This window comes from Ochotona princeps, chromosome 7 (genome assembly GCF_030435755.1).
Source record: "Ochotona princeps isolate mOchPri1 chromosome 7, mOchPri1.hap1, whole genome shotgun sequence".
NCBI lineage: Eukaryota > Metazoa > Chordata > Mammalia > Lagomorpha > Ochotonidae > Ochotona > Ochotona princeps.
The window spans coordinates 67,199,956-67,321,143 of NC_080838.1; the positions used below are offsets into that span (position 1 = coordinate 67,199,956).

General features: G+C 44.6%; 2 protein-coding genes across 3 annotated transcripts; one reads left to right on the top strand and one right to left on the bottom strand.

Moving 5' to 3' along the window:
* The first annotated feature begins 3,348 nt into the window (after positions 1-3,348).
* Positions 3,349-32,484, top strand: PPEF2 (protein phosphatase with EF-hand domain 2). Its single transcript, XM_058666722.1, has 16 exons — positions 3,349-3,403; positions 7,457-7,584; positions 7,695-7,752; positions 8,560-8,735; positions 9,828-9,942; positions 10,858-10,904; positions 12,123-12,289; positions 13,297-13,333; positions 13,421-13,570; positions 16,387-16,752; positions 19,926-20,111; positions 21,064-21,206; positions 23,610-23,716; positions 25,791-25,954; positions 26,747-26,834; positions 32,076-32,484. Exons 1-16 carry the CDS (start codon positions 3,349-3,351, stop codon positions 32,321-32,323), a joined length of 2,235 nt encoding a protein of 744 aa, XP_058522705.1. The 3' UTR covers positions 32,324-32,484.
* A 9,167-nt stretch (positions 32,485-41,651) lies between these two features.
* Positions 41,652-120,861, bottom strand: USO1 (USO1 vesicle transport factor). Of its 2 annotated transcripts, XM_058667204.1 has the most exons (25): positions 120,562-120,861; positions 104,954-105,040; positions 104,809-104,873; positions 99,972-100,048; positions 92,237-92,337; positions 91,783-91,885; positions 91,574-91,629; positions 88,545-88,665; positions 85,241-85,419; positions 78,107-78,247; positions 76,111-76,199; positions 74,898-75,052; positions 73,693-73,904; positions 72,737-72,757; positions 66,022-66,132; positions 65,605-65,723; positions 65,297-65,478; positions 64,857-64,978; positions 55,598-55,736; positions 54,150-54,313; positions 53,325-53,414; positions 48,100-48,198; positions 45,561-45,668; positions 43,123-43,338; positions 41,652-42,628 (listed from the first exon to the last, which is right to left on the bottom strand). In XM_058667204.1, the coding sequence occupies exons 1-25, from the start codon at positions 120,625-120,627 to the stop codon at positions 42,545-42,547; spliced, it is 2,907 nt and encodes a 968-aa protein (XP_058523187.1). In that variant the 5' UTR covers positions 120,628-120,861; the 3' UTR covers positions 41,652-42,544. The 2 variants fall into 2 exon arrangements, with proteins under 2 accessions (XP_058523187.1, XP_058523188.1); XM_058667205.1 differs by lacking the exon at positions 72,737-72,757.
* Between the last annotated feature and the right edge of the window lie 327 nt (positions 120,862-121,188).

Consider the following 121,188-nt stretch of genomic DNA (forward strand, 5'->3'; position numbering starts at 1 on the left):
TGACTTCACTTTTTCTGGCTACAATAAGGGCAGTCCCCAGGCCTCCAACAAAAACCATGGTTTTCAGAAAACAAAAGTAGAGTGAGAATGATGAACTAAAATTTCTAGTCCCGATAGTGTGATGTATCTTGTATCAATAAAGTAGTATTTATTTATTTAGAAAGCTGGAGTTACACACATAGAGAGTCACAGGTTTCATGTCTGTCACTCCCCAGATGGCTACAACAGCCAGGACTGGGCCAGGCAAAGCCAAGAGCCAGGAGCTTGCTTTGCATCTGCCACAGGGGTGCAGGGCCATACGTGTGGGCCATCTCCTACAGCATTTCTGAGGCCATGAACAGGAGGCTGAATCAGAAGTGGAGCAGCCAGATTTTTACAAAACTGCATACATGGGGGCCAGCACTGTGGCATGATAGGTTGTCGTTGCCTGAGGTGCCAGCATCCCAAAGCAGCATGGTTCAAGTTCTGAGTGCTCCACTTTGATCTAGCTCTCCATTAAAATACTTCGGGAAAACAGCAAAAGATGCCCCAAGTCTTTGGGTCCTGGCATCCATGTGGGAAAACTGGAAGTAGTTTCCAAGAGAGACAAATGGTGGCAACAGCCATAGCTTAACTGATCCAAAGCCAAGAGCGAGGAGCTTCTTCTGGGTCTCCCACACAGGTGCAGGGTCCCAAGACCTTTAGCCATCTTCTACTGCTTTCCCAAGCCACAACCAGGAAGTTAGATGGGAAGTGGAACAGCTCGGACAAGAACCAGCACTCATTTGGGTTATTGGAACTTGCAAGATGGAGAATTAGCCAATCAAATCATTGTGCTGAGCCCCTAAAAATTGTTTTTAAAACATTGGCATTTCTGTATTGAAAAGGATTCACACATCTCATGTTTGTGATTTAGCAAGTTAAATACATAAGCTAATGTACTACAATTAAAACAATTTATTGAATAATAAGGTGAAGCAATTTATATTCACAGTGTGTCTAGAGAGGGCTCTTTTTCTTAAATTCTTAATTTAAAAATTTATTAATTTTTATTGGAAAGTCAGATATACAGAGAGGAGAAGAGACAGAGAAGAAGATCTTCCGTCCGCTGATTCACTCAATGTAGCCTCAATGGCCGGAGCTGAGTTGATCTGATGCCAGGAGCCAGGAGCCTCTTCCAGGTCTCCTACATCAGGGTAGGGTCCCAAGGCTTTGGACCGTCTTCCACTGCTTTCCCAGGCCACAAGCAGGGAGCTGGATGGGAAGTGGAGCAGCCGGGATTAGAACCTGCGCCCATTTGGGATCCCGGGGCATTTACAAGGCAAGGACTTGAGCCACTAGACTCCCATGCCAGGCCTTTAAATTCTTATTAACACAAGATCTTATCAGTCTATTCAAGGAAAGGATGGTAGCAGTTAGTCACAGAAAGTGAACCTGAGGGAAGTGTTCATATCAAACAGAATTTAAGACAGAGAAGAATTAAGGGGGCAGAGTGACGTTTAAATTTGATAAGTCACCCTTGGACATGAAAGTGAAAAGGCTTAACCTTTTTATATATTGTATTATCATCACAAGTAGCAATTTTTATATAGGTTAAGGTCATAACTAATTTCATAGCTTCAAAATATTTGATGGAAAGACTCAGATACAACGAAAAATTGCTAACACTGCGCTCATCATGGACAGCTTCCAAACGTACAGCTCAGGAAGAACAAACAGGGATAAGGAGGATTTGAAGTAACAAGTTTGCCGCACTGGCTACGGAGCTAAGCAGAGCATGCATTTCTGCAGAAACCCTCAGGGATTGCACAGTGCCTTCCTGCACACCCACAGCCTCGGAGTACTGGACACAGGGTGTCGACTCCCAACAGCAGGCCGTTTCAACGGAGGTCTGCAAGAGAAACACAAACAGGCATGGGGAAGCCAGCCTCCGGTGTGGCCTCCGAGTAGAGGGGGGTACCCCTGAATTCTGCAGGCCCTCCCTGTCCTCCCTCCGCAAGCACTCTTCTATTTCTGGGCTAAGAAGCTCAGGCCGTCCAGGCGCGTTAGCCAGCACTGGCCACCTAATCTCGCAGAGCCCAAAGATTTAGGGCAGATTCGGGAAGCAGGTGAGCGGGGGCGACACTGACCTGGGAGCAGGCCTGGGCTAGTGGATCACCCTGCACATCCGCCTGGGGGCTTCGTCCACCGGAGGCCAAGGTTGCCTGGAGCTCCCTGGAAGGGGAGCCCTGCTTGGGAAGGCTGGGCTTGGGTTGTGAATGTCACTGCACCTTCCTCTCCAGGCCCGCAGCAAGTGGGAAGACACCCTCAGGGCGCTTCACCTGCGCGGTGGTGGAGAGGTGTCCCCTTCCCGTACCTCCTAGGGACCAGCATCGAAGAAGGTAAGACCTTTCTGCCGGAAGTACTCAACCGGGTGGGGCCACAGGGCAGCAAGCTGCTGTGTTTGGACAGGAAATAGACCCAACAGGGAATATAGACCTAACAGGAAATAGACCTAACAGGGCTCTCTGCTCACCTGCAGAGAGGTCTTAGCTTTCAAGTCGCAGGCCACCAAACTTCATTTCTTGGGCTCACTTAGTGAGAAAATAAGCACTTACTGCTGTGAAAGCAATTGCAGTGCTGAGTAGGATGGCAGGTGAGGCTCACTGCCCACGCGGGAAATTCCATCCACAGGGCACATACTGAGTAGGAAGAATGGGCTTTTGAGAATACAAATGAACATTCATCCTTAAGAAATGGACAGAAGAAAATGAGCTCAAGAAGGAGAGAATAAACAGAAAGTCAGTGTCATGGAAACTCCAAGGTGTGGTAAGTCAAGGCACAAAATCCAGGTGTGACCCACGGAGACTCGCGGCCTTGCTGTTCTGACCACATAAGGACTGAAGGGCTGAAGCCATGGGAAACATGACCTTGAAAGGCTTTAATCAATAGTGAGGATGAAAGTGCTGGTTGTAAGAGCAAGTGAGGAGAAAAGATGTGATATGTTCCTTTAGAACTCTGGAAGGTAGATTTGGGAGGTCAAAGGAGATGGTGAAGAATTGCTTTGTGAATGCAACAGAAGAGAATTCACCATTTTTGAACTGCAAAGGAAAAAAGCAGTAGAGAGAACCAAAACAGGAAAGGTATGGGCTGGCTCACAGAGGGGCTTCGTAGGGGACTCTCAGGGAAGGAGTACTCTGCACCGAAGCAGGTGATGCGGAGGGTAGGGGGAGGAACACTTGACTATGGCCCATAGAGTTTGGTCCACCTGAGCTAATGATACTCTGCCTGAATCTCTCTATTATAGAGTCTCTGTTCCGCTCATCAGCAAATAGCTCACCGTCCCTAGGATCTGTTCTCTGAACCCTGCAGGAACATTGCGTTTAAACTATGGGGAGTGGCATCTCCACGCAACATCATTTTGCTTTTCAGAATGCAGAGAAAGGTATGCTTCCTGACAACAGAACCACCTGTGGGGACCCTAACACCCTTGTCATGTAAGGAGGGGTGCTTCTCAGGACGGTGACAAAAAGTCCTGACATTTCTCCTCAATCCAACTCCTTGACATTAATTTCTCTTGCTTGCCTTGAGACCACCAGAATGCCCTGCTGAACTCTGTTTGAAATTTGGAGTTAGTCTTGTCCACTGGGATTTCATAAGCAAATGAAGTGAGATTGGCCAGAGGGACAATGAGAAGTATTTCAGGCAGGGGGTGAATAGCAGGTGCAGAGACTGTGTGTGGGAAGAACTGAGGCACATGCAAACAACTGGATGGCCTGAAGCGAATGGGATGGGATGATGGGATGGGATGGGATGGGATGGGATGGAGGTGGCCTGTGATGAAGCTCAACACAGAGATGCTACATGACAACCACACACACCCTTTAGATGGTATGATAGAAATGCGACTGGGACAATAATAGACCTAACTCCAAGCTGGAGGGAAAAGCCAAAATATAGCATGAGCCAGGAGTGATGCAGAAAGCCAGTGTAGCTGCTAACCCTTTGAGAAGTTCAAATGGAAAAGCTCTGATGTCTAACACAGAACTACAATATTATCCAATACATAGCTAAGAGTCAGATGGCATGGGTTCAAATTATAGTTCTCCCATTTAGTAGCTGTGAGCTTTTAACCTTTTTGGGCCTCAGTTCCCTTTATTTTTCATTACTTGAGAAGCATACACACACACACAGAAAGAGAGAGAGAGAGAAATTGAGTTTTCATCTTAGTTCAGTCCCCCAAATACCTATAAGAGCTAAGACCAGACCAGACTGAAGTTAGTAGCTGGGAGATTAACCTGGATCTCCAACATGAGAGCCAGGGACCCAGCAAACCATCCCTGCTGCCTCCTAGGACTGGTACAGGTTGCACTGGACACTGCCTGACATCCATGCCAGCCAGGAGCTTGGGCTTTGGGGGTCTAGCTTTATTCTTGGCACGTGGATATCTCTTGTCAGTACTTACAGCTTCAGCTGATGCCCACCACCACCACCAGCACAAGTCAGTTCATGCAGCAATTTTTCTTTTTAAGATGCACACCATTTCTGACTAGAAGTCAGACTTGGGCTGCCTTATTGCCCTAAAAGATTTCATAGTGCATTCTTTTTTATTTGAAAGGCAAAGTGATGGAGAGAAAGGGAGATAGAGAAACCTTCCATCCATCAGTTTCATCCCCAAATGCCTGCCATAGCCAAAGCTGGGACAGACAGCAGCCAGGAGCCAAGAATGCCACTGGGTGGCAGGGACCCAAGCATTGGGTATCCTCTGCTGCCTCCCAGGCATATTAACAGGAAGCTGGAGGGACCTGGAGCAGGTGCTCAGCACGGGATAGAGACAATCCAGGGATCCCTAGTCCCTGCTGTCCTTCATGCACCTTCATAAGAAAAAGGCATTTTTTCATAGGGGAATATTTTTTTTTCTACAGATGAGATTTGTGTAGGTATTGACACAGGTAATGGAAATACGAGAATAATCACGCCGAAGTCCCTGTTACAGTTTTTTCTTAAATAATTTCTCTGATTTACTGCATTCTTCTATGATTGCCGTGGTCCCTAATATTTTCTCAGTGGTATTCTTATGAACACTTGAATGGAATTTTTAAAATATTTATTTATTTTTATTGGAAAGGCAGATTTACAGAGAGAAGGAGAAACAGAGAGAAACATCTTCTGTTCACTATTTTACTTCCCAAATGGCCACAATGGCTGGAGTTGAGCCGATCCGAAGCCAGGAGCCAAGAGCTTCTCCTGGGTCTCCCTTACAGGGTTCCAAGGTCTTGGGCCATCCTTCACTGCTTTCCCAGGCCACAAGCAGCGAGCTGGAAGAGAAGTGGAGTAAACAGGACACAAACTGGCCCCCATACGGGATCTTGGCGCATGCAAGGCAAAGATTTAGTCACTGAGCCATCGCACCAAGCCCTTGAATGGAGTTTTTAAGTGACATACATTTATAAGTTGCACCCTAGGATGTGGTTGATTACAGATCAGATGAGACACATCTTGTGTTGTACTAAAGAAAGTGCAGAATGGGGGCCTGGCACACGTCAGAATTCCACACAGGGCTTGGTGAACCTGCAGAGTCCTTCCTGGCTCCACATGGAGACACTCGATGCTGCCAAGGTCAGGCTAGGGGTGGAAACCTAGGGCTTAGTAGGAGCCTCTGAAGAACTTTGAGCATCCCAGGGCATCTCCTGCTCCTACATGTGACTTCTCAGAATCCAACTGGAGAGCTGCAACTTCACCCCTCCTGTTAGGGAGTGCCTGTGAGAAATACTTGCTGAATGAATTGTTTGGTTTGGCTTTGTTTCCTGTAGGAAACAATATTCTGCTCTTCTTAAGTATCTCCTAGCTTCTTCTCTCCACTTAGCCAGCTGCTTTCTTCTTAGAAAAATCGGCAAGAATTGTATTAGCTCTCTAAAGCAGGCTAAATATATTAAGTCAATCTGTCTCCTGCTCACAAGGTTGACCTACATTAATCCCCAGGGTTTCCTTCCTAATCCAGCTTTAGCCACAAATAGTCCATTCATCACCAGCAGGATGTCCAGGGCTAGGAGCTTAGGAGGCATCGGTTACATGAACAGATAGCTGCCCCCTGCTCTGCCACAGGTCCTATACCTCATGTGAGGAACTAAACCTATGACCCCAGCACACCCTACATGGTCATCTAGCACAGGTCAGCACGACCCAGTTAGTGCTGTCATGACACCTGGGGCTGGGGCTGCTGAAAACCACAGAGGTGGGGGCGGGGGCCAGGTCACGGGCCTCGGGATGGCAAGCACAGGACGCTGCACGGCATGTTGTCTGCTGTCTGTGTGCCTTGGTCCAGTCCTGCTCCCAGGTGAGGCCACAGAGGTCCAGGTTGACTTGTCTGAGATCGTGTACATTGTTGGAGCAGTTCAACGGCAAGGGCTCAGATCCCCTGATCCCGCTTCCATTCTGACTCTTGAGCAGCACTCAGGTTCTCCTTGGAACCTGGCAGTCCCACCTTTCCAATCGGTACGGTGGTCTCCACTTATTTGTGTTTTTCCTTTGCCTGGTTTCAGCTACCCACAGCCTTGACCTGAAGATGTTAAATGGAGAGTTCTAGAAGTAAACAATTCATAAGTTTTAGATCACACTCTGTTCTGAGTGGTGTGAGGAGACCTGGATGCCATCCCCCGCTGTCCCCCCCCAGGTCACGTGTGAACACCGTGTCCAGCGTATCCATGCTGTGCAGCCCATCCACCCACTAATCTCTGCTAGGTGCTCAGATGGATGGCTGTGGTATCCCAGTGCTTTGCTTAGTAATGGATCCAAGGTGCAAGAGTGGAGTTGCTGGCAGTTGGGCAAGGAGGTGGCAAAGGGCTTCATTCAAGCGGACAGAATGATAAGGAAAAAGCCAATGTGTGTTTGGGCTTCTCTCTCAAGATTTATTTCTTTATTATCAGAAAGGCAGATTTTACAAAGAGAAGGAGAGACAGAAGGAGAGATCCTCCATCTGCCTGTTCACTCTCCAAATGGCCGCAATGTCCAGAGCTGAGCCAGTCTGAAGCCAAAAGCCAGGAGCTTCTTCCTGGTCTCCCGCACGGGTGCAGGGTCCCAAGGCATTGGGCCATCCTTGACTGCTTTCCCAGGCAGGGAGCTGGATAGGAAGTGGAGCAGCCGGACACAAACTGGCGCCCCCTATGGGATCCCAGCACTTGCAAGGAGAGGATTCAGTCACTGAGCCATCATGCTGGACCCTCTGCTGGGATTCAGGAACCCCTCCATTTAGATAAGAGAGGACAACCACAAATGTAAATCTAAATCCAATAAATGGAATTCCAAGAGACCTTAGCCTTACTGCTGGTGTGAACGGGGAAAAGCACTAGTGGCGTGAGCGAGACACGCATTGCCTACAAGTGTACACTGTGTTTCCGCCCTCCTGCCCAACCTGCACAGTGTGGGAGGTCCAGACCTCGTTGCCTGCTCCCCAACCCCCATTCCAGCTCAAAGGCTCGCTTCTCCATCTGTGACACAGCCTTCAAGGCGGCAGCCCTGATCCAGAGATGGTACCGGCGCTACGTGGCCCGGCTGGAGATGAGGCGTCGCTGCACCTGGAGCATCTTCCAGTCCATAGAGTACGCTGGGCAGCAAGACCAGGTCAAGGTGAGCTGGGGTATGGGGCGGAACTGCCTTCCAGCAGCAGCAGCACCCAGCTGCTCGGAAGGCCCACCCAGGATATCCATAAAGCCATGTCTGTCTGGCTTCCCTGGCAGCTCCATGATTTCTTCAGCTACCTCATGGATCACTTCACTCCCAACAGCCACAATGAGAGTGAGTATGGGCTGTCCCATGTCCTCCTGTCCCAAGGTCGTAGGGGTCAGAGTGCATAGGCACCGAGACTGTGACTTGGGACAGGCGAGGGAAGGGCCAGAGAAATGCCGAGTGGCTTTTCTTCCAGATTTTTGCAAGAAACACACACCAGGAGATTGGAGTTTGCATCCCAAAGGCACATTTGTTAATGTGCAGGTGAAGTGGGGGTAGGAGGTGCGGGAGAAGGGCTTTGGAAAAGGGCATGTGGCCAAGGAGTGCTGGACTGGCAGTATGGTGTGCCCAAGGGACAATGCAAGGCACAGTGCCAGGCCAGTTTCATCTGCCAGGGGAGGGATGGAGGTTCTCTGTGTCTGTGTGTGTCACCTCAGAGGTGCCCTGGCTTGTGGCTGCTAGGAGCTTAATGCTGCAGCATCTCTGGGCTACCCCTTGGGGCCCTGGGTGGATCCAGGGAAAACCCCAGGCTAGAGACCTCACAGCTGGCATTGGAAGTCGCTGCAGGGCCCTGCAAGGTCTGATGTACCCATGTTCTAGGTTCATCAATAGGGTCCATGAATGATTTTTTTCATCTGCTACAAACCCATACTTTCTGACAGGTCTCCAGCTTTTAAAATAAACACATCATCCATGTCAAGTCATGTGCCTTATCTTGACAATCAAAAACATGAGCTTTCCTCCCGCCCATTCTAAACTTTCTCTTGCCTGAAGCTGAGACTACCTCGGCCAGGTCCCATGCCTGCTTTGCTGCCCGTGGACTGCATGAAATGCGTCTCTGACCCCAAGCATGTCCACTTTTTTTCTCCGGACCAGAGGACTTCCTGGACCGCATGTTTACAGAGGAGCGATTCCCCAGGGACCCGGAGGTGGACAAGTGCAATGACTATGAATCCATCGAGGTCCCCGACAGTTACACGGGGCCACGCCTTTCCTTCCCACTCCTTCCCAACCATGCGACAGCCCTGGTGGAAGCTTTCAGACTAAAACGAGTAAGCTCTTCTGGGGAACCCGGGTCCCCACCCATTCTGGAAGCATCCCTGCACAGGAGGAATGAATGGCTCCAGGTTTCAGCTGTTTGTGGCATGCCTTCGCTAGAGAGAAGTATCTTTGTCTGCTCAGCTAGGACCTTGTGGCCCATCAGGCAGTGTTTATGAATGGTGGCTCTGGCTGCTGCTCATGCGATCTCTCTTTGTTCATTCATCATTCAGCAGAGTGTTGAGTGTTTTTCTGGGCCCCACGTGTGCTGGGCAGCCAACAGGGCACACCCAAGTCCCTCCTTTCCTCAGGCAGACAGAAGATACATAAGAAGTGTCTCTGAAGATTGGATAGTATGTTAGGAGGTGCTGATTACAATGAGCTAAGTCACGTGTGGGTGACTGTGCTGTAGGTGGTGACGTCTGAGATAAGGTCTAAGGTGGCTAGCTGGGAAAGGGTACGTGGAAATGTCCTGGGACAGGGACTTGCCTAGACCACTTAGGGACCTCAGCAAGTTCCTGTGGCTGCAGAGAAGGGAGCCAGCGCAGAGCAGTAGCTTGGACATCAAGCACAGGAATGGTGTCACCTGACCCACTTTGGATAAAAATCCTGGTTGCTGCGTGAAGAGTGGAGGGCAAGGGCCACAGCCAAAGCCAGGAGACCAGGGCACTGATGACCACCACAGTACAAAAGCCTGGTGGTAGAGCGAGAGGCGATGAGAAGAGGCCAGCTGCCCGAACTACCCGTCTTTCACCTGCAGAGAACTCAGGACCGGAGGAGTTGGGGTCGTGTTCCCTAGGTGTCACAATCTTGCTCTGTATCATTGGCCCACGTGCACTTACTCATGCTTTGCTCACACTCCTCCCAAGCCACAGGGTTTGAGAGTCGATCAGAAAGAGGAGGGCGGTATTTTACTTGCAGGAGGGTCTCCTGAAGACTAGGGAAAACAAAAATAAGTGCAGGAAGTGAGTGAAACGCAATGTCTGGAGCACGATCCCACCCAGGGTCACTTCCGGGGTATTGGGTGGCCGAGGTCACAGGGCAGCAGACGTGAGGGCCATCAAGGTCAGTGTGGCTTTGTTCCCTCCCTCTCTTCCTCCTAGTAGCAGCTCCATGCTCGCTATGTCTTGAATCTCTTGTATGAAACCAGGAAGCATCTGGCCCAGCTGCCAAACATCACCCGGGTCTTGACCTGCTACAGCGAGGAGATCACTGTGTGTGGTGAGAGCTGGTGGGTGAGCGGCTTCCATGCCCAGGGCGGGTGAGGTGGGGACAGTGCCAGCACCGTGGATGGACTGTGTGCCACTCCTTCTACCTGAGCCTTCCCATGTCCCCCGCAGATTCCTTCAGCAGAGGTGTTCAGCCTCGGCTGTACTTTCCCTAACCTTCCACATGTAATCCCAAACTCACCTTTCCAGTCCGTCACAAAATCTTTGCAAATACCGGGAAGGCAGTTGACCTATTAGCACTTGAGCAAGCAAGTGCCAAAGCCTTCCACCTCACACCTGCCGCTCCCAGGGAGATGTGCCGCTCATCTCCTCGTGTCCTCTGTGACCTTGACCGTCCCTTGTGGACTGACATCCACACCTTGACCAAGCAGGGATCCTATAGTGCCCTGGAACTCTGTGATTGGGACTAGCCAGGGCTGCCAGAAGCCTACACTAGGTCCTGTGGGCCCTTCTGTGTGCTTGAACTTCTAACAGCAGTGTTCCAACATTTGAGAACCAGAGAAGTTTGTACTGAAGCCTAGATTTCCCATTAATCTTGAAAAATGTCTAACAGTGGCCTGTCAGTAAGTAGTAGCTTCTAATTTAACTTGGGCAAAATCTCCCCCATTGTTTCTTTAGATTTGCCACCCTGCATTCTTCTCTCTCCTCTTTTGCATCCGGAACAATATGAGTCCCTTGCTATTTATGATTACTGTGTAAGAAAATACCCCGTGCTTTCTGCTTTCAATACAGACTCTCTCTGCAACCAGGAGAAATGAATATTTAACCCTACTTTGCTTATGGGAACATTAGTAACCATAAGTCTCTAACTTTGTCCAATTTTTCTGGGTATTTTCCTTTTTATAGTACAAATCAGAAACACTGGAAAGGACCATTTGAACTGAATCTCTGTTTTTGTCATTATCAGGAGATTTACACGGCCAGCTGGATGACTTAATATTTATATTTTATAAGGTAAGAATGTTCAACTTAAGTTCTCTTCTTGCCATGAGGTTTAGTTTAGGAGTTCAAATAGAGTATCAATTAAATAAGTGCTTAGGTATTGCTTGAATTTTTAAAATTTCTGTTTAATAATATGTGCCTCTGTACAGATTAATAACTTAATAGCATTGTGTTATATTTTATTGTTTTTTGCAAACTGTTTAATAACCATTACTGTTAGCTTACTAAACAGAAAGAACCATAATGGAACAACTGATTTTTTTCCAAATAAAAAGATTATATTTATTATCAAGGAACCAAAAGCTATTTTCATATCCATTTTTGGTTATGAAATACAGAGTATATAGTAATACATATGAAAAGTATATTATTTTATGAAGACATTATTACTTTATACAGAGACCATATTTCCCAAGTTATTTTCCCTGTATGAGGGTATTTCAAAAATGTTCACAGAAAATGATATTAGCAGCTATGTTTATTTTGGTCCAAAAATTTCTGAAATTCATGCATATTAGAGTTCTTTAGAAAGTTCAAATCCTGACTGCTTTGCTTCTGATGCAGCTTCCTGTTGATGCGCTTGGGAAAGCAGTGGAAGATGCTCCAAGTGCTTGAGGCTCTCCCCAACATGGGAGACAGGGAAGGAGCTCCTGGCTCCTGGCTTTGGTCTGGCTCGGCCCCTGCTGTTTTGGCCCTTGGGGGAGTGACCCATTGGAGGGGAGATCTCTTCCTTTCTCTATTTCTCCTTCTCTTTGTCTCTCTGCATGTCAAATATAAATACATCTTTTCAAAAACTGTGCATGGATTTCAAGGTTTTTTTAGTACCAAAATGAAAATCTTTTAGTTCCTTTTCTCATATTCTCTTTGACAAGCCCTGTTATCTTGTCTAAGCAATTGATGGCAGCTGTTACGTTGCTGGTTGAAGATGGTGGAGCCAGAATTTAACACAACACTTTATGAAGCACTTTGCTCCTTCCTGCCAGGTGACATCCTGGCTTTCTAGAAAACCCTTATTCTGACAAGCATCTCATAATCTTGAACTCGCTGGAGAGGAAGTATAAGCCCAGTAGAAAATGTTTGTGTCTTTTACTGGGCTCTCATCTTTGGAAGAGACCCTGGAAGCGCAGAATTGGCATTGGAACTGATGTGCGAGTCAAAAGCCATTGAGTTTAACCTGATTTCCCACACTCCTCTTTCCATGCCCTCCTCCTGGCCTGTCTCCTTTGGCAGAACGGCCTCCCGTCGCCAGAGCGGGCCTATGTGTTCAATGGCGACTTTGTGGATCGAGGCAAGGAGTCAGTGGAGATCCTGATGATTCTTTTCGCCTTCATGCTGGTTTACCCTAAGGAGTTCCACCTTAACCGAGGAAACCACGAGGACCACATGGTGAACCTGCGGTACAAGCCAAAACACACTTGGGGATCTGATGTTTTCTTGAAGCAATGATAAAAAAAAATATAAAATTGTTACAGCTTATTGTTTGTTAGATGGCTCTTAAAAGTAGCCTATCTTTGAAAAGATAATCCACAATGTATATCATTGTTGATTAGGTTTTGTTTATTTGAAAAGCACAGTAACAAAGAGGTAGAAAAAGAGAGAGAGAAATCTTGCATCCACTGGTTTGCTCGCCAAAAGGCCACAATGGTCAAGGCTAGGTCAGATCAAAGTCAGGAGCCGGAAACTCCATCCTAGTCTATCATTTAGGTGGCAGGGCTCACGTACTTGGGCAATCCTTAAATGCTTTCCCAGATGCATTAGCAGGCAGCTGGATTGGAAGCAGAGCAACCAGGATTCAAATTGCCACTCAATATAGGATGCTAGCATCTCAGGTGGCAACTTAACCCACTGAGCCACAGTGCCAGCCCCTACCTCATTTTTCATGTGAAGGACTAACTCTGCAAATGGCTGCAATGGTCAGAACTGGATTAGACCAACACCAGTAGCTGAGAATACCATCGAGTCTGCTTTGTGGCTGGCAGTGACCCAAGTACTAAAGTCATCCCCTGCTGCCTTCAGGGTGCGTATTAGCAGGAAGATGAAGTCAGGAGCAGAGCTGGAACTCAAACCCAGGAATGCAGGTGCCACAGCAAGTGTCACAGTCACCACACCCATTGCCACCCAAAATATCTGGAAATGTGGATGTTATTCTACTGTTCTGATAGAACCATTAAGATTTGGTTCACATGTCTACACTGTTTTGCATGTAAACATTAAGTGTTCATCCTAGAAAAGGTGGGAAATATGGGTAAGCAAAAATAATGTTACAAGTGTTTTGGCAATTACTTCTGAGTCTTTTCGCTACATATTTTTGGACATATGTAAATTTTCACTTTTATGCAAACATGGTTGTCACAAATATTGTCCCTACATTTACTTTAATGTCTACTTTGGCTCCTAAATCTAGATATGGCTTTACCAAGGAAGTGATGTGTAAATATCAGGTGCGTTATCTTTAGTTAGTTTCTCTTAGTTCACATTAGTTGAATGAGTTATTTGAAACTTAGCACCTTACTACTATTTTTTTTCAGGTCCATGGCAAGAAAATATTAAGAACTCTTCAAGATGTCTTCTGTTGGCTTCCACTGGCCACTGTGATTGATGAGAAAGTCTTGGTTCTTCATGGAGGAGTGTCAGATAGGACTGACCTGGAACTTTTGGCCAAACTAGACAGGCACAAGGTACCACAAACTAAGGGCACAATACTGTTTTTTTGCACGACAATGTTCAGTTTCATTGTCAAAATAAACTAAATGCCAGCTTGCATGCTGACTCCCACTGGCTGATTATAGAGAAGGTTGAGCATTGATAGCTGAGTTCAGGGGAAGAGTGTGTGGTAATCAGTTAGTAATGTCTGCTTTGGACATCCTAGCGGCAGAAGTGCTTGTACATCCTTCCTGGTGTGGAGTATTTCAGCCTCTATCCCTCTATCAGTGTCACCTGAAAAACCTCTTATCTAAACAGTTCATGTCATCTTCTAACTCAACCAAGGCACGTCTAGGACACACTACACACAGGAAAAGTGCTACTTCATGACACAAAGATGAAGGTTAATTTCAGTGAAGCTCAGCAAATAAATTTTCAGTGTTTTTACTATGTGCAAAGAATTAAAGCAGGTGCAAGGATGTGCCGGAGGTGATACCTGCCCTTGAAGAACTTAAAATACTCAATGTGCCGTGAAGTATAGGGTGAGGGAATGTGAGACACACTGCATGTATGAACAATGAGCTTCTGTTTCGTGCTTCATTTTGGAAGTGGAAACCTAAAAAAGGAAGCTTCCTTTTTCTTGAATAGTAATTGACTAGGCTTCTGATGTACCTGAAGGTTCTTTCCTTCAAATGCCCTACCTGCCACAGGAATCCTGCAGGCATCCCCCCTAACGAATGTTGCAAAGGCAGGAAACTCATCATCACACAGGTTACTTCCACTCTTGGCAAGTCCAGCAGCTCTGAAGGTCTACCTATATGACATACATGGCAGACTATGGCCTTAAAGTCAGAAGGGCCTGCACTGGAATCTTGGAATATGCAGGTTTTTGCTGATAGGGCAGTGTTGCTCTGTGCAGTTGTCCAGAGGTCAAGCTTATGTCCCTACTGTCCCTAGGCTGTCACCCCCATGCTTTTGTCTGCATCTCCCGCTACCATTCTGTGTTCTGAGCGCCCATATGGGTTGCTTGTGCTGCAGTTGGAGGAGAGAGAAGAGGAAGGAAGGGAAGAATATCCTCGACACAAAGTAGAACCTACACATCCCTGCGCTCATAGCCGTTTGGCCAAAGTGTGGTTACCTCACTACCTCTCACAGGGAGGGAAACTAGATTCACAGTCTGTTATGGTTGGCCATGAGCCCTGCAGAGAGAGAGGGGGAAAAAGGGAATTTCCATCACTGTGAGAAGGATAGAGGAAACAACGGGGAGTGCAATCAACTAGAGTCATCGCAGTGAAGACATTCAAGAATGGCAGGACAACTCCAAAAACATGGTTCCACATTCTGCAGATTTGACTGATGTGGGTCGAAAGAGTTCATGAAAAAAAAATTCATCTGAACTTAGCATATACTGCCTCTCCCCTGGATATTGTTCTCTAGAGAGTAGAGTACAATGACTATCCCCATAGCATTGAGGTTAGATTGGTATGAAATGTAATCTAGAGATGATCTGAAGAACACAGGAAGGTGTGTGTGGGTTATATGCAAATCCCACTGCATTTTCGGTAAAGCACCCGAGTGTCCACGCCTTGGCTTCTGGTATTCATTTAGGGTTCTGAAATCAATCCCCTGTGAATACCAAAAAACAACTATTTCCTTTTCCCAAGATTTGATGTAGTGAAGGTCAAACTATGGTCCATGAAGAGAGAAATAGTCTGCTACTTGTAGGACAAGTCAACCTACTGTACCCTCCATTTCTAAGTCTGTATGCCAGAAAGGTGAATAACCACATCATAGATATGTGAGCACTAACTGAAGATACGTACGCACGGGCCTTACAAAGTTGGTACTCAACAAGTGGAAATTGTGTTAACCACATTTGACTAAAGTGACAGAAATCCCAGTGAGAGTGTCTCACTATTTGTGTCCTCATGGAAACAAAGACTGAAGACACTCTCCAGGGCTGGTAACTGACATCACAAATCATTAGGGACCCACAAGCCTTCTGTCTTGCTTGATCCACCAAACCACATCATGGCCCAAGATGGCTGCTTGTGTCCCAGCGATCATACCCACATTCTAGCAGTATATATTCTTATCTAATACTATTCAATCGTAAAAAGAATGAAATTCTGTCTTTGGCAACAGAACAGATGCAAGTGAGAATGGTTACGCTTAGTGAAATAAGCAAGACACCCCCTTCTCTGACATATGGCAGTTAATACAGAATACAAAGGAAGTGTGTAGGAATGAAATGGACAATTTGCGATATGATTATCATTTTTAGCCCTGTTTATACTCCTGTGGAACTGTGGTCTTCTTTTTATTGTTGAATACTATAGTTAATATTGAATTAATCTTGTGAGTGGACTAAAATTATATCTTTGCAATAACTAATAAAAGGAAAAGAGAGAAGGGAGGGAGGAGGGCTTTGGGGCTGAGAAGGAGGAAGAAGGAAAGTGGGTTTTTTTTTGAAGCTGTACCTATGGAATGCTTGAAATCTGTTCTCTTTATAAAAATTAACAACCACCACCACCACAAAATTCAGTAGGTTCTTACCTTAGTGGGTCCCCGTTCACCTGTGGTAAGGGATCAGGTTGTGCCAATTTCCAATCTGCAACAAATTGATCAAAAAGTTAAAACAGACCTGAATTATTAGAAAAAGGAAACACACTCTAAATACCTCCCAGCACAGGGATCCTGTGGTTGAAGTAATGTGGAACTACCATATCACTAGACCCTATGAAGACCCTGTGAAGACCCTATGAGCCCCTGGGGACCCTGGGGTTTAGGACCCGCAGAAAGGACCTCCCGTTCTGTGCTGCGGCGTGTCTCTTTTTCTGGTCCTGTTTAGATTGTCTCCACCATGAGGTACACAGCGAGGAAGGAGACTGAGAAGCCAGCGGTGCAGGTCAAGAAAGAAGGCGAGCAGAGGCCCACCCCGTGGTTCCTCCCCCAGAGCCGCTCACTCCCCTCCTCGCCTTCCCGCGTGGGCTCGGCCCCCACGACTCCCAAGTCCAGCCGGTCCTGCAGCGTCCCCTGCAACAGCCCCCTTGCCCAGAAGGAGCAGTCGCGGCAGATGCGTCACTCTGTGGACCTGGAACTGGCGCAGTGTCTGCAGCAAGCCATTGGGGACACTGAGGCACCCATGTCCCCCGTCGTCGGGACGAGCCCTGAGGCTGGAGAGCTGCTTGTGGCCACCCGGGAGGAGTGGAGTCAGGTGAGTGCGACCATGGCTGCTTCCTGCACTCGCTGCTGTCCGGGAAGGCTGAGGGTGTTTAGTTTATTTGAAAGGCAGAGTGAGATGAGAAATTGGATAGAAAGATAACCAGAGATAGGGGCTGGCAGTGGCTCAACTGGCTAATCCTCTGCGTACAAGCACCAATATCCCATATGGGCATGAGGTTGTGTCCCAGCTGCTCCACTTCCCATTCAGCTCCCTGCTTGTGGCCTGGGAAAGCAGTCGAGGACAACCCAAAGCCTTGAGACCCTGAACCCGCGTGTGGGAGACCCAGAAGAAGCTCCTGGCTCCTGGCTTCAGATCACATCAGCTCCAGCTATTGCAGCCATTTGGGGAGTGAACTGGTGATGAAAGATCTCTCTCTCTCTGTGTCTCCTCTCTGTAAATCTGCCTTTCATATGTATGCACACATGCACATACACACACATATATAGTTTTATATATTATACATATTATTATATATTGTAATTGTATTTTATTATGCAAGATATTAACTTACATACATATATTTAGAAAGACAGCTAGAGACAGATGATAGGTAATCTTCCATCTACATATTCACTCCCTAAATGGCCACAGCTGGTCCAGGCCCAAGCCAGAAACCCAGAACTGTCCAGGTCCAGGTCATCCTCCACTGCCTTTCCCGGAACATCAGTATGAAGCCGGATCATAAGTGGAAGAGTTGGAACTTGGACCGGTGCTCCAATATGGAATGCTGGCTGGCATCTAGGTGGCAGCTTAGCGTGCTGTGCCACAACACCAGCAGTCTCCTGCCACCTGCCCCCAGTCTTAACCACAAGGCCAAATGCCTGTCCTCCAGGGTACTTTTAGGGCCCTCCTTTCTTTCTGAGGACCCTGAGGAGGACAATAGCATTGGCCAAGTGGCTCATAGACTTCAGTGTTTTATGAAGGACAGGAGATGAGGCGGGGGCCCTACATCCTGAGGCTGCTGGGTCCCGGGACTCAGCACCAATAGGGTAAGAGGAGCAGCCACGATTTGTTAGCTGCTGGTCCCTGCTGGGTCTTGTGTCAGCAGGATGGCTAGGGTGGCAAGGTGAGAAGGGCTAGCCTGAGATCTCCATCCTCTGTTACCAGGCTACTGAGAGAACCGTGTCACACAGCCACCCCGGCAGCCTCAGGGCATGCATAGCCTGGCACTTTGCCAGCCCAGACGCAATGGCAGAATGGGTAAGGAATCAGAGTGACAGGGAGGACACACCGATAGTGTGGGCAGCACATGCCACGAGGGCAGAACAGTGGCAGCAACAGCCCTGAGCAGACTGCCGCAGTCATCCGGAGGTAGACCATGCTGCTGACCTCGGGCCATGCAGTGAACAGAACTGCTGAAGTTTCCTGGCGCACGACTGTTCTGACCTACAGAAATGGCATTTCCTAAAGGTCACTCGTTCAGAACAGATTTGGAAGAACTTAGTAGCTAAAAGTGGCAGGAATTGCTGACTGATGGAGAGCAGTCAGAGGAGGAGAGGCGGAGCCATGGCCGGTGTGTTGAAGTTAGGTTCTCTCAGCATTATTGATGCAGGCGTAGACCTGATGGTTTTAACTTCAAGGTATTCCTTTTGCTAAACATGACTCAATAACACTGTGTTGATACTTGCAAACCAAATGCAACCTTTTTTCCTTAAAAGTACATTTAGAAAAGGATTAGATGTCAGCAACTAAAATTTATGCAATTATTTCATCTAATGGTAATCAGCATTTCCCCAAATATCCACAAGAGGGTGAAATCTGAATTGCTAGAAAAATTGTTCAACTGTTTTGCAAATTCAGTTTTTCTAAAAAGATTTATTTATTTTACTTGAAAATCAGAACTACAGAGAGATTGGGAGAGAGAAAATTCTTTTTAAAATTCTTAAGTTCCTGGGGTTGTTATTGTGGCATGGCTAGTAAACCGGTGATGCCAGCTTACCATATGGACATGTGTGTCCTTACTGCTGCACGTCTCACCCAGCTCCCTGCTGGAGACCTGGGAAAGAGAGGATGGGCGTGAACTAAGGGAAACAAGATCGACCATTCTCAGTCTCTGCTCCTCTGTGTCACTCTGCCTTTTCAATCAATACATAAATAAATCTTTAAAATAATAACATGAGGCCTGGTGTGGTGGCCTAGCAGCTAAAGTCCTTGCCTTGCATGTGCCAGGATCCCATACGGGTGCCGGTTCTAATCCCGGCAGCTCCACTTCCCATCCAGCTCCCTGCTTGTGGCCTGGGAAAGTAGTTGAGGATGGCTCAAAGCCTTGGGACCCTGCACCCGCGTTGGAGACCTGGAGCCTGGCTCCTGGCTCTAGATTGGCACAGCACTGGCTGTTGTGGTCACTTGGGGAGTGAATGATCGGACGGAAGATCTTCCTCTCTGTCTCTCCTCCTCTCTATATATCTGACTTTGTAATAAAAATAAATAAAGCTTAAAAAAATAATAACATGGAAGTGCTATTAAACAACGTGTCACTGGAGCTTTCCCAGAACCACATGTAGGATGCTGTCAGCGCTGCCTTTTTGGGGTCAACATCCAGGAGCTTGGCTTCTGGCACTGAGGGAACACACCTGGCCATTAGCACAGCTTCAGTCAGAACAACTGAGGAGCTTTATACACCGAGCTTTCACATACATTCATATGGCTGTATACTTACCAGCAAACGTGCACACATGCTCATTTTGTGGATAATCAATATTCTGAACTTCAGGGTTCCAAAATACTTGATGTCAAATATAGATTGTAGGTCCAGCACAATGGCTAATGTTCCCCCTTCAAGCACCGGGACCCCATATGGGCACTGGTTCATGTCCCGGCTGCTCCACTTCCCATCCAGCTCCCTGCCTGTGGCCTGGGAAAGCAGGGACCCTGAACCCACATGGAAAACCTGGAAGACACTTCTGCCTCATGGCTTTGGAGAGGGTCAGCTCTGGCCGTTGCAGCCACTTGGGGAGTGAACTAGCAGAAGAAAGATCTTTTTCTCTGTCTCTCCTTCTCTTTGTAAAATCTAACTTTGCAATAAAAATAAATAAATCTTTAGAAAATATTGGTTGCATGGCATGTATCCATGTACTTACATAGATTTGCCACGTCTTATTCCTCATTCTTTCCTTATTCCCTCGGAGGACTCAGGATGCAAATGTGTCTCTTGGTCTTCCCAGGTCGTAGACATCCTGTGGAGTGACCCGATGGCTCAGGAGGGCTGCAAGGCCAACACAGTTCGTGGAGGAGGTTGTTACTTCGGGCCTGATGTGACAGAAGCATTGCTCCAGAAACACAGCCTGCAATTGCTGATCCGCTCCCACGAGTGCAAGCCCGAGGGCTACGAGTTCTGCCATAACCGCAAGGTGGGCGGAGCCACCACAGCAGCACACCTGCTGTCACCTCCCTGGCCTGGAGGAGCCAAGCTTGCTCAGAACAAACACAGCCTGTGCAGCCGCTCAGCCTTGACTTTCATAGTGTCTGTAAAGCTCACGATTGGGTCAAGGCCACAGCTGATCAGTTCTGTGGATAGCAATACAGAATTAGCATCTTCCTAGCCACATCTCTGTTCTGTAAAGAATAGGGCTTACCTATCTCCAGCAACCTCAGTGAGTCATTAGGTTTTCTGTTTTTTTTTTTTTTTTTTTAAGATTTATTTGTTTTTATTTGAAAGGCAGATTTACAGAGAGAAGGAAACACCGAGAGATCTTCCTTACGCAGGTTCACTCCTCAAATGTCCACAATGACCAAAGCTGAGCTGATCTGAAGCCAGGAGCGTCTTCTGGGTCTCCCATGTGGGTGCAGGGTCCCAAGGCTTTGGGCCGTTCTCCACTGCTTTCCCAGGCCACAAGCAGGGAGCACCTCCACCTGAGGTGCCAGCATCCCATGTAGAAACTGGTTTGGGTCCCAATTCCTCCACTTCCAATCCAGTTCCCTCCTAATATACCTGGGAGGGCAGCGGAGGGCAGTCCAAGTGGTGGGGACTCGATACCTACGTGGGAAACCTAGAAGAAGCTACTGGCTCCTGGCTTAGGAATGGCCCAGCTCCAGCCATTGTGGCCATCTGGGGAGTGAACCAGCAGCTAGAAGATCTCCATCTTCATTGTTCTGCCTTTCAAATAAAAAAAAATTAATTTTTAAAATAAAGGTAAATTGCTGACCTTGTATAAAAAGAGAAAAAAAAAACCGATCCCAAGTGAGTGTGGGCGGGCAGCCACTTGTGGGCCTGGACGGGGCCATGAGGGGATCTGTGGGCTGGCCCTCAGGTGGGGGGTGTCTGTAGGGAATCTGAACACTCTCTCTTCCGTTTCGGTTTAGGTGTTGACCATCTTTTCTGCCTCCAACTACTACGAAGTTGGCAGTAACAGAGGGGCCTACGTGAAGCTGGGGCCAGCCCTGACCCCGCATATTGTGCAGTACCAAGCTAACAAGGCGACCCACACGCTCACCATGAGGCAAAGGCAAGACTTTCCAATGTTTTTCAGGGAAAAAAGGAAGGCAGTGCTTGTGGGGCCTGGGTCCAATGTTATTCCATTGACCCTCACTCTCCAAAGGCAGCGTTTAGCCAGGTCTAGAACATTCCAGGTGGATTCCAGCCAGGGTCCCACCTGCCCGGCAGCACCGTCTCAGCATCTCACCTCCCTGACATCCACAGGAGCACGTAGGCCAGTTTCCTGCAGAGCTGATTCTCACTGGGTGCATCTTGGGGAAAGCCCATGGACCAGGCCACGAAGTCTCTTCCAGGTTTCCCCTCTATTTTCTTGTTAAGGGCTCATGTTCCATCATGAGTGCCAGCCAGAGCATCTCTCGCTGCTGTCTGATAGACAAGCCTCAGCACGCATTTGCTGACCCCGCCCTTTCTCTTTGGGAAGGAAGCAAGTCTGTCCGGAAGACAGAGTTCTCACCTTCGCAGGCAGCACCCTGTGTATGAGTATGAGGAAGATTTCAGTACAGTGGTTCACAATGGACTAAGCAAAGATGGCATTGTTCACGTCAGCTTTATAGACGCCCTCACTCGGAGCACTGCTCAAGCAGCAGGCCTGTGGTGTGTAGGTTCTGATAAGACTACCTCGCGCTAAGCGTTCTCACAAGCCCATGTGTCGGATGACAATGTGCTGCTCCCTCGTGCTGAGCAGACTTCAGACGGCATAAGATGCTGACAGGTGCAGCATTCATGCCACTGAACAGGCTGCTCTAATTATCCAGCTGAACTGAATTATAAATGAAAACACGCCAAGCTGGCGTACGTGAAACAGATAGGGAACACATTTTCATGTGCGGCATTAACCTAACGTGAACCCTGCGAATGGTGCATTATTTAAAATCACTCTTGAGCTGTGAAGTGCAGACCAGCTCCATCTGCAGGAAATCGTAGGTTAAAAAAAAAAATGTCACCAGTAGTGCAGCAAAATCACCTATGGAGCCCTAGAAAAACCCGCAGTGCCCCCACACCCTGCTGAATCAGACTCCCCAGGAGCGGAACCTGGCGCCTGCCGCCCTATGCTTCTGTGGGATTTAGTTGTTCTCTCTACAGAAGGAGTCCCCAAAGGGTGGATTTTACTAAGCTAATCCAAGAGCACCTGGCTCTGAAACAATCGATGATTACATTAATCTAGTCCAACATCCAGTTTACCCAGAAGTGACTTCACAGAAGGACCTCAACCACCTGGAGCCCACTGGCGAAGTTAGAAACAAGTGGGTATTGTCTGTGAGCACCTTTGTCTCTGTCTCAGGTCCATAAACTCAACATCGTGTGCCCTTCTTAGAGGCACCTTCATTCAGGACCTGCGGACGTGTTGAAATCTGCTTCCCAGGATGGGAGCTTGGCCAGCCGCATTCCTGGCCCCATCCCCTCATTAGCCATGTCACCTTGAGCTCATTGCAGACGGGCTCATCCATCACCAAGCCGTGGAGGCCATAGCCCTCCTCCTTGCCCAACTACCAGTGACCACAGTTTACCAGCAACCAGAGCCAATACACTCTGTTTTTAGTATCCTGTATTTCTTTCACCCTCTGATAAGACAATCCATTCTCTCCAGCACATAAGCCTATGTGCTTGTGGGATTTGGGATAAGTTTTAGGTAGTTCATATTTAAAAAAAAAAAAAGCCAGGAGAATTAAGGATTGTTCAATACCTTTAGTACCTCAAAATTCAATACAGTTTTTAATCAAAATGGTTGGTTTTAAAAGAAAACAAAACAAACATTTGTAAAGGTAGGTTATCTGGTCGTTATTTATAAAATGGCTGCTTCCCTCATGTATTCCTCTTGGACCTCTTCAGATTCTTGGTCATTCAGCTCTTCATGTTCGTGGAGCTGCCTATCTTAGGTCAAGTGCTGTGCCCAGAATTTCTCATTCCAATCAGAATGAGCAGAATATATAGGTGTTATTTTGTCCTTTGCAAGCCTTACCTTTGGTTTAATGTCACAATCAATTTCAAGGGCAGCCTAATGGTTAAGATAACAAATGTCATTTGTTGAGTGCTTTCCATGTGCCAGGCTTCGTTCCAAGGCTGTGTTTGAGACTCTCTCATTTAACCTGCAGAGTACTCCTCGGACATAGGCAGCCCTGTAAACAGATCCAGAAACTGAGGCACAGAACCAACAAGCGCTTTCTCACAAAGGTGCTTGCTTCGGAAGTTCTCTGGTGCACACCCTGCACCAGGAAGGAGAGTACCATCCCCTGGACAGATCATTTCAGTGCAGTGGGAAAAGTCAACGTACAGAGAGTGCAGGTGGAGCGCTTCCCACGGGCCGGATGGTCCTGTCAGACTATGTTATGAACGAGGGAGGAGAAAGATGCTAAACCCCACGGGGTATCTTCTATCCTGACCTCAAAATGCTCTTTTTCCTCTCTCACCCCAGGATAAGCAGAGTGGAGGAGTCAGCTCTGAAGGCTCTCCGGGAAAAGTTATTTGCTCACTCCTCGGCGCTCCTGAGTGAATTTAAGAAGCGTGATGCAGACAGGAGCGGTGAGACTCGCCACGTGCCAGATGCATGGAGGAAGGAAGCCAGTCAGGAAGCTCCGTCTCACCACAGTTAGCAAGCACCTTCTGCTGAAGAAATAAATGACCAAAAGTCCTCTTAGAACACGTTTTCCATTAAAAGTGTATCACTTATTACAGGGACAGAGGAAGGGACCAACTCCCCCAGTGACTGGTTCACTCCTCTTATGCCTGCAGTGGTCAGAGATGCTAAAGTCACCAGTCATTAACTCTATCCAGGTGCGCACATGGGTGGCAGGGTCCAGCCTCTTGAGCCATCACCACGGCCACCCAGAGTCCGTGTCAGCAGGAAGCTGGAATCACGTGCTGGAACGGCGTATCAGGCCCAAGCACTCTGATGTGGGATGCAGGGGTCTCAGCTGGACTTTTGCCCACCAGGACAATCACCTGCCCCTCTTCCTTTTGTGTTATTTAATTTATTGTCCCATTGCTTTTTTTTCTAAACTTTCAAATGTTAAGATTTTAGCATAGTATGAACTTGGCCAAATATAAATGGCGACAGTAAAAACAAATGCAGTTGGGCTTGGCACAATAGCCTAGTGGCTAAAGTCCTTGCCTTGCACACCCAGGATCCCATATGGGCACCCGTTCATATTCCAGTTGGTCCACTTCCCTTCCAGCTCCCTGCTTGTGGTCTGGGAAGGCAGTGGAAGATGGCCTTGGGACCCCACACCGACATGAGAGACCCGGAAGAAGCTCCTGGCTCCTGGCTTTAGAACGGCTCAGCTCCAGCTGTTATGGCTACTTGGAGAGTGAACCAGTGCATGAAAGATCTTTCTCTCTGTCTCTCCTTCACTCTGTAAATCTGATTTTTCAATACAAATAAATAAATCTGAAAAACAAAAAACCAAATGCAATCGAAGCTAGAATGATAGGGTCAGAACTAAGCAAAACGACTAATGGAAGCCACAAGAATTTGTGGTAAAACAAACACACGATCAATGCCCTGACTTACCATCAAATATTTGTCACTTATTTATCATTCAGGCTAAAAATAGAATCTGATTAATTCAATGAAAGTCTGATGAACATCGACTAAATATAGTACTATCTTTTTAAATCAGGAGAGGTGATGGGGCTGACACCATGGCGTAGAAAGCTAAGCCTAAGTCTGAGGAGCCAGCATCCCATACGCCATGGGTTCAAGTCCTGGCTGCTCCACTGACCCAGCTCCCTGCTTATGGCCTGGGAAAGCAGCAGAAGATGGCTCAAGTCCTTGGATCTCTGCATATACATGAGAGACCTGAAAGAAGCCCCTGGTTCCTGGTTTATAAACATAAAGCAAATCTGTTAAAAAAATAATACGATTGGTGAATGCTAGCACCATGCTTAAAGCACCCCTGGGGGTGCCTACACAACCTCTGTTGGAGCACCTGTGTTGGCTCCCAGTCCCGGCTTCCTGCTGATGCACACCCTGGGAGGCAGGGCAATGGCTCCAGCAGCAGGATCCCTGCCTCCAGGTGGGAGACCTGGATCGGAGCTTCCAACTCAGGTTTTAACTTTCTAGGTCTGTCATGTGGGTTCAGAGACCCAAGGATTTCGGTCACCTCAGACTGCTTTCCCTGGCTGTTAGCAGGGATTTGGATCAGAAGGGGAGCAGCCAGGACTCAAACCAGTGCCCACATGGGATGTCAAGGCTGCAGAGAGAGGTTTGGCTTGCTATGCAATGGTGCCTGCCCCAGATTCGATGTTTTTCAAAGCAACTTCTGCTGTGCATGTGTAATGTTTAATGATGCTATTTATAAGAGTGACTTACAGCAGTGTGAGTCACCTTACTAACTTAAACTTGGGGATGCCTTATGGAGTGAAAACACAGAGATAACGGTTTTTCAGCAACATTTGGCACACGCCTGGGCTTGCTGTCTGGCAGAAGTATAACCTACGCCAGGCAGCCAGTGATTCATCTTGCAAGCCTAATCTGCAGCCTCCTCTGCCACAACCAGCAGAAACACACAGTGCGTAGTGTGTGTATTGCCACAGACAGGGAGGAGAAAGGCCCAAGTGCACAGCCCCCGGGCTGACGCCTTGCCTTCTGCTGCAGGCTGGATCTCCCTGGGCGACTGGGCCGAGGCCGTGGAGTCCGTGCTGCACCTCGGACTGCCCTGGCGGATGCTGAGGCCCCAGCTGGTGAGCGGCTTGGCAGATAACGCACTGGAGTACGAGTCCTGGTTGGAGAACTTGGCTAAGGAACAAGTGAGCCACGAGGTAAAGGCATGGGGGCAGTAGGGAGGCAGGAGCGCGCTCTGAGCATGCTAGGTGGTCACACTTCCTGTTAGGGGACTTACAGGTGCTGCCCCAAGATATAGACATTGTCAGACCAGGATGCTGCCATGGGTCCTCGCCCTTTTAAGTTAGGACTCAAACTCAGGTCCCTCTGCCATTAAGGCTCTATTTTCTTTCCTCTTCTACCTGGAACATTTATTTGACACCTGCTTATTCAATAGGTCACATACCTGAGACCTTTAGTACTTACAAGGAAGACAGAAACACTTCAACTGTTTTTAGCACAGTCATTCCTCCCGGAGAATCCCCCCAATGAACCCCAAAAATCTGTGCTCAAGCCACTTTCGTAAAATGGTGTAGTGCTTTGTGTATAACCTACATATATCCTTGAAGTCAACTCTGCACTCCTTAGGGTACCTAATATAATGCAAATGCTGCGTAGAAAGTTGTTACACTGGATTGTTCAGGGAATAATAGCAAGGAGAAGAAGCCCTGCACTATTCAGTACAAACATAATGCTTTCCTCCAGATATTCTCAGTCCAGTTGGTTGACTGAATGCACCAACATGGAGTCCCATCAGATTTGCGCATGTGTGCGTGGGACACGGGAGGGGGCTTTGCAGCATTTTCCTGGTAGGCTGCAGAGAGGAGTGGGTAGAAGGAGCGTGAGGCATCTCTGGGTTTTGTTAAAAAGGGTGTGTAATCACCAGGGTTGGTCGTGTGTCAGGATAGACCTGAACAAAAGCCAGAGAGAACGTGAATATTTTCTTGCAGAACATCCAGTCCAGTCTGCTGGAAACGCTCTATCGCAACCGGTCCAACCTCGAGACCATTTTCAGGATCATAGACAGCGACCATTCCGGTAGGCACTCAGTGTTCCGGCCCTGCCACCCCGAACCCTTAAAGCTCCTTCCAGATCCCGGGTCTTCTCCACTCAAGCATTCTGGGGACATAGTGCTAGGTGTCCGTACTCAGACAAAACAAGGCAGAATGGGAGAAAAGTCCTGGCAGAATGCGGCAGAGCGGAAAACGAGGGCGAACTGGCTGGAAGCCTCCCAAAGGAAGAACTCATCATTGCCCCCTAGCGTTCCATCCACGATAGCCACACAAAAGTTTTTGTGTTCGCATTTGTTAGCAGCATGTTATAAAAGAACGCAGCCTCCTGAACATTATCACCGTGTCCCCCTAATCGTCCAAAGCCTTTTTCAATGTTATTACTCAACTTTTGTTAGAAATATGCAAACATACTCACATCCTGAATAATTCTTTCATGTAAAGTGCACAGGTTTTGTTCTATTCCCTGGGAGTGTAACTGTCACCTATGTAAGTTCGCAGCATTTCGTCACTAGGAAAGGAAACTCCGGCCCCACAAGCAATCATGAGCCATCCCTTATCCCTGAGGGCTCAGGTACCTTTAAGTTTCTTTCCTCCTCTATAGATGTGCCTACTCAGGACATGTCAGAAATGCATGATCTCATAAGGCCTTTGGAGTCAAGACTCTTTGATTTAGCAAAATGTTTCCAAGTTCGTCCTGTTGGATGTATGTGTATGCAGAAGTGTTCTTTCTCCTCGCTGGATGCACCATCTGTCTTTATGCAGTGACCTTGCTGGCCTCTTCTTACTGCTTTTAACTTAAACTCTAGGTAATGCCAGAGTGTAATGCCATGTAGGTAATGCCATGTAGGTAAAGCCATGGCTACCTTGCCTGCTTAAGGGTTCCATTTACACGGGCTATTTTGTTCCATCCTTTCATTTTCAGTCTATGTGTGTCCTTAGAAGTGACATTGGTTTCATATAAGTGGCATACAGTTAGGTCCTGTTGTACAATCTATTTAGTCACTCTGTCTTTTAATTGAAGAATTTAATCCATCAACTTTTCTTTTTATTAGAAAGGGAGAGGGAGAAAGAGTAAGAGCTAGAGTGAGAAAGAGAGAGATGCAGAAAGAAAACATCTTCCATTCCCTGGTTCACTCTCCGAATAATCACAATGGCTGGGCAAGGCCAAAGCCAGCAGCCTGGAACTCCATCCACAGCTTCCATGTGGGTGGGCAGTAGGGCCCCAGGCCCTTGGGCCGTCTTCCACTTCTTGGGAGTTAGATTGGAGGTGGAGCAGCCCAGACTCAAACCAGCGCTCATTGCAAATGCCAGCTTTGCAGGCAGTAACATACCCCAAGTCCTTTAACATTTAAGGTAATTAATGAAAGGTAAGATGTTGCCACTCCCTTCTTTATACTTTTTTTTTTGAAGAATGATTTCATGTGGTTTAATATTCTTATGGTACCCCCAACATATTTCTGTTATCAGTTCAGGGGGAGCAGAGCAGTTCCATGTGTGCTGCCAGCCTCTTAACCTGAAAGATTTCCTAGGTGTTTTTTTTTTTTTTTTTTTTTTTTTTTTTTCCCCTAGAACTTTTTTTTTTTTTAAAGATTTTATTATTATTGGAAAGCCGGATATACAGAGAGGAGGAGAGACAGAGAGGAAGATCTTCCATCCAATGTTTCACTCCCCAAGTGAGCCGCAACGGGCCGATGCGCGCTGATCCGAAGCCGGGAACCAGGAACCTCTTCCGGGTCCCCCACGTGGGTGCAGTGCCCCAATGCATTGGGCCGTCCTAAACTGCCTTCCCAGGCCACGAGCAGGGAGCTGGATGGGAAGTGGAGCTGCCGGGATTAGAACCGGCACCCATATGGGATGCCGGGGCATTCAAGGTGGGAACTTTAGCCACTAGGCCACGCCGCCAGGGCCCTATACTTTTGATTAATATTTTTATTATAGTTCTTTCTGTCTCTCTTTCATAATCTTCATTTGTAGGTGAATGGTTTTCTCTAGTGGTATATTTTCATTCTGTTGTTATTCTTGCAAGTCTGTAATAGGTTCTTTCTGTCTATCATGAGGCTTCAAAGAACTTCTTTTGGCAATTAAAAGTTAACTTAAAATGCTTACTGCTTGATGTTGACTATAAATATAGGGAAATAGACAACCAACCAAAGAGGCAACAATTCTATTGAGCTCTGTATTTGTGCTCCATTTTCCCCACATTGTTGAATTTTTTGATGTTACCTTGGACTTTTAAAATATTGCCCCATATGCTTGCATTTTACAGAAGAGATTACAAAGGCATTTTTCGTCTTCACCATAACGATACAAATGATCTACACATCACAAATTTGTGTTGTTACTCTTACCCAAGAGTTTTTTACTTTCTGATATTTGATTACACGTTAGCACCTCTGCTTTTTGGTTCAGAGAACTCCCTTGAACACGGCTGGCTATAGTGTTACATTCTCTCAGCTTTTGCCTGGGAACACCTGCATGTCTCCTGGTGTCTGACTGCTGGCTTAGCCACAAGCAGGACTCCTGGCTGCCAGTTTTCCCCCTCAGGCCTGGGAAAGGCTCCACCCTCCCACCTTGCCATTAGACTTTCTGCTGGCAAGTCTCCAGCCAGGCAGGTCAGGACCTTGTCCTGTGCCACTGGCTTCTTTGGTAACTTGAAGAACTTGTCTTTATCTTCAGCCTTGGAAAGTTGAACCGTGTCGTGGGGTAGACCTTGTGGTATTGAATCTTAACTGAAGAAATTTGACCTTCCTGGGTAGTTTGATATTTCTCTGGGTTTGAGAAACTTTCTGTCATTGTCCCTTTGAATATACCTGCTACACCTTTGATATTCTCGAGTCCATCTTGAATCCTAATAACTCAAATATTTACTCTTTTCAGGCTATCCAATATTTCCCCCTACCTTTTGTTCATGACTTTTTCTTCTCCTCCAACTGTTTCAAATGACCTGTTTTTTGAGTTCACTGATTTTTTTGCTTTTGTTTGATCTATTCTGTGCTGTTGATGTCGCCTGTGACGCTGTTCATGTCACTTGCTGTACTCTTCAGTTGAAGGTTTCTGTTGTGTTTCATTCATTCTACACCTCACTCCGATCTTGACTACTGAATCGTGTCTCACGTGAATCACTCTTTGGCATTTTGTTGAGTCACCTTAACACGGTTGTTTTGCTGAGTATTTGGAAATTACATTTCCCAGGTGGCTGATTTCTGGCACCTTCTTTTGTTCTTTAGGTGAGGCCATGCGTGTTTCTGACGCCTGTGACGCTTGTTAGAGCAATCTGGCTTCCTTTGTGTCTTAGAAATTCTGACATGTTTTTTTTTTTCTCCATCTCCGGATCCTTCTGCTATTTCAGCACTAGATGGCACCCGAGGTCAAGGTTTGCCACTGGCCTGCTGGGTTTTTTGTTTGGGTATGGATTGTTTTATTTTGTCGTTTTGTTTTTAACTGCCTCAGTCCTACAATACTCCCAAACTCAAATTTGTCCCAAACCCACAGTTGATGCGTTGTTCAGCACGAGCTGTGGAACTGCTCATAAAGGGTGGTTGGTCCCAACAAGCTTCTCCTTGGGGCTGTGTTGGGCTTACACTTGTCTTGTGTCTGTAAAAACTACAATGCTGCGTCCCATCTGGAGCCCTCAGCCCAACAAGACCAATACGGGTGGGCTAGGGCCAAAGCTCAGCCTGTATTCCCTCTTGGGGCCGTTCAGTAGGGTTTCCCTTTCTGCTGCGGATTGGAGAGGGGTGGCAGAGTTGGCCTGACTATGGAAGCTCCAAGTACTCACTCCGCAGGCATGGGCCTGAGGTCCAGGGCAGGTGCTCGCAGTCCCATGGACTTTGTTTCGCAGTGGAGCCTAGCTGTGGAATGCAGTCCTCCTCTCCCCCTCCCCAGCAGGAAGCCTGTCACCACTGCACACTCCTTGGAGCTGGGGCAGGGGTGTCTCTCTCCTTGCTTTACTCATATGGCCTCAGATTTCCTGCACGGCTAGTGAGCTTGAGCATCTTTGTATGTGTTTAGTGGCCATTTATTTACCTTTGGAGAAATATCTGTTCAAAACAATTAGGCATTTATAAATTGGCACTATTGTCTTTTGGCTTGTATGGGAAATATATATATATATACACATATATATGCATATCTATATGTGTGTGTATATATGCATTCTGAATACTGTCATGTTAGCAATATTTGGCTTACAAACACTTTCTCTGACTTGGGAGATTGCCTTTTTACTTTGTTGGTAGCACCCGTTGATGCGTGAAGATTTTGAATTTTTAAAAATTCAATTTATCTATTTTTGTTGTTGTTTGTGCTTCTTGTGTTATAGTTAGGATACTTCTGCATAATTCAAGGGCACAGAGATTATGGCTATGTTTTCCTCCAGAGTTTCGTAACCTTAACTCTTACATGTGGGTTTTTAATCCATATCGAGTTAATTGTTGTATGCAGTGTGAGGTAGGGGTCTAACATCATTCTTTTGTGTGCAGGTATCTAGTTGTTCCTCCATAATTGTTGAAAAGAAACTGTTCCCATCGAATGATGTTGGAACCTGTGTAAAAAAAATCCAATGGCTGTGGATGCATTTCATAAGGAGAACAATGGGGTGTTTTAATGCATTATTTTTCAGCATGGCACTATTGGAAGTTGAGATGGGTGATTCTTTATTTTGGGCACTGTCTTGGCACTGTTGGATAAAATGTGGAGCTCTGGCCTTTATCTACTAAATACCAGTAGCATCCCACCTTCACCTCAATTGAGCTCATGCAAAGTGTCTGCAGAGATTGGCCTGGCGTTGCGGCACTGGCATCCTGGTACTGAAAATGCTGATTAAAATGCCACTGTTCTGCTCCAGTCCAGCTTCCTGTTGGTGTTCCTGGGAGGATGCCTGGGGAGACGAGCATGGAGTTCCTGGCTCCCACAGCAGCCTGGCCCAGCCCTGGCTGCTGCTGTCATATGGCGAGTGAACCAGCAGGTAGAAGATCTGTCTCTGTTTCTCCCTGTTTCAGATCTATTATTATTATTGTTGTTATTATTTTTAATGTGACTACAGGCATTGCTCAGTATCTTCTGAAGGAAGAACAAAATGGTTCCCAGGAGAGCATCCCTGGGAACCTAGTGACTTCGTGTGGCTCCCCTGGTTGCTTAACCAGAGCTGAAGCCTTGGGAGCCTCCTTTCTGCTTAAGAGAGCACAGGTGTCCTTGTGATAATGTCATAGGAAATGAGCGTTGCAGTCTGCATTCTCTCATGGAGCGACTTCTTGCCTCTGGCCAGGGTTCATCTCACTGGATGAGTTCAGGCAGACTTGGAAGCTCTTCAGCTCCCACATGAATATCAGCAGCACGGACGACTGCATCTGTGACCTTGTCCGAAGCATTGACTTCAACAGGGATGGCCGCATCGACATCAACGAGTTCCTGGAGGCTTTCCGCCTGGTGGAGCGGTCCTGCTCCGGGGACCGGGCCCTGGCTGGCTCTGCCTGCACCGACGCGGCCGGCGGCGGCACACCGGGTGCATCCTGAGGACCACCTGGTGCTCTGGCCCAACCTGCCTCGTGGGTGGTACGGAGATCCTTGCTGGCCGGTCCAGTGTTCTCGAAGGTGTTGAGAATCGGCTAGCCTGTGTGCTTGGGAGTCGCTGATGCGGAGGGGCGGGGCTGCCCAGCTCCATCTCAGAGTCTTTACCAAGCAACCCAAGTTCAGATGTTTTTAAACTTTCAAATGAACTTCGGTTCAGAACCACTGACAATTCAACCTCTTCATTGTTTTGGTTTTATACCTTTTATTTACTGTGTAAAATATGTCATATTGGTAAAATTGTGAAAAATATGCAGATTGTATTTTGATTTTCTTTCTTGTAACTGCTTTTTTCAAAATAAACAATCTATTTATGACAATTTTCCCTATTTGCTACATAATCTGTGGTTATTACCTTAATCGCGGCATAAATTTTTTCAATTGGGTACACTATAATTTAATTCAGCCATTGTCCAAATAATCAAACATATTTAGGTTCTTTTTTTCCCTTACCATAAAAACATTGTGACAAATTACTTTGTGCATTGTAGTTTGTTAGACCAACATTCTTTAAATTATGCATTTTCTGAGGATAAAAGTCCAGGAAGGAGGGCTGAAGTCCGCACCTTGCATGTGCCGGGATCCCATATGGGCACCAGTTCGTATCCCGACTGCTCCACTTTCCTTCCAGCTCGTTGCTGATGGCTTGGGAAAGCAGAAGAATGTGGTCCAAATCCTTGGGACCCTATACCCGCACAGGAGAACCGGAAGAGACTCCTGGCTCCTGACTTCAGATTGGCTCAGCTCTGGCCATTGCTCCTGCTTGGGGAGTAGATCATTGGACGTAAGATCCTTCTCTCTGTAAATCCGATTTTTCAATAAAAATAATAAATCTCTAAGGAAAAATTTAAATAAAATTTAAAAAGTACAGAAAAGGGATTATTGCAGCTAAGTTTGTTGTATTAGTTGGCTTCTCTGGAGAAATGTCATCAGCACCCAATGTCACACATCCACCAAGACACACACACCAAGGAACTGCTTCACCTGTTAATGGAGGTCAGAAAGGCTCGAGGTCCAGGTGAGCAACGCTGGAAGGGCCAGTCCAGGCAGGAAGGCCGACACCCCCCTCACAAAGGGGCCGGGCCGACCTGCTCAGTCTGTCATTGTGTTCAGGACTGCAGCAGATGGGGTGAAGCCAAGGCAACCAGAGGAGGGCCGTCTGCTTACTGCATCAGGTGGTAACCTCCCTGGCTAGAAATGACATGCAGCCAAGTATCTGGGCCCCCGGGTTTGGTCTGGCTGACACAGGAAATCATTCACCGTACCTGCACGCTTTCTGGCTTGATGCAGGTTGCCATGTTAATTTTCAGGTCCGAGGAGATCGCTTCCACCACCAACCTCTTCATAAGCACACAGGTGTTTCCAAGTGGGATCACTGGCAATTTCCTCTAAAAGTAGATGTTAGTGCTCCCCTGGTGTTTGAATATGAATTTTTTAAAATAAAGATTTATTTTTTTAATTGAAGAGGCAGATATACAGAGGAGGAGAGAGAGGAAGAGTGGCTGCAGTGGCCAGAACTGAGCTGATCCGAAGCAAGGAGCCAGGAGCCTCCTCCGGGTCTCCCATGTGGGCAAAGGGTCCCAAGGCTTTGGGCCATCCTCGACTGCTTTCCCAGGCCACAAGCAGGGAGCTGGTTGGAAGCGGGGCTGCTGGGATTAGAACCGGTGCCATATGGGAACCTAGTGTGTGCAAGGCAAGGACTTCAGCCACTAGCCTACCGTGCCAGTAAAATATATTTAATTGTAATTTCTACAATTCAGTTTTTAGTCATGTTTGTGCTTAGCACTATTAATAAATTTTTGAAAAGTGAGTAACTATCTCTAACATACCAGGAGGTAGAAAGATTAAATCAACGACAGAAGCAGGCCCGGCGCAGTGGCCTAGAGGCTAAAGTTCTTGCCTTGCACATGCTAGGATCCCATATGGGTGCCATTTCATAACCCAAGTGCCCCGCTTCCCATCCAGCTCCCTGCTTGTGGCCTGGGAAAGCAGTCGAGGACGGCCCAAAGCCTTGGGACCCTGCACCCACGTGCAGGAGACCCGGAAGAAGCTCCTGGCTTCAGATTGGTTCAGCTCTGGCCTTTGCAGCTGCTAAGGGAGTAAATCAGCAAATGGAAGATCTTCCTCTCCTTCTCTCTGTAAATCCAGGATTTAAAAAAAAAAATTAATTTTAAAAAATCTTAAAAAAAAACCAGGCTGGGAACCTGCTGAGCTGCAATGGGCACACTGTTGCCTCCAGACTCAGTATGAACACATTAAGGACTGTGCACACAATGAAGGCAGAAGGTGACATCTTGAGGTGCACAACTGTGAAGTCCTCGTAGAACCTCCCTTTTCATATTCCAGGAAGAGACACCTGTGCATAATAACAAACCCAGAAAAAGGAAGGGAGAGGGACCCCTCAAGCACACTGGGCTGTTGTCACGCCACGCACCGGTCTGGGTGAAGAAGCAGGAGGAAAGGGAGTTACACAGCCAGCGGGGCTGACCCGAGCTGTGGGGGCCAGCTCCTCTGCATCTTAGCCAGAGGGTGCTTGTGGCAGGAGATGGTGTTTACAAGTGAGTTTATCCAACTGCTTCACAGACATGCTGCCTCTCAAGGGCAGAAACATTTTCAAATTACAGGGAAAGGACCTCAGAGGCAAGTGACGGCCCCTTTTTCTTACTCCGCAGTCTTCTGCTCCGAAAGTGATGGAGAAAGAACAAGTGAGTGATTTTCAAGGTTGCTCAAAGGTACAATTGGATGGCTTGTGGAGAGCTCACGGCCAAGGTCAACGCTGCCATCCACTGTAGCTCTCACTCCTGGGAGAGGACCCCTGCCCCACCAAGCCAGATGTGGCTTCAACAGTCCCAGCCAAGCTGCGCCAGTGCGCCCAGCCATCGTGCAGGGAAAACCTACGGGGCAAGTCTGGCCAAGGAAAGGCATTGAAAAGTCCAAGAATGAACAACAAAAAATGACCAAAGTGCCATGGAGTTGCAGGCACGGCAGCAACGCTCTCATCTACTCCTGCAGAAAGCGATGGGCTGCTCGAACTCCAACGATGGCTGCAGGGACTGCTGAAGTAAAAGTCATCGCTGCTCTAATTGCAAAGAATTCCATCCAACACTTGAGAGTTTGGAAGAGATCCTAATTGCTATTTCAGCTCCGTTAAAGGCAACTGGATGTGTGGGCCATTCGCAGTAGGCTCAGCATCTGTGCTTGTGCCCAACTGGAAACATTTGTATTCCATGCCTTCTTAAAAAATTGCCATCCTTTAGCTGTAGTCAATATATAGTTGGTGAGAATTTGATATAGTAGGGACACAGCAAATAGGTAAGTCTGTCCCACCTGTGCTTCCCGACTGATGGGAATGGAATTAGCATGCAGCTCTCTCTAACCCTGCAGACTTCAAGGTCAATGCGGCATTTCTACATCCTTCTCACAATGTCCATGACTTTTTGATCCTGTAGACCTATGATGTTCCCTCAGCTTGATAGTATTTTAATGTGATCAATTTGGGTAATTTTTCTTTTTAAGATTTATTTATTTTTATTACAAAGTCAGACATGCAGAGAGGAGAGACAGAGAGGAAGATCTTCCGTCCGATGATTCACTCCCCAAGTGAGCCGCAACGGCCGGTGCTGCACCGATCCGAAGCCAGGAACCTAGAACCTCTTCCGGGTCTCCCATGGGGTGCAGGGTCCCAAAGCTTTGGGCTGTCCTCAACTGCTTTCCCAGGCCACAAGCAAGGAGCTGGATGGGAAGTGGAGCTGCTGGGATTAGAACCGGCCTCATATGGGATCCCAGCGCGTTCAAGGTGAGGACTTCAGCCGCTAGGCCACGCCGCCGGGCCCCAACTTGGATAATTTCAACAACATAAGGCAGAAAGGAGCGGACAGAGGGACCAAAGTCCTTTTTCTCAGATGCAAAGAAGGATAAAAGATCAGATTTTTAGGGCATCCCATTTACCCACCACATGGCCAGAGTGAAGTGCAATTGGTCAACAAGGCAAGTACACGGTCTCTTTGGCTTTGATGGTACCTAGGTTTCCAGTAGATGGGACTGTGTGCCAATTCTGACCGTGAGACAGGAATTCCGTGGTGGACCTGCACACTGATCCTGCTTCAGGCACAGCTCTGTGCTACATCTGGAGCAGTCACACACTTGGGCTATGAACCACACACGGCCTCTCAGCCCCACGGCCGGCCCCGGGTGTGCAGACACCGAGAGCTGCGCCTGCGTTCATTTCATTGGCAGCTGACTGAGTTGTCTGGCTGGCATCACCCTCAGCTCTCCCGGTCCTCCGGTCACCAGCGGCTTCCCTGCAAACACAGCCAGTCTGCTGCATCGTTTGACTCAGGAGCTGCCAGGCAGATGGAGCTTTGGGAAGGCAGCCTGCGAGTCACCCATCCAGGCAGCTCTAACCCAGGCCTGACTGCACCCCTCCACAAGGGGGAGTCAATGTGGGGACCTGTGAAAGCATTCGAAACAATGGATTTCAAATAGAAAAGGGCTTTCTGAACACAGTCCATGGCCTGATTTCTAATAAGAGACAATATAACTAGATTTCACAGGGTTGTCATTAATTCTTGAGGAAAAATTTGTATATATATATATATATATATATATATATATATATATATGATACAATTAAAGCAAGAACATACAAGTTCTTACTTTAATAAGTCACACAATTGAAAAACTGGAGGGGCCAGCATAGTAATGTAGTAGGTTAAGCTTCTGCCTGCAGCATTAGCATTCCCTATGGATGAGCGTCCTGGCTGCTCCACTTCCAATTCAGATCCTTGCTAATGGCCTGGGAAAGCAATCAAGGATGACCCAAAGCCTTGGGACCCTGCATGGGTGTGAAACACCTGGAAGAAGCCCCTGGTTCCTGGCTTCAAACTGGCTCAGCTCTGGCCAGTGTGGCCACTTGGGGAGTGAACCAGCAGATGGAAGATCTTTCTGTCTCCCCTCTCTGTAACTCTGCCTTTCCAATAAAAATATGGCAAAAGATTTATATGATCTGAAGTGTGTGTGTATATATATATATACCCAAAGCCCTGCTGCACTGTTTTTAGGGTGTCTAACAACAGGGCAGCAAACTTTGGTGCCAGCACAGATGGCCCTGGCCTGATTGGAGTGTTACCTTAGGGCTGGCCATGGTATATGAACTCTTCTGCTAAATTCTCACGTCATCTTCAAACAGGTAATCCAATTCCATGATTCACTGAGGGTGGTGCATGCCCGAGAGACTTTTCTCCACTCCTGTCCTCTGGACATGTCATGTTCTCTCCTAACCACATCAGTTCCCAACACTGCTTCCCAACAGGGCGACTGACATAGGTTTTGACACTTACTGGCCCTGTCTCCTGTTACCTGCAATTTGCTGTTTTGCACACAAGTGGCAAGCCTATTGCCTAACAACAGTTAGCTTATGAACTAGATCTACTCACAGTTGTTTCAGGTGCACACAGGAAAAAAACCTATGTCCAGAAAATAGGTCAATTTGGCAGGAAGGGAAACCACATTTAAGGTAGGTAATACGTTGGGCCCAGTGCAATAGCTTAATTGGCTAATCCTCCCTTTGGAAGCACCTGGATCCCATGTGGGTGCCAGATTATGTACCAGCTGCTCCAATCCCTACCCTGCTTGTGTCCTGGGACAGCAATAGAGGATGGCCCACAGCCTTGGCATCCGGCACCCACGTTTTGGCCATTTGGGCAGTGAGCCAGTGGATGGAAGATCTTTCTGTCTCTCCTCCTCCTCTCTGAAATTCTGGCTTTCCAATAAAATGAGTCTTAAAAAAAAAAAGATAGGTAATATGTCATATCTGAATTTTTTTTTTTCATTCTGGGAAGGTAATAGAAAGCCCTGAAGGTTTTCAATCAAGACACAGAATAACTTTGGAATAACTTTAGAAGTGTTAACAGGGCAGTCATTAATCACCATGAAAAGAGGAAACTTGATAAAACAGCATGCAATACACGCACAGCTTCTACATAACAATTGTTTAATTATCTGTGATTTTGTTAGCAAAGATGTCTCAAAAAGCAGGCTTAATTAGGTTTACTAGCAAGGAAATAGCCTGCATCAACAAAATGTTTCATTAAAGTAGTTAAGAACTGCCTCATTTTCCAAAACCACAGTAGGAAATTCAGCTTCAATGACACTGCTTTTTCAACTTCTCCTTTAATTCCAATGATCAAATTTATTGTGGGTTATTTGTTCATTTAATATCACAGAAGAGCTCTTAGCAACCCCTGAGGACTCAGTGGCTGCAAGGCTCAGTCCACACTCGCAAAAGGAACTTACTTCCTTATACAGATTTAAGTTCCACAGTTCTCCTTTTTAGCCCTGCCTGTGCTCACTGAACATAGTTTAAGAAGGTACCCACTTGAATCTCAAACAGCCAGCCAAAAAACCACAGCCACTTGCTCGTCCTCCTCTTCTGTAGTTCAGCAAACTCTACCACAGTCCCCAGGGCTCGTCTTGCTTCTGCAGTCACACCCCATTGAAGTCCTCTGCACCTGTAAATCAGGCTGCGAATCCTACCCCTTCAATGTAGTAGTATGGATCTCTGCTTCCGCTCACACAGCACTGGCATGCCACTGGTTCCTAAGCTGTTAGCCTCCTCCCTGCAGATAATTCTTAACGTAGCAGAGAGGTCATCCATAAAACAGATATCAGGTCTAATCACTTCTCTCGCTTCCCACCAAATGCAAGATAAAATGCAACTCCTTTTCAGAAGCACTTGGCATTGTGTTATATTTGTTTTTGTTTACTATGGAATGAATTCTACCAGGCAAGCAACTTTTTTTCACTGCTATATCCAATGCCTATAGCTAAATGAATGAAGAATTCTTACTGCGTCCATGAAGCCTACTAGGTCCAACACACATTATGAGGCTCTTACACAACTGTGATGCAACTATGAAACATAAGGGTTTGGTTTCCTATTAGCAAGGTTTCACACTAGTTACAACACATTGCACTTCTTATTTTTCTCCTTACTCATTTGAAAGGCAGTTACAGGGCCAGCAGTTCGGGGGGGTCAACAGGAATCTTTGAACTTCTTGTTCACTTCCCACAAGGGCTGGGCCAGGTGGAAGTCAGAATCTGGAGCTCCGTCTTGGTGGCTGAGGTTCAAGCACTTGGGCCATTCTCCACTGCTTTTCCAGGTCTGTTAGCAGGGACCTGGAACACAAGTGGAACAGCTGGCCCTGCTAAAGTGTCTGGAAAGGGTGCAGAGCACGGCTTAGATTCCTGAGCTCCTACCACCCATGTTGGAGACAGAGTTCCTGGTTCTGGGCTGGGGCCTGGCCCACAGTGAGCCATGGCAGCCATTTGGGGAATGGAAGATCTCTCTGTCTCTCCTATTTTACCTCTCAAGTAAATAAAACAAAACATAAAAATTAAAAGTGGGCGCATCCAGGACTGGGACTGGCACTCATATGAAATGCCAGTATTTTTTTAAAAAAAGATTTTATTATTATTGGAAAGCCGGATATACAGAGAGGAGGAGAGACAGAGAGGAAGATCTTCCATCCGATGATTCACTTCCCAAGTGAGCCACAACGGGCCGGTGTGCGCCAATCCGATGCCAGGACCAGGAACCTCTTCCGGGTCTCCCACGCGGGGGCAGGGTCCCAAAGCTTTGGGCCGTCCTCAACTGCTTTCCCAGGCCACAAGCAGGGAGCTGGATGGGAAGTGGAGCTGCCGGGATTAGAACCGGCGCCCATATGGGATCCCAGGGCATTCAAGGCGAGGACTTAAGCCACTAGGCCACACTGCTGGGCCCATGAAATGCCAGTATTGCCAGCAATGGCTTTACCCATTGTATCACAATGCCAGGCCTGAACTTACCCAATGAATATGTTACTTTACCTGTTACAACAAGTTTGGCTGATTTTCTACCATTTAGAGACATTGGAGGTATAAGCTACACGTTTCAAATTTCAAATTGTAAACAAATCAAGCTTCATATCCATGGCTATACTGACGGAGCCCTCGGTGCAGAGATCAATTTTAATGAGGGAGGGCTGACAAAAGAGTGGAGGTAAGAACACGTACAGAAATGATTCATCAGAAAGCAAAATGCATGCCACCTGTTTTTTCGGCCGTTCAGATGATGGTAACCCATAAACAACAAGTCTGTTAGAATCCTGGAGGCTGGCAAGTCCAGGGCCAAGGTGCTGGCACATAGCAGAAGGTGCTGCCTTGCTGGCTAGGCCAGTCAGTCCCTCAGACTGGAGGCTGAGGGCTCTTACAGCTGGAAGCTCCGAACTTTTAGTACCCTCTAGGCCTCCATACTTGAATGTGGAGGACACAGTAGTCAGGAACGGCGGGGGTCTCAGTCATAGTTCTATGATACATTTGAAAGGCAACAGGGTTGGTGCACAAAGGGTCCCATCTACCTGGCTAAGGCCACTGCAAAGCATGCACCCACATGCCCATTTGCACTAGAAGCTTTACTGTGGTGAGTACGGAGAGTGGCGGGAAGGCACGGTGTGGCAGCCACAGCCAGACTGGAGATGGAGTTCAGTGGGAAGGCTCCAGATGCAAGCTGGCCACGGGCAGACTGGAAATGGAGGCCAGTGGGAGGGCACCGGAGGCGAATGAGGCCACAGGCAGTGCTGCGGTGGAGGCCAGTGGGGAGGCCCCAGAGGTGAGCGAGGCCACAGGCAGTGCTGGGGTGGAGGCCAGTGGGGAGGCCCCAGAGGCAAGCTGGGCCATGGGCAGTACTTGGGTGGGAAGACGTCCCTCTGGATCCAGGCCCGCGTGTGTGACTGAGTGGCTCACCAACACAGACTTGGCAGTTGCTGATGCTCTTTGGCATTTCACGTTAGGAAATTCTCATTCCTGAGCCATTTTACCTCACACCGTTAGCCTGAAATGTAGCCATAAGCCTACTGTTCCTTACGTAGTGTCAGCTTCAGGAGACTTCACGAAACCCGAGCCTGCATACTGCCTGTCCTGTAAGTGACTGGTAGTGGCAGGGGACACAGTGCAGTCCTCACAGATGCTCTGGAACACAAAGGCAGGCGACGTTTGTGCCTCACATGGACTGGTTAAACTACTACCGAACCTGGAAGAAAGATTTTGTACATCAACCTCCACAGCCTAGGCCATCTTGGCTTGAAGTAAAGCCTGCTCTAGAAAGCCACTGCTGGGAATTCCAATTCTGAATTGAGGAAGTACTCAGAATGCCCCTCACTACTCCTACTTGCCTCACTTTCCATCAGCAATAAAAACACTTCTCTCAAAAGCTAAAAAAGGGAACCATGATCAGGGATTGAGTGAACACATTATCTATTTTTATTATGAAAACATTAAATTTTGACACACTGCTTCATTTGCTTTTTAAAAATCTATTATTTGACTTAAACCTATTCTGCAAAAAATGACAATAAATTATATAAATCATAGCTTGGGTCTTCTTAAAACTAGAAACCTAGTATGCTGGATGATAATCAAGTAACAATACTAATCTGAATCGTGTGAGCTGTTAACTTGCAATTTTGCTTTTGGCGCTTCTGCTTTAAATGGAAGGAAACCAAGCACATGAGCACACTGTTGCCAGTTCCTCAGGCCCCTCAGCACCCCTGAGCCGGTGTCCTCCGTGTCTTCTCTGGCTACAGGAGGCGGTCGGCCAGAGGCACCAGGCTGCCCGGCCTCACCTGCTCTCCTGGACACCGATGAGCTGCAGGACCCCCTGGCCCAGGCCAGCCTGTTTCTGTATGAAACACCTCCTCACAAGGAAACCACCATCAGCCAGGAACTCAAGGATTGCATTCAGAAATGATTCCCATTCAATACACATTAAATCAAAATGTATTAGTACATAAAGTCACAGATTCTGAAAAGTAAACCAACAAACTAAGGCAAACAGCACTGCCACCACATGCCTTAAAACAGTCTATTTTTGGTATCTGAAGTTCCTTGCAAATTACATTTTGGGGCAGTTCAGATGAATTTAAATAGAATGTGTTTCTGTATAAAGAGTTAGAGGGTTTTCAACATGGGTGGCAATCTTTAAAAAACCATCAATAGCCTTATTAGTGAGTGTTTTCCACTTGGTTTCTAAGCCTTTATTTGCTGTGGAGGCAAACCAAAGCCCTGTCCTGGGATTCCACCTTCAAAGTGACAACGTGATTACTACCATCCCTAGCGATGTTCGAGGCAGAACTAGTCCTGGTCCTTGCCACTGTCCTCAGTCTCATCCTCCTCGTCTTCCTGGTCTCCAGATTCAAGCTCATCCTCTTCTTCAACCTATAGGGAAAATAGACATTTAATGTTAAGAAGATGTGCTTATGTCACATTCAACAGGTGATAACACACACCCTGCTGATAAAATTCTGCATCCTAATAATTACGGACTATAAGCCATCTGATTCAATGTGCAAGGCTCTTCCCTGTTGCTTGTCACTGAATCACATCAGTTAACTCTGCTGGCAGATGGCTACCTCCTCCACATACAGGTCTGAACCAAACACGATGATGACACACTTGTGTGGTGACAGTCCTGTTAGCACAGGTACATTCACAGTCAATCCCTTCTCAGGTCTAACACCCACAAGTGACAACCTGCAAGTTATGGACACTGAACCTACTCCGCCTCTTGGGTCAATTCTCCAAATGCAGTGAAAGCAATGCACAGGACCCAACCAATACAGGCATCACTTTGCCTTGAGACACTAAAATTCTGTAAAACGCATCCCAAGCAAACATGACACACATCACTTTTGGAAACATTTCAGTCTTACTGGATGACCAAGTTCCTTGAGTTTATTCTTCAATGATAGTATTTTCTGATCTTGATCAGCCAACAGCACTAACAGATCATCTTGCTCTTTTCTGGAGTCAGTAATTTCCAACTCTAGTCTTTTTTTCTCATTTTGTAAAATGGCGATGGTGCTGTTAGATGAATCCAGCTGTGCTTTAATAGCAGTTCTTTCCTCAGACAGAGCTTTAATTTCATTCTAGGAAAATAAAGGCAGAGAGGGGACGTCAAAGATGTAACACTGCGCTCTTTCACTTCCATAGACTTAACACACACAGTCCTAGTAACACAAGAATTTATTTCACTGTTCATCAGAGACGGCTATTTGAAAAACAGAGTTTAACTGTAGTTACTCCTTCTTAAGAGGAAATAGCATTTGACCTAGCAGTTCAGACCGCTGGATCCCATAGTGCCATGCCAAGGAACAACTCCCAACTCTGGCTCCTGATTCCAACTGCCTACCAATGCATTCCCTGGGAGGCAGTGCTGATGGCTCAGGGCTGGGATTCCCGCCACTGCCGTGGGAATACATGCTGCATTCCCATTTCCTAACTACAGGCCAGACTGGTTGCTGCAGCACATCTGGAGCCTAAACCAGTCAGTAGCTGGGAGGTTTTCCTGTTTTTCTGTCTAGTTTCCCTCCATCTCTCAAAAAGCCAACCAACCAAACAAAAAAATTCTCCATGCTTCATAAGAGATCACAACATAATATCATTTCAGGTAATCAGAGTAGCAGATACATAAAACATATGGCAGTAGGCTGGTTAACGCCAGAATGAAAACTTAAGGAATGGGCAGTTAGTTGGCTTACTGGTTAAGATGCTAGTTAGGACACGAGCCCCTCATTTCCAAGTACCTGGGTTCAATACCTGGCCCTGTCTCCTAATTCCAACTACCTGCTAACGCAGACTCTGGGTGGAAGTGGTGACGAAGTGGTTGGGTTCCTGTCATGCACATGAATTTCTGGCTCCTGCTTTGATGCCTGCCTAACCCTGCTGTTGGGTGGCCGCTCTGTCTCTCTTTGTATGTATCTTTGTCTCTGTTTCTCCAGTAAAAACATAAAACATTTGAAAAAAAATTAGCAACTCAAATTCATGTTAAAAAGATATTACAACTTCATACACACAAATGAGAAAGAAAATAGTTTCAAATAAAATTCACGGTGTAAAAACACAGTAATTTGGGGTGGGTAATGTGGCACAGTGCGTTAAAGCCTTCTCTTGGGATGCTCACAGGCCATATGAGAGGGCCTGTTTGAGTTCTTTTTTTTTTTTTTTGCTATTTTTTTTTTTTAATTATTTATTGTTTAACTTCAGTAATTACATTGTATTATATGACACAATTACATAGATACTTGGGTTCTCCCCACCTGTTTGAGTTCTGGCTACTCTGCTTCCTGTGAGAGCACATGGGAGGCAGTGGGTGTGGCTCAAGTGCATGGAGCCCTTTCATCTATGTGGGATGGAGTTCCTGGCTCTGCTGGTTACAGACTAGCCCTGGCTTCTATGGAATCTGAGGAGTGAACCAGCAATGGAAGGTCAGTCTTGCAGAAAGATAAACAGACACACACACACACACACACACGGGGGGAGGGGAGGGGAGGGGAGGGGAGGGGGGGAGGGGAGGGGAGGGGAGGGGAGGGGAGGGGAGGGGAGGGGAGGGGAGGGGAGGGGAGGGGAGGGGAGGGGAGGGGAGGGGAGAGGAGAGGAGAGGAGAGGAGAGGAGAGGAGAGAGGAGTCTGCGAAGACCACGGCTGGGCAAACCTCACATAACCAAAGCCAAAGCTGGGAGTAGTGAACTCCAACCAGTGCCTCCCAAGCGCCAGACAGGAATCCACTCACTGAAGTGCACAGCCCTGCCTCTCGGAGTGTGCATGAGCTGGAAGCTGCAGCTGAGTTCTGAATCTAGCCAGGCACTTCGATATGGGACATGGGTTTTGTAGCCAGCATATTATGGTTGTTAAACCATGCCAAATGCTTGCCCCCCTTTCATTTTTAGTAATACTACCTCATTCCTTTCTTCATGTTATTTATTCTGATGTTCCTGTCACAACAGGACTGAATGTGCCTATGTTCCTTTGCGTATGTGAGGCTTGTGTATTAGCTAAATTTATGCTAATTTTTTACTGTTTTGTTACTGTAATTGGCTACTGTTGTAATAGTCTCAAGGAATTTTATTTTCATTGTATGTGCATATATGCTACTTTGCATACTTAATACCACTACCTGAAATGAAACTAAAACAGATCTGTGTAATCTTCAGTCACCAAAACAGGAAGTATTGTGAGATAAAATTGTATCACATTAGCTTTCTTCATAAATCTCAGGGATTAAGTGAGAAAACAAACAAACAAAATACCAAAAAACTATTTTCTGGAGTTCATACTTTGTGCAACAAATAACAGTTTCTCCGAAAACTAACCTTTAGTTCTTTAGTCTCTTGTAGCAGTGCCGACAGTCTGCCTTCTACATCAGTACTTTTAGCAGCAGTAACACTTTCACTCTCTCCTTGCACAGGAACCGATTTTGCCTAAAAGCAGATATTGGAAAAAAAAACGTGAATGTCCAAAGTAGTAATTTATTATTCTTGCTATTTTGAAATTTTACATCAAACAACAAAAAAATATATAATTGCTCTGTATTTATCTCCTATAACATGTTCCCCACAGGTTAGGTTGTCCCACAGTGGAGCAGCACCACTTATCAATGAGAGCAGGGGGAAGGCTGAGGTAGCTACAGAGCGAGCTGAGAAAAGTAAACAGTGAGACACCTCTACTGTGTGGCAACAGAGCACCCAACAAGGCCAGGTTACTTCTCACAGCCTTTCCCTTAGAGACTTCATGTAGGGTAACTTTATCTCAGACAGGTAGATAAATTGAGCCAGAAACCATTAACTGTCAGAATGTAAATATTTTGTTAAATACTACTGAAGTACTCTTAAAAATCAGTTTTTCAGGGCCCAGTGGCATGGCCTAGTGGCTAAAGTCCTCGCCTTGAATGCGCCAGGATCCCATATGGGCGCCGGTTCTAGTCCCGGTAGCTCCACTTCCCATCCAGCTCCCTGCCTGTGGCCTGGGAAGGTAGTGGAGGACAGCCCAAAGCCTTGGGACTCTGCACCCGCATGGGAGACCTAGAGGAAGTTCCTGGCTCCTGGCTTCGGATTGGCATAGCATTGGCCGTTGCGCTCACTTGGGGAGTGAATCATCGGACAGAAGATCTTCCTCTCTCTCTCTCCTCCTCTCTGTATATTTGACTTTCCAATTAAAAAAAATACATAAATCTTAAAAAAAAAAATCAGTTTTCCAGTCAGTCTTTCTTTACTTTTTTCCCACAAAATAACAACGTGTGGGATACTTATGCAGCAAATAGCTGAAAGTGAAGAAGTGGCTCTGGACTATGTGACAGGTAGCTGCTGGAAAAGTACCTGTTAGACAAAGCCTGGACACTCTGAACAGACAACTGGTAGAAATGTAGACGTCACTGAGGGCCCTCTGCCTAGCTAAGCCACTGGTTAGGACAACCACGTCCAACCTCACACTGGAATGGTCGAGTATGTTTTTTTTTTTTTTTAAACATCGATTTATTTATTTGAAAGTCAAGTTGTACAGAGATATTTAACTGCTGAGTCACCCCCTGGAGGCACGCAATGGTCAGGACCGATCTAGGCAACAGCAAGGAGCTTCATCCAGGCCCCCCACATGGGTGGCAGAGGCCTGAACGCTTGGCCACCTTCCACTGCTTTTCTCAGGTCTGCACTGCACAGCTGCATGGCAAGCATGGGACATGACATTGTGCCTGTATGGATTCCAGTGTCAGAGATGCTGGCTTTCCCAATACTGCCACGAGGCCAGTCCATGGGGTGGCGGGGTGTGACACCTGCTCCAGCTCCTGATTTCGGCTCCCTGGGAGGCAGTGGGGACCTGGATGACATTCAATGCTCCTAGTTTCAGTCTCCATGGCCATGTGAACATTTGGGGCAGTGAACAAGGTACTCTTGTTCTGTGTTTTGTGCTATTTCGCGACTCAATTAGAAAACAATATTAATATCTAACCACAACATATTTACTTAAAAAAAAAAACTAAACATCATGAGCATTAAAGGTGACTCTGGTGAAAGCTCAGAAAGAGAGAAGAATAATTGTACAGAATGCTGCAATGGTTACAGATACGTACAGTGATCAAGAACAGAATGCTGGCAGAAAAATGAATGCTGAAGGTGTTTCAGGTGAAGTGTCAGATGGAAACAAACAGCACGTTAATGAAAGCTGGAGGGAAGAATTCTCCACCAAAATGTCACAGAATTTGGCTGAAGTGTGTTCTAGTGTTTTTCTTGAAGTAGAACGTACATGTGACAAACACAGATATTTAACAGGGGATTTCAAAGCAAGGTGTTGGGGAGCAGCCTCGTTTCTCTTGGATGCTTAGGATAAAATGTGAGGAGAGAGAAACTGAAGGAATTGTTGAGTGAATAGGAATCAACTGGAGAACTTTCACGTTGCAAAAACCCAAAAAGTGTGTTGGGAGAAATCAAGGGTGTGGCTGGACAATCATGTATGAAAAGATTCTGTGACTAATGGATTCAATTAACCGGCTCTGAGATGAGGCTGAGGAGGATCTACACAGACCTCTGTCGCGTGGCGTGGACTGCACCCATTTCATGGAAAGCCAACAGGATGCCGACTCACCAGCGGAGAGGCCGCCAGCCAGGGAGGAAGGGGCAGGGATTGGAGCTAATGCCTGCTAGAGGAGCCACTGGGCAGCTGGCCAGGCTTCCCTGCCAGCAGCCTGGTTGTGAGCTGCCAGTCAGCATCACCAAGAGCCGTCAGGAACTCCGGCTAGCGTGCAGCCTCAAGAGCAACAAGGTGCAACGCGACAAATCTGCTGCATCTTCACTGCGGCCGAGAAACACATGAGCCCCGTGTTCACCACCTTCCCACGGCGGGGGCAGGGAGCCAACTCACACATGCTTCTGCCTTTTGCACCAGCTCCTGTTTTTCTGTTTGTAGCTGGGTGATCTCCACAGATTGCGAATTTAACTGAGATTTTAATGTTGCCAGTTCCTAAGAGTCAAAAACAGTTAAGCCATATCACAAACACCATTAATTCAATCAAGAAAATGCCTGCACACAGAACAAACCTAATTTAAAAACCCTTAATTTATGTATTTTCACTGTATTTGAAAGGCAGAACAGGCAGAACAGACAGAGATTTTCCTATCTGGTTCACTGCTCAAATGTTCCCAACAACTAGGACTTGGTTAAGCTGAAACCAAAAAGCCTCAGTCTGGGCCCTCCTTTGGGTGACAGGGAACCAACTGCCTGGGCTGTTGTAGGCTAGCTCACAGGGTGCAGACCAACAGGAGGTGGAGAGGAAGCAGAGCAGCCAGGATCTGAGCCAGCACTCTGACAGGGCATGCCGGCAGCCCAAGCAACGGCTTAACTGCTGCACAAAACAGTGATTCCAGAAACAAAAATGTCAACAATATTCCTGTTCTTCATTGTGCCGTGTGAAGTCACACTTTCCTTTTAAAATGACACTGTAAAATCTATGTCTAAAGAATAGTTCGGTTCGGGCCTTGGGGTTGGGGACAACTGCCGCTCCCTGCAGTGTGGTGGCTGTGGGGGGTGCCCCTGCCGGGTTGGACCCAACGCTGGGGATTCACGCCAAAGACACTGCTGGAAGGCAGTGAATGAGTCCTAGGTCTTGGGAGGCCACTGCACCAAGTGGTGCCAGGCTTTGCCTGCTGGCCCCCTGGCAGTGAACTCTGGGGTTTTTAAGATATGTAGTTGCTGCCTGGGGACACCTATGACTAAGGCCAGTTTTAGTGTAGGTGAGAAGTGAATTTTGGGTGATTCCCAGTGACAGGGTCATGAACGTTTCAGGCATGCGTGGGGACTGAGACCTGGTGGTTTGGAGGGAAGTATCCATCAGATCATTTGGGTTAGACAGATTCACCAGCACAATTAGGAATCCAGAGATGGGCTGTTAGCATAGAACATCACTGATCGCCACACACCAGCCCACACCAAAGCTATGGATGGGGGCCTCTTCGGCAGTGTTAGGTACCATTACCCGACTGGGTGGTGGAGTGGTCACATTTAGCAGGGTCAAGACACTATCCAGCATGTGAGAGACCTTGGTCTGGGGGCAGACTCTGTGGGGTTGTGTGGGCCCAACCCTGTGGAAATACAAGTCCCCTGGTTAGCTTGCAAGCTGGGGTTGGGATGGACTAAACTAGATGTGACCATGCCACCTGCCATCACTCACAGGTAAGGGAACCCACAACAATCAGTGCAGGTCAAGGCAGCAGCACCTGAATGTGCATCCTAAAACAGGATGTGGGGTGGGCCGGGCTGCCACTGGAAGGGGGAAGAATGGGCAAGGACGAACAAACCTTAACTCATAACAAACAACTGAAATCAGGCTGGAGCACAGGTCATGCCAAGCAGGCCCTTGTACCTACTGATCTGCGTGAGACAGGGAAGCTAAGCCACAGTATCTAAGGAGCCAGGACAAGTGAGGGGCTCTGCAAAGCTGAGTCGGAACAACCACTGGCCTGCATGTGATCTAAGCCTAGGAATAGGCCCGGTTGAAGAGCTAAGGGGACACCCTAGCTGGGTTGTTTCCCACCAAGGAGCTCATGGGCTTGAATTGGGGCTGCGTTCTGATCAGGATACGGTTGTAATCTCACTTGGCACAAGTGTGGATGGGACTGGAAACACCAAGCCTGGCCAGACTTCAACACCATCTGGTGCTCTGGAGGACCAGGGGAGAAGTGTGACAGACTAGGCTAGGTTTCAGCCCTTACTGAGCCATGTGTGAGCTGTATGGGGGTATGGAAGAGCTGTGGCTGGGTTGAAACATCCAACAGTAAGAACCAGATTGGGTTGAAGGCCAATAAGGAAAAGCCACTGTTCCTGCTAGGACAGAAGGTGAACTGAGTAGGGCTGGCTCATGGACCCACTGGTATGCGCAAAATCTGGCACTGGGAGAGTTTTTGAGGGAAGAGCCTGGACAACTTTTCTGGCAGGACACAGTTCCTGCAGGTAAGCACAAGCAGCACAACAGGAAACAGCCCAAAACAGGTCATGGAGGGAGTCCCACTGGCATACACATGGCATGGGTTGGGGGCAGACCAGGCTGAACCTGTTCACATCACCCGCTGGCGAATCTGAGCAACAGAACAGAGTGTGGGTCAAGCCAGGTTTGGTTGCTACACAAACCAGTGCACATTAACGAATGCCAAGGTGAGGTGAACCATACCAGATGTGGCTGCAGCGCCCAAATAGCACACATGAGAACTGGTGGGGAAGGAGGCAAAGCCGGCAGGGGAATGTGGGCTCCCCTGCTAGACAACCATTCCCACTGGAGAGTGTGAGTTGTGATGGGGACAGACCAGACAAGGCTGGGCTATAACACCTGTGGGCCTCATGTGAGCTGGATAAGGGAAGGGCCATGGTGGGCTGACTGTTCCAACTGGTGCAAGCCAAAATTAGAGTGGGTGAGGGTTGGTTGGGCTTAGCCGCAGTACTAGCTGGCAGAGGCTGGCACTGGGAGCTAATTCTGTGAAGTCAAATGCCAGAACCACCTGGAGAGTGCATAATCTGGGAGTGGGTGTGGCACCTCCCTTGGGGTTACCACTCTCACTGGACAGCACGAAAGCCAGGACAGGGGCAGGGGTGGTTGGACAGAAAGGCATCTGCCAGTAGGTGTGTGGGCTGGATAGTAGGTTGGTTGGGTTTAACTAGGCTTCAATGCCCACTGACATGTGCGAGAGCTAAACAGGATGTGGGACAGACTTGACAAAAGCCTGCAGTACATACTGGCAAGCACGGGAACCAGGGTAGCGGGCAGAACTGGTGGGGGTTATGGGGAGTCGTCCCAACTAGGCTGCAGCTCCAACTGGTTTGCGTGAGGACCGAGTATGAAGTGGGTAGGATCGAGCTGGACTATAATACCTGTTGGTTCACGAGGAAGACAGGGCTGGAAACAGAACGAACCCAGCAATCCCAACGACCAGCATGCACATAAGCTGATTGGTGTGACAGACAGTGTTGGACCCTGTACTAGCAAACTCACGCAAGAATCAGGTCTGGGATCATCTCAGACGAAGTTTCTTTGGAGATCCCTCCAACTGAACTGCTGATCTTAGAACCCCAACCATGAAGAGACTGTCAGCCAGTGGACTCTGAATAGGGTTCATTGTGATTGGAACAGCGAGACTGGCAGCAATCCAGAACTGATGAACTATCAAAACTGCTTGAGCAGGACCCTCGGAGCGTGAGGAGGGGATCTGGGATGGGTGGGAGGCTGGGTGGGGCTTTTCCCTTTGTTTCTGCCCTGACCACAGATACAGGGAAAAATGATAATATTAGTGCGGAAACAATGGTATTACCCACTTTCACCCTGTAGCCCTTGACCCTTTGCACCCTAATCAACTAAGTAAGATTATTATGAAATAATTTAAAAAGAAAGAAAGAAAGAATAGTTCAAGATGATAAATTACACATTCAGTTCTGCTGCTTGCTTTTGAGATCCCATTCAAAAAAAAAAATTACAGCCAGTTCTGTGGCACAAGCAAACGAAGTTGCCACCTGCTACAGCAGCATTCCAAGCGGGAACTATTCCGTGTGTCCTTGAAGATCCAGTTCTGACCCAGCCCCCTGCTAATGTCCCTGGGAAAGGAGTACAAGATGGACCAAGTACCTGTGCCTTGGTGCTAATGTAGCAGACTCAGAGGGAGTTCCAGGCTCATGACTTTGGACTGACCTAGTCTGAGGCATTCTGGTTATATTGGGAGTAAGTCAGCGTATGAAAGATCTCTTCCCCTTCCTTCTCTTTATCTCTGCCTTTCAAACAAATAAGTAAATGTTTTTCAAAAGCTCATGAATGGGACCTGGAGTAGTAACCTAGTGGCTAAATCCTCATCTTGGACGTGCTGAGATCCCATTTGGGCACCAGTTTGTATTCTAGTTGCTCCACTTCCCATCCAGCTCCCTGCCTGTGGCTTGGGAAAGCAGTCAAGGACGGCCCAAAGCCTCGGGACCCTGCACCCATGTGCAAGACATGGAAGAAATCCTGGCTTCGCATCTGTTCAGCTCCGGTCATTGTGGCCACTTGGGGAGTGAACCAGTGGATGGAAATCTTTGTCTCTCCTTCTCTAGTAAATCTGGCTTTTGAATACAAACAAATAAATCTTGAAAACAAAAGTTTATATAGAATTTACAGATTACATATTAATGACTTAATCTCACTTAAATTTGATAAATTTTTAAACAGACTTGATAAATTTAAGAGCGTGACAAGTTTTCACCACACAGGACATGAAAGTCCTTCATGACTAGAGATTTAAGTCTGACTTTAGAATCTACTCTGAGAACAGATTTGTCAAAGAAGACAACCCAGTCACTCCCCTCTCAGATCGACCTTGCCAGCTGATGACCCAAGGAGGAACTCACACCAGTTAGGAGCAGTGGTCACCGTCTGTTAAGGTGATCTGCATTCCCTTAATAAAATGAGAGGAAGAAGACAAACAAGGAAAGAAAACAAAAAACTTTCAATTTGTTCAGGAAAGTTAACGCTAATGACACTACGATCCCTTCAGGTTTCTGCTCCACCTCCTACACTGCGTGCAATTGCTTTCTTTCCTGGAATAAATACAATTAATTCTCTCACTAGATAATATGCATTATCAAGTTTAACAGGAATTTTTAATTTTTATAAATAAGTAAGTAGAAGAAAAGCTTAATTAACTTTTCCAGATATTATAAATTACCACAGTACAAAAAGCTTATTTATATCTGAGACATAAACAGGCGTGCCTCCTGTTTTTCTTTTTTATCTAAAATTCAATAATCTCCAGCAAAAAATGGTTTATATAGTGAGTAATACAAAGTAATTAATACAAAGTAATTATCCCAGTACACAGAATATGAAAACCACAGGGAAGAGTTTATATATAGTTCAGTGATAATCTACAAATAATCTGGATGAGATGCTGTGATCTGTTAAGAACATCATTTAAAAATTAAAACAAAATAGAAAGCAAAACACCAATCAATGTACAACTAAAACAGCCATTTCACATGGCTGTCTTAACTATGAGATTTTGGTTACATCTGACAACACAGTTCTCCTATTATTCAAGACAAAACAAAGTAGAACTAGTAAAAAGCTGGAAAATTACCTCTTTTAATTCCGCAATCTTTTCAGAATCTGCAACTAGAGTTGTTGCTGAAGACTGCTCATTTCTGCCAGCTGTTGTTTGGGATGATTTCTACAAATAGCACAGAAATAAACTATAACATAAATCGGTCTAAAGAGATCGGAAAAAAAAACCAAAACAAAACTATGCACATTTAAGCTGAATCTATACAGATACCAAAAAAACCCCATAATTTTTTATACAAAAAGTAAAAATTTAACAGAGTATATATTTATACTTTTCTCTTAGCTAATACATTTATACTCAGACCCAGCGATTTACTAAATCTAAACACCTCTCTGAAATGATTTGGAGGAGTACAAAAACAGCCATGTATCGAGTGATTTCCATGTACTAAAGAATACCTTGTTTAAGGCTCAGAACAATGTAATCTAAAATTCTTAATACAGATTGAATGTTCCTAATCTGACATGCTCTAAAATCCAAACGTTCTTCCATGTTGACATGATGCCACACACAGAAACGCCACACTCGGTCTCTCATGTGGGGTGGTCACAGTGAAAAGCACAGGCATACTAAACATATGGTATAAAATGAGTTTCAGATTGTTTACAGGTAATACAAAACACAAAGTTTATGGATAGATGGTGATCTCATTCCAAGATGTCTAATTATCTTTACGTAAATACTCCATCGTTAATGCACATCTCTAACACATCTGGTCCCAGACCAGGGGTACTCACGTGTTAAGATTTTCTGCCTTAAGAGATTCAGCAAAACAAACAAGCAGAACAATGAAAATTACCCTTGACCTCTTAATTAAAAAACTTCAAGACACTCACTTACCAAGTTCTCAATCAAAGAGTCCTTTTCCGCCAGCTGGCTCTGTAACAGTTCCTGTTTACTTTTCAACTCCTGGATCTCTTCTCGCAGCCTGTTCATTTCTTCCGGCTGAATGCCATTCATCTGAGCGCTGTTACTGTGAGGGCCCTGAGGCTGACTGTCCTTCCCTGGTGGAGAAGTGTGACATGTGAAGAGGCAGCATGAAACTTAGGCTCTCAGATGATGGAAATTTAAGATTAATATAAAAGTACCATTCAAATACAATTTCCTTCCTTCAGTTACACTGGCGGCACTTCTGCAATAGCATTTTATCTTTGCAGAAGCACATACTGATAAAAACAGTGAACTGACGACATTTTCAGGGTTTTTGGGTGGAGAAAGAAGCTTTGTTTTTACTAAGATCTGTGACTAAGAATTATAATAGTTTCAATCACAATTCTGCTAATAAAATATGATAAAATCCCTTTAAAAAATCTTCAACGGGGTGGTGCTGTGGTGTGGTGCATTAAGCTGCCATCTGAGACTCTTGCATCACATCCCTTATTGGAATCCAATTTTGAATCTTAGTTCTTCCACTTCCAGTCCAGATCTCAGCTCATGTGTGCAGGGAAGCAGCAGTGAAGGACTGTGTTGCTGGCACCAGAAACTCCATTCAGCTCTTCCACATGGTGGCAGGTACGCCATCACTTTCTAAGGTGTGTTAAGCAGGGCGCTAGACTGCAAGTGGAGCAGATGAGATTTGAACCAATGCCCACATGGGATACGTGGTATCTTAAACCACTATGTCATAACGGCGGCCCATAAATAAATCTTCAGGAAAATAAATTCTTTACAGAGAAATAGCTTTCTATAAGGACTATCACAAATAAAGAAGAAAAAAAATTTTCTTTCTGAAATTATTACTTACTCCACACAAATAAAAAACTTTTGTACTGGTAAATAGCCAGCCTTTCAATCATTAGGCTCTATGGGATGATACTAAACGCAAGCCTCTGAATATGAAGTAGAATCTTACATCTACCATGCCATTAATCACCAGGTGGACACAGCCACCACCATCAGCTCCATTTTGCAGATCCAGAAATGGCAGCTGGTTATCCACCAGAATCATAATGGGAGCTTGGGGTTAACTGCAGGGGCCTGGATCAATTCCAGACTAACCTGACATTCCAGTGGGGTCTCCGAACTGGTATCTTAAAAAAGGCAGCTCAGGGGCTGTTGAGTGCAGCCAGGGCTGGAACGGATCATCAAACATGCAGCAGGGAGCTTGGGCTTCAGACTCCACAGATATATATGAACTACTGTGCTGTTATGCTTTAAAACTGTGACTTACTGTTTTGCACTAGTAATTCAGTTCAGACAAAGACTTGCCCACAAACACGAGCTGACTGCTCCAGCTCTGGGGGACAGCCTGCCCTGAAGACTGTGGTAGTGACGCCAGCTCCACTCACCCAGGTGCACTTTGAGAAGATTATACTGATCCTTGTGCTGCTGGATCTGGGACACCTGCTGTGTGACTGCTGTCTGGAGCTGTTCGTTCTGACATTTTAATGTGGAAACTTGCTGCTTTAATTCCTCAAGCTGCAGATCCTGCAAAATGAAACATCATTCAGATGTCTTAAATTCATACTTAGTAGCATTAAGATGAACAAATCTTTTTTTTTTTTTTTTTTTTTTTTTTTTTTTTTTTTTTTTTTTTTTTTTTATAATCCATTTTATTGTATTGTTGTTGACAATCTTTACATAGTTAACTATAGTTGAAGGAAAATCAAGAAAGAGAAGGAAAAAAAAAAAAAAAAAAAAAAAAAGGTTCAGGGGGATAGGGAGGTGGGCAATGCTATTATGTCCATATTGTTTCCATCATGTATCTGAGGTAAAAGGGGATATTGAGGGAGAAGCCCCACCCGGTTTCCCGCCCACCCCAAGTCCCATATGTGGGGCATGCTCTGAGATATGTGCTCAAGTGGAGTTAATAGTTCTCCAGTTATGAGTCACTGCCAGTTTCGCTCGATGAGGTGGTCCACTGATTGATATGGTCCATCATGAAGTCTCCATTTGTCCCATATTTCGCTGCCAACATGTAGCTGAGATGAATGATTGTCCTATTCTGTCTTCTGTCTTTTCTTGGTTAGAATTCTGAGTCCAGCAGTTCAAGTGGGGAGATCTCCAAAGATACTTTGAGGTATTCCCAGACCAGATTCTTGTATGTTCTAGCAAGCACAGGGCCCGGCACAGTCCATCACCCTGATCAGCTGGTGGTTGCAATTGCTGTGTTGGTTCTGTTTTCAGTCCCGAGTTGCACTGGAACCAATGGGTGTTGCAGTCCAGTCTGGTTCGGCCCTTACATCAACCAGTGGGAGCTGCAGCCTAGTCGGGGCGACCCACAATAACCCCCACCAAGCCTGCCCCCTACCCTGGTTTGCCAATTTGTGTAGCAGAAGACCAGTCTGTCCCCCATGCCATTTGGCTCTGGTACTTGTCAATGGGTATTAAAGCTTAGTTCTATCTAATCGACTCAACCATCCAGCCCTCACAGATGTTGTTGAGTGCCTCTGTCTAGCCATCCCAGCCCCCGTCCTAGTTTTCATGCCCTCCCACGGGAATAGTGACCCAAGAAGGGGGAACCCACTTTTTCCCTCCCAGGTCTCTCTGTCCCGGTTTATGCACTCTTTAGGTGGTCCTGTGATTTGACTCGACAGAATTAGTCCCCAGTGCCAGCTTCTGCCAGCTGATGCTGTGGCCCTGATCTTGTCCACATGCAGCGCACAGGTGTTGTAGCCTTGCTTAGTCTGGTCTGTCTCTATCCCAGCCAACACTCTCCAGTGGGAGTGGTTGTCCAGCGAGGGGACCAGCCCCTTAACCCCCCCGCCAGCTCTGCCCCTCCCTTCCTGGATCTCACGTGTGCTGGATGGGTGTTGCATTCATATCCAGTACAGGCAACCACGCCCTGGCGTTCCAGAATGTGTACTGGTTTTGTTGCAACCAAACCCGGCCCATTCCACACTCTGTTCTGGTGATCGGATTTGCCAGAGGATGACATGAACTGATTCAGCCTGGTCTGCTCCTGACCCATGCCGAATGCATGCCAGTGGGAAACTTTCCATGGCCTATTCTGGGCTGTTTCCAATCATGCTTCTCGCGCTTACCTGCAGGGACTGTGTCCTGCCAGAGGAGTTGCCCAGGCTCCTCCATCAGAACCCCTCCCAATGCCAGATTTTGCGCTTGCCAGGGGGTTCTTGAGCCAACCCTACTCAGTTCACCTCCTGTCCTAGCAGGAACAGTGGCTTTTCCTGGCTGGCTTTCACCCCATTCTGACTCTTGTTGTTGGATGTTTCAGCCCAGCCATGGCTCGTCCATACCCACATACAGCTCACACATGGCTCAGAAGGGGATTGAGACCCAGCCTAGTCAGTCCCACATCTACCCTGTTTCTCCATAACACCAGATGGTGCTGGGATCTGAACCGGCCTGGTGCATCCAATCCCAGCCCACACTAGTGCCTCGGGTGACTGCAACTGTTTCCTAGATAGAACGCAGCCCCCATTCCAGCACATACACCCCTTGGTGGGAACCTCATCCCAGCTGTGGCTTCCCAGATTGGGACCGTTCCTAGCTGTAAATCACACACCTGCACGTGGTTGCTCCGAGGACCATTAGGTGCCAGCCTGCTACACAAGCCGGAGCTTATCTTTTACTTGATAGGTGTTCAAAGCTCAGCATTGTTAAGGGATTGGAAGTTCTTCAAAGGAAGAGTTACTGGCATTGGGAATCTTTAGGATTGACTCAGATCCCAGAAACAGTGGGGTCACTCTAGAGCTATCTCAGCAGCGATTCAGATGTCCAATACCCCAGAGCTCCCCGGCCGGGCGGCCAGTAGGCACAGCCTGGCGCCAAATGGCGCACTGGCCGCCCTGGCCCAGCCCGCCATGAGCCATGGGCACATGGCGGACTGGGTTCGGGATCCGAGCTAGACGTCCTCTCCCGCAGCCCTCGGCTCGCCTCTGGCAGCCGGAAGTTAAATCCTGCAGGCCCGAGGTTGCGCCCCTCCCCAATCCCGTTCACCCACCACCCAATGAGGGTGTTGGGTGGGTCCCGGACATGCCCAGTCACGGAGGCCTCCCCCCTCGGCGTACTCACCCCAGAAGGAAGCAGGCCGCACCCAGGCATGTCCGGGCCCAGCCCGCCATGAGCCATGGGCACATGGCGGACTGGGTTCGGGATCCGAGCTAGACGTCCTCTCCCGCAGCCCTCGGCTCGCCTCTGGCAGCCGGAAGTTAAATCCTGCAGGCCCGAGGTTGCGCCCCTCCCCAATCCCGTTCACCCACCACCCAATGAGGGTGTTGGGTGGGTCCCGGACATGCCCAGTCACGGAGGCCTCCCCCCTCGGCGTACTCACCCCAGAAGGAAGCAGGCCGCACCCAGGCATGTCCGGGCCCAGCCCGCCATGAGCCATGGGCACATGGCGGACTGGGTTCGGGATCCGAGCTAGACGTCCTCTCCCGCAGCCCTCGGCTCGCCTCTGGCAGCCGGAAGTTAAATCCTGCAGGCCCGAGGTTGCGCCCCTCCCCAATCCCGTTCACCCACCACCCAATGAGGGTGTTGGGTGGGTCCCGGACATGCCCAGTCACGGAGGCCTCCCCCCTCGGCGTACTCACCCCAGAAGGAAGCAGGCCGCACCCAGGCATGTCCGGGCCCAGCCCGCCATGAGCCATGGGCACATGGCGGACTGGGTTCGGGATCCGAGCTAGACGTCCTCTCCCGCAGCCCTCAAGATGAACAAATCTTAAAAAAAACCCAGAGGTTACTTTGGATCAGGGTGTTCAAGTACTTAATGCTTCCTGAGTCATCCAGTAATTAAGCAGTCACACATTACATGAAGTAAGGCCAAGCGACATGCTGTCTCACTGCAAGATTTCAAGTTAGGTCCCATAACAGACACCAGCCTGCTATCCTGCTGCATTTAGGGAGGGATATCAGATGAGGAAAACCTGACACAAACTATTTTAAGAACTCAGTGTGTAGTTATATACAAGCATCTATATTATTTTTTTAAAGATTTATTTATTTTTATTACAGCCAGATATACACAGAGGAGGAGAGACAGAGAGGAAGATCCTCCTTCGATGATTCACTCCCCAAGTGAGCCACAACGGGCCGGGGCGTGCCGATCCGAAGCCGGGAACCTGGAACCTCTTCCGGGTCCCCCACGTGGGTGCAGTGTCCCAAAGCTTTGGGCCGTCCTCAACTGCTTTCCCAGGCCACAAGCAGGGAGCTGGATGGGAAGTGGAGCTGCCGGGATTAGAACCGGCACCCATATGGGATCCCGGGGCTTTCAAGGCGAGGACTTTAGCCGCTAGGCCACGCCGCCGGGCCCCATCTATATTATTTTTAATATTAAAAGACAATGCAACAAGAGAACATTTCTAAGCAAGACTGAATTAAAGAGAGCTTCTAGCTCCAGTGTGCTAATATTACAACTGAAATTTGTTATTAAAAAAATTATTTCCCAATCCATTTTTTTTTCTTTTTAAAGTTTATTTATCTGAAAGACAATATAATGACAGTAGTAGTGCCAGCAACAGCAAGAATCTGCCATCAGTTGGCTTCACTTCCGGATGCCTGCAGCCGCTGGGCGTGGAACTCAAGCTAACTCCCATTCTGAAGCCAAGACCTGCACCTGTCTCCTTCTCAGGTAGCAGCGACCCAGATACTTGATTCAGATCTGCTGTCTCCTGGAATGCTTTAACAAGCTGGACTGGAAGTGAAAGAATGACTTGATTCCTGACAGTTCAAAATGTCATGTGTTCACCTCAAGGGATGGCTTACCATGCATGGGCATTGTTTTAAAAACAATTCCTGTTGCTAAAACTTGTTCCCAAGCTGTAGCAAGCAGCCTAGGTTGTATTTTTTCTAGGCAAGTGTTACACCAAGGGTGAAAAGCAGCTGATAGCTGGTGGGCATTCTGGACCTGGTTAACGCCAAATTTGTGTTAACTATACCAGTGTGCCAGCATAGTTGCTTAATCTTTTTTTTTTAAAGATTTATTTTTATTTTTATCGCAAAATCAGATATACAGAGGAGGAGAGACAGAGGAAGATCTTCCATCCCATGATTCACTTCCCAAGTGACCACAACAGCCAGTGCTGTGCCGATCTGAAGCCAGGAGCCAGGCATCTCTTCCAGGTCTCCCACACGGTGCAGGGTCCCAAGGCCTTGGGCCATCATCCACTGCTTTCCCAGATCACAAGCAGGGAGCTGGATGAGAAGTGGAGCTGCCGGGATTAGAACCGGCACCCATAGGGATCCTGGTGTGTTCAAAGCAAGGATTTTAGCCACGAGGTCACTGCGCTAGTCCCTACCTTTTTTTTTTTTTTTTTTAAGATATGTAGGGAAGGCAGGGAATGCTGTCCTCCTGGTGGTGGTGGTGGTGGGGCTGCAGACAGCTCCTGGGAGGAGATGTGGTGATGTGTTGGAGTGGGAGCGGCAGAGGGCATGTTTGACAGGTGGGGAATGACTTCTGGAGTCTTTTACAAGCTGGGCTACTGTACTCCAGATAGGTGAGGGATCTGAGATGGAATGGTTTAGAGGGGGGAAACTGGAGGGTATATCTGGCTCAAGACAAGGCACCTGCCCATGTGGGAGACATGGGTTGGCTAAACCATTATCGCCGCCTTCTGCTGGCACACGCAAAAGCTGAAGCTACATGGCCTGCTTGGCTGGGCTAGGACACAGTACCCACCCATCAGTGTTGGAGCAGGGGGTGGGCCATAGCACCCACCAGAATGCCAGAGAATCCCATCTGGGAGAAACTGTTAAAGGAGACTATTGGTTTGCCTCTGAGAGACTGCAGTTTATCTGCTGGTTTGAATAAAGAGCTAGTGGTGGTGACAAGCTGAGCCGGATTGGATGGCAGAACTCAGCTGATACTCACGGGAGCTGGAGCTTGGAGAGGATCTGAGGCTGGGAGGGAGCTGGGCTGGGCCAGCACAGCACAGGACTGAGGGCAGAACAGGCTGACACGTGTGACCTGATCTTGGAGCACCTCTGGTTGAGGAACTTGGGGAACACACTAGCTGAGGCTGAAGGCAGACCAGGCAGGCAAGTCTGTAGAACTTGTCAGCATTTGTGTAGGCCAAGTCTGGGGTCAAGCCAGACTGGGCCAGGCCACAGCATCCATTGGCATACATGAAAGCCAGGACTGGGTGTGGGCTGTGTCTAGCTGGATTAGGCTACAACTGATAGCTCACCTATCAGTGAGAGCTGGGAAAGTGGGTAAGCTACTCCAGGCAAATTTGAAGCACCTGGCAGCATGTACAAGATCCGGGATGGGAAAATGCCTGGTAGGGGAGTACTGGGGTATCGCCTGCTAGGCTGCAGCTCCCACTGGTGAATGCAAAAACTAGGGCTGAGGGTGGACTGGGCTGGACAAGGTTACATCAACCAGCAGCAAGCATATGGGCTGGGTTAGACTCCAGCCTCTGCATGTTCACATGAGAGCCAGGTCTGGGGTTAGGTTGGGTTGGGCTAGGCTGGAGCACCCACTGTTGAGAGCCAGGATGGGTGTGGGCCAGGCTGAGCCAGGCTGTAGCACTTGCTAGCAGAATGAACACACTGGGGGTAGGCCATCTCAGATTGGGCCACAGCACCCACAGCCTCCATGGTTATTGATGCCTGTACAGTGGACAACATGCCCAGATGCACATGGGGGACATGACAGTCAGTTCATTTAGGCCAGCAGAGTACTGTGAGTGCCTCATCAGAGGATGGAAAGCAGAACACATTAGAGCACTCTCCCGACCAAGCAATATGTTTTTGGGCTTGTGAATGCACTAAGATGGACCTGGTCAGCCAACAGACCTTGGAAGGATTTTCTCAACCCTGATGCATCGAAGCCAATGATGTCTCAACACTATCAAAACCATTCAAGTAACACCCTCAGAACGGTCTTCCCCACAGGAGGCTCCCTAAGGCGCCATCAGTCACTGTCACCCATCCCTGGGTGATGAGGTAGCAGTAGCTTGACAGCAAGCAATAATCCCTCTCCCCTTTCCTTCCTGGGGACACAGAAGAAGAAAAACTGGAACATTTTTTCCACCACCCTTCCTCCATTTCTAATCCTCCCCACTCTTATTGGAGACCCTGTGTGCATGCATCCCTCTCAACTATGCAAACAATCTTAAAAATAAAATTTAAAACTACAAAAAAAAAGGGTTAAATCCTGTCATAATTTATCATCTATAATCTTATTAGCCTTAATTTGCTTACTATTCTGTAATTGTTAATGGAGACTTACTAGCTAATCAAGGAGATGCAATATAATTTACATTCAATGTTTCCAACTGAGGCCGCCTTGTTTTCCATTTTCCTAAGTAACAAAAATCATTAAAACAATATTTTAGTCCAGTTAGTTCTTTTTTTAAATTCTAGGGAATTTCCTTAGCATGGATTCTCAGCTGTCATACAAAGTATATCAACATTTTTTTAATAGCACTAGATGCTGACTAATGTTCAATAATATTTTGAATGTTGAGAATACTTAGTTTCTAAAGAATTTAACATTTCCAAAAAAGCATCATTGTTAAAAACCACTGTTCTTTCAAATCAACTGCAGTTTTCAGCTTTGAGTATAGGTGAGTATTTTCATGGTTCCAAAAATAATACATTTTACAAACTGGAAATGATTCCATGGTTACATCAAGAACAAAAAAGCTTTAACTACGTAAGTTGTTTCATGAATCAAATTTTCATTCTAGTTTATTGATTTGTTTGTACAATGAAAAGGTGATTGCTAATTTTAAGATGATATTTTCATTCTCTCTTAAAATCGAAACCCCAGTATGGCCCAAAGCCTTGAAACCTTGCGTCCATGTGGGAAATGTGGAAGAAGCTCCTGGCTCCTGGCTTTGGATCAGCTCAGCTCTGGCTGTTGTGGCCACTTGGGGAGTGAACCAGAGATGGAAGATCCTTCTCTCTGTAAAATCTGACTGTCCAGGAAAAATAAATAAATCTTAAAAAAAAAATTGAATATAAATGCAGCATTTGTCATAAAAAAAAACTGCAACCTCAGTAATACAGAATGTGGGGAAAACTACATGCAGGCAGTTGTCAATCTTAAGGGTGTGGTCTCTGCTCTCACTTGGCCACACCTGCCACAGACAAGCTGTGTGCAGAAGGGGGGGTGAAGCTGTCCCACATGGATACAGTGCGCTACCAGTGCATGTTTCATGGCATTGGAGATTTAACCACATCAACAGTTTTATTTTCCAGATAATACTGGAGTAAATTTCTGAATTCCCGATCAGGATGATTATCATGGTAAAAAAATTAAATGAGAGTAAAAACCAAGGAACACAATTTTTTATAGAATATCACAGAAGGTGAAGGTGCTCCACACAATGCAAGTAATGGAAGTTCAGTGTTCTGGAAAGAAAAACACAATGGAGGATTCTAACAGCATGATTTTAGCTCATACCAGCTCCGATATGAGCTCCTTTTCCTGTACTGTATAACTCAGAATCAGCCATTTAGTCGTTCCAGAAAGAAATCTAGGGATAATGGTTTCTGCACCCTTACGCCTGCATCCAATCATTACCAAGTCCTGTCACAGTCATTTTTATTAAGGTTCATTTATTTATTTAATAGGAAAAGTGTGAGAGAGAATTCTTCTATCTGTTGGTTCACTCCCCAGATGCCCTTAATGCCAGGGGTAGGCCAGGCAGGAACTTTATTTGGGTCTCCCACATGGCTGGCAGGGGCTTAGTTAACTGGGCTGTCACCTGCTGCCTCCCAGGCACATAAGCTGGGTATTCACCAAACTGGACTGGAAGCAGAGAAAGGACTTAATTTCAGGTACTGTGATGGGGGAGGCAGGATGTCCCAAGTGTACAATGCTTGTATCCAACAACCAGTTTCATCTTTTTTAGTTTAAGCACTTCCCAGATCTTTCCTGAGTATTTCACACAGAATGAGCTTTGTAGTCCCATGAACACACAGGTGTGTGAATGGTCTTCTATCAGTTATTGAGGGCTTTGGGAAAACTTGGATTCTTTACATTGCTGATCCCCCATTCCAAACCACAGATAATAACTGCCTTACAGGGGTGATGCAAAAATTAAATGACAGTGTCTAAAACATGCTTAGTAAACAGGAAGAAAGAACCCAGTAAACAAACAAACAAACAAAATGTAGTTAACATCTTTACATTAGGTGTCCCAACTTTCTCCCCAGCCCACCCACTGCACCAGCCTTCCTCCTGCCTGGTCCTCCAGTTCCTCCTCTGCATACGGACAGCACGTCCCAGCAGCAGCACCTCTTGTTTCTCTTCCCTGTTTTTCCTTTTCGCCTTGCTTACTTTTGTTCATCCTTCTAGGACTCAGGTTTCTGCAATTACCCTACTCCTGCCTAGCTAAGTGAAGTGCTTCTTCATGCTGTAATCTACATGCAATGAACTACTCCACTAGACAGAGAATGGTGTAATACATGACACAATAATTACGGATTTTTCTTCACATGGGAGGGACTACTATGGGAATAAACCAACTCATGTGTTACGTACATTCCTGTATAGTACTTAGCAAATATTAAGTGCTCAGTCTGCTGAACACTCACACTTCAGGGCAAATAGTTTAGTTTCTGTGTCCCCTTCCATTTGAAACACTAGGAAAAAATTTGCCTATTAATAACCAGACAATACAATTAATTAGTACTTACTTGCTCTCGAATCATATTTTTGTAGTGAGTCACAATATTGTCATGTTGTTCTAGTGTTTTCTTTACCTCTTCTTCTTTTTTATCTTCTTCACTGGATTTATAGATGGCCTTCGTTATGACACCTGCAAGAGAAAAGTTACTTAAATTTTGTTTCAAACATTTTAAGGACTATTTTACTATTAAGACAAAACACACACACACACCACCACCACAACAAACAAACAAACAAATAAAAACACAAAACCCAACTTCATGATAGATAAGAAACAATCTTTTCGGTTTTATGAAAAAGTCAAAGTCTTTAATGGTCTATAACTTGAACCAGGAACAACAATGTACTTTCATTCTTGTCATATAAACTATATGCATCTAGAACATAAACCCATAACACAATCCCAATTATTTCCTAATGAATATTGGTATACACATTTTTGTCTTACCTTCAAGTTCTTTTACCAGCTTCGTAAATTCATGATCAAATATCACATATTCTGGACTGGGAAAGTTAGGCTGGGGTTTCTGAGACGCTCTAGAATATAACTCATGTTTGCTAATAAATCCTAGCTTCTCTATGAAATTCTCTTTGCCAATCCTCTTCTCTATTAGTTGCTTTAGTTTTTCTCTATAGAGATAAACACATTGAGAAACTTAAAAAAAATCTGCAAATTTTTAATGACATAAAAGCTTGGTCTTGACATGATGACAAAAGTAAACGTTATCATTCTCTCTCTCCTTTCCTTATACTTACTTCATGTAACTCTCCAGTGAGTTATCATTGAAGTAGATGGAAATGCCCAACAGGAGGGCACACAGGCCTTGCACCAACTGCTCTTCTTCTCCAAGGTTTTCTGCAATTTGTCCTGTAAGCTGAATTCTTTGTCAAGGAGGCTGAACACTTAGCATATTTAAGATACTTAATTTTGTAATGTGAATTTGACATGTATTTCACAAACAAGTTCTTATAAAGAAATTCTCTGCGAATCTCAAAGCCAGCATAAAACAATGGTGCACACGAATTAAGTAGGCAACATTACAACCCTAGCCATTTACACAAGTTCATAGAGAACTCAAACACATTTTGAGCACAGAGCTACTTTAATTGAACACAAGACTCAAAGATCTATGACAGATACTTACGTATTTGTTACTAAAACACAAAGGATACAAATGGAACATTGGCTGAATTGTGAAGAAAATGTGTTACTGCAATGGGACAGTTGCTTAGCCACGTACAAAGCAACATTAACAATCCAACTCTTGTCTGTATTTTACTTCCCTGCAATAGATAAATGACAAAATCTATTTGTTTGCTCAAACTTTAAAAAAATTTATTCATTTTATTTTGATCAAATTTAAAATTCCTCTAGGACTCTTTACTATCTGCCTAAAAAGAATTTTGACATCTTACAAAAGATCTATCAAGAATTCAGAGTTGAGGGCCTGGTGTGATAGCTTAGTGGCTAAAGTCCTCGCATTGCACGTGCCAGAATCCCATATGGGTGTGGGTTCTAATCCTGGCAGCCCCACTTCCTATCCAGCTCCCTGCCTGTGGCCTGGGAAAGCAGTGGAGGACGGCCCAAAGCCTGGGGACCCTGCACCTGCACAGGAGATCTGGATCAGCTCAGCTTTGGCCTTTGTGGCCGCCTGGGGAATGAACTATCAGATGGAGGATCTTCCTCTCTGTCTCTTCTCTTCTCCGTATATATGACTTTCCAATAAAAATAAATAAATCTTAACAAATAAATAAATAAATCTTAAAAAAAAATTCAGAGTTTAAAACTGAACAAGACAGTGTATTCTTGCTGCCACATTCACCCCCACAGGCCACACTTCCAAAAACAATGGAGAAATCAGAACTGGTTCATGCTGATAGCATAATAATGGGTAAATGAATATACACTGTAAGAAAAATCTGGTCTGCTGAGTTGAAAAAATTCACTCTGTGGAAACTTACGAAAAATTTGTTAATCTCAATACCTTCATAATATATTAAAATAAATAAGTAAAAATGAATACCTCTATAATAAATAAAAGCTACTTCCTTGAAAAAATATCAAGAAAAACACAAAAATCTAATCTTTTGAGTCCTTTAGTTACCAAGAAATAAACTTCAACAATAAAATAAACCTTGCCACAAACTCAATCACAGATGTAAGAGTGGGGATAGTTACTGTAATTAGCTAACTGCCATGAGCCACGAAACATACTGTTGCCAGCTATACACATTACTAAAATTCACAGGTCCAGCAAAACTAGTTTCCTATATTTTAATATAACATGTTGTTTCCTATGTAGAATGTTCTCTTAGTTCACAACATATTGCCTTCTGTATTTATACTATCATTTGTAAAATTTTCGGTTTTTTTGGGGGGGAAAACACTGAAATAAAAGAATGAAAATCAGCAGCATATGATTATTCAAAGATCTAGACAAGAATGAACTTAAATATCTATCACAAATGTTCTAATCTCATGAAGCCCAAAGTCAATATTTTATGTAATTCATTTGTAGGTATATTTAACATTAAATGATTCACAGTGGATGCAACTGATCTGTCAATATACAGTATATAATATATGAATACACAATAAACAGAATATAAATTTAGTTATCACATGCTGCATTATTTCATTTTTATTTGCTTCTGTGTCATTTGTGGGCTTACAGCATATCTTCATGTTATCTACATAGACTGAAATTTTAAAATATATATATTCTCAACTAAGTATGTGCTATGAGAATTTACAATGACTCCAATGATAAATGTTGGGGTCAATACTGCGGCAAAGTAAGTTAAACTGCCAATGACATGAGCTCCTATATGGATCAGTTCGGGTCCTGGCTGCTCTACCTATGATCCAGCCCCTGCTAATGTGCAGGGAAAAAGAGTAGAAAATGGCCCAGGTAAAGTTTCTTTGGGGATCTCTCCAATCAAATGCCGGACTCAGAACCCTAACCATGAAAAGACAGAAGATAGAACAGGTCAACCAACCACCTCAGCTATATGTTGGCAGCGAAATACTGGGCAAATGGAGACTCTATGATGGACTATGTCAATCAGTGGATTCTTCAACGACCTCATAGTGCTTGGAGTGGTGAGACTGGCAGCGATTCATAACTGGTGAACTATCTAAACCACCTGAGCAAGTATCTCAGAGCATGCCCCACATCTGGGACCTGAGGTGGGTGGGAGACTGGGTGGGACTTCTCCCTCAATATCCCCTTTATCTTAGATATATGAAAGAAACAATATGGAAATAATAGCCTTACCCACTTCCCTATAGCCCTTGTACCTTTTTACCCTAATTAACTATGCAAAGATTGCCAAAAATATAATTTTAAAAAATCTTAAAATACAAAAAAGAAAGAAAATGGCCCAGGTGCTTGGGCTCTTGCATCCATGTGGGAGACGTGGATGAAGCTCCTGGCTCCTGATCTAGTCTATTCCAGCCCTAGCCTTTGCAACCATTTGGAGGTGAACTAGAGGATGGAAAATTCTAACTCTTTGTCTCCTCTGTAACTTTGCCTTTAAAAAAATCATTAAAAGGGCCCGGCGGCGTGGCCTAGCGGCTAAAGTCTTCGCCTTGAAAGCCCCGGGATCCTATATGGGCGCCGGTTCTTATCCTGGCAGCTCCACTTCCCATCTAGCTCCCTGCTTGTGGCCTGGGAAAGCAGTCGAGGATGGCCCAAAGCTTTGGGACACTGCACCCGTGTGGGAGACCCGGAGAGGTTCCTGGTTCCTGGCATCGGATCGGCGCGCACCGGCCCGTTGCGGCTCACTTGGGGAGTGAAACATCGGATGGAACATCTTCCTCTCTGTCTCTCCTCCTCTCTGTATATCCGGCTTTCCATTAATAATAAACTCTTTAAAAAAAAAATCATTAAAAATAATGCAAATATTCTGCTGATCTCAATGATTAAAGACAGGATTTTACTATTAGAACAACCATTTGCAGGTACTCAAAGTGTCTACATTGTGTATTTAAGAATAAGAAAAACAAGAATAAAAGGAGTAAGAACAAAGCTCAAGACAGAATGAAATAGTTCTTTTATTCTATAGTAACAAAAAGTTCTCAAAATCATTAATCAAAATGGCACAACATCTAAAGAAAAATCTGAAGTATATCTAAAGAGCATAAAAGTAGATACAAGCCAATAAAATAAAATAATCTTCTTAGGCAGACTTAGCATCGTGAAGAAGCTAACACAAAATTATTTTATGAACCAATGTGACCCAAATTAAGAGCTAAACAATCATATTTTCAAAACAGGGAAAAATAAATAAATGAGAATAACTAGGGATACTGCAAAGCCAAAAACATAGAATGAGGAGATACAAAATCATGACTAGAAATGGAACTGTATGCCAAATCTAGATAGACTCGACACAGTGGGATCACGAAGGGCTGGGTCCAGGAATTCTGTTGAAGACCAAAATCTGAAGACGTTCAAGTCCTCTCTATAAAAAGAAGTATCTGCATATAGAGTCTACATATAATCTGCACCAATTCTTCTGCTTTGTATCATCTCTAGACTTGTTATAGTATCTTAAAGCAATGCAAGTTCTATATAAACAGTTATTATGCAGTATTATCTAGGAAATATTGACAAGAAACGAGTCTATACATACTAGAGATATTTTCAAAAATTTGAAAATTTTTGTTGGTGGCTGGTTGAATCTTCACATGCAAAAACCAAGGATAAGGAGACACTGTGTGTTGACAAACGTAGCATATTACCATCAGTGGATAACAGCTGGATTTAAAAAATATTCAAATAGACAGCTATCCAAAGATAAATGGAACTATATACCATTCAATGAGAAACAAAGTGTTCAAAATGAATTCTGAAACCCTGGGATGAAAACATGCGTAAATCCCTGAAAGAAAGTGGGCCTTTCCAAGTACGATACAAAATGCTGAAGATGGGCATGCGTTTGGCCTTGCGGAGGATGATGCGTTGAGAGGGCAACACTGGTGCAGCTGGTTAGCTTCTGCCTGTGATGCCAGCATCCACAGGGGAGTGCTAATGACTTGAGTCTTAGTGGTCTGCTTCTGATTCAGCTCCCTGCTACTGTGCCTGGGAAGGCAGGAGGATGGCCTGTGCCACCCACACAAGAGATCCAAATGGGGCTCCTGCACCCTGGCCTCAGCCTCTACTGCTAACAGCCATTTGGGTAGTGAATAAGTGGGCGGAAGATTAATTTTGTGTCTTTGCGTCCCTCCTAAATTGCTTTTCAGTTTTTCAAACAACTAATTAAATCTTAAGAAAAAAGATTAATTTAAACAAACAAACAAGATGAAAGCTGAAATCCTGGTCGTCTCCTGGTTTCAGAGTCCTGCTAATGCACAGGATGGGAAGCAACAGGCTATGGCCAGGCTGCAGGGTTCCTTGCCATCCAAGCACAAGACCCAGGCTGGCTCTTGGCTGCTGGTTTTGGCCCTTGCGGCATTTGGGGAACAAACCAGTAGACATGAGTGCTCTGTCTCTAACAAAAACCAAATGGTTAAAGAAAGAAAAATGAAGCAAAACAAAAAACACCAAGGTCAAAAGACAAACATGATGTTGGGGGAAAACATCTGTAACGCATATCAAAGGGTTAAATGCTTTAACATAAAATGAACAGATTGTTTGGGATATAAGAAAAAGTTCATTCCTTTTCTATAGTCCCCACGGTCTGTGAAACACTGAGAGTATTTGGAAAAGCAAATGGAGCAGAAAGGATACTTATTCCAATGGCTTAGTTATTAGAAATCACACATTTTATAGAAGAGAATTTAAAATAAAATACTAAAGTGGAATTATCTATTCTTTATAATTAATTTTCTAAATAAAAATGGTTCCCATTCCTACAATGTGCATTTCAACTCTAATATTTTACATTGTTATAAAAATAAAAGGTAATATTTTAAATGTAAATGTTGTGTTTACACTAAAAGGAGGTTCTAGCATATTATAATGTGATTCTTTTTCTAACAGTAGCCTCGTTGAACAAAGAATAAGAATGGGACATAATGGAACTTTCTATGAATATGAAGCATTCTTTGAGTGGTGCCTACAGAGATGCATTCAAACATCAAAAATCCCTCTGTATGTGGGTGTTTTGCCTGGTTGCTAGGACATCCATGTTCAATTTTGTAGTGTCTGGGTTTGACCCAGCTCTGTCTCCTGTTCCAGTTTCCTGCTATTGTAGACCCTGGGGGGCAGTGGTGATGGCAAGTAATCAGGTGCCTGTCACCCGTGTGCAGATCTGGATTAAGTTTGTGGCTCCTGGCTTGGGACCAACTGGGATCATTACAGGCACTAGGGTGGTGACCCAGAAGATGTGGGGCATACTGTCACCTAAATAAATAGTGTTTATTGTAATGCTTAAAATAAATCAGATGGGCTCTATCAGGTATGTACATTTTACTGTGTAAAATAAGTTACAAAAACTACCTCTTAAGTGATTGACATGAAGACTTTAAAAAAATACTTTTTTCGGGCCCGGCAGCGTGGCCTAGCGGCTAAAGTCCTCGCCTTGAACACCCCGGGATCCCATATGGACACCGGTTCTAATTCCGGCAGCTGCACTTCCCATCCAGCTCTCTGCTTGTGGCCTGGGAAAGCAGGAGAGGATGGCCCAAAGCTTTGGGACCCTGTACCCGTGTGCGAGACTTGGAGGAGGTTCCAGGTTCCCGGCTTCGGATGGGCACAGCACCGGCCGTTGCGGCTCACTTGGGGAGTGAATCATCGGATGGAAGATCTTCCTCTCTGTCTCTCCTCTCTGTATATCTGACTTTGTAATAAAAATAAATAAATCTTGGGCCCGGCGGCGTGGCCTAGAGACTTAAGTCCTCGCCTTGAATGCCCCGGGATCCCATATGGGCGCCGGTTCTAATCCTGGCAGCTCTACTTCCCGTCCAGCTCCCTGCTTGTGGCCTGGGAGAGCAGTTGAGGACGGCCCAAGGCTTTGGGACACTGCACCCGCATGGGAGACCCGGAAGAGGTTCCTGGTTCCTGGCTTCGGATTGGCACGCACCAACTGTTGCGGCTCACTTGGGGAGTGAATCATCGGACGGAAGATCTTCCTCTCTGTCTCTCCTCCTCTGTGTATATCTGACTTTGTAATAAAAATAAATAAATCTTTAAAAAAAAAAAATAAATTAATCTTAAAAAAATATTTTTTCCAGTATAAAACTTCAGCAGGCAATGTTGTCAAACATGTGTTATAAAACATGTTAAATCATGCTCACAGAGATATAACTCCTACTAGAATCTGTTATTACAACCCACATAGTACTAAAACACATGCCCAAACATGAACATTAAGACCCACTTCTATTTTTCCAAATATTAAAGTAAACAAAACATATCCAACCAAACCAAACCAAACCAAACCAAACCAAACCAAACCAAACCCAAATCAAACATTGCACTTACATATCGAAAACTAAGCCCCAACAGTAACTGTTATGGGCTATGTTCAAGACAATCTGTAACCCTTAAATCTTTCAAATTACAAAAATAACACTATTTTGCATTTAATTATAGACAAAATTCTTAACCTTGAATTTCACTTCTCTCGAAATGGTTTTAGAAGAAATACAGAAGCAAGCTTAGGAAAAAAACCACACAGAAGCAAAACCAAGGGGTCCCAGAAAGTGCAAGCAGCCCGAGGAAGCAGAAGTGTACAGCTGCAGATCTTCCGTCCCGTAGTGCTTACAAATTCCGTAACATCCCACCGAGAAAAACTGGAGGTGCGTAGGGCACAGATAAATTGCTGACCCGTAAGTGTGAGTACAAATTCAACCAAGCAGTTAAAAAATCAGCAAAACCCACGACAAAGAAAAGCCTTGTTGTGAGAGGAAAATGCCTAAGCTGAATCAAGGGATACATACCCGCCGGTCGATCTTATCACCCTGCAAATTATACATTAAACATTACTCATAAATACTAGTACTTTTTTTAAAAAAATGTGATTGCTAAAAAATCCTTCAAAAATATTTTCACAGGCTCGCTACACACACAAATTTTGTAATTTTGGACAAGATAAAGTGAAATTTTACAGCACTTTGTGGGGAAGACATCACCTTTTTAGCTTTTACTATGTGTACACGCAATTATAATGTTAAAGCAAAACCTATGGCAATAGGAGTCAGCTAATTACCATCTTTTTTAAAAGGCTATTTTTCAATCACAGCAACATTAGAATATCAAGCATTAACTGAGACACGAAAAAGTCTGGGGTAGTTAGCTTACTCTCCAAGAGAGACGTGATAAATCAAAGATATAACCCATTTTCAGTGGAAATAAGCCAATTTTAAACAACACTTAACTCATTTTCCATTATAATTAATTTTTAAGCTCTCCTCTGTAAACTCTGTGCATGGCACTGATATTTTCTTTATTCTATTTCTTCATAAATTGACCTTAATTTAGCCCCCGAGAAGAAAATGACATGCAAGAACGTCACAGCTGATTTAAAATGAAGATAAAATCAAAATCACCTTTGAGCCCAGAACATGTGTTTCTTGTTTTTTTTTTTTGAATCTTTTTTTTTTTAATCTATTTTAATGTATTGTTGTTGACAATCTTTACATAGTTAATTACAGTTAAAGGAAAAAGAAGAAAAAAAAGAAAAAAAAAGAACATGTGTTTCTAATATGAATTAGAACTTATAACCACTGGTCAGTCCTATAAAACTTTCTCTCCAAAAAACTGTTTCTGGCTATGATAAGCTTAAATCCTTTCCTTCTTTTTCATTTGCACCTTCTAAGACCATCCTTTAATCTTTGCATTGTTGACAAAACATATAGCTGAACCACTTTCCATGTGCAGAAGTACCGTATTTTACCTGTGACAGGATGTTGGTGCACTGTTGCAGTAAGGAAACTGGAGGATTGCCAATATTAGTAGCAAGTTGAACCCTGAGCAATTGTTCTTTCTGGGTTGCATTTTCTTGCAAAGCATGGGCAAGGGCCACAGCTGCATACCAGTTTGAAAGTGAATCAGTAGAAAACAGACCTCCACACAGTAACTGACCAGCCGACACCGAATTTCCCATTGCTGTAAAGAAGGCAAGCAGTTAATAACGTATCCAATCTTGACTGTGGGGCTGGGGGAAGGGAGAACGAAATTTAGAAAAACTACTTTTATGAAACCCAAATAGCACGAAATACTACTGAATACTATCTAAATATTTACTAATTGAGAGTATTAGGTGACAATTCCAGAAAATAAAATTCTGCTTTTCAAAATAAAATGATAACAGAAAGGAATCTTAGAAGAAAAGTTCAGAATAAAGAAATAACAGACACTTAGATATCAAATTAATGATGATATTCCAGAGAGCTATTATTTTGATTAAAAATGGTATTTCTAAAACAAAGCAAAGGAAATGGCATTTTAACTATTCCTCTGCATTTGAATTTCTTTTGCAGCAAAATCATTTTTATAGTAAAAATTTTATAAAAAATTTTTTTGAGGAAAGTATAGTATACTTCAAATGAATTCAAATGATAAGCCCAACTATCTTTTATCAGATTACTCTTAAGGCAAATGTTTAAAGAATTCATGTCTATTAAGATAAAATATTTAAAGAATCCATAGAATGGGTAAAGACTATGACCTCTATTAGACAACATACTACAAGGCTCAGCTTGAGTTAATGGTAAGATTAGCTTTAGAGCAGGAATTATCAACAGTAGCTTCTATTTACTGGCATCTATTATGTTAAGTATGTGGGCGAGTGGTTCATAAATGTAAGTGCATTAATTCTCAGAACATTCCTAGAGAGGTGATAATATCCTCCCATAACTTGATTAAAACTCAAGATAAAAACAACTTGTCCAAAATTATATAGCATAAGTGAGAATTCTATAATGCAAACTCAGGTTTGACTCCGTAGTTTGTTCTCTAAACCCATGTTTAAGTTCTGGAATTCTGATTTTTCCCCTGGTCTAAACTGTATTATAGGCTAAGGCACAGAGAGATTCAATTAGAAGTCTGAAAGAAAGCTATTTTCATTCTTAAGGGACAAATTAGAATTCAGTCATTTACCATCAATGGTGGAAGGCAGAAGTGTAGACACAATTTCTCCTTGCCCTTTTTGATTTTTATATAAGAAGCACTGGAAACAATAGAGAACAGCACACCGCAGGACAAATGGCTGCCTTTCATTGACCATGGACATGAGGAGTACTACAATTGCTGGCCTGTTGCATTTAACAAGAAAAGAACAAAACAAAATATTGTAATCAGGTGTACGAATCAGTACCAAATGCCCTCTGCTGACTGAGGGCACAACCAGAGTGTGAGCAAGTCAAGAGATTTCTACTTTCACCTTGGAAAAGAGAAACTGCAGCTTGAAGTGAAGCCATCAGTGCGGGTGGGATATGGCTAGGAATTGAAGAAATATTATTTGACCCTACATAGCTAAATTCCAAATATCACTACAATGATATCACTCTTTAAAAACACTAGTATTGGGCAAGCATTGTGACACAGAACATTAGGCCGCAGCTTGGGATACTGCCACCCCACGTCGGGGTATCTGGGTCAAACCCTGTCTCTGCTTCTGACCAGCGTCCTGACTATGTGCCTGGAAGGCAGCAGGTGATGGCTTGTGCACCTGAGCCCCTGCCACTCACAGGGTAGACCTGGATGGAGTTCTAAGCTCTTGAGTGGGCCTGGTCCAGTCCTGGCTGTTGTAGGCATTTGGCAGTTAGGAAATCAGTTGATGGAAGATTTCTTTCTCTTTCTATCCTTTATCACTCTACCTTTCAAATAAATGAATCTTAAAGAAAAAAATTATACTTATCTTGTTAGATGATTTTTAGTTTTACAACATACACCTGAACTATTGTGGAAGAAGAAATATATATACATATTTATTCAATATATATATAATATCATTTTTGGGTTTTTTTTTAAATAAACATTTGCTTATTTATTTGAAAGACTTACAGAGAAAGAAAGAGAGAGGTACATCTCATATGCTGTTCACCCCCCAAACGGCCAGTGTCCGGTGTGAGGTCAGGCTGAAGTTGACAGCCAGGAACCAGGAGCTTCCTTCAGGTCTCCTATGTGGGTAGCAGGGACCAAATACTTAAGCCCACCTTCTGAGTTTTTCCAAGGCTATTAGCAGAGAGCTGTACTGGAAGTGGAACAGTTGGGACAGGAATTGGTGCAGCAGGAGGCCGCTTTATCTGCCATGCTACATTGCTGAACATATACGTATGGGATATCTTCACAGCTGCTCCCTTCTTCCTACCTTGGTGGGTTTGAAGGTGCATTTACAGAAGCAAAGTAATCTTGGTTTACTTGGCAGCCTCGAATAACTTCTGATACAGTATTTATGGTCTGTTAAGGGCAGAAAAAAAAAGAGAAAAGCATGAGAAAGTTAAAGAAGCAACACTGTTTAAAAAGAAAATGTTAGATACTGTTTTTTGTTTATAAATGTCAAAATTCAGACGTCAAAAGAAATCAGTAACAGAATTACAATTTGTAGCATTTTTTTCAAGTCAGAATGTTAAAAAAAAGTCCCACCAAGATTAATATGAGAATCTATTTTTACTAAAGAAGAAAATGATGCTTTAAAAAAATTTAAATTGTATTCAATTACAATTCAATTTAAGGATGAAACTGAAAAACGTTCAAGAAAACAAAAGCAAAGCTATATTTCAAAGCAATATGCTGTACATGATGAATACATATAATTTAAATTTGTCAATTATAAAGGAATATTTTTTAAAAAGACAAACTAGGTCCAGAATATCCAACCATGTGTTAGAAGAGGTACATAGAGAAAAGAGAATTAAGGAAGACTGAGCCCATCCTTGGCCCGCACGACGTCAGTCCTCAGCTGAGATGGCTTTGTGAGTTGCAAACATAATCAATGGTGGGGAAGAAGCCCACAGCATGGCATGCCGTCAGTAAATTGTAGAAAACCAGAAACAAGGAGGAGCCAGGAGTGAGACTCTCCAGGAGCACCCTGGAATGAAGCCCTGGCAGCTGTGTGCCGATTTCCAGCCCCGAGCTGCACACCCAGCTCTGAAGGTAAAGGAATGATACTGTCAGACAAGAAAGGGCAAAAGAAATTTTCCTTTAATTCTTCCAGGAAATTAAGGGGAAAAAATGTAATAAAGTAAAGGGTGAAAGAAAAAGGTACAGAAGCCAGATAACCAAAGAATTAAAGTCAAGAGACAGGTTAAAATGAAACCCTAGGAGGATGGCAAAACAAAGTCTCACGGTAAGAGCTGTGTGGCAGAAGCAGAGGCCAGATCGCTGCAGAACAGGAGGGTTTCTGGGAGGCCCGGGGTATGAGGGCCCCAGCCACATGCACACAAATAAAATCAGAGAGATGAAAAAGAGGCCTGACAACTCATGAGACACAGGGCTTTATGTGGCTTACCAGGAACATTAAAAACATAAACTTAAGAAAGAACCCCATAAAATAACTGTGGGGTGATACATAGAAGTAAATCCAGACAGTTGTTCTTATCACAGAACTTAATCATTATTTACACTTTAAATGTGCATGTGTAGATTTAACTAAATTAACCCTTCCTTTTCTTCAATCATCTTCTTTTCTTACGGGTTACATTAAGAAACAAACAAATGAACTATCCTATTCATTCAATTGTTGAGTAGACATATCACCTTGCTATCCACATTAAAAACAATAAACTTGGGCCCAGCGTGGTAGCCTAGCAGCTGGAGTCCTCCTCTGGCACGTGCTGGGATCCCATATGGGCGCTGGTTCTAATCCCAGCAGCTCCACTTCCCTCCAGCTCCCTGCTTGTGGCCTGGGAAGGCAGTTGAGGATGGCCCAAAGCCTTGGGACCCTGCACCCGCGTTGGAGACCCGGAAGAAGCTCGTGGCTTCAGATTGGTTCAACTCAGGCTGTTGTGGCCACTTGGGCCAGACAGAAGATCATTCTCTGTCTCCTCCTCTCTGTATATCTGACTTTCCAATAAAAATAAATCTTTAAAAACAAACAAATAAAAAAGCCAAAAGACTGCACTAGGTACTCCTATTGAATACAATAAAAATAATGAGAAATTCTCACTCTGAAGTTCTGCTGAACTTTAGCATTCAATACTATAAAATTTGCGCATTGTGAAACATCTTCTGGAATCAATATCGCCATCATTGTCACTTGATAACATCAGGGAGGAATTCAGCATACGAAGCAACTAACCACACTGCCTTGTCCTCAGCTAGAGTCCGACATGCACGCAGTGTGGACTCCCCAGGGCCATGTTTACCTCAGTGAGGATATCAGCAGGAACTCCAGTGGCCATCAGGATGGTGCAAAGCTGCTGCAATAACCCGCACTGGAACATCGCCTTCTGGCAGCTGCTGGTCGCACCAGGAGGGTTGGTGGGAGACACCAGGACGCGAACAAGCTGAGAAAGAAAGAGTAAAAGAAACATGTGCTTTACAGAACTGAAAGGCCTACGTGAACAGCACGCCTACATGCACCATCCCCTTCACCCTGCACAGGGAAGCCAGGCTTTCTTGCCCCTGGCAACAGCTCCATCACACAGCGTTATCTGCTGTTGGTTGTCTCCTTCAGGTAACTGTCAACTCCTAAACAAGCAACACAGTATTTACTTATTTTTTAAAGATGTATTTATTTTTAGTGGAAAGTCAGAATTACAGGGAGAGACGGAGAGATAGAGAGAAGGATCCTCCATCCACTGGTTCACTCTCCAAGTAGCTAAGCTGAATATAGGCCAGGAGCCAGGAGCTTCTTCTCGGTCTCCCACATGGGAGAAGGGCCCGAAGGTCTTGGATCATCCTTTACTGCTCTTTCAGGCCACAAACAGGGAGCTGAAAGGGAAGTGGAGCAGCCAGGACACAAAGCGGTGTTTATATGGGTGCATGAAAGGCAAGGACTTTTGCCACTAGGCTACTGAGCTGGGTCTCCAACATAGCATTTGTAATGCACTATATAATCAATAAGTGAGGAAGTGAGTTGCAGGTGAGCAGATTTCTTACCAAAGAAAGAATGAAGCATCTAATAATATAGTAGGTCTGAAGAGAATGGCCTGAGGTGTGCTAAGCTTCCTCTGTACTGGAAATACATTTAAAGAGGCTAAAACTGACAACTGGACACAAGGTAAAGGATTTGTGCATTAGCCATGGGGTTAGACTCCTTAACTGTTAGTGCTCATTAATCCCCATGATCCTACAGATACTCTGAGACTGAACAAGAAATGTCAGAAACACAAGAAAAGTCATGTAAAACAACAAGAACTCTGCAAAATGTCCATGGGACACTGAAATCAGAAGGTAAGCTTATTTTGTGCCAAAAGATTTAAAAATTTATATGTATGCTTTTCCTATAATGGTAATTTTTGGTGAACTTTTTGAAGAGCTCTCATATTTAGATATAGCTACATCTTCAGAATTGTTTCAGGGGCTGTCACTGTGGTGCAGTGTGTTGTCACTGCCTGTATGGCTGGCATCCTCACTAGAATTCAGCTGTTCTACTTTTTTCTTTTTTTTTAAGATTTATTTATTTTATTGGAAAGGCAGATGTACAGAGAGGACGAGACACAGAGAAAGATCTTCTGTTCGATGATTCACTTCTCAAGCAGCCACAATGAGCCGATCAGAAGCCAGGAGCCAGGAACTTCTTTCTGGGTCTCCCACTTGGGTGTAGGGTCCCAAGGTTTTGGGCCGTCCTTGACTACTTTCCCAGGCCACAAGCAGGGAGCTGGATGGGAAGTGGAGCTGCCGGGATTAGAACCAGCGTCCATATAGGATCCCAGTGCATTCAAGGAGAGGACCTTAACCATCATGCTATCGTGCCGGGCCCAGAATTCAGCTGTTCTACTTCTGATTCAACTCCCTAACATACTTGGAAAAGCAGCAAAAGCTGGCCTGAAATGTTTGCGCCTCAGTACCTAGAGAGAGATAGAGGTGATCCTCCTGGCTTTGGACTGGCTCAATCTTGGCTAGTACCTATCTGGGAAGGGAACCAGCAGAAGGAAGACTGTTTTTTCAGTTCTCTCCCTTTCTCTCTGTAACTTCTTCAAATAAATCTTTCTACAAAAAATTTTAGTTATTTTTACTCCAGTATAAGCCAAGTGCCAACAAACTCACGTTGACATGGCAGTAGTCAGTAGTATGAACATGCCAGGCAAGCTCATCATGGCGGCTGGTGCATATCACAGATCATGATTCACTGAAGAAGGGGATGGGGTTGTTTGTACGTGTGCATGTGTATGTGTGCATGCACACATGTGTCAACCTAAATATAAAAATAGACGTGGGGCCCAGCATCATAGTCTAGTGGCTAAAATTCTTGCCTTGCACATGCCAGGATCCCATATGGGTGCCAGTTCATGTCCCAACTGTCCCACTTCTCTTCTAACTCCCTGCTTGCAGCCTGAGAGAGCAGTAGATGATGACCCAAGGCCTTGGGACTCTGCACCCACGTGGGAGACCCGTGGGCTGCTGGCTTTCAATTGGTTCAGCTCTGGCCATTGTGGCCAATTAAGGAGTGAACCAGTGGATGGAGGGTCTTTATCTATCTCTCCTTCTCTCTGTCAATCTGATCTTCCAATAAAAATAATAAAGTCCTAAAAACAATAAATAACAAATAAGTAAGTGTGATTGAAAACTGGTATTTTTATTGCTGGAGAATAAAAAGGAGACTAGGAACCACCAGTCTGGGAAAAGCCGCAACCACTAGTTGAAGCAGTGAGTGATGAAGCAGCAGATCGTCGGGATGTTTCCGTGTCTGCCGAGCATGCCCTGTCAGGAGACCGGTCAATAAACTGATGTCACTCGAGAGATTTCATCAGTGCATCCTGACTGGGTCCTCTCCTGGGACCTGAATGATCAGGTTTTTGTGAGTTTTTTTTTTCTTCCGTTAATTTATTTCCTTTCTATTTTTATTTATATTTGTTTTTTTGGGGGTGGACTACTGAAAGCCATGCCAGACAACATGTTTGCATCTCCACTGACAAAGACTTTTAAAGACACAATCATTACAACATTCCATCCCCCAGTATCATTATATATATCAAGATCAATACCTCTTTAATATCATCTAATATCAGTTGAAGATCCTTATTAAAGAAAAAGTAGTCATCAAATTTCCAGAGGGTAGAGAAGCCAAAGAATGGTTAGACAGAAAGAAGGTAAGGAGACCTAATGAAAACATGCAAGTATTTTAAAATATTATCATAGGGTCAGCGTAGTTGTGTAACAACCTAATCATCTACCCATAGCACCAGCAATCCATATGGGCCCTAGTTCTAAACTTGGCCACTCCACTTCCCGTCCAGTTCCCTGCTATGACCTGGGTACGTGGCAGAGGACGGCCCAATGCCTTGAGACCCTGCTCCTGCGTGGGAGAGCCGGAAGAAGCTCATGGATCCCAGTTCTGGGCCAGTTCAGGTTATTGCATCCCTTTGGGGAGTGAACAAGTAGATGAAAAAAGCTCTCCCTCTTTCTCTCTCTGTAACTGACTATCAAGGAAAATAAATAAATCTTTAAAAAAAATTCTCACAAAGAACAGATGCTTCCTGCAAAGAGCAAAAACTGGGGAAAATTTGTAGAAGTTGTATTAGGAAAGATTTTGAATCAACACATGGATTTTTAGCAATCCAACTATCTAACAACGAAAAGGGTTATCTCACTGGCACTGAGCTTTCTAGCAGCCAATGGCTGCTAGGAATTACGCATTTTCATTTGGTGTATTATAATGGCAAACACGGAATATAGCTCGAATGTTACAGAATTTCTAAAAAGTTGAAAAGTACAAGATACATTTGATTTTTGAGGTGACAAATACATGTAATATGAATTAACTTAATTCTGTTGCTTTGAAGTATATGATGGTCAAGATAATTTGCACAAACAGCAAAGAAGGAATTCCTATGGAGATGGGAGCAGAACTAAGTATAAAACTGCATAATTCTATGAAAAAAAAGCTAAAATATTACTAAACAGCTTCTCAAAAGATATTTCCTTTAACTTTTGTCTATAAAATTTGAATGAAACGTCCTAAAGATCAATTTCAGTTTTTAGTAACTTAGAATTCAATTTTAACTGCAATGCTGAATATCCCAAATTAGAATGCATGTAACTAAAAGGAAAAATAATGCATTTTCATTTGGTGTATTATAATGGCAAGCACAGAATACAGCTCGAATGTTATAGTCTCTAAAAGATTGAAAAGCACAAGATACATTTGATTTTTGAGGTGACAAATACATTAAACACAAATTAACTTAATTCCTTTGCTTTGAGTACATGGTGTTCAAGACAGAAAGCTTTACTAAGCTGAGCAAAACTATTTTGATAAACTTTGATGAAAGCTAAAGTTTACTCATGTCTTTAAAGAATACTGTAGGGCGCCAGCATTGTGACACAGTGGGTTAAGTCTCCACTTATGACACCGGCATCCCACGTTAGCTATGGTTCCTGCCCTGGCTGCTCCACTCCAATACACATCTCTGCTAACAGCCCGGGAAAAGTAATAGATGGTCCAGGCATTTGGGCTCCTGCAATCCATGTACCAAACTGGGATAAAGTCCCTGGCTCTTGGCCTCGGCATGGATACCACTGGCTCTGTAGCTACCTCGGGAGTGAACCAGTAGATGAGGATCTTTCTCACAATTTGTAACTTTCAAAATAAATAAATCTTAAAAAAAAGAATAAAACAGGAGAGGGAAAGTGAAAATAAAATCCTAATTATATAATTAGAATACTTTTCTACTAAAACACTTCACTCAAAAACTATTTTGGTAAACATTTCTTCACAATGATTCTTTATACAGTATCTTAAACTACATAATGCAAACAGGCCCCTCAAGTAGTTTAAATTTTCCCTGTTTGGCAGGAAATGTTTACTCATGTTTAGACTGTCTCACTCTTTCTAAAAGTATTTTGATTATTAGTTTTCTAGAGGAATTTCCCCTAACTAAGCAGTGCTGAAAAAAAGCATCAAACTCTCCATTTGGTGACGTTGTTTCTAGGACATAAAAGACCTGCATTCGGGCCCGGCAGCGTGGCCTAGCCTTGAACGTCCTGGGACCCCATATGGGCGCCGGTTCTAATTCCAGCAGCTCCACTTCCCATCCAGCTCTCTGCTTGTGGCCTGGGAAAGCAGTCGAGGACGGCCCAATGCATTGGGACCCTGCACCCATGTGGGAGACCTGGAAGAGGTTCCTGGTTCCCGGCTTCGGATTGGCGCGCACCGGCCCGTTGCAGCTCACCTGGGGAGTGAATCATCGGACAGAAGATCTTCCTCTCTGTCTCTCCTCCTCTGTGTATATCTGACTTTGCAATTAAAAATAAAAATAAATAAATCTTTAAAAAAAAAAAAAAGACCTGCATTCACTGAATGTATAATAGTGATATGGTGAACAGTAATGCTGGAGCTAAGAAAGTCAATTGGACTTGGATTTATTTTCTCCTACAGGACATCTCATGACAGTTTCCAGGCATATTCCTAACAGGGTAACCACATAATTTATAATCCAAACCAGGGCATTTTTAAAGTGGAAGAGGACACTGCTAGAAATTACAAAGTGAATACTGACCCACAAATTGGGGCACTGGGTCACCCTAATTATCAACCAGACAAGCCCCAGGGTAAGGGACAGTATTTAGACTTGGATCACCAAAAAGGCTAACTATCTTGGTTTGACAGCTATAGTCTTAGTGCAGACATGCTTGCAAGAGCATGGAGGTCGCTGAACAGTGTGTTGGTTTCACAGGCTGAGTTGAGGGGCTGGAGAAGGCACTCCAATACAGGCGTGAGCACTTTAAGGCACTCCCCCTTGTTCTCAGCTACAGGAATCACATGGATCTCACTACCATCTCACTAAGCTTTCCCATAGAGCTCAACTACAATTATAGGTGATGTAGGCGTGTTTGGTCTTAAGACTCACATGATTAACCTTTGGTGGGACATTATTCATTTTTTAGCACCCAAAGCCTGGTTTTCAGTAAATGTTTACTGAATTTATTTGTTGAATTTAATATTCTCAATGTTAAAATTTATTATATTAAGTACCCTAAATGGATAAAGGAGGATTAAAAAATAGTCAAAGCAATAATGTAACCTATTAATCTCTCATGAAGCCCAACAAATGACTGTATGATTATATTTGCCTTAAAATAACATAGAAGAGGGCACACGTGATAGCCCAGTGGCTAAATCCTAGCCTTGTATGTGCTGGGATCAATCTGGGCCCAGTTTGTGTCCTGGCAGCTCCACTTCCCTTCCAGCTCCCTGTGGCTTGTGGCCTGGGAGAGCAGTGGACGATGGCCCAAAGCCTTGGGAGCCTGCACCTGTGTGGGAGACCCAGAAGAAGCTCCTGGCTCCTGTGAGCTCAGCTCTGGCCATTGTGGCCACTTGGGGAGAGAACCAGTGGAGGAAGATCTTCTGTCTCCCCTCTGTAAATCTGACTTTTCAGTTAAAAAAAAAAGAAAAATCATAAAAAAAAAAACTAACAAAGATGGGCCTAGGCGCAGTAGCCTAGTGCCTAAAGTCCTTGCTTTGCACATGCTGGGATCCCATATGGGCACCAGTTCTAATCCTGGCAGCCCAGCTTCCTATCCAGCTCCCTGCTTGTAGCCTGGGAAAGCAGTCGAGTATGGCCCAAAGCCTTAGGACCCTGGCACCTGTGTGGGAGACTTGGAACAAGCTCCCGGCTCCTTGCTTCGGATCAGTGCAGGACCAGCCATTGTGGCCACTTGGGGAGTGAACTATTGGATGGAAGATCTTCCTCTCTGTCTCTCCTACTCTCTGTATATCTGACTTTTCCAATAAAAAGAAGTCTTAAAAAAAAATTTTTTTTAACAAAGAAAGCATAGCAGAGGGTTGGCATGGCAGCCTAGCATGCCAATTCTCCATTTGTTGGCGCTGGCATTCCACATAGGTGCCAGCTTCTTGGCCCAGCTGCTCTACTTCCCATCCAGACCTCTGCTTACAGCCTAGTAACATAGCAGAGGATGGCCCAAAGTCCTTGAGACTCTATACCCTTGTGATCCCAGCTTCAGATCAGCTCAGCTCTGAGGACTATGGCCATTTGGAGAGTGAACTGGTGGTTGAAAGACCTCTGCCACTTTCTCTCCTTCCCTCTCTGTAAAATTTGTCTTTCAAACAAAAATAAATATAGTTATTTCAAAAAATAACATAGCAGGACAAGAGAAAGGAATAATATAAAATGCAACGAGCAGGTGTTGATCAGTATCGAAGCTGGGAGGAGGCGGGGAGGGGGGGATCTCCAGCTCTGAGTTACAGCTGTGCCCAGGAGGATCTTACAGCCTCCTTGGAAGCAGCCGAGTGTGCAGCATTCACCACACAGAGCTCGCCTCTCAGGAAGGACCGCTCGCCGTACTGCTTGCACCCCTGACTGAGGGCAGTATACCTGCAGCATCAGATGCAAGTTCGTCGCTTTCTGTGCAGACCAGCCAGAATTATCATCTCCAACCTCAAACCAAGGTTTCATACGTTGAATATATGAGCCTTCTTTAAAAAAATTTTGGTTCGAATTGTTGTTCTTTAACAAGTTTTGAAGCAAAATCAAGCAATCTTCGACTACTATACCTGGGGAGAAAATATAAAACCAAAGCGTTAGGCCTGATGAAACCTGAAATTCACAAGTGTTTTCACAGGGCCCACTGCAGGCTCGGCACATCCTCTGCCTGGCAAGCCAGGCCATTTTCCCAGTTCCCGACAGCCACAGGTTGTACAACGTGTTCTTTTCTCCAGAGCCGCTGCCACTTCTTCTTTTCATATTTAACTATCCATTCATCTCAGCAACTCTATCATTGTTTCTTCAAATTACAGCTTAAATACTTCTTCAGAACCGATTTTCAAGACCCCATGTACATGTGTACAGTAGCTAGTTACTTTTAGTTTTAGGTCATGCCTGCCTTCTTCACTAGGATTTTATCTGTGAATACCCCACACCTCTACCTATGGTAGAAAGACAAGGCTTCAGGTCAACATGCAGCAGCTAACTATGAAATCTTTGCTAGCCCAATCAATCGTGTCCTACTTGACCTCTGAGAGGCCCTGGACATGCTTCCGCATCCCTTCCCTGCAGGCCCTCTGGCCGTGCTTCCTAAAGCACCACCTCTCCGGACCGCAGCCTCTCGTCCAGCTCTCTCTCTCAAGGTTCCTGCTCTCCATGGTTCCATCTTTCTTCCTCTGTGCTTACAGTACAGCACTCCAGGGCACTTTCACCTACACCACCTTCATAGGGAAAACTCTCCCACTGATCTCAGTTTCACCACATGCTAGAAAAACCAGTGTTCCACTTCCTCTATACGACTGGCCTGATGCTGGGATTTCACAGCTGGGAGGCTCCTCTGGCATAGCCACACTTTGGAGTTAAACTGTATGGTTATAGCAATCAATTACTTATTTGATAGGCGCAGCAACTGAGGGAAAGTTAGAGAGAGACCTTTCATTTAGTGGTTCAGTTCTTCCATCCACTGGTTCAGTTCCCAAATGGCCACGACAGCTGGGGCCGGGCCCGGGTAAAGCCAGGAACTCCACGTGGGTTTCCCGTATGGATGCCAGGAACACAAGTATTTAAGCCATTACTTTGTTGCTTCCCACACACATTATCCGGAAGCTGGATTCAAAGCGGAATATCTGGGACTTGAATTGGTATTCACATACATGATGTGGGTACTACAGATGATGGTCTAATCCACTTCACCACATAGCTTGCCTTCTCAATTACTTTTTAAAAGAGCAACAGATAACTTTTCAGGGCACTTTAGGTTTACAGAAAAACTGAGAACATAGTTTCCATATACTCTCCCTTTCGGACTTTTCCCAATAAAGTGATGCCTTGGCACTGAAGTGGCAACATTTGTTACATTAGGGTTCCCTTTGTGCTGTAAGGTTTGGTGGGAATTTGCCTCGTTTAGAAGCATCTGCTGGCATTGGGAAGACTGAACACCCCTTCCACCACTGACAAGCCTCCTTCCAGCACGCATCTAGTGAGTCCCGTGGTCTCCAGTCTACCTCAGTCACAGCAAGTCACTGGAACCCGCCTCAGCAATCTTCAAGACTAACTCTCATTAATCCCATTTTGCCATACATGCTGTGTTCCTCAACCACCTGCAACAACAGCTGCTCTCAGTGCTTTTCTAATGCACATTCTTTCGTTTTCTCATCTCATTATGCTTTGGTTTCTTTCTTCCCACCTTGTTTCCTTTCAAAGACTTTCAGGATCCTATCTCAAACCCTTAAATACTAGCTGATAAAAAATATGATAGCCTTGGTTTGTCCTAACAACATTCTCAACTAAAGCTAGCTGATGCTCTCAACCATATGGACTTTGGAGTCAGGGTGTTGCAACTAAGATCCTACCAGCCCTGTGTATTTTCCAGAGACTCCAAGTCCTCTACCCTCATAAAAAATGTCTGGGCCTCGAAGGCTCAGGAAGTTTGGCTATAGCAATTCTTACCTTTCCTTGCTGCACTTACATAATAACTTCACTGTTGCTACTCTTTGTTCACGTAACACGTCGGTGCATTGTGGTCAGCCTTGGGGCAGACATTTAGCGTGGTAGCTAAGATGCCAGATTCCATGTTGGAGTGCCTGAGTTCATACCTGGCTGAGGCTTCTGACCCCAGAATCTGGTTGCCGCAGATCTCAAAAGGCAGCGGTGAGGGAGGAACTAAATGGGTTCCTGTCACTCACGTGGGAGACCTGGGCTGATTTCCCGTTCATGCTCTGGCCTCTCCCAATTCTGCCTGTAGCAGGCTCTTGAAGAGCGGACCAGTGCATGGGAGTGCTCTTACTGTTTGAACAAAAACAAACAAACAAACAAAAAAACAGATGTCTTTCTGTCAATCCTTCTGTCATTCTTGGCTATTTTAATGCTAACAACAATCTACGCAATACCTGGACTTCTCAGTCCACTGTCCCATTTTTGTGATAATCCTCACCCTCTGACCAAATCCTCTCTCCTCGTGGCTCACTTTTCTGTTTGAAGCTTTCCCTGAGACGTTCACACCTTCCGACAGGTGCCTTTCTCCTGCTGGAGAGATTGCTTCCGGTTGTTACCACCTTCCCAACTCAGCTCTCACTGCACAGATTCACACTCTCACCCAGTACCCTGCGGTAACAGGCCCAACCCTGTGAAAAGCCACCTGCCTTGTTTTCTATGCCTGCACCGAAGCTGCTCAGTATTGCTGGAAGGAAAGACCACACAGAGGCAGTCTGCATCGCTGTCAGGCCATGGTGAACACTCTCACTGAGGCCCCCAACACAGGACACAAGCAGTTCTCCCCTCCCAAGAAGACTATTTCTAACTTTCTGTTAATTTTTAACTGTGTCCTTTCCCTTCACTCTTCATATACAATGAGTCTGCCTTCACTTCAAATTCTTGTCACCAAATCTGCAAAGTTGCATCTTCTTCAATCCCTTAGAAAATGTGGCAGAACAGTATTTGAAAAGATGCAACTAGGACATTCCAGAAAAAAAGGATGACACCAATTCAGTTTGCAGAAGCCTAACAAATTTCAAAAAGGACTAAACAACAAAACAAAACAAAAAACAAACCCATATGCAACATGCCCCAGGTGAAAGACAGAAGAAAGAATGTCAACTAGGGCCTGAGTCTCCATTTCCCCTCCCAGTGCATTTCCTAGAAGCTAACGATGGAGTGCATACAGAAAGAATACAGAAAGAATCTCTTCATGCTGTACCTCCATCACTGTTCCCTTCTTCTGTAATAATATCCAGTAGTCTTTCAAAAGCATTTTCAAAAGCAACGATTTTCTGGATTGCTCCATTACTTCTTGTCAATGCCTGCAGTAGTAACACACCCTATGGAGAGGAAAGATACTGCTTAGTAGAGTATAACATTTACAAGTCATTTAAAAAACACTTTTAAAAAATCATGGAACTTCAGCACCTGTCAGCATTTCACAAGTCTAACCCATTCATTTTATATATGAAAAACAGACTGGGAGATTAAGAAATTTGCCTTGGTCTCTCTAACACTACAAATGTCAAAGAGACAGAACTCAGAGCAGAATTCAGGAGAAAAAACTCCTGATTCAATTTCTCTTTCCACTGCACAATACAGATACACATTTCTTCCACACTCTCCAATCACTACAGTTTTCACTGAAGCTGAGAGTTGAACATGATTATATCTGCCTCGGGAAGCCACTACACATGTTTCACAATACCAACAATGGGAAGGCTGTGATTTGGTAACCTAAATCAACAAACACCACGGTTGAGCAAAGAAAGCTCCGGCATTCAGGTAAATATCTGGCCCCAAATTTTACTCTAAGCCACAGAAGATGAAAATCTATACGTCGGGCTCAGCAGCGTGGCCTAGTGGCTAAGGTCCTCCCCTGATCCCATATGACCGCTGGTTCTAATCCCGGCAGCTCCACTTCCTCTCTATCTCTCCTCCTCTCAGTACATCTGACTTTGTAATAAAAATAAAATAAATCTTAAAAAAAAAAAAGAAAATCTATACGTCATGAACAGCAGATGCAGCATGAGCTGCATTCAGTGTTTGCCTCTTTTAGTTTTATTAGGACCTGTTGAGTTGGGTTTAGTTACACACTTTAAAACCTACTTATCAACTAAGAAAAATTCACTTTTCTGCTTATTATGGATTTCTTTTATATATAACAACAAATACTCAATGAATTCCTAAGTGCCCAATGATAGTGAAAAGCTCGCAAGTCCCACAGAGTCAAAGTAGCTCCCGGCTGTCAGTACTGGACAGGTATTTATATGAAGCAAAAAGCACCCACAACATTTTTGGGCTTCATCTGTTCATTTTCCTGTCAAGTTTCAAAACTTGAGACTTGAATTTGAAACTTGAGACAAGGAAAAAGGGAATGTGGTCATTTTTAGATATCCAATTTTTCTGTTTGATGAAGCCAACTTGCATTTAACTGCTAAGAAAGTAGGTGTAAAATCTGGCTGTTTTATTTAACAGCTGTACAACATTAAGCAAACTACAAAAATTCTAATGGTTAGCATACTCATGTGCAAAACAAATAACATCTTTCTCAAAAATATTTTTTAAAAGATTTATTTATTTTTATTGGAAAGGTGGATCAGATTAACATATGCTAATAGCTATAAGCCAACATAGTGAAACACCTAGTACTGAACCAATGGGATTGATTTAAGAAGGTGGTATCTAAAATAAAATAAAATTGAAAGTTGCTTAAAATAAAAGATAAGTCTAAATATTAAAGAATAAAAAAGTCCTTCTTAGAAGGTACATTTCTATATAACTTCATTACTTATAAATAACACTGGAGTAATGCCTACACTACAAAATTTTCCTGGCTCAGTGGGTTACTGGCCTACCCCCTGGGCTGCCTGTATCCCTTACTATGTCCTTCATTCCAGTTGTGGCTACTGCACCCTTGCACTCCAGCTTTCTGCTAACACACCTTAAAGACAAAGAACAGAAGCACTGAGTTCCTGCCACCCTTGTGGGGCATTCTGATGGAGTTTTTAGTTTGTGTCCTCAGCATGGTCTAGCCCTGGCAATGTAGGGAAGTGAACCAGCAGATGGATGGAAGATTCCTCCCTGTTGCTCTAACTTTAAAATAAACAGAAAACCTAAAATTAACAGCAAAAACCTATATGGACTGCAAGTCAAGAGCACTTCAGTTGTGAAGATAAAAGCAATGCAAATGGCACCGCCTACAGCTTAAGCTGAGAAAGGAACAGAGCAAGCAAGCACAAAGATAAACAGTAAGATGTGACTAACAGAGACTTGATCACTTGATTTTATGGTTCTTGCACTTCCCATTGTAAATACTGATGCTGTAATAGGACCTTATAGCTAAAACCTTTTTTAAAAAATACTTATTTTGTTTCTATTAAAAAGGCAGATATACAGAGAGGAGGAGAGACAGAGAAGAAGATCTTCCGTTGTTGATTCACTCCTCAAGCAGCCATAACAGCCGAAGCTCACTGATCCAAAACCAGAAGCCTCTTCCAGATCTCCCACATGGGTACAGGGTCCCAAGGCCTTGGGCCGTCCTCGACTGCTTTCCCTGGACACAAGCAGGGAGCTGGATGGGAAGTGGGGCGGCCAGGATTAGAACAAGCACCCATATGGGGTCCCGACACGTGCAAAGCAAGGACTTTAGGCATTAGGCTACTGTGTCAGGCCCCCACTAAACCATTTAAAGAGATTTTTCAGTTGTCATCTAAACATTACAAAGTTGAAATCAAGTTGAAGAGACAATAGAAGAAAAATGTTCAAGGAATAAGACAACATAACATCAATACAAAATATTCATTTTTACAAGCAAATATTAAAATAATCCAAAAAGGAAGGTAAATCTAGAGCAAATCATGTTTCAAACATTTTGAAATGCATAATTAATCCAATAACGGAGAGAATCCCAAATGTGATGCTTTATTAAATTTGCACAGTTCAATGTTTGAGGACTTCTCTTTGGGAGGAAAAGGTATTCTGGAGATGGATAGTTTTCCAATACAGTCATCCAGGAGGGAGTGGAAGAAATCCTAGATGCGCAGAAGGAATATTATTTGAATAGCAAACATGGTTTGCCTAACCCCAAACATTGAAAGAAATAATGTGGGCTTAAAAAGACTTACAAGATTGTTAGCATAAGTTTTCAAATCTAATTTCTTATGACTTGGAATAAGGGTCAAAATGATTTCATTTGCAAAGAAGATAGTTGCACATTGCTAGATTTCTTTTTCATATTTAACTTACATCATTTCGTATAACTTCCCTGGAATCTGCCAGTAAGTCCATCAGTCTTGAAACACCTGGAATACACAACTATGTCAAAAATCCTGGCAGATCAGAAACAAACAATAATCCAAATGAGAAATGATTTACTAACACAGCACTCATCTCAGTCTCCTTCTCTAAGACATAGTCCTTATTTTTAAATGAAAATGATAAAATATGTTACTTACCCATGGGGCTAACCAAAATAATCTGTTGCACCTGCGGTCCTAATTGTTTTAAAAGTGAAGTCAGAAGCTTCACACCAGGCCACCGGACATGGAAATCAAACTCCTGAAATATAAGAATATGAAACAGTTATTTCATAATTTTAAGAAAACTACAAGTAAAAAAAGGAAGTAAAAAAACCCTACAAGTAACTTAAGAAAATAAAAACAACAAAAGGAAAACAGTTAACTGATTTGACTCAGGAGGTATAACTGGGATAAAACAGCATTTTGTGAAATAGAAGTGGACAGTACTTTAACATACTAGATCGTTTTTAAAATACGGAAGTTGATCTCTTGCTATGATGCAACAAATTTCACTATCTTTAAGAGAATGTTCATGTTGCTTCTTTATTAACACTCCAAAGGCAATACTAAGCTTATGAAGATGACAAAAGTACCGGCGTTCTCCATTTACCTCTAGTAAAGATAACAGCAGGGTGACATTTTCATGCTGCTTAATGAAAATTTCTGTAAACTGGCTTCCCAAATCCTCACTCTGTCTTGTGGAATTTTCTTCTGTAATATTGAAAGATAAGTACTTTAGTGTGATGCCATGTTATTTAAAGCCATCCTTTCATTAAAAGTTGAGAAGAAATGAGACCATTTTCCTGGTATCGAAATAATTCAATAATGGAATATTGCGGCTAGTACCAATATCACAGTGACACTGTTAGCTTCTATGCTTAACATAACTTCCAGTGCAATTTACATATTTTTATTCTTCAAATGTTTAAGTACGGTATCTAAAGAAAAATATTTAAATATTCTCTCAAGGACAGAGCGAGTTAAATGTCTGTTTTGGCATAAGTACACTACTTGGAATGAAGGGAATGCTTAATCGTAAATACAGCAGTAGTTACACAATTGTGCATTTCTGTCCAAACTCGCAGGAATACATAACTTCAAAGAAGAAATTCTATCATATTTGAACGATTATCCTAAAACTCCAACAGTCCTGGCTGATTGTGCTACTGTAAAAATAATTAAGGTGTAACATTAAACGAATAATCTGAAGAATCCTCAGTGTCTTTTAAAAATATAGACTACAGGGCCTGGTGTGGTGGCCTAGTGGCTGAAGTCCTTGCCTTGAATGCGCTGGGATCCCCTATGGGCACCAGTTCTAATCCTGGTTGCCCCTTTTCCCATCTAGCTCTCTGCTTGTGGCCTGGGAAAGCAGTCGAGGATGGCCCAAAGCCTTGGGACCCTGCACCCACGTGGGATTCCTGGAAGAGGCTTCAGGCTCCTGGCTTCAGATTGGCTGAGCTCTGACAGTTGCGGCCACCTGGGGAGTGAATCATCGGGTGGAAAGCCTTCCTCTCTGTCTCTCCTCCTCGTTCTATATGACTTTGCAATAAAAGTAAGTAAATCTTCAAATAAATAAACAAATAAAAATATACACCATATAACTATGCAGCAAATGTGCAACTCAGATGTGAACATTTCTAAGTTACTTAAAAGATTTTCTATTTGCCCTTCAAGCTTAAGCCTTTAGGCCAAACTGCAGTACCCGTTGTTTCTATACACTGTGTAAAAACATGTAAAAAACCACTGAAAATGGAAGCAGCAAATATAAAATCAAATTAGCATTTAACATTTTCCCACATCACAAACTCAATTTAGAGGGGAAATTCACTAACCCCCATTCCCTCCCTCACACCAAACACAGCTCATTGGTCATGCTATCCCGTTCGAATCTGAACCCTTATCTACCTGTTGCTTCAAGCAGTAATTATAAACTGATGTAGATATTGGTTAAGATCAATCCTGTTAACTATATCCCAGAATTTTTAAATGAGATTAATACTAACGTAACATAGAAATGAAAAAAGAAACACATCAGCAGTTGATTGAAAAGTAAAGCAGGGCCCGGCGCAATAGCATAGTGGTTAAAGTCCTTGCCTTGCATGCGCCGGGATCCCATACGGGCACCAGTTCTAATCCCAGCAGCTCCACTTCCCATCCAGCCCCCTGCTTGTGGCCTGGGAAAGCAGTCAAGGACGGCCCAAAGCCTTGGGACCCTGCACCTGCGTGGGAGACCAGGAAGAGCTCCTGGCTCCTGGCTTCGGACTGGCTTAGCTCCAGCCGTTGTGGCCACTTGCGGAGTGAACTATTAGATGGAAGATCTTCCTCTCTGTCTCTCCTCCTCTGTGTATATCCGCTTTTCCAATAAAAATAAATAAATCTTAAAAAGAAAAAATATGGCAATCTAATAGCGACAATGATAATCCCATCAAATTTTGTTTTGATGAACTACAGCAAAGAAAACCAACAATAGAAATGATTTTGAATATTAAGTGCCCAATGACGCTAGGCATACCTTTTAGAAACTAAAAAATATTTCTCTTAATCATCTTAGAACTATTACTATTCAAAGTTTGATTTTTCTTTTTTAAAAGATTTATTTATTTTATTACAAAGTCAGATATACAGAGAAAAGGAGAGACAGAGAGGAAGATCTTCTGCTGCTGGTTTACTTCCCGTGTGGCTGGACTGAGCCGATCTCAAGCTAGGAAGCAGAAGCCTCTTTCGGGTCTCCCACAGGGGTGCAGGGTCCCAAGGCTTTGGGCCGTCCTTGACTGCTTTTCCAGGCCACAAGCAGGGAGCTGGATGGGAAGTAGGGCTTTCAGGTTTAGAACCAGCACCTGTATGGGATCCTGGCGCATTCAAGGTGAGGACTTCAGAGACTAGCCTACTACGCTGGGCTCAACACAGCAGAGTGTCAGGAGAAAGTAGAACAGAGCAATAGGTCAGGAGGCAAATAACCAAGGTAAGAGATAAAGGGAGTTTAGATCTTAGGGATCCCAATTTTTGTGAAAACAGTGAGCAGTATTTGCTGACATACTGCATAGGAAGGTAGAAAGAAAAAGTGCAAGAGTTGACACCAAGGTTTTAGCCTACAGAACTAGAAGGATGGAGTTAGCCTTTACTGAAAAAGGAAACAGTGAAATGCAAAAATTCAAGTACAGGAAGAATCCTAAGTTTTGGACACATGAAGATTGAACACCTTGCAAACGCCCAAAGGCTGATACCAAGGAAGCCGGTGGAAGATACAAGCACAGATGTGTCTGGAGAGGTCTGGGCTGGATGCACACACATCAGAGTGGTAAATACATAGATGGTATTGTTTTGGAAACTGACCTCCAGGGACTGGAAAGGAAGGGCCTTTACATCACTCCAAAGGGCACCAGTCTGAATCACTTTGTAATGCCTGGGCCTCGATAAGGTCTTCTTTGGAGTTTATACAGAGCAGTGGCTGAGGTGCTCTCAGCACTGGGGGGGGGGGGGGGGGGGCAAGCGAGTGGGGGTACAGAGCAAATGCACAGTGGGCAGCCTCTGGGCCATCACAGTCCTGGGGACTGCCCGAGTTGTCCCAGCCAGCTTCTCCTTACCTCCTTCCTTCTCTTTACCTGACTCTGCCCCTGTAAAGCCTGGTGTCTTGCCATGTGATCTGTGTCCTGCGTGACAGCTTGTTTTTTACCTACATGCAGACTGGTTTCCACTTCAATACTGAAAGTAATAAGACTGGAAGACCACAGGTATCTGCAAGAAACTTACAGCCACCAGCATATTGTGGTACTGCGTCCCTAAAGCCTGCAGAGGCCAGAGTCAGCAGTGTGCTCTCTGTCCCCTGAAGATGCCCAGAGGTCAGTTTCCATGCAACACATCTCTTCAACATCCAGGAGCCTAAGACATGGGGGAGAAAAATCTACGGCCCTCCGAGGGTATGCGATCTACATCTCAGGGCACAGCAGGCACAGTAATGAAAAGTTACACTGTTTGCCTCTCCCCGCATATGGCCAACAAACAGATATGAGCATCTAATATACCATCTCTTGTAATTAGTGAGGCAAACCTGTTAGCAAATATCTAGAGCACTTCAGTTTCCAGTGAAGCACCTTTTGACTTACAATGAGGTTGATAACCCCGCTCAAATCTGCATTGTCTGAACCTGATCAATGCATGTACTCATCCTGTTAGCCAAAGAGCAAGAGCCTTAAGCAAGGCAAGGCTTGTAGAAGAGCCAACTTGGGCAACTGAAGGGCTGCTTCTGAGGTTCAAATTCTCATTTACGGCCGGCACTGTGGCCTAGTGGCTAAAGTCCTCGCCTTGAGGGTGGAGGATCTTTCTGTCTCTTTCTCTCTGTGGATCTGCCTTTCCAATTAAAAACATACATCTTAAAAAAAAAAAGAAAAGAACTGACCATACTAACAGGTATTTGGGTGGGCCTCAGGAAGCGGCGTTTCATTCCTGGATCCCACACGCCAGCCACCATGTGTATGTGGTGAGCTGTTCCCGGGCCTGCCTGGCAGCCCGGACAGGGAGCTCTGGGGTTTTGGTTCTTTGAATCACTGCTTAGGTAGTTCCAGGTTGAACCCACAGTGCTTCTGGGATGTGAGTCAACCCTAAAGATTCCCAATGACAGTAACTCTTCCTTTGAAGAACTTGTAATCACTTAACAATGCTGAGCACCGAACACCAGTTCGTACTAACAGACATTTGGTAAAAAGCAAAGGTCTACAGACAAATACATTAGGAGTAAAGAAAGGTGAATAGGCGTCCTCACTAAGGGTGTCTCAATGACTATTTTACAAATACAAATGCTAGAAAGCTCTAGAGAGGAATATAATTATTCCAGGTTTATTGTGATTATTGAAGGAATGCAGGCCTAATATCGTAAAAGGTTTAACTGCTGGCATTGGTACAAACTAATAACTTGGCAGGAAGCTGAGTCAGTATCTTTAATTTATTCTGTAGTTATGCCATGTAAATACTGCAGCTTATCACTATATAATAAAAATTTACATTTTGAATTGAACCACTAAAATATAGCCCTGTTTCATGGACCAAGAGTTCGTTTTGGTTTAACACTCTCAATTTTAACAAGTGTTAACCAGGTACACTTCACTTCTTTTCTAAAGTTGTAGATTATAGTAACAGTGCTTCTGAATTTTAATGATGTTCTCCAAATTAGCTGAGCAACTGAAGACAAGACAAAGCTTTCAGGATAGCAGTAAATTATGCTGAAGCAACTACACTACTCACATCTAAGACCTGTAAACCACATCTTACACCATGAAGAATTACCTCTACTGCACAGGCACCAGAGTGGTAAAAGCACCGTCTCTCACGTCTCTCACTTCATTTATGAGTATGAGAAGTGAGTTTCCTCTTTCTACAACCTTTAGTGTGAACTTCACTATAATCTGTGTTAAGACCCTCTACTGGACAACAGAGAAAACACCAAGCGGTCTCTGTACTACTGTTCCTACCCAGCAACTAGACGGCCTGGCAGAAGAACCTCAATGCCTGCTCCAGAGGTTCAACACCATCCCATGGAAAGCCACGTGACTTTTTAATGTGCCATGTAACCCAACTTTTTTCTTCCTCATTTAGAGAAATTGAGTATCTCAGGAAAATAAAGTATCAATAAAACAAAATATAACCTTGTTACTTTCAATAATAAACTGTCAATGTTAAAATCAAAACATATCATCAAAGAAAATATGAGTCTATGGTTTAAAGTAATAAACATCAGTAATTAGACATTACTGTGCATGCACTATTTTAAAGGGACAATATCAATAGGCATATATTTTTCAACTGGAATACTTTCCAGCTCTTCTGGAATACATGTTTTACATACACATATAATGTGCATTATATGTATACAATATGCACACATACATATATGTATATACACACATACACGTGTACATATTCAAATATCATTCTTCAATTAGCTATCTAAAATTTTTTCCATGGTGTACACATAAAACAATTTTGACTAAATTGTCTTATGAAAGTTTTAACTTTATTGAAAGATACTTGGGGATACTTCTTGTGTTCTGAACAAACACATTTAGTAGCCATTAGAATAAAAGCTATAAATTATACACCTCTTTTGCCAATCAAAATAAATATCACTTGACAGCATCCTTTTATATTTTAAGAAATCACACCTAAAAACATCATGCATATGTAAATGCAACCTTTTACCTTCAACATCATCTGAAAAGGTAGACAAAATAAAAGTGAGTGATGAAGAACATCGTTTTTATGCAATAATAACATAAAAAATTATATCAGCAATTTAAGTCAAACATCAGAGATATCCTAAAAGAAACAGTGTGTACTGTACTTTTAGAACTATCAGACAGATCTATCAGGAAAGCGTTACCAAATCTCAAGGTAAAGAACTCAAAAACAGGGCTTTTTGGGGGTCAGCTTAAAATCAGTTTCTGATGAGTCAGTAAAGCATCAACGCCAGAACTGAAACACACAAACAGATTCAAGCATCGAAGTGTTCTATGTCCCACAGTGTCTTTTTTTCACAGGTAAAATCATGTTTATCCACATAATCTACTTTTTAAAAAATTTTTTTAAATTTTAGTTGACATTTACATATCAATCAGGCTGGGAAGGATCTAAGGTTAGGGAGAAGGTGTGATCATTGTTTCCAAGCTATTTCTTTTTCCCATTTCTTGGGGGAAGGGGGAAGAAAGGTGGATAGGGGGCCCTGCAGCGTGGCCTAGCAGCTAAAGTCCTCGCCTTGAACGCACCGGGATCCCATATGGGCGCCAGTTCTAATCCCGGCAGCTCCACTTCCCATCCAGCCCCCTGCTTGTGGCCTGGAAAAGCAGTCGAGGACGGCCCAAAGCTTTGGGACCCTGCACCTGCGTGGGAGACCCGGAAGAAGTTCCTGGTTCCCGGCATCGGATCGGCGCGTCCCGGGCCGTTGCGGCTCACTTGGGGAGTGAAACATCGGATGGAAGATCTTCCCCTCTGTCTCTCCTCCTCTCTGTATATCCGGCTTTCCAATAATAATAAAATCTTTAAAAAAAAAAAAAAAAAGAAAGGTGGATAGGACATACCCAGGCTCCCAACCAACGCAAACTACTTTTAATCATTTCTAATACTACTTTTATTTGACTAAAAATATGAGCCAGATCAATATAATCTGTTTAATTATCTGTCAACTCAGAATTTCACAAGCTCACATATCAGTCTGCATTGGGTTTATAAAGCAGATGACTACACCCTTCCTTCGGATTCTCTACAATAATGGAAAAGCCATTAAGCCCCACTGCGGCAGCCTATCTGACATGAGAGATACACTCAACGGCACTGTGCAATGTTTACTGCCTCGTTCCTGCCGTACAAAGAATAAAATGAATACAGACTTCAATCAAGCACGTCCCATAGTGACAATAAAGTAGATGACAGACTATCTTATTCTAAGGATCTTGAAACAAAAGAGAAAGGAGGCTGTGCTGAAGAAATGGGTGGATTTCAAACTGATTCATGTTATTTCATACTGAACAAAGCAAATGGCAAAAACATTTGGAACTTAATAAACTGTTCCTCTGTGTGATGCAAATCCTTTGTCGAAAGTATAAAGGCTTATTACAGAAATAAAAATCCTGTAACTTTATACTGCTCATCAGGTAATAACATTTATATAAAAAACTAATCAAGATGTAGCCCAAAATGATTATTTTGCCCAGAAGTAGCTAATAACCATATTGCTCAATTAAATCCAAAGAGGTTAAATATATTACTTAAAAAATAGAGGCATTGTTGGGCCCGGCGGCGTGGCCTAGCGGCTATAGTCCTCACCTTGAACGCCCCGGGATCCCATATGGTAGCCGGTTCTAATCCCGGCAGCTCCACTTCCCATCCAGCTCCCTGCCTGTGGCCTGGGAAAGCAGCTGAGGACGGCCCAACGCATTGGGACCCTGCACCCGCATGGGAGACCCGGAAGAGGTTCCTGGTTCCCGGCTTCGGATCGGCGCTCACCAGCCGTTGCGGCTCACTTGGGGAGTGAATCATCGGACGGAAGATCTTCCTCTCTGTCTCTCCTCCTCTCTGTATATCTGACTTTGTAATAAAATAAATAAATCTTTAAAAAAATAGAGGCACTGTCTTTCATCTCATTAACGTGATAAAATAACACACAAAGAAAGCATCCTACAGATACTGTTCTTGGACTAAGGCTGTCTTCACTGACGTAAAAAAAAAAAAACAGAAAAGAAAAAATCTTTTAAGCATATTTATAAAATAAAATAAAACCAACTGTAAAACCAGGAAGAATAGTATAATCCAGTTAATATTACGCACAGGAAGCACAGTAAAAATAACCAGAAACTTACCTACTTCTTCTTCTTCTTCATTAGATATTATATTATATAGTGTATCCAAAGCATAACCTATGATTTCAGAATCCGAACTGGAAAAAAGAAATTATTATACTTATACACTGCTAGGCAGAGTATAAACTGTTACAACCATTTTTATTTAGTTACTAGTAAGAACATATGACCCATTAATAATTCCATTTCTAAAAATCGACTCTAAGAAGACACAGATACAGAGTGCAAACTGTGTAAAAGCTTATTTATAATGCATGCATGGATTTTCTAATAAGCATCTTCCATGAAGTTAAGTAAACCTGTTGTTATTTCTCTCTTCTTATCATGCCCAGAGACACCTGGTGGACATGACAGCTCACTGAGGCTTCCAAACAATGTCTTCTGGCAGAGGATGGAGGACAGAACAAACTGGGCAACAGCAAGTATCTGGGTGAGGGGAGACTCTAAGGCGGACTGTGTCAGCCAATGGACCTTGGGGAGGGATTTTCTCATCCTTGCAGCAACAAAATCAACAGCATCTCAGAACTACTGAAACCACTTCAGCAGTGCCCTCGGAACATGCTCCACCTTGGGGATCCTAGGATGACATCAAGCATCCATCTCCCATCCCCAGGGACTGATGCAGTTAGGCTCCTGGGAGTGGCCCTCTCCTTTCTCTTCAACCCGCTCCTGAATACAGGAAGAAAAAACTGAAATCAACTATCCCATCCACTTTCCCTATATATTGATCCTCCCCACCCTCATCAGCGATCCACTTGTACATGGGCATACATCCTTCTCAACTATATAAACATCAAAAACCAAAATAAATTCATTAAAAAAATTCTACTTTCCAGACTTTGAAAAACATGTATTTATTTTTATTGGAAAGTCAGATTTACAGAGAGAGAAGGAGAGATACAGAGAAAGATCTTCCATCTGCTAGTCCACTCCCCAAGCGGCGGCAACAGCTGATGTTGAGCTGACCCGAAGCCAGGAGCTTCCTCTGGGCCTCCCTTCCGAGTGCCGAGTCCTAAGGCTTTGGGCCATCCTTCACTGCTTTCCCATGCCACAAGCAAGGTGCTAGAACACAAGTGGAGCAGCCAGGACATGAATAGTGCCCTTATTGGATCCTGATACAATCAAGGTGAGGATTTAGACACTGAGCCATTGCACCAGGCCCTTCCACAAACTTAAGGTAACTGAATCCAAAAATTAATGGACCATATATGTTATTTAGAAACACGTATGTGAGTTTGTATGTATACGTGTGTGCCTTTATATATATTTTTACATTATAAATGTGTAAAAGAAACTCAACTTCATGAATAGGAAAATGAGCACAACCAGTTAATTTTACGTGTGCATGAGTTCATGTTTTATATGCACATATGCTTTAACATTATACACACATTATCTCTATTTGGACTACTGGAGCTTGTATCCCTTTGACAACCGTTATTCTTTTAAAAAAAATTGCACGATAAATATGTACTGTTTATAAAATCAGATATTATACCATTTCATATTTGTTGATAAATTTTGAAACCACGTAGAATGGTGAAGCTTTGGTGGAAAAGTAAAAGTGAAATCAGCTGTCTCAAAGATTCAGTGAATACAGAAAAGTGACAAATGAAAGCAAACATGAGAGACCAAAGGGAATTCCAACCAAATAATGTAAAAATCAAAGGTGTATTTAAAAAAAAAAAACCTCCTTTTCGAATTTTGAGAAAAAAAAACATGAGGGCACATTTTAAGAGACTAATAAAACTCTAAAGCCAGAAGTCACTTCCTCCACACACTGGAGAACATCCATATAAATCTCAGAGCTGACACGCACAGTGGTACCTGAATTCTGCCCCCAAGGACCAGGAATAAAGGTCACCTCTCTACAGCACTGAAGCGGAGGTTCTAACCAGCACAACACACAATGAACTCGGTTACATGGATTAGGGAGAAAAAAAACTACAGCTATTTAGAGACGATAATTTTATATACAGAAACTCTTGCACAGAATTATTAAACAAATTCATCAAAGTAACCAGAGACAAGCTCTATAGAATCCAATTTTCTGAACAACCAGAAAATAAAATCAGAACTCAAGTAGCATCGAAAAGATGAAAGAACACTGAAATACAGTTTACCCAACAAGTAAAAGACTTAAACTAAAAAAATTATTGAAAGAAATGATCCGAGATTCTACAAACGAAAAGCTATCTGTTGTTCACAGAGAGGAAGAAGTAATAATGTTATATAATAATGCTATATATTGGGCCTGGCGGTGTGGCCTAGAGGTTAGGTCCTCGCCTTGAACATGCCGGGATTCCACATGGGCGCCAGTTCTGGTCCTGGCAGCTCCACTTCCCATCCAGCTCCCTGCTTGTGGCCCGGGAAAGCAGTCGGGGACAGCCCCTGTACCCATGTGGGGGGTCTAGAGGAGGTTCCTGGTTCCGGGCTTCAGATCAGCGCAGCACTGGCCATTGCACTCACTTGGGGAGTGAATGATTGGGTGCAAGATATTCCTCTCTGTGTCTCCTCCTCTCTGTATATCTGACTTTGTAATAAAACTAAATAAATCTTTAAAAAAAATAATGCTATATATCATTGTAATAACATGGGGGAAATCAGGTGGGGGGGAAATACGGGGAGGGGCTAAGGAAAATCCCAGAGGCTATGGAGTCACATTGTAACATTAAAAATAAAATAGAAGAAAAAAAATGAGGGGATTTAAAAAATATATACCCCGGCTTGGAATAGATTCAATACAAATCCTATCAAATTTACAGATGCCTATTTATTTATTTATTTATTTATTTTTTGCAGAAACTGTCGAGCTATTCCTGAAAGTGTCATAGGAATGCCAAGGATCCAGAATAGCCAAGATAAACGACGACAAAGGTGAGGGAACCACACATTCTGAGTTCAAAACTTACTATAGAAATACAGTGATCAGAACTGTGAGGCAGGGGGAATAAACACAAAGAAACAAATCCACAGTGAAGAAAGGAAAGTCCGGGCATAAACAGCACGCTGACTGCGCTTGGCCTTCAGCAAGGAGACCAATAACATTCACAGGGGAAACAGTCTTCAGCAAACCGCACAGGGTCAACGGAGGGAGGGAAGATGGAAGCTGACGGTCACCTCCCACCACATACAAAAATTAAAATGGGTAAAAGACATGAAGAGCTTAGAAAACTTCAGGAAAAACGAGACATTAATATTCAAAACTCTGGAAGAGACAATGCTCTTTTAGACAGGATACCAAAAGTGAAAGCTATGAGATAGGAGAGGATCATCAAAAAGTTCATGAAAAATGTGTATTTTTTTAAGATTTATTTTATTAGTTATTGTTATTACAATTCAGGTATATACAGAGAGGAGGAGAGACAGAGAGAAATATCTTCCATCCGATGATTCAATCCCCAAGTGAACGCAATGGCTAGTGCTGCGCCGGTCCAAAGCCAGGAGCCCAGATCCTCTTCTGGGTCTCCCACATGGGTGCAAGGTCCCAAGGTTTTGGGTTGTCCTTGACTGCTTTCCTGGGCCACAAGCAGGGAGCTAAATGGGAAGCGGGGCCTCCGGGATTAGAACGTGCAAATTAAGGCGAGGACTTTAACTAGTACGCTATTGCACCGGGCCCCTCTTAGCTTAAGACAGCTACAGTATGGTGGGATTGACGGCATATGAATTCTGAGAGTAAGTCGCAGACAGCCCGGTGGCTTTCTCACTTCTCTCTCTGGAACTGCTGCCATGTCATGAGGATGCTCCAAGCAGCCCCACAGCCTGGGGAGGAAGACCCGATCAGGTTTTCAGATGGCTACAGTCCCGTCGGGTCCAGACGCCAACCCCTAACAGGACTGTTAAGGGAGTAGTGAAGTCACTCCTCATCTCTTGATGCACACAGCTGTGAGATAATAAACACTCCTTATTCTGAGTAGCCAAACTTTCAAGCAATTTGTTACTCAGCCAGAGTAACTAACCCAGTGGATGGAAGACCTTTCTCTCTGTAAATCTGCCTTTCCAATAAAAATAAATAAATCTTAAGAAAAGAAAGAAAGAAAGAAAGAAAGAAAGAAAGAAAGAAAGAAAGAAAGAAAGAAAGAAAGAAACTAACCCAGAAGCTATGGAAATGGTGTGACTGTTCTTGAGGGATAGAACTAACACTGACTAGGCAGTGGTGAGAAAACTACAGATTCCAGCCATTTGGGGATCTACAAATGCACAATGATCTAAGGAAGCGGATGAGTTAAGCATGAATTCTATAGTTTCGGCTTCAATAGAAAGACACTGCTGACTGGGGGTAAACTGAGGATGAAAGGACTGAAGGGGGTAATCATTTTGAACTTTAGACACCTGTGAGAGAGCCTGGTGGGAAAATGGTTGTCTGATGAGCAACTGAAGCTACCTTACGACCTATTCAACCACACCTCAGAGCTGAAGCAACCCTGCACAATTAGGAACAAAGATGCAGTGTTTAAGTCCTTAAAAGAAATTGAAAGAGCTAAAAACAAGGTGAATTACCTTCCCTCAAGACTTGTTCAGTTAACCTTTGACTCTTAAAGCTGAAGTTTATTCTCCCAAAAAGTAAGTCTACATAACTGATGGACCGGTGTACCAATTAGCATCAAGGCAGCCATTGGCCCACTTCAAACCACAGCACCTACACTGGTAAGCAGCAGTTGGCTCTTCCACTGTTACACCAGAATGCTTCACACAGCAGCTTCAACCAGAGCCTAATAAATACTCACTGAAATGGAAGTAAAGCTCAAGAGTTTTAATATGTCAATAACTTCTGAACTCTGATGCTGACTTTAAAACAATTTAAAGTTCCACAAAAAAACATTAAAAAGAGACCTACCGATCTGTTTGTAAAACGTGGACGAGATGTTCCATGGCTTGGATGCCCACTTCCAAGCGATATTTCTGCACATGAAATAAAAACTGATGTTGAAATAACAAACATTCAACTAAAAATAACTTCACAAGTTATGAACCTTACGGACCTTAGACAATGATTTGAGGGCACGCACAGCATTTCTTCGGTCATCCAGCAGGGTAGATGAAGCCACTCTGTCACAAAGTTTTTGAATCTGTCAAAGAAAAACAAGGTAATATTAAGAGAAGAAAGAAGAGACTATGCAGTTTCCCCAAATTTAAACTATTTAATTTGGAAAAAAAAATTAGTAAAGGAGATGTTGGACCAATGGTCTTCCGTGCGCCTGACGCTGTGGCGTAGCGGATAAGGCCACAACCTGAGATGCTGGCTTTGTAACGGCTTTGGAAGGGTGGGTGTCTGGCCTGGTGATGAAGCTGCTCCCAACAACAGCAGAGAGCCTGGTTTGAGCCTCAGTTTCTCTCTCACTCATAGCTTCCTCTCCGTCTGCACCTTGGGAGAGGCAGAGGGGTCTGTTCCTGCCCCCAGGAGACAGGGACCGAGTTCCGTGCTCTGCTAGTTGCAGCCACGGAGGCTATCTGGCAGTCAGTCTATGTTTCTCCAGTAAGTAAGTAAATAAAACTTGAGAAATCATTTTAGAAATCTACAACTATAAAAAGAAGGCATGCAAGAGGCCTTCTTTTAGAAGGCATGTAAGAGGCCAGTGAAGGTTAAGTCAACTGCCCACAGCATTGGCATCCCATACAGGGCCTGGTTCGAGCCCTGGCTCTTCCCTGGTGTGCTCTGGAGGGCAGCGGAAGGTGGTCCAGGGGCTGTGGCAACTGCAGCATGTGGAGGACCCAGAGGAAGCGTTTAGCTTGGTTTAACCCAGCCCAGCTGTTGCGAGTTACCTGGGGAGTGAACAAGCAGATGGAAGATTCTTTCCTCCTCCTTTGCTGTCTGTAACCATCCTTTCAAATTAATAAAAGAAAACACAGGGGAAATTCCCTGTAATTTTTTTTTTTTAAGATTTATTGGAAAGGCAGATACACAGAGAGGAAGAGAGACAAAGAGGAAGATCTTCCATCTGTTGATTCACTCCCCAAGTGGCCACAATGGCCGGAGCTGAGCTGATCCTAAGCCAGAAGCCAGGAGCTTCTTCCAGGTCTCCCATGTGGGTACAGGGTCCCAAGGCTTAGGGCTATCCTCAACTGCTTTCCCAGGCCACAAGCAGGGAGCCAGATTGGAAGTGGGGTTGACAGAACATGAACATGGGATCCCAGCATGTGCAAGGCAAGGACTTTTAGCCACCAGGCTACCGAGCCAGGATCCCTGTAATTTTTTAGATTTATTAAATGCATTCAATACCACATAAAAGACCAAAATAAACTTGTCTTCATCACTTCTCCTCAAGACATTAAACTAACAGCATGAAAATGGTAAGCCACATACTGGGTGAAAATATATGTAAAACATCTTATAAAGCAGATAATTTAGAGCCCAGCATGGGATTTTCGATTGGCTAGTCTACCTTCTAAGCACCGGGATCCCTGGGAACCAGTTTGTGTCCTGGCTGCTCCACTTCCACCCAACTCCCTGCTGATGGCCTGCGAAAGCAGTGGAGCATGACCCAAAGCCTTGGGAGCCTGCAACCACAGGCAGAAGCAGCTCCGGGCCCCTGGCTTAGGATCAGTTCAGCTTTAGCTGTTGTGGCTACTTGGGAGTGCATCAGCAGATGAAGACTTTTTTCTCCATCTCTCCTTCTGTCTGTATATCTGACTATCCAATAAAAATAAATAAATGTTAGAGAGAGAATCTAGAGGCCAGTGTGTGGTGTAGCAGTGCAGGCATCCATATGGGTGTATGGGTGCTAGGTCAAGTCCTAGCTGCTTCACTTCCTATCCAGTCCTGTTATTGTGCCTGAGAAAGTCTTGGGCCTACTGTACCCACAGGTGAGACCCAGAGGAAGCCTCAGGCTCCTGGGTTCCGACTGATCCAACTCCAGTCGTTGCAGCCATTTGGGGAGCAAATGGATGATTTCACTCTGTTCTTCCTTCTATGTAGAAATCTTTCAAATAAAAACAAATGAATCTTAAAGTATAAAGTAGCTTTAAAAACCACTGGTCCTTTTAGGTCAGATATTTCTTACGAGTTAATATGCATCCCTTAATGACAACTCTTTTGAAGATTCTACAGAGAGTCTGGCTTGTCACCCAATTGTCTGTACCGAATGTAGAAAGGTTAATGGTGTTCAAACACACATAGCAATTTCCAAATTATGTTTAGCAGACTTCTAGTGTTCCGGAAGATATTAATAGAAGTTCACAGAGCAAATGACAAGCACGGTTATATAAAATCCACAAGCAGGTCTCTGCGCCGTGGGATTTCTCGGAGCCTTTACTATGCTGATAAAGAAGGCAGCCAGGCCTCGCTCCACGTTCTCATTCATCTGAACTGCTCACAGTCAGAAATCATTCTTCCTTAAGCTGGACGGACTGTCATGACGATGATGTTATTTTTTAAATAGAATAATAAAATTTTCTTTGTAAAATAACTTATCAACTTTCTCTACTATAACTTAACCATTAGAACTACTACTCAATCATCTCTTAAAAACATTAATGCTATTACTCTCAGTTTTGAACAATTTCTTCATCCAAAAATTGTTTTCCTGAGTAGCACCACAATTTGTTCCACGTGGGTCCTAGAACAATCTTTGCTTTTTCCAAGATTTCCAATCTTTGCTTTTTCCCACAGATTTATAGCTGATATTACGAACAGAAAATTTTCTCTAGGCATTTTTTTGTTTTTGTTTTTTTCCTTGAGCACTGGTTCTAAAGTGTGAAACTCTTACCTCCCTTGAAATACTTATCCAAGTGCCACTCAGGGTTTGCACTCTAACCTCAGCCCCCTTCAGCTAGCATACGCAGGCAGTAACGTCAAAACAATGAATTTCCGGGCCCAGCGGCGTGGCCTAGTGGCTATAGTCCTCGCTTTGAATGCCCCGGGATCCCATATGGGCGCCGGTTCTAATCCCAGCAGCTCCACTTCCCATCCAGCTCCCTGCTTGTGGCCTGGGAAAGCAGTTAAGGACGGCCCAATGCATTGGGACCCTGCACCCGTGTAGGAGACCCGGAAGAGGTTCCTGGTTCCCGGCATCGGATCGGTGCGCATCGACCCGTTGCGGCTCACTTGGGGAGTGAATCATCGGACGGAAGATCTTCCTCTCTGTGTCTCCTCCTCTCTGTTAATCTGGCTTTGTAATAAAATAAATAAATCTTTAAAAAAAAAAACAATGAATTTCCAAGTGTGGAAGCTCTTCAATCAGTGAATGCAAGTATCTAAGCCTAAGTGGTACTGTTGGTACAGAAACAGCTTTAGGAATGCTGGAAGGTGGGGACCAGAATCCTAGTTTGGAGTGGCATAGGGGTGAGTGTTTTGTTCTTATTTTCAGTTCTAATAAAGCAAATATTTGATTCCAGCTAATTTTGTAAAAGCTCTGACATACACAAAGAAAATTAACCTCAGTCAAATTGAAGGTAAATACAAGTTAAAATATCAGTGATATTTTTTCTTACTCTATCAGCAGCAAAGTTAAGACCACAAATAAATACTTGAACTAAATGCTTCATTTCTGTGTAACACACAAAAGCGTCAGAATCAATCCATGCCAGGAGTCAATGCAGTGGTTCCTTGGGGTGTCATGCAGTGGAGCATAGAGGGTCCCCTAGCGGCTGCTGACACTCAGCTCCTCACCCAGAGTGCTTGGGGTGATGTGCGGAGGCTGTGAACAGCTACAGGTTTACAGAGCTGTGTACTATCAAGGATAAACAAGGATACAATCAGCCCACTCATGTTCCCCTTCAGAGGGAAGGGAATGAAAAGGGTTGCAATTTGGCAAAAGCTATTGAAACTAAAAAATGTTCATACACTTTTGGCCTGGCATTTCTACATGGGAGAGTTATCCTTTAAAAGCACTGGTGGGCAGGGCACTTGGCCTGGTAGCTCAGATGCTGCTGCCCTGGGCTCCGCACCCCGAGTCCAGCTTCCTGATAAAGCAGGCCACATTCCTTCCTCCCTCCTCGGCCTATCAGCCAGGCACATGGCTGTCCATCCACTCTCTGTCAACCTTCCTGAAAGTAGGTATGGACAGCAATACCACTCTGCTCAATGAACTGTTAGAACCTTCAAGGTTATGCCCTTAAAAGGAAGCTGGTTGTTAACCCCTTGTGCCAGGAACTTTAATCCAGTAACAGTGAGGAACTTTGAACAATTCAAGTACACACAGCATCCTGGAGAATGGAGAATAAGCTGAGAAGCAGTACCTGGGCCTCCGGAGCACCCCAAGCAATAGAGAGAGCACTGCAGGGATTGCCTGCTAGGTTGGACATGAACCGCCAGTAGAAGCCAGAATTAGCAGTAGAAGCTGGGAATCAAAACTGGTACATGCTGGGCCCAGGCGACGCAATGGCTCAGTGGTTAAATCCTCCCCTTCTAAGTGCTGAGATCCCATATGGGCACCTCTTTGTGTCCCCAGAACTTCACCTCCCATCCAGTTCCCTGCTTATAGCCTTGGAAAGCAGTGGAAGATGTCCCAGAACCTTTGGACCCTGCACCTGCAACGGTTCTCCCGACTCCTGATCAGCTCAGCTCCAGCCACTGTGGCCATTGGGGAATGAAGCAGCAGGTGGAAGATTTGTACGTCTCTCCTCCCTGTAAATCTGATCTGCTTTACCAATAAAAACAAAGTGTCTGATGTGGGACACAGGTGTCATAAGTACTAATGCTCTCTCCTAGTTTGACATTTATTTGAGAAACACAGAAGCTTGTACTGCAGTTAAATCTTTATTTTCTGGCCTCTGTTACGCAATCTGAACGAAGCAATGCACTCAATACACTGTAGCCAGCTTGGCGGCAGAGTGCAGACTTTGAGCTACAGAGGCTGGCTCACTCCCTGAAAGGCTGCAATGGTCAGGGCGAGGGCAGGCCAAAGCCAGAGCCCAGAACTTCATCAGAATCACCCATGTGGGTGTCAGAGGCCCAAGCAGGTCATTTGCAGCTGCCTCCCCAGACGTGTTAGCGAAGAGCTGGAAGAGAAGCAGAGCACAGCCTCTCAATCCGTGCTCTGAGAGGATGCTGGAGTGTTCTAGCCCACTGTGCCACAATGCTGGCCCCTATCAGCAATCACCATTCCTTTTTTTTTTTTTAAAGATTTACTTATTTTTACTCAAAGGCAGATTTATAGAGAAAAAGAAACAGAGACAAAGATCTTCTGTCTGTTGATTCACTTCCCAAATGGTCACAACAGTTGGAGCTGAGCTGATCTGAAGTTAGGAGCTTCTTCTGGGTCTCCCGTGTGGGTTCAGGGTCCCAAGGCTTTGTTTTGGCCCATCCTTGACTGCTCTCCCAGGCCACAAGCAGGGAACTGGCTGGCAAGTGGAGCAGCTGGGACACAAACCAGCACCCATATAGAATCCCTACACATGCAAGACAAGGATTTAGCACTAGGCTATTGTGCTGGGCCCACAAATCACTTTTTTGTAGCTTAGTAGATATTGTGGAGTTTTGGTAGGCCACAGGTCAATGGAACAGCTTGTAAAGAAAATTTTATACAAATGGATGATTGGCTAGCTGTTGGATCTAATTTTTAAAAAATCAGAATTCACATTTTATATGCCCACGAGCTGTGTGATTCTACTTTTCTAGCAACTCTTTAAAAAAAAAAAAAAACCCTTCATGTTATTTAATTTCTTTTAAAGCAGACACACAAGAGAGAGATATGGAGAGATCTGCAATATACAGGGTTCCTCCCCCAAATGCCCATGACAGCTGCAGCTGGGCCAGGCTAAGGTCCAAAACTAGGACAGCAACCCAGGCATCCCACGTGAGTGGCACGGACCCCATGCCTGAGCTATCCCTGCTGCTTCCCAGAGCACACGTTCATTCGTGGGAAGCTGAAATTGGAAAAGCAGCCAGAACTTGAATCCAAGTTCTCTGATAAGGGACTGCAATGGGATGCAGGTATTCCCAACCAACTAAATGCCTGCTCATAAAGTAATTAACATCTTGTAGGAAAGTGTTCCATGTTGGAGAAGCAGAAAAGAATGACTACAGAAGAGAGTAATGGCAAAGATAAAGAAAAAAAGTAAGATATAGAAAGAGATAAGCATTTTGGAGCCCAGTGTGGTCACCTAGTGGCTAAAGTCCTAGCCTTGAATGCACCAGGATCCCACAGGGGCGCCGGTTCGTATCCCGGTGGCCCCGCTTCCCATCTAGCTCCCTGCTTGTGGCCTGGGAGAACAGTGGAGGATGGTCCAAAGTCTTGGGACCCTGCACCTGCGTGGGAGAACTGGAAGAAGCTCCGGGTTGCTGACTTTAGATCAGCTCAGCTCCAACTGCTGTGACCATTTGGGGAGTGAATTGGCAAACAGAAAATCTTTCTCTGTATCTCCTCCTCTCTGTATATCTACTTTCCCAATAAAACCAAACAAATTATATATTAAAAAAAAGCATTCTGACAGAACTGAGAAAGCAGTCGAGTGGAGGGTGCTGGAGTGGATGGCACAGCTGTCAGAGAGGCCCTCGCTGAATAAGCACTGACTCGGCTATGGAGGGAAGCGTGAGAAGGGGGACGGCAGAAGGGATGGACAGCAGCGGCAGGAGCTACGCCCTCGGCAGGGAGCAGCACAGAACTGAAAGGACACGCTTGCTCGGTGTCCCAAGCGCAATCCTGAGAGACTGCTGCTAGCATCACATTTTCTTAACGTTGACCATGGACGTCAACGTGTAGTTCACAGAATTTATCTGCCCACTGATGGTTTGAAGCCTCAAACTCTTTAAAAAAAAAAAAGGTTGTTCAATTACAGCATACATTGAAATAAGAAGGCAGGGGATGACCTTGCTTGAACTCATCTGGAAACTGGGTTCACTGAGTGACTTAAACTTTCACTGCTTTATGCAAGTGCACAAATAACCATGACAGTGTTGTACTGACCCTGGAGCTACATATATACTTTAGTGAAGTAGGTTTGCAAAAAACAACTGATGAATAATAAGAATTGACTATCTTAAATATATTCTATGTCAGTCCATCAGCTGCAAAATGGAAAGGTAAGGTGTATGAACTGTAAGCTTAGAGTCCCTCAAAAAGACTCGCTTTTATCCAACAAGTAAGAATGTTATTATATTATACTATTTGACAAATGTATTTGATCAATACAATTTTTAAAATAATTTTAAGCAAAAACTTGAAAGCAGAATGATGCAATCAAAATCCAGATTTCTATCTTTTCTTGGAAAATACTAATTGTAGCTAACACCAAATTTAGTTTAAGAAGTTAACAATTTTAGGTCTGGCGGCATGGCCTAGTGGCTAAAGTCCTCGCCTTGAACGCCCCAGGATCCCATATGGGCGCCGGTTCTAATCCCGGCAGCTCCACTTCCCATCCAGCTCCCTGCTTGTGGCCTGGGAAAGCAGTTGAAGACGGCCCAATGCGTTGGGACACTGCACCCGCGTGGGAGACCAGGAAGAAGTTCCTGGTTCCCGGCTTTGGATCGGCGCAGCACCGGCCATTGCGCTCACTTGGGAAGTGAATCATCGAATGGAAGATCTTCCTTTCTGTCTCTCCTCCTCTCTGTATATCTGACTTTGTAATAAAATAAATAAATCTTAAAAAAAATAAATAAAATTAGTAAAAAAAAGAAGTTAACAATTTTAAGATTCATCATTTAAAAAAATTTTTTACTAAGAAAAAATAGGGCCCGGCGGCGTGGCCTAGTGGCTATAGTCCTCGCCTTGAAAGCCCCGGGATCCCATATGGGCGCCAGTTCTAATCCCGGCAGCTCCACTTCCCATCCAGCTCCCTGCTTGTGGCCTGGGAAAGCAGTTAAGGACGGCCCAATGCATTGGGACACTGCACCCACGTGGGACCTCGGAAGAGGTTCCTGGTTCCCGGCTTCGGATCGGCACGTACCGGCCCATTGTGGCTCACTTGGGGAGTGAAACATTGGATGGAAGATCTTCCTCTCTGTCTCTCCTCCTCTCTGTATATCCAGCTTTCCAATAATAATAAAATCCTTAAAAAAAAAGGAAAAAAAAAGGAAAAAGAAATATCCCAATTATAATTTACAAGATGCAGCCTTACTTCAGAGATATTTGAATAATACATATCTCAGAACTGGTCAAACATGGTATAATAACATTTTTGCCTACTCTGTTCTGTACTGTTAGGTATTTTAAAATTAATTTAAACTTCACAAAGCCCTGTAAGACGGGCACTACTATGAGTCACCTTTGGTGATGAGGAAACACGCACAGTGGCTGAGTAACTTGTCTGTAGTCACAAAGCTAATGAGGTGGTGGGATTCGCCCTGTGCCTCCATCACACCGTCACACCATGTGGAGTGGAGCATGGGCCAGCTCCCCGCTTTGGACACCGAGACTCCAGCTTCAATCAAAATTCTCTCCCCTGACCTGTTTCCACCATGTTGCCTAAGCGAAATCTGAGCTTGTAAACCTTGTATAAAACAATACAGCGTCATACATTAACAAAAATAGTCAGAAAGAGGAAAAAATACATTTGAGTAAAACTGAAACTAGAGTCAGTGTTATTTAGAAGAACTAGAGGAGTGATAGTAAGGATAAATACAGGCGATAAGCTATTTGGTTACTTCATGTTATGCTCATGTTAGAACTCTAATAAAGACACAAAGATGAATTAGAGACAGATTCTTTAATGAATAGATTTTAGTAGTAGTAATTGAAAAATTGCATCTTACATAATTTTTAACAAAGTGAATATTTTTTTTAAAGATTTATTTATTTTATTACAAAGTCGGATATACAGAGAGGAGACACAGAGAGGAAGATCTTCCATCCGATGATTCACTCCCCAAGTGAGCCACAACGGGCCGGTTGCGTGCCGATCCGATGCCGGGAACCAGGAACCTCTTCCGGGTCTCCCACATGGGTGCAGTGTCCCAATGCATTGGGCCGTCCTCGACTGCTTTCCCAGGCCACAAGCAGGGAGCTGGATGGGAAGTGGAGCTGCCGGGATTAGAACTGGCGCCCATATGGGATCCCGGGGCGTTCAAGGCGAGGACTTCAGCCGCTAGGCCAGGCCGCCGGGCTCAACAAAGTGAATATTAACAAGAAAAAGTTCCCAACGCATTCCAATCAACAAAAAAGGTAAGCTACAGGACACTATAAACAATATACCACTTATGTAAAAAGAAATAAATACATTCATTAAAATATACAATTTTACATTATTAAAGATCATGATTATGCACAAAGGCCTGCAGGGGTTTAGTTCAAACCAATAATAGTGGTCATCTCTGCCAAGAGAACTAAAAATTGCAGAGTTGAAAAGGACTTAAGCCTTGCTCTATTGTTCGCCATATTAGACAATTAAGAAAGGAAAAAGTCTAATTAGAAAAATACGTATGATACCATGCAGCTCAGGTGGTGAGCCAGCACCAGGGCCTGTCTCGTTTTCAGTATCACCCTCTGAGACCCAAACGTCCACTTTGTAAACATGGAAGTAAAGCAATCTTGGTGACACAAGGTAAATGGAGCATAATCAGAAGTATGGCCTAACAATCATTCAATATTTTTCGTTAACTAATATTTACATCAATGAAACACAGACAAAAAAAGAAGCAATGGAAATAGGAGTAAACAGGAAAGAAAAAAATTTTGATAAGAGATGTGAAAACAAAAAACTGACAAAAAGGGAAAACAAAAGACAGCATACAACTGGCACGTAGAGGCACACTTACGATTCAAAGGACACCTGTATAATACCGTTTGGACCATTTTTGAAAAACCCTAATAAAAGTCATTAAGGAAATTAGTATGGGTCTGCACTACAGTATAGTGGGTTAAGTCACTGCTTGCAATGCCTGCATCCTATATGGGAACCAGGATGAGTCCTGGCTGCTCCCCTTCTGATCCAGCTTCCTACGGATGCACCCTGCGAGAGCAATGGAGGATGGTCTGGGGCCTTGGGCTCCTGCATCCCTGTGGGAGACCTGGAAGATAACCCTGGCTCCTAGCCAGGCCCAGCCCCAGCTGTCGTGGCCACATGGGCAGTGGACTAACAGATGGATGAACAATCTCTTTCTCTCTAACTTTCCCTTTCACATAAATACATAAATCTGTTTTTTGAGGAATCAATTACTTCTCTTGTAATATTTTCGCAGAACAAAAATATTACTATTTTGGAATGCAAAACAGAGCAAGAAACAGGTTTTAAATCAAACTCTCTAAGAAGGCTTTGAAAAAGAAGCAAAAGCACTGCTTTTTTGGCAAAGCAGATCTTTTCTTTTGATGATCTCAATTTATTTAAATCTAAAAAAAGATCTGATTTGGTGAGCACACACCACGTCAAACACAAAAATCTACAGACAAATCCAACACAATCCATTTGTACTTCCAGCCCAGGTAACACACACCTGTATTTGTTCTTCACCCTTTGCCAAATAAGGAATCACGCTGTTCTAAAGGACATTCCTTGGGGAATTATAACAAAACTGGTCTATCAAATAATGTAGCACAAATGCTAGTTTCTCAAAGTCTAACACCAGAGAAGTTTTCAAATTAAATACAAACAACTTTATATGAAGAAATGTTTATGGTATTTCTGCCTTAGGCATAAAAATAACAAGCATACCTTTCCTATGACATCTACAACAAACAGTTGAATACAAGTCAGTGTAAATAACAAAAGGTAAATATGGAAAAGAAAACCACTACAGGATTGGGTGGGGTCTGACACGATGGCTCAATTGGCTTATCCTCTAACTGCAAGCTGGCATCACATCTGGGCGCTGGCTCAAGTCCTGGCTGCTCCACTTCCCATCCAGCTCCCTGCTTGTGGCCTGGGAAAGCGGCAGAGTACGGCCCAAGGCCTTGGGACCCTACACACGCGTGGGAGTCTTGGAATAAACTCATGGCTTCAGATTGGCTTTGCTCCGCTGTTGTGACCATTTGGGGAGTCAGCCAGCAGGTGGTAGATCTTTCTGTCTCTCCTTCTCTGAAAAATTTTGCCTTTCCAATAAAAATAAATTAATTAAAAAAAAAAAAAAAAGAAAAAAGAAAACCAGTACTTACTATCAACTACTTTAAATGAGGAATTCTTACATGCTTTCCTAAAAGACAATCTGATTCAAGGAGGATGCCCATCATTTCTCAAACCTTAAGGCCTCAGGACTTCTTTTAATTTTCAGGTTCCTCAACATCTAATGTACTCCACAAAGCTGAGGATCATGGAGGCCTCTTCACACACAGCACTGCTTAGAGAAGTACCTGTTAGGAACTCTGAGCCAAATACATTCCTCAAAATAACAGACTCAGCTGGAGAAAATAAAAGCACCTACTCAAATAAATCTGCTAAACACTTATTTGTGTCTCCATTTTGGAACTATAGCAGTGTATCTGGTTATGGGCCTTAGATACATCACAGAGGTATGTTTGTTGTGTTTTTGATCATGACAACATATTTGTTCGGTGAAAATTTTTCTTGTTTTTCAGAAACACCCATTCACATTCTTGGAATGCACCTTCAAAATGCTAGGGTGTGCAAAATTTCATAACTTTTAGATTTTAAGTATCATCCTAGATAATCCACACAATTAACCTTCCAAAACAGCTTTGTAGCATTCAAGACACTACTTCAGAAGACCCTTTTGCTGGCTAAGGAAGTGACTGACATACAAATCGTTTGTTTTTCCCAGAGACTGTCACTGCAAGAAAACACATTCCAGTTAGGACACTGAGCTGATCCTGCACAGTATGACACTGTAATTCAAACCCGAGTGTCAGAGTAACATAGCATATAATGTGCTTGACTAATCCAAAACGACACCAATAATCTAAGGTACACATTTTAAAAACAGCTCTTACGAAAAGAAAGTTTAATAGCTATGTGTGTATTTCTGCCTTTCTGCTTTCTGAGCCAGTTATCAAAATCCAACTGAAAGAGATCTGTTCCAACAGGGCCATTCCGAAGGCCTTTTCCGGACTGTAGCGACTGCCACGGCTCAGGATCCAACCGGAGAACAAAAGACCCCCACGACGGACCATCAGTTAAAACCCCTTTTGGAACTTTCAGAAAATCCATGAAAACACACACACACACACAGAGCAACAGGAAGGTGGGCGTATAAGTACCGTGAGCATTCAAAAGTGTAAATACAATCATCACTCTAACAGTGTTTATCTGCACTCAGCAAAGTGTGAGATAGAGGTGTCAATCATCAGAAAAGAGCTTTCAATTCTAAAAGAGTTAAAATATTCACAAAGTTACAGAACACCTGACCATCCTGTAATATGCAGGTTTCCCACTGGAGCCATTCTGAGGAGCAGCCTTAATGCCAGGCAGTCTGAAAAGCTGCATGACAATCAACAGGACAGGACACAAAAGGACCTGAAAGATCAGCTTATTTAGTAAAGATAAATCGAAACTCATGCACAAAGGGTCTTCCAAAGGTTCATAAAATGCGAATTACAGTTCCGAAGTTTTTGGTACCAAAATAAACTTAGCTCTGAACTGTTTTCCCAGAGCTCTCAGAACGACCCCTGTGAACCTCTCACACGTTCAGAAGACAAACAGTTAATCACGATAAGAAGCAGCAGGAGCGGGCCTTCAGCCTAGTAATGTAATTTCCAAGTGCCTGCGTGGATTCTTTGCTCCAGCTCCACTCCAGCGTGCTGCCAAGGCAGACCATGGGGGAAAGCAGTGACAGCTCAAGGAACTGTGGGCATTTATGGAACAAACCAGACATTAGTCTGATGCTTATTTCTCCGATAAATACTTTTTTAAAAAGGCAGGAAAGCAGTCAGCGCAGTTACTACATTTGAAAAATCCCTCAGTAAAAAGTTTGACATGGGCACGGTGCCGTGGCCTTGAGGCTTAAGTCCCAGCAGCTCCACTTCCCATCCAGCTCCCTGTTTGTGGCCTGGGAAAGCGGTCGAGGATGGTCCAAAGCCTTGGGACCCTGCACCCAAGTGGGAGACCCAGAAGAACTCCTGGCTCCTGGCTTCGGACTGGCGCAGCACTGCTGCTGTGGTCACTTGGGGAGTGAATCATCAGACGGAAAATATTTCTCTCTGTGTCTTTCCTCTCTGCATATCCGACTTTGCAACAATAATAATAAAAAAAACTTTGACACAACAAAATTCAATCATTTGAGAGCTGTGATTTGTGAAGCATTCAAAGTGTTGCTTTAGCCCCTAATATTTTTAAGTGTCTATACTTACAACTCTGTGATTTCTTTTACATAAACTTATAATGAACTAATTTTATATTAACTGAGCCCCCATGACTACAGAAAGTCAAAGAAGAAAAGTCACATGAATTCTGGTCTAAAGATACATTAAGAGTCTAGAAGAGACAAGTTCCACGTGAATGATAGAAAAGAACAGAAGAATACAGCTGAAATTCAAAGGTAGTCAGACATGACCTGCGGTCTGACATGGGGAAGGATTAAAGATGCCAGTTACAGAGGGCACTGCTGACACAGCTGAAGGACAGGTGGAATTCAAAGACAACTCTAAGAAGAAACATCATTTAATTTGCAGAAATGCAGAAAATTACAAAATACTAAATGATGATATAAAATCTTCAGGCTCAGCAAGCTGAAATATTTAGGCCAGATCCCAACCTCAATGACAACATCTATTACATTACACACTCCATGAAGCTCTATAAATACATCTAAATTAGTGACCCATGAGCCCTGATTGTACAGCCTGATGGAATGAGATGGTGAAACAAGTTTTCATTCAAGCCGTAATTATGGCACAGATTCCCTGAAGACGACCAATCATGTTTTGAGCGCAGATACCCCACGCCAGGCACGGACAAGGCCTTCACACCCACGGCGGTGCTCTTGCATTATTTTGACATTCACATGCAAAAGCCATGTTGTTCCACTGCCGGTGACAAGATCAAAGTCTTCTGACCCAACTCTGCAATGCCGTGCCAGTGGCCTCAGAACTCCATGCCCGGGTAGGGAGAACCTGGAATGGGAGATCTGAAAGGAGATTCCAGCTTTAAAAGTCTACACTCCGTGAGTTCTCCACCTTCTCCACTAGACGCCACTCTAACAACCAGAAAAGCTATTCTGTCTCCAAACTATAATAAAAACCACTCTTACAAACAGCTGCTCAGCACTGGGCTGCTTTTATTTCTTAGACTCCTCATCACCCTGACAAGCAGGTAGTTTTCTTCACGGTCCGGGACAGTGTATCCACCCTCATTCTCCTCTCCAGTCCCAACAAAGGGGAAGGTCAGGATCCACATCAAGTTCTAACTCCAACAACAACAACAAAAAAAACCATAAAATAAAATCATTAAAAAAAAAAAAAGATCTAACTCCAAGGCACGGTCTAATAAACCACTCCTTGTGCGTGATGTCTCAAACTCAAATTCCAGACAGGAGAACGAAAGGCAAAAGTGTGCCGTGAGGATGGTAATCAAGGCAGGAAAACAGTCCTAACAATAGTGTTCACTGCCTTGCCTTGCCTGCCTCGATTTACCACGTGAGAATGGACAAGTGAAGTTAAATAGTGTGTGTGTGTGTGTGTGTGTGTGTGAGAGAGAGAGAGAGAGAAAGAGAGAGAGAGAGGAATGTGACAGAGGAAGAGACTGGATTTTCAAATAAAGGAAAAAGATTCATTAACCTTCAACTTCTGCTTTAAGCAGTCTAACCCAGATATGCAGCCCACTTTAACAGAATTATATAAATTTCCAAAATTCCCAGGGAAGAACTGAAGTCGACACCAGCCACAAAGTCTAGGCACACACTGACTGAATACTGGCCCTCAGACCTGGGTCAGGTGAGCCCACCCCTCCGTGCCGCACTTCATTTGTAAAAGAGGCTACCCACCTCGCAGGGTAGTTAAGGATTAAAGCAGAATGTGGAGGAGGAGCAGCTCACTGGGGCGGAGGACCTGGCCGGCACCAGGTGAGCGCTGCAGGAATGAATGCTACCCTTCCTCCTCTCGGGAAGCCCGCCATCACAGCCGTCTAACATCCACTTTATCACTTCTCTCCCCTTATTCTCAAACAAGATTCTCTCAAAAGAGTCACACACACTTATTTCCAAGAGAATCAAACTTCAAAGTAGCTCCATCTTAAAACCTAAAGTAACAAACACTACTTTCTGTAGCTAACATGTCCAATCAATGTCCTTGCAAATGCTGCCACGACGGGTTTAGTTAGACGGGAAGCGAGAAGTGTGCTTCCAAAGTGGATGGAGCGCTGAAGGTCCCCTCTGGTGTCCAAGACGGTGGACACACCACAAATACCTGGATGGGCCCGGAAAGCCGGGTGTGCACCAACCCGCCCCCGGCAGAACGACCGCCCTCCCAGCTGACGGGACAGGAGCAGGTGGCTTTGTGCCTCCACAGAATATCGTTTTATTCTTGGCCACAAGCTCTCGCAGCAGCTGGGTTTTAAACCCTGCAGTCTTGCCGACCCCACCACGCCCCGCTTTCACACAGGAGAGGCAGCAGGACCTGAGCTTCCTCTGTGGCCAGCGGAGGGGAAGGAGGGCTGGGCCAGGTCCCGTCCCTTCCCGGGCCGGCTCGCTCAGTCGGCGGGGCCTGCGGGGCCCCGGGGCGCTGCCGGGGGAGGGCAGGCTGGACACGTGGACCCCCACGCGCGGCGCTGACCGCCAGGCGCCCCCGCCCGGACCCCCTCGGCAAGCCCGGAACCCCGCGGCTCCTCTCACCGTCTCGGCTTCTGTGTGCTGCGGTCCGGCACTCTGACCCCCCATCACCCCGCGGAGGAAATTCATCTTGCCGCTCAGCCACCGGCTTTACACAGTCTCTTCGGGGAAGAAAGAAAGACTACTTCTGCCGCCCTCCGCAGGGCCTGCTTCCCGAGCCGGCACGCTGCACTGCCCGGCCGCCGCCGCCACCTCCTCGGCGGCCGCTCTGCCCCCTAAGCCCGGAAACAGCCGCCACTGCCGGCCGCGATGCGCATGCGCGGAGACGTGGCATTACGTGGCAGCTCGAAGGGCGAAGGCAAAAGGGGAGAGGAGACCAGACGCTCGGCTTAGCCAGGAGCCCGCCCGGGCCCCGCCCCACGCGCAGGCCCCGTCCCGCCTGGGCCCCGCCCCCTTGCAATCCCCGCCCCTGCGGCCCCGCCCCGCCCCCGCTCCCGCCCTCCGCCGACGGCGCCTGCTGGCCGCAGCCACCCACGTGGTCCCAGCCCCGCCCTGCCCGCAGGAGAGGGTCGAATTAGACTCCGGCGTTTTGGCTTGCCAGGTGTTTAATCGTTGCCGAGTGCAGCTAGCAGCCAGCTATCAGCTCTGAGGGCTTATTTCGTCGATTCGAAAGTGAGCTTGTCCTTCGGC

Excerpts from the sequence above, each read along its gene's own strand:
- USO1 (XM_058667204.1), bottom strand. The coding sequence starts at position 120,627 with ATGAATTTCCTCCGCGGGGTGATGGGGGGTCAGAGTGCCGGACCGCAG. Across the intron at positions 65,724-66,021 it reads ATTCAGCCAATGTTCCATTT|CTTACAGGACAAATTGCAGA; the intron begins GTATCCTTTGTG and ends CAAAGAATTCAG. Across the intron at positions 42,629-43,122 it reads TCAAGGAACTTGGTCATCCA|GTTGAAGAAGAGGATGAGCT; the intron begins GTAAGACTGAAA and ends TTTTCCCTATAG.
- PPEF2 (XM_058666722.1), top strand. The coding sequence starts at position 3,349 with ATGGGGAGTGGCATCTCCACGCAACATCATTTTGCTTTTCAGAATGCA. Across the intron at positions 12,290-13,296 it reads GACCACATGGTGAACCTGCG|ATATGGCTTTACCAAGGAAG; the intron begins GTACAAGCCAAA and ends TCCTAAATCTAG. Across the intron at positions 16,753-19,925 it reads CCCGGGAGGAGTGGAGTCAG|GTCGTAGACATCCTGTGGAG; the intron begins GTGAGTGCGACC and ends TGGTCTTCCCAG.